The sequence below is a fragment of the Castor canadensis genome, chromosome 10, assembly GCF_047511655.1.
Source record: "Castor canadensis chromosome 10, mCasCan1.hap1v2, whole genome shotgun sequence".
Classification (NCBI taxonomy): Eukaryota; Metazoa; Chordata; class Mammalia; order Rodentia; family Castoridae; genus Castor; species Castor canadensis.
The window spans coordinates 92,883,051-93,027,229 of NC_133395.1; positions in this window are offsets into that span (position 1 = coordinate 92,883,051).

A 144,179-nucleotide genomic window follows, 5' to 3' on the forward strand; every position below is an offset into this window, starting at 1 on the left:
GGTGAGCTAAGTTAGCTTTTGAAAGGAACGCTGCCTAACTGTCTGCAATTTCATGGGTGAGGAATATCAACTTTGTGCAAAATCACCACATACAAGTAAAGGGCAGAAAAACTGCCGATTTGTAGGAGAATCCTTCATGTTAGAAACAAGAGGGTCTAGCAACATGGTTAGTATGGTGAATTCAGTTTGCTCTTTAAAGGAGTACTGCCTACCTCTAAGTGTTTTCGTGGATCAGCAACATCAACTTTCTGCTGAATCTCCCCTTTCAAGTGAATGCGAGAAGCACTGCAGCTCTTATAAGAGAAGCATTAATGTTCCAAGCAAGAGGGAATTTCACCTTGTTAAGCATGGTGAACTGAGGTAGCTTTTGAAAGGAAAGCTGCCCAACTGTCAGCGTTTTCATGGGTGAGGATCATCAACTTTGTGCAAAATCACCACATACACTAAATGGGAGAAAACATGCAGTTTTCTAAGAGAATCCTTCATGTTAGAAACAAGAGGGTCTAGAAACTCGGTTACTATGGTGAATTCAGTTTGCTCTTTAAAGGAGTACTGCGTTCCTCTCAGTGTTTTCCTGGATGAACAATATCACCTTTGTGTAGAATCACCCCATTCAAGTGAAAGGGAGAAGCACTGTAGCTCTTGTAGAGAAATATTAATTTTACAAGCAAGAGGGTCTTGCACCTTCTTAAGCAATGTGAACTCTGTTAGCTTTTGAAAGGAACGCTGCCTAACTTTCAGGGTTTTCATGTGTGAGGAACATAAACGTTGTGCAAAATCACCGCATACAAGCAAATGGGAGAAAAACTGCAGGTTTGTAAGAGAATCTTTAATGTTAGAAAAAAGAGGGTCTAGCACCATGGTTAGTATTGTGAATCCATTTTTCTCTTTAAAGGAATTCTGCCCACTTAGCACTGTTTTCCTGGATGAGCAATATCACTTTTGTGTTGAATCACCCCATTCAAGTGAATTGGAGAAGCCCTGTAGCACTTGTAAGAGAACGATTAACTTTACAAGAAGAGTGTCTTGCACCTTGCTAAGCATGCTGAACTGTGTTAGTTTTTGAAAGGAATGCTGCCTAACCTTCAGCCTTTTCATGGGTGAGGAACATAAACTTTGTGCAAAATCCCCGCATACAAGTGAATGGGAGAAATACTGCAGATTTGTAAGAGAATCCTTCAGGTTAGAAACAAGAGGGTCTAGCAATATGGTTAGTATGGTGAATTCAGTTTGCTCTTTAAAGGAGTACTGCCTACCTCTCAGTGTTTTCCTGGATCAGCAACATCACCTTTCTGCTGAATCACCCCATTCAAATGAGTGGGAGAAGCACTGCAGCTCTTATAAGAGAAGCATTAATGTTCCAAGCGAGAGGGAATTTCACCTTGTTAAGCATGGTGAACTGAGGTAGCTTTTGAAAGGAAAGCTGCCCAACTGTCAGCGTTTTCATGGGTGAGGATCATCAACTTTGTGCAAAATCACCACATACACTAAATGGGAGAAAACCTGCAGTTTTCTAAGAGAATCCTTCATGTTAGAAACAAGAGGGTCTAGAAACTCGGTTACTATGGTGAATTCAGTTTGCTCTTTAAAGGAGTACTGCGTAATGCTCAGTGTTTTCCTGGATCAGCAACATCACCTTGCTGCTGAATCTCCCCATTCAAGTGAAAGGGAGAATCACTGCAGCTTTGTAAGGGAAGTATTAATGTTACAAGCAAGATGGTGCTGCACCTTGTTAAGAATGGTGAACTGTGTTAGTTTTTGAAAGGAACGCTGCCTAACTTTCAGCGTTTTCATGTGTGAAGAACATAAACATTGTGCAAAATCACCACATACAAGTGAATGTGAGAAAAACTGCACTTTTTGAAAGACATTCCTTAATGTTAGAAACAAGAAGGTCTAGCAACTTGGTTAATATTGTGAATTCAGTTTGCTACTTTAAAGAGTACTGCCTACCTCTCAGTGTTTTCCTGGATGAGCAGCATCACCTTTGTGTTGAATCACCCCATTCAAGTGAAAGGGAGAAGCACTGTAGCTCTTGTAGAGAAGGATTAATTTTACAAGCAAGAGGGTCTTGCACCTTCTTAAGCAATGTGAACTCTGTTAGCTTTTGAATGGAACGCTGCCTAACTTTCAGGGTTTTCATGTGTGAGGAACATAAACGTTGTGCAAAATCACCTCATACAAGCAAATGGGAGAAAAACTGCAGGTTTGTAAGAGAATCTTTAATGTTAGAAAAAAGAGAGTCTAGCACCATGGTTAGTATTGTGAATCCATTTTGCTCTTTAAAGGAATTCTGCCCACTTAGCACTGTTTTCCTGGATGAGCAATATCACTTTTGTGTTGAATCACCCCATTCAAGTGAATTGGAGAAGCCCTGTAGCACTTGTAAGAGAACGATTAACTTTACAAGCAAGAGTGTCTTGCACCTTGCTAAGCATGCTGAACTGTGTTAGTTTTTGAAAGGAATGCTGCCTAACCTTCAGCCTTTTCATGGGTGAGGAACATAAACTTTGTGCAAAATCACCGCATACAAGTGAATGGGAGAAATACTGCAGATTTGTAAGAGAATCCTTCAGGTTAGAAACAAGAGGGTCTAGCAACATGGTTAGTATGGTGAATTCAGTTTGCTCTTTAAAGGAGTACTGCCTACCTCTAAGTGTTTTCGTGGATCAGCAACATCAACTTTCTGCTGAATCTCCCCATTCAAGTGAATGGGAGAAGCACTGCAGCTCTTATAAGAGACGCATTAATGTTCCAAGCAAGAGGGAATTTCACCTTGTTAAGCATGGTGAACTGAGGTAGCTTTTGAAAGGAAAGCTGCCCAACTGTCAGCGTTTTCATGGGTGAGGATCATCAACTTTGTGCAAAATCACCACATACACTAAATGGGAGAAAACCTGCAGTTTTCTAAGAGAATCCTTCATGTTAGAAACAAGAGGGTCTAGAAACTCGGTTACTATGTGAATTCAGTTTGCTCTTTAAAGGAGTACTGCGTTCCTCTCAGTGTTTTCCTGGATGAACAATATCACCTTTGTGTAGAATCACCCCATTCAAGTGAAAGGGAGAAGCACTGTAGCTCTTGTAGAGAAGGATTAATTTTTCAAGCAAGAGGGTCTTGCACCTTCTTAAGCAATGTGAACTCTGTTAGCTTTTGAAAGGAACGCTGCCTAACTTTCAGGGTTTTCATGTGTGAGGAACATAAACGTTGTGCAAAATCACCGCACACAAGCAAATGGGAGAAAAACTGCAGGTTTGTAAGAGAATCTTTAATGTTAGAAAAAAGAGGGTCTAGCACCATGGTTAGTATTGTGAATCCATTTTTCTCTTTAAAGGAATTCTGCCCACTTAGCACTGTTTTCCTGGATGAGCAATATCACTTTTGTGTTGAATCACCCCATTCAAGTGAATTGGAGAAGCCCTGTAGCACTTGTAAGAGAATGATTAACTTTACAAGCAAGAGTGTCTTGCACCTTGCTAAGCATGCTGAACTGTGTTAGTTTTTGAAAGGAATGCTGCCTAACCCTCAGCCTTTTCATGGGTGAGGAACATAAACTTTGTGCAAAATCACCACATACAAGTGAATGGGAGAAATACTGCAGATTTGTAAGAGAATCCTTCAGGTTAGAAACAAGAGGGTCTAGCAACATGGTTAGTATGGTGAATTCAGTTTGCTCTTTAAAGGAGTACTGCCTACCTCTCAGTGTTTTCCTGGATCAGCAACATCACCTTTCTGCTGAATCTCCCCATTCAAGTGAGTGGGAGAAGCACTGCAGCTCTTATAAGAGAAGCATTAATGTTCCAAGCGAGAGGGAATTTCACCTTGTTAAGCATGGTGAACTGAGTTAGCTTTTGAAAGGAATGCTGCCCAACTGTCAGCGTTTTCATGGGTGAGGATCATCAACTTTGTGCAAAATCACCACATACGCTAAATGGGAGAAAACCTGCAGTTTTCTAAGAGAATCCTTAATGATAGAAACAAGAGGGTCTAGCAACTTGGTTAATATTGTGAATTCAGTTTGCTCTTTAAAGGAGTACTGCGTAATGCTCAGTGTTTTCCTGGATGAGCAACATCACCTTTCTGCTGAATCACCCCATTCAGGTGAACGGGAGAATCACTGCAGCTCTGTAAGAGAAGCATTAGTGTTACAAGCAAGAGGGCCTGTCACCTTGTTATGCATGGTGAACCGAGTTAGCATTTGAAAAGAACGCTTCCTGACTGTCAGCGTTTTCAAAGGTGAAGAATATCAACTTTGTGCAAAACAGCCTCTTTCAAGTGAATGGAGAAAAAGTGTAGCTTTTCTAAGAAAACAATTAATGTTAGAAGCAAGATGATTTAGCAGCATGTTTAAGTTTGAGAATTGAGTGTGCTGTTTAAGGAAATACGCTCTCCCTCTCAGTGTTTCCATGGGTGAGGAACCTCATCTTTGTGCATAAGGAGAGCACACAAGTGAATGGGAGAAAAACTGCAGTTTTTTAAGAGAATCCTTTTAAGTTATAAACAAGATGGTCTAGCAACTTGGATAATATTGTGAATTCAGTTTGCTGTTTAAAGGAGTACTGAATACTTCTCAGTGTATTCCTGGATCAGCAACATCACCTTTATGCTGAATCTCCCCATTCAAGTGAAAGGGAGAAGCACTGCAGCTCTTGTAAGAGAAGCATTAATGGTACAAGCAAGAGGGCCTTGCACCTTGTTCAGCATGGTGAACTGAATTAGCTTTTGAAAGGAACGCTGCCCAACTGTCAGCGTTTTCATGGGTGGGGATCGTCAACTTTGTGCAAAATCTCTGCATACCAGTAAATGGGAGAAAAACTGCAGGTTTCTAAGAGAATCTTTAACGTTAGAAACAAGAGGGTCTAGCAACTTGGTTAATATATTGAATTCAGTTTGCTCTTTAAAGGAGTACTGAATACCTCTCAGTGCTTTCCTGGAGGAGAAACATCACCTTTGTGCAGAATCACCCCTTTCAAGTGAAAGGAGGAGCATTGCAGCTCTTGTAAGAGAAGCATTAATGTTACAAGCAAGAGGGCCTTGCCCCTTGTTAAGCATGGTGAGCTAAGTTAGCTTTTGAAAGGAACGCTGTCTAACTGTCTGCAATTTCATGGGTGAGGAATATCAACTTTGTGCAAAATCACCACATACAAGTAAAGGGCAGAAAAACTGCAGATTTGTAGGAGAATCCTTCATGTTAGAAACAAGAGGGTCTAGCAACATGGTTAGTATGGTGAATTCAGTTTGCTCTTTAAAGGAGTACTGCCTACCTCTAAGTGTTTTCCTGGATTAGCAACATCAACTTTCTGCTGAATCTCCCCTTTCAAGTGAATGGGAGAAGCACTGCAGCTCTTATAAGAGAAGCATTAATGTTCCAAGCAAGAGGGAATTTCACCTTGTTAAGCATGGTGAACTGAGGTAGCTTTTGAAAGGAACGCTGCCCAACTGTCAGCGTTTTCATGGGTGAGGATCATCAACTTTGTGCAAAATCACCACATACACTAAATGGGAGAAAACCTACAGTTTTCTAAGAGAATCCTTCATGTTAGAAATAAGAGGTTGTAGAAACTCGGTTACTATGGTGAATTCAGTTTGCTCTTTAAAGGAGTACTGCGTTCCACTCAGTGTTTTCCTGGATGAACAATATCACCTTTGTGTAGAATCACCCCATTCAAGTGAAAGGGAGAAGCACTGTAGCTCTTGTATAGAAGGATTAATTTTACAAGCAAGAGGGTCTTGCACCTTGTTAAGCTTGGTGAACTCTATTAGTTTTTGAAAGGAACGCTGCCTAACTTTCAGCGTTTTCATGTGTGAGGAACATAAAATTTGTGCAAAATCACCGCCTTAAATAAAAGGGAGAGAAACTGCAGTTTTTGTAAGAGCATCCTGAATGTTAGAAACAAGAGGGTCTAGCAACATTGTCAGTATCGTGAATTCAGTTTGCTCTATATAGGAGTACTGCTTACCTCTCAGTGTTTTCCTGGATCAGCAACATCACCTTGCTGCTGAATCTCCCCATTCAAGTGAAAGGGAGAATCACTGCAGCTTTGTAAGGGAAGTATTAATGTTACAAGCAAGATGGTGCTGCACCTTGTTAAGAATGGTGAACTGTGTTAGTTTTTGAAAGGAATGCTGCCTAACTTTCAGCGTTTTCATGTGTGAGGAACATAAACATTGTGCAAAATCACCGCATACAAGTGAATGGGAGAAAAACTGCACTTTTTGAAAGACATTCCTTAATGTTAGAAACAAGAAGGTCTAGCAACTTGGTTAATATTGTGAATTCAGTTTGCTACTTTAAAGAGTACTGCCTACCTCTCAGTGTTTTCCTGGATGAGCAGCATCACCTTTGTGTTGAATCACCCCATTCAAGTGAAAGGGAGAAGCACTGTAGCTCTTGTAGAGAAGGATTAATTTTACAAGCAAGAGGGTCTTGCACCTTCTTAAGCAATGTGAACTCTGTTAGCTTTTGAAAGGAACGCTGCCTAACTTTCAGGGTTTTCATGTGTGAGGAACATAAACGTTGTGCAAAATCACCGCATACAAGCAAATGGGAGAAAAACTGCAGGTTTGTAAGAGAATCTTTAATGTTAGAAAAAAGAGGGTCTAGCACCATGGTTAGTATTGTGAATCCATTTTGCTCTTTAAAGGAATTCTGCCCACTTAGCACTGTTTTCCTGGATGAGCAATATCACTTTTGTGTTGAATCACCCCATTCAAGTGAATTGGAGAAGCCCTGTAGCACTTGTAAGAGAACGATTAACTTTACAAGCAAGAGTGTCTTGCACCTTGCTAAGCATGCTGAACTGTGTTAGTTTTTGAAAGGAATGCTGCCTAACCTTCAGCCTTTTCATGGGTGAGGAACATAAACTTTGTGCAAAATCACCGCATACAAGTGAATGGGAGAAATACTGCAGATTTGTAAGAGAATCCTTCAGGTTAGAAACAAGAGGGTCTAGCAACATGGTTAGTATGGTGAATTCAGTTTGCTCTTTAAAGGAGTACTGCCTACCTCTCAGTGTTTTCCTGGAAAAGCAACATCACCTTTCTGCTAAATCTACCCATTCAAGTGAGGGGAGAAGCACTGCAGCTCTTATAAAAGAAGCATTAATGTTCCAAGCGAGAGGGAATTTCACCTTGTTAAGCATGGTGAACTGAGTTAGCTTTTGAAAGGAATGCTGCCCAACTGTCAGCGTTTTCATGGGTGAGGATCATCAACTTTGTGCAAAATCACCACTTACGCTAAATGGGAGAAAACCTGCAGTTTTCTAAGAGAATCCTTAATGTTAGAAACAAGAGCGTCTAGCAACTTGGTTAATATTGTGAATTCAGTTTGCTCTTTAAAGGAGTACTTCGTAACGCTCAGTGTTTTCCTGGATGAGCAACATCACCTTTCAGCTGAATCACCCCATTCAACTGAATGGGAGAATCACTGCAGCTGTGTAAGAGAAGCATTAGTGTTAGAAGCAAGAGGGCCTGTCACCTTGTTATGCATGGTGAACCGAGTTAGCATTTGAAAAGTACGCTTCCTGACTGTCAGCGTTTTCAAGGGTGAAGAATATCAACTTTGTGCAAAACAGCCTCTTTCAAGTGAATGGAGAAAAAGTGTAGCTTTTCTAAGAAAACAATTAATGTTAGAAGCAAGATGATTTAGCAGCATGTTTAAGTTTGAGAATTGAGTGTGCTGTTTAAGGCAATACGCTCTCCCTCTCAGTGTTTCCATGGGTGAGGAACCTCATCTTTGTGCATAAGGAGAGCACACAAGTGAATGGGAGAAAAACTGCAGTTTTTTAACAGAATCCATTTAAGTTATAAACAAGATGGTCTAGCTACTTGGATAATATTGTGAATTCAGTTTGCTCTTTAAAGGAGTACTGAATACTTCTCAGTGTATTCCTGGATCAGCAACATCACCTTTCTGCTGAATCTCCCCATTCAAGTGAAAGGGAGAAGCACTGCAGCTCTTGTAAGAGAAGCATTAATGGTACAAGCAAGAGGGCCTTGCACCTTGTTAAGCATGGTGAACTGAGTTAGCTTTTGAAAGGAACGCTGCCCAACTGTCAGCGTTTTCATGGGTGAGGATCGTCAACTTTGTGCAAAATCTCTGCATACCAGTAAATGGGAGAAAAACTGCAGGTTTCTAAGAGAATCTTTAACGTTAGAAACAAGAGGGTCTAGCAACTTGGTTAATATATTGAATTCAGTTTGCTCTTTAAAGGAGTTCTGAATACCTCTCAGTGCTTTCCTGGAAGAGCAACATCACCTTTGTGCAGAATCACCCCTTTCAAGTGAAAGGAGGAGCATTGCAGCTCTTGTAAGAGAAGCATTAATGTTACAAGCAAGAGGGCCTTGCCCCTTGTTAAGCATGGTGAGCTAAGTTAGCTTTTGAAAGGAACGCTGCCTAACTGTCTGCAATTTCATGGGTGAGGAATATCAACTTTTTGCAAAATCACCACATACAAGTAAAGGGCAGAAAAACTGCAGATTTGTAGGAGAATCCTTCATGTTAGAAACAAGAGGGTCTAGCAACATGGTTAGTATGGTGAATTCAGTTTGCTCTTTAAAGGAGTACTGCCTACCTCTAAGTGTTTTCCTGGATCAGCAACATCAACTTTCTGCTGAATCTCCCGATTCAAGTGAATGGGAGAAGCACTGCAGATCTTACAAGAGAAGCATTAATGTTCCAAGCAAGAGGGAATTTCACATTGTTAAGCACGGTGAACTGAGGTAGCTTTTGAAAGGAAAGCTGCCCAATTGTCAGCGTTTTCATGGGTGAGGATCATCAACTTTGTGCAAAATCACCACATACACTAAATGGGAGAAAACCTGCAGTTTTCTAAGAGAATCCTTCATGTTAGAAACAAGAGGGTCTAGAAACTCGGTTACTATGGTGAATTCAGTTTGCTCTTTAAAGGAGTACTGCGTCCCTCTCAGTGTTTTCCAGGATGAACAATATCACCTTTGTGTAGAATCACCCCATTCAAGTGAAAGGGAGAAGCACTGTAGCTCTTGTAGAGAAGGATTAATTTTACAAGCAAGAGGGTCTTGCACCTTCTTAAGCAATGTGAACTCTCTTAGCTTTTGAAAGGAACGCTGCCTAACTTTCAGGGTTTTCATGTGTGAGGAACATAAACGTTGTGCAAAATCACCGCATACAAGCAAATGGGAGAAAAACTGCAGGTTTGTAAGAGAATCTTTAATGTTAGAAAAAAGAGGGTCTAGCACCATGGTTAGTATTGTGAATCCATTTTGCTCTTTAAAGGAATTCTGCCTACTTAGCACTGTTTTCCTGGATGAGCAATATCACTTTTGTGTTGAATCACCCCATTCAAGTGAATTGGAGAAGCCCTGTAGCACTTGTAAGAGAACGATTAACTTTACAAGCAAGAGTGTCTTCCACCTTGCTAAGCATGCTGAACTGTGTTAGTTTTTGAAAGGAATGCTGCCTAACCTTCAGCCTTTTCATGGGTGAGGAACATAAACTTTGTGCAAAATCACCGCATACAAGTGAATGGGAGAAATACTGCAGATTTGTAAGAGAATCCTTCAGGTTAGAAACAAGAGGGTCTAGCAACATGGTTAGTATGGTGAATTCAGTTTGCTCTTTAAAGGAGTACTGCCTACCTCTAAGTGTTTTCCTGGATCAGCAACATCAACTTTCTGCTGAATCTCCCCATTGAAGTGAATGGGAGAAGCACTGCAGCTCTTATAAGGGAAGTATTAATGTTCCAAGCAAGAGGGAATTACACCTTGTTAAGCATGGTGAACTGAGGTAGCTTTTGAAAGGAACGCTGCCCAACTGTCAGCGTTTTCATGGGTGAGGATCATCAACTTTGTGCAAAATCACCACATACACTAAATGGGAGAAAACCTGCAGTTTTCTAAGAGAATCCTTCATGTTAGAAACAAGAGGGTCTAGAAACTCGGTTACTATGGTGAATTCAGTTTGCTCTTTAAAGGAGTACTGCGTTCCTCTCAGTGTTTTCCTGGATGAACAATATCACCTTTGTGTAGAATCACCCCATTCAAGTGAAAGGGAGAAGCACTGTAGCTCTTGTAGAGAAGGATTAATTTTACAAGCAAGAGGGTCTTGCACCTTGTTAAGCTTGGTGAACTGTGTTAGTTTTTGAAAGGAACGCTGCCTAACTTTCAGCGTTTTCATGTGTGAGGAACATAAACATTGTGCAAAATCACCACATACAAGTGAATGGGAGCAATACTGCACTTTTTAAAAGACATTCCTTAATGGTAGAAACAAGAATTTCTAGCAACTTGGTTAATATTGTGAATTCACTTTGCTACTTAAAAGAGTACTGCCTACGTCTCAGTGTTTTCCTGGATGAGCAGCATCACCTTTGTGTTGAATCACCCCATTCAAGTGAAAGGGAGAAGCACTGTAGCTCTTGTAGAGAAGGATTAATTTTACAAGCAAGAGGGTCTTGCACCTTCTTAAGCAATGTGAACTCTGTTAGCTTTTGAAAGGAGCGCTGCCTAACTTTCAGGGTTTTCATGTGTGAGGAACATAAACGTTGTGCAAAATCACCGCATACAAGCAAATGGGAGAAATACTGCAGGTTTGTAAGAGAATCTTTAATGTTAGAAAAAAGAGGGTCTAGCACCATGGTTAGTATTGTGAATCCATTTTGCTCTTTAAAGGAATTCTGCCTACTTAGCACTGTTTTCCCGGATGAGCAGTATCACTTTTGTGTTGAATCACCCCATTCAAGTGAATTGGAGAAGCCCTGTAGCACTTGTAAGAGAACGATTAACTTTACAAGCAAGAGTGTCTTGCACCTTGCTAAGCATGCTGAACTGTGTTAGTTTTTGAAAGGAATGCTGCCTAACCTTCATCCTTTTCATGGGTGAGGAACATAAACTTTGTGCCAAAACACCGCCTTAAATAAAAGGGAGAAAACTGTAGTTTTTGTAAGAGCATCCTGAATGTTAGAAACAAGAGGGTCTAGCAACATTGTCAGTATCGTGAATTCAATTTGCTCTATAAAGGAGTACTGCTTACATCTCAGTGTTTTCCTGGATCAGCAACATCACCTTGCTGCTGAATCTCCCCATTCAAGTGAAAGGGAGAAGCACTGCAGCTGTTGTAAGAGAAGCATTAATGTTACAAGCAAGAGGGCCTTGCACCTTGTTCAGCATGGTGAACTGTGTTAGCTTTTGAAAGGAACGCTGCCCAACTGTCAGCGTTTTCATGGGTGAGGATCATCAACTTTGTGCAAAATCACCACATACACTAAATGGGAGAAAACCTGCAGTTTTCTAAGAGAATCCTTAATGTTAGACGTAAGAGGGTCTAGAAATTCAGTTACTATGGTGAATTCAGTTTGTTCTTTAAAGGAGTACTGCATTCATCTCAGTGTTTTCCTGGATGAGCTATATCACCTTTGTGTTGAATCACCCCACTCAAGGGAAAGGGAGAAGCAGTGCAGCTCTTGTAAGAGAAGCATTAATATTAAAAGCAAGAGGGTCTTGCACTTTTTTAAGCAGGGTGAACTGAGCTAGTTTTTAAGAGGAACGCTGCCTAACTTTCAGTGTTTTCATGGGTGAGGAACATAAACTTTGTGCAAAATCACCACATAAAAGTAAATGGGAGAAAAACTGTAGCTTTTCTAAGAGATTCCTTAATGTTGGAAACAAGAACGTCTAGCAACTTGGTTAATATTGTGAATTCAGTTTGCTCTTTAAAGGAGTACTTCGTAACGCTCAGTGTTTTCCTGGATGAGCAACATCACCTTTCAGCTGAATCACCCCATTCAAGTGAATGGGAGAATCACTGCAGCTGTGTAAGAGAAGCATTAGTGTTAGAAGCAAGAGGGCCTGTCACCTTGTTATGCATGGTGAACCGAGTTAGCATTTGAAAAGTACGCTTCCTGACTGTCAGCGTTTTCAAAGGTGAAGAATATCAACTTTGTGCAAAACAGCCTCTTTCAAGTGAATGGAGAAAAAGTGTAGCTTTTCTAAGAAAACAATTAATGTTAGAAGCAAGATGATTTAGCAGCATGTTTAAGTTTGAGAATTGAGTGTGCTGTTTAAGGAAATACGCTCTCCCTCTCAGTGTTTCCATGGGTGAGGAACCTCATCTTTGTGCATAAGGAGAGCACACAAGTGAATGGGAGAAAAACTGCAGTTTTTTAACAGAATCCATTTAAGTTATAAACAAGATGGTCTAGCAACTTGGATAATATTGTGAATTCAGTTTGCACTTTAAAGGAGTACTGAATACTTCTCAGTGTATTCCTGGATCAGCAACATCACCTTTCTGCTGAATCTCCCCATTCAAGTGAAAGGGAGAAGCACTGCAGCTCTTGTAAGAGAAGCATTAATGTTAAAAGCAAGAGGGCCTTGCACCTTGTTAAGCATGGTGAGCTAAGTTAGCTTTTGAAAGGAACGCTGCCCAACTGTCAGCGTTTTCATGGGTGAGGATCGTCAACTTTGTGCAAAATCTCTGCATACCAGTAAATGGGAGAAAAACTACAGGTTTCTAAGAGAATCTTTAACGTTAGAAACAAGAGGGTCTAGCAACTTGGTTAATATATTGAATTCAGTTTGCTCTTTAAAGGAGTTCTGAATACCTCTCAGTGCTTTCCTGGAAGAGCAACATCACCTTTTTGCAGAATCACCCCTTTCAAGTGAAAGGAGGAGCATTGCAGCTCTTGTAAGAGAAGCATTAATGTTACAAGCAAGAGGGCCTTGCCCCTTGTTAAGCATGGTGAGCTAAGTTAGCTTTTGAAAGGAACGCTGCCTAACTGTCTGCAATTTCATGGGTGAGGAATATCAACTTTTTGCAAAATCACCACATACAAATAAAGGGCAGAAAAACTGCAGATTTGTAGGAGAATCCTTCATGTTAGAAACAAGAGGGTCTAGCAACATGGTTAGTATTGTGAATTCAGTTTGCTCTTTAAAGGAGTACTGCCTACCTCTAAGTGTTTTCCTGGATCAGCAACATCAACTTTCTGCTGAATCTCCCGATTCAAGTGAATGGGAGAAGCACTGCAGCTCTTATAAGAGAAGCATTAATGTTCCAAGCAAGAGGGAATTTCACATTGTTAAGCACGGTGAACTGAGGTAGCTTTTGAAAGGAAAGCTGCCCAACTGTCAGCGTTTTCATGGGTGAGGATCATCAACTTTGTGCAAAATCACCACATACACTAAATGGGAGAAAACCTGCAGTTTTCTAAGAGAATCCTTCATGTTAGAAACAAGAGGGTCTAGAAACTCGGTTACTATGGTGAATTCAGTTTGCTCTTTAAAGGAGTACTGCGTTCCTCTCAGTGTTTTCCTGGATGAACAATATCACCTTTGTGTAGAATCACCCCATTCAAGTGAAAGGGAGAAGCACTGTAGCTCTTGTAGAGAAGGATTAATTTTACAAGCAAGAGGGTCTTGCACCTTGTTAAGCTTGGTGAACTCTGTTAGTTTTTGAAAGGAACGCTGCCTAACTTTCAGCGTTTTCATGTGTGAGGAACATAAACTTTGTGCAAAATCACCACCTTAAATAAAAGGGAGAGAAACTGCAGTTTTTGTAAGAGCATCCTGAATGTTAGAAACAAGAGGGTCTAGCAACATTGTCAGTATCGTGAATTCAGTTTGCTCTATAAAGGAGTACTGCTTACCTCTCAGTGTTTTCCTGGATCAGCAACATCACCTTGCTGCTGAATCTCCCAATTCAAGTGAAAGGGAGAATCACTGCAGCTTTGTAAGGGAAGTATTAATGTTACAAGCAAGATGGTGCTGCACCTTGTTAAGAATGGTGAACTGTGTTAGTTTTTGAAAGGAACGCTGCCTAACTTTCAGCGTTTTCATGTGTGAGGAACATAAACATTGTGCAAAATCACCGCATACAAGTGAATGGGAGAAAAACTGCACTTTTTGAAAGACATTCCTTAATGTTAGAAACAAGAAGGTCAAGCAACTTGGTTAATATTGTGAATTCAGTTTGCTACTTAAAAAGAGTACTGCCTACCTCTCAGTGTTTTCCTGTATGAGCAGCATCACTTTGTGTTGAATCACCCCATTCAAGTGAAAGGGAGAAGCACTGTAGCTCTTGTAGAGAAGGATTAATTTTACAAGCAAGAGGGTCTTGCACCTTCTTAAGCAATGTGAACTCTGTTAGCTTTTGAAAGGAACGCTGCCTAACTTTCAGGGTTTTCATGTGTGAGGAACATAAACCTTGTGCAAAATCACCGCATACAAGCAAATGGGAGAAAAACTGCAGGTTTGTAAGAGAATCTTTAATGTTAGAAAAAAGAGGGTCTAGCACCATGGTTAGTATTGTGAATCCATTTTGCTCTTTAAAGGAATTCTGCCTACTTAGCACTGTTTTCCTGGATGAGCAATATCACTTTTGTGTTGAATCACCCCATTCAAGTGAATTGGAGAAGCCCTGTAGCACTTGTAAGAGAACGATTAACTTTACAAGCAAGAGTGTCTTGCACCTTGCTAAGCATGCTGAACTGTGTTAGTTTTTGAAAGGAATGCTGCCTAACCTTCAGCCTTTTCATGGGTGAGGAACATAAACTTTGTGCAAAATCACGGCATACAAGTGAATGGGAGAAATACTGCAGATTTGTAAGAGAATCCTTCAGGTTAGAAACAAGAGGGTCTAGCAACATGGTTAGTATGGTGAATTCAGTTTGCTCTTTAAAGGAGTACTGCCTACCTCTAAGTGTTTTCCTGGATCAGCAACATCAACTTTCTGCTGAATCTCCCCATTCAAGTGAATGGGAGAAGCACTGCAGCTCTTATAAGAGAAGCATTAATGTTCCAAGCAAGAGGGAATTTCACCTTGTTAAGCATGGTGATCTGAGGTAGCTTTTGAAAGGAACGCTGCCCAACTGTCAGCGTTTTCATGGGTGAGGATCATCAACTTTGTGCAAAATCACCACATACACTAAATGGGAGAAAACCTACAGTTTTCAAAGACAATCCTTCATGTTAGAAACAAGAGGGTCTAGAAACTCGGTTACTATGGTGAATTCAGTTTGCTCTTTAAAGGAGTACTGCGTTCCTCTCAGTGTTTTCCTGGATGAACAATATCACCTTTGTGTAGAATCACCCCATTCAAGTGAAAGGGAGAAGCACTGTAGCTCTTGTAGAGAAGGATTAATTTTACAAGCAAGAGGGTCTTGCACCTTGTTAAGCTGGTGAACTCTGTTAGTTTTTGAAAGGAACGCTGCCTAAATTTCAGCGTTTTCATGTGTGAGGAACATAAACTTTGTGCAAAATCACCGCCTTAAATAAAAGGGAGAGAAACTGCAGTTTTTGTAAGACCATCCTCAATGTTAGAAACAAGAGGGTCTAGCAACATTGTCAGTATCGTGAATTCAGTTTGCTCTATAAAGGAGTACTGCTTACCTCTCAGTGTTTTCCTGGATCAGCAACATCACCTTGCTGCTGAATCTCCCCATTCAAGTGAAAGGGAGAATCACTGCAGCTTTGTAACAGAAGCACTAATGTTCCAAGCAAGATGGTACTGCACCTTGTTAAGAATGGTGAACTGTGTTAGATTTTGAAAGGAACGCTGCCTAACTTTCAGGGTTTTCATGTGTGAGGAACATAAACATTGTGCAAAATCACCGCATACAAGTGAATGGGAGAAAAACTGCACTTTTTGAAAGACATTCCTTAATGTTAGAAACAAGAAGGTCTAGCAACTTCGTTAATATTGGGAATTCAGTTTGCTACTTAAAGGAGTACTGCCTACCTCTCAGTGTTTTCCTGGATGAGCAACATCATCTTGGTGTTGAATCACCCCATTCAAGTGAAAGGGAGAAGCACTGTAGCTCTTGTAGAGAAGGATTAATTTTACAAGCAAGAGGGTCTTGCACCTTCTTAAGCAATGTGAACTCTGTTAGCTTTTGAAAGGAACGCTGCCTAACTTTCAGGGTTTTCATGTGTGAGGAACATAAACGTTGTGCAAAATCACCACTTACAAGCAAATGGGAGAAAATCTGCAGGTTTGTAAGAGAATCTTTAATGTTAGAAAAAAGAGGGTCTAGCACCATGGTTAGTATTGTGAATCCATTTTGCTCTTTAAAGGAATTCTGCCTACTTTGCACTGTTTTCCTGGATGAGCAATATCACTTTTGTTTTGAATCACCCCTTTCAAGTTAATTGGAGAAGCCCTGTAGCACTTGTAAGAGAACGATTAACTTTACAAGCCAGAGTGTCTTGCACCTTGCTAAGCATGCTGAACTGTGTTAGTTTTTGAAAGGAATGCTGCCTAACCTTCAGCCTTTTCATGGGTGAGGAACATAAACTTTGTGCAAAATCACCGCATACAAGTGAATGGGAGAAATACTGCAGATTTGTAAGAGAATCCTTCAGGTTAGAAACAAGAGGGTCTAGCAACATGGTTAGTATGGTGAATTCAGTTTGCTCTTTAAAGGAGTACTGCCTACCTCTCAGTGTTTTCCTGGATCAGCAACATCACCTTTCTGCTGAATCTCCCCATTCAAGTGAGAGGGAGAAGCAATGCAGCTCTTATAAGAGAAGCATTAATGTACCAAGCGAGAGGGAATTTCACCTTGGTAAGCATGGTGAACTGAGTTAGCTTTTGAAAGGAATGCTGCCCAACTGTCAGCGTTTTCATGGGTGAGGATCATCAACTTTGTGCAAAATCACCACATACACTAAATGGGAGAAAACCTGCAGTTTTCTAAGAGAATCCTTATGTTAGAAGTAAGAGGGTCTAGACACTCAGTTACTATGGTGAATTCAGTTTGCTCTTTAAAGGAGTACTGCATTCATCTCAGTGTTTTCCTGGATGAGCTATATCACCTTTGTGTTGAATCACCCCACTCAAGTGAAAGGGAGAAGCAGTGCAGCTCTTGTAAGAGAAGCATTAATATTAAAAGCAAGAGGGTCTTGCACCTTGTTAAGCATGGAGAACTGAGCTAGTTTTTAAGAGGAACGCTGCCTAACTTTCAGTGTTTTCATGGGTGAGGAACATAAACTTTGTGCAAAATCACCACCTAAATGTAAATGGGAGAAATACTGTAGCTTTTCTAAGAGATTCCTTAATGTTAGAAACAAGAGGGTCTAGAAACTTGGTTAATATTGTGAATTCAGTTTGCTCTTTAAAGGAGTACTGCATAACGCTCAGTGTTTTCCTGGATGAGCAACATCACCTTTCTGCTGAATCACCCCATTCAAGTGAATGGGAGAATCACTGCAGCTGTGTAAGAGAAGCATTAGTGTTACAAGCAAGAGGGCCTGTCACCTTGTTATGTATGGTGAACCAAGTTAGCATTTGAAAAGTACGCTTCCTGACTGTCAGCGTTTTCAAAGGTGAAGAATATCAACTTTGTGCAAAACAGCCTCTTTCAAGTGAATGGAGAAAAAGTGTAGCTTTTCTAAGAAAACAATTAATGTTAGAAGCAAGATGATTTAGCAGCATGTTTAAGTTTGAGAATTGAGTGTGCTGTTTAAGGCAATACGCTCTCCCTCTCAGTGTTTCCATGGGTGAGGAACCTCATCTTTGTGCATAAGGAGAGCACACAAGTGAATGGGAGAAAAACTGCAGTTTTTTAACAGAATCCATTTAAGTTATAAACAAGATGGTCTAGCAACTTGGATAATATTGTGAATTCAGTTTGCTCTTTAAAGGAGTACTGAATACTTCTCAGTGTATTCCTGGATCAGCAACATCACCTTTCTGCTGAATCTCCCCATTCAAGTGAAAGGGAGAAGCACTGCAGCTCTTGTAAGAGAAGCATTAATGTTACAAGCAAGAGGGCCTTGCACCTTGTTAAGCATGGTGAGCTAAGTTAGCTTTTGAAAGGAACGCTGCCTAACTGTCTGCAATTTCATGGGTAAGGAATATCAACTTTGTGCAAAATCACCACATACAAGTAAAGGGCAGAAAAACTGCAGATTTGTAGGAGAATCCTTCATGTTAGAAAAAAGAGGGTCTAGCAACATGGTTAGTATGGTGAATTCAGTTTGCTCTTTAAAGGAGTACTGCCTACCTCTCAGTGTTTTCCTGGATCAGCAACATCAACTTTCTGCTGAATCTCCCCATTCAAGTGAATGGGAGAAGCACTGCAGCTCTTATAAGAGAAGAATTAATGTTCCAAGTAAGATTGAATTTCACATTGTTAAGCATGGTGAACTGAGTTAGCTTTTGAAAGGAACGCTGCCCAACTGTCAGCGTTTTCATGGGTGAGGATCATCAACTTTGTGCAAAATCACCACATACACTAAAAGGGAGAAAACCTGCAGTTTTCTAAGAGAATCCTTCATGTTAGAAACAAGAGTGTCTAGAAACTCGGTTACTATGTTGAATTCAGTTTGCTCTTTAAAGGAGTACTGCGTTCCTCTCAGTGTTTTCCTGGATGAACAATATCACCTTTGTGTAGAATCACCCCATTCAAGTGAAAGGGAGAAGCACTGTAGCTCTTGTAGAGAAGGATTAATTTTACAAGCAAGAGGGTCTTGCACCTTCTTAAGCAATGTGAACTCTCTTAGCTTTTGAAAGGAACGCTGCCTAACTTTCAGGGTTTTCATGTGTGAGGAACATAAACGTTGTGCAAAATCACCGCACACAAGCAAATGGGAGAAAACCTGCAGGTTTGTAAGAGAATCTTTAATGTTAGAAAAAAGAGGGTCTAGCACCATGGTTAGTATTGTGAATCCATTTTGCTCTTTAAAGGAATTCTGCCTACTTAGCACTGTTTTCCTGGATGAGCAATATCACTTTTGTGTTGAATCACCCCATTCAAGTGAATTGGAGAAGCCCTGTAGCACTTGTAAGAGAACGATTAACTTTACAAGCAAGAGTGTCTTGCACCTTGCTAAGCATGCTGAATTGTGTTAGTTTTTGAAAGGAATGCTGCCTAACCTTCAGCCTTTTCATGGGTGAGGAACATAAACTTTGTGCAAAATCACCGCATACAAGTGAATGGGAGAAATACTGCAGATTTGTAAGAGAATCCTTCAGGTTAGAAACAAGAGGGTCTAGCAACATGGTTAGTATGGTGAATTCAGTTTGCTCTTTAAAGGAGTACTGCCTACCTCTAAGTGTTTTCCTGGATCAGCAACATCAACTTTCTGCTGAATCTCCCCATTCAAGTGAATGGGAGAAGCACTGCAGCTCTTATAAGAGAAGTATTAATGTTCCAAGCAAGAGGGAATTTCACCTTGTTAAGCATGGTGAACTGAGGTAGCTTTTGAAAGGAACGCTGCCCAACTGTCAGCGTTTTCATGGGTGAGGATCATCAACTTTGTGCAAAATCACCACATACACTAAATGGGAGAAAACCTACAGTTTTCAAAGACAATCCTTCATGTTAGAAACAAGAGGGTCTAGAAACTCGGTTACTATGGTGAATTCAGTTTGCTCTTTAAAGGACTACTGCGTTCCTCTCAGTGTTTTCCTGGATGAACAATATCACCTTTGTGTAGAATCACCCCATTCAAGTGAAAGGGAGAAGCACTGTAGCTCTTGAAGAGAAGGATTAATTTTACAAGCAAGAGGGTCTTGCACCTTGTTAAGCTTGGTGAACTGTGTTAGTTTTTGAAAGGAACGCTGCCTAACTTTCAGCGTTTTCATGTGTGAGGAACATAAACATTGTGCAAAATCACCACATACAAGTGAATGGGAGAAATACTGCAGATTTGTAAGAGAATCCTTCAGGTTAGAAAAAAGAGGGTCTAGCACCATGGTTAGTATTGTGAATCCATTTTGCTCTTTAAAGGAATTCTGCCCACTTAGCACTGTTTTCCTGGATCAGCAATATCACTTTTGTGTTGAATCACCCCATTCAAGTGAAATGGAGAAGCCCTGTAGCACTTGTAAGAGAACGATTAACTTTACAAGCAAGAGTGTCTTGCACCTTGCTAAGCATGCTGAACTGTGTTAGTTTTTGAAAGGAATGCTGCCTAACCTTCATCCTTTTCATGGGTGAGGAACATAAACTTTGTGCAAAATCACCACATAAAAGTGAATGGGAGAAATACTGCAGATTTGTAAGAGAATCCTTCAGGTTAGAAACAAGAGGGTCTAGCAACATGGTTAGTATGGTGAATTCAGTTTGCTCTTTAAAGGAGTACAGCCTACCTCTCAGTGTTTTCCTGGATCAGCAACATCACCTTTCTGCTGAATCTCCCCATTCAAGTGAGAGGGATAAGCAATGCAGCTCTTATAAGAGAAGCATTAATGTACCAAGCGAGAGGGAATTTCACCTTGGTAAGCATGGTGAACTGAGTTAGCTTTTGAAAGGAATGCTGCCCAACTGTCAGCGTTTTCATGGGTGAGGATCATCAACTTTGTGCAAAATCACCACATACACTAAATGGGAGAAAACCTGCAGTTTTCTAAGAGAATCCTTATGTTAGAAGTAAGAGGGTCTAGACACTCAGTTACTATGGTGAATTCAGTTTGCTCTTTAAAGGAGTACTGCATTCATCTCAGTGTTTTCCTGGATGAGCTATACCACCTTTGTGTTGAATCACCCCACTCAAGTGAAAGGGAGAAGCAGTGCAGCTCTTGTAAGAGAAGCATTAATATTAAAAGCAAGAGGGTCTTGCACCTTGTTAAGCTTGGTGAACTCTGTTAGTTTTTGAAAGGAACGCTGCCTAACTTTCAGCGTTTTCATGTGTGAGGAACATAAACTTTGTGCAAAATCACCGCCTTAAATAAAAGGGAGAGAAACTGCAGTTTTTGTAAGAGCATCCTGAATGTTAGAAACAAGAGGGTCTAGCAACATTGTCAGTATCGTGAATTCAGTTTGCTCTATAAAGGAGTACTGCTTACCTCTCAGTGTTTTCCTGGATCAGCAACATCACCTTGCTGCTGAATCTCCCCATTCAAGTGAAAGGGAGAATCACTGCAGCTTTGTAAGGGAAGTATTAATGTTACAAGCAAGATGGTGCTGCACCTTGTTAAGAATGGTGAACTGTGTTAGTTTTTGAAAGGAACGCTGCCTAACTTTCAGCGTTTTCATGTGTGAGGAACATAAACATTGTGCAAAATCACCGCATACAAGTGAATGGGAGAAAAACTGCACTTTTTGAAAGACATTCCTTAATGTTAGAAACAAGAAGGTCAAGCAACTTGGTTAATATTGTGAATTCAGTTTGCTACTTAAAAAGAGTACTGCCTACCTCTCAGTGTTTTCCTGTATGAGCAGCATCACTTTGTGTTGAATCACCCCATTCAAGTGAAAGGGAGAAGCACTGTAGCTCTTGTAGAGAAGGATTAATTTTACAAGCAAGAGGGTCTTGCACCTTCTTAAGCAATGTGAACTCTGTTAGCTTTTGAAAGGAACGCTGCCTAACTTTCAGGGTTTTCATGTGTGAGGAACATAAACCTTGTGCAAAATCACCGCATACAAGCAAATGGGAGAAAAACTGCAGGTTTGTAAGAGAATCTTTAATGTTAGAAAAAAGAGGGTCTAGCACCATGGTTAGTATTGTGAATCCATTTTGCTCTTTAAAGGAATTCTGCCTACTTAGCACTGTTTTCCTGGATGAGCAATATCACTTTTGTGTTGAATCACCCCATTCAAGTGAATTGGAGAAGCCCTGTAGCACTTGTAAGAGAACGATTAACTTTACAAGCAAGAGTGTCTTGCACCTTGCTAAGCATGCTGAACTGTGTTAGTTTTTGAAAGGAATGCTGCCTAACCTTCAGCCTTTTCATGGGTGAGGAACATAAACTTTGTGCAAAATCACCGCATACAAGTGAATGGGAGAAATACTGCAGATTTGTAAGAGAATCCTTCAGGTTAGAAACAAGAGGGTCTAGCAACATGGTTAGTATGGTGAATTCAGTTTGCTCTTTAAAGGAGTACTGCCTACCTCTAAGTGTTTTCGTGGATCAGCAACATCAACTTTCTGCTGAATCTCCCCATTCAAGTGAATGGGAGAAGCACTGCAGCTCTTATAAGAGACGCATTAATGTTCCAAGCAAGAGGGAATTTCACCTTGTTAAGCATGGTGAACTGAGGTAGCTTTTGAAAGGAAAGCTGCCCAACTGTCAGCGTTTTCATGGGTGAGGATCATCAACTTTGTGCAAAATCACCACATACACTAAATGGGAGAAAACCTGCAGTTTTCTAAGAGAATCCTTCATGTTAGAAACAAGAGGGTCTAGAAACTCGGTTACTATGTGAATTCAGTTTGCTCTTTAAAGGAGTACTGCGTTCCTCTCAGTGTTTTCCTGGATGAACAATATCACCTTTGTGTAGAATCACCCCATTCAAGTGAAAGGGAGAAGCACTGTAGCTCTTGTAGAGAAGGATTAATTTTTCAAGCAAGAGGGTCTTGCACCTTCTTAAGCAATGTGAACTCTGTTAGCTTTTGAAAGGAACGCTGCCTAACTTTCAGGGTTTTCATGTGTGAGGAACATAAACGTTGTGCAAAATCACCGCACACAAGCAAATGGGAGAAAAACTGCAGGTTTGTAAGAGAATCTTTAATGTTAGAAAAAAGAGGGTCTAGCACCATGGTTAGTATTGTGAATCCATTTTTCTCTTTAAAGGAATTCTGCCCACTTAGCACTGTTTTCCTGGATGAGCAATATCACTTTTGTGTTGAATCACCCCATTCAAGTGAATTGGAGAAGCCCTGTAGCACTTGTAAGAGAATGATTAACTTTACAAGCAAGAGTGTCTTGCACCTTGCTAAGCATGCTGAACTGTGTTAGTTTTTGAAAGGAATGCTGCCTAACCCTCAGCCTTTTCATGGGTGAGGAACATAAACTTTGTGCAAAATCACCACATACAAGTGAATGGGAGAAATACTGCAGATTTGTAAGAGAATCCTTCAGGTTAGAAACAAGAGGGTCTAGCAACATGGTTAGTATGGTGAATTCAGTTTGCTCTTTAAAGGAGTACTGCCTACCTCTCAGTGTTTTCCTGGATCAGCAACATCACCTTTCTGCTGAATCTCCCCATTCAAGTGAGTGGGAGAAGCACTGCAGCTCTTATAAGAGAAGCATTAATGTTCCAAGCGAGAGGGAATTTCACCTTGTTAAGCATGGTGAACTGAGTTAGCTTTTGAAAGGAATGCTGCCCAACTGTCAGCGTTTTCATGGGTGAGGATCATCAACTTTGTGCAAAATCACCACATACGCTAAATGGGAGAAAACCTGCAGTTTTCTAAGAGAATCCTTAATGATAGAAACAAGAGGGTCTAGCAACTTGGTTAATATTGTGAATTCAGTTTGCTCTTTAAAGGAGTACTGCGTAATGCTCAGTGTTTTCCTGGATGAGCAACATCACCTTTCTGCTGAATCACCCCATTCAGGTGAACGGGAGAATCACTGCAGCTCTGTAAGAGAAGCATTAGTGTTACAAGCAAGAGGGCCTGTCACCTTGTTATGCATGGTGAACCGAGTTAGCATTTGAAAAGAACGCTTCCTGACTGTCAGCGTTTTCAAAGGTGAAGAATATCAACTTTGTGCAAAACAGCCTCTTTCAAGTGAATGGAGAAAAAGTGTAGCTTTTCTAAGAAAACAATTAATGTTAGAAGCAAGATGATTTAGCAGCATGTTTAAGTTTGAGAATTGAGTGTGCTGTTTAAGGAAATACGCTCTCCCTCTCAGTGTTTCCATGGGTGAGGAACCTCATCTTTGTGCATAAGGAGAGCACACAAGTGAATGGGAGAAAAACTGCAGTTTTTTAAGAGAATCCTTTTAAGTTATAAACAAGATGGTCTAGCAACTTGGATAATATTGTGAATTCAGTTTGCTGTTTAAAGGAGTACTGAATACTTCTCAGTGTATTCCTGGATCAGCAACATCACCTTTCTGCTGAATCTCCCCATTCAAGTGAAAGGGAGAAGCACTGCAGCTCTTGTAAGAGAAGCATTAATGGTACAAGCAAGAGGGCCTTGCACCTTGTTCAGCATGGTGAACTGAATTAGCTTTTGAAAGGAACGCTGCCCAACTGTCAGCGTTTTCATGGGTGGGGATCGTCAACTTTGTGCAAAATCTCTGCATACCAGTAAATGGGAGAAAAACTGCAGGTTTCTAAGAGAATCTTTAACGTTAGAAACAAGAGGGTCTAGCAACTTGGTTAATATATTGAATTCAGTTTGCTCTTTAAAGGAGTACTGAATACCTCTCAGTGCTTTCCTGGAGGAGAAACATCACCTTTGTGCAGAATCACCCCTTTCAAGTGAAAGGAGGAGCATTGCAGCTCTTGTAAGAGAAGCATTAATGTTACAAGCAAGAGGGCCTTGCCCCTTGTTAAGCATGGTGAGCTAAGTTAGCTTTTGAAAGGAACGCTGTCTAACTGTCTGCAATTTCATGGGTGAGGAATATCAACTTTGTGCAAAATCACCACATACAAGTAAAGGGCAGAAAAACTGCAGATTTGTAGGAGAATCCTTCATGTTAGAAACAAGAGGGTCTAGCAACATGGTTAGTATGGTGAATTCAGTTTGCTCTTTAAAGGAGTACTGCCTACCTCTAAGTGTTTTCCTGGATTAGCAACATCAACTTTCTGCTGAATCTCCCCTTTCAAGTGAATGGGAGAAGCACTGCAGCTCTTATAAGAGAAGCATTAATGTTCCAAGCAAGAGGGAATTTCACCTTGTTAAGCATGGTGAACTGAGGTAGCTTTTGAAAGGAACGCTGCCCAACTGTCAGCGTTTTCATGGGTGAGGATCATCAACTTTGTGCAAAATCACCACATACACTAAATGGGAGAAAACCTACAGTTTTCTAAGAGAATCCTTCATGTTAGAAACAAGAGGTTGTAGAAACTCGGTTACTATGGTGAATTCAGTTTGCTCTTTAAAGGAGTACTGCGTTCCACTCAGTGTTTTCCTGGATGAACAATATCACCTTTGTGTAGAATCACCCCATTCAAGTGAAAGGGAGAAGCACTGTAGCTCTTGTATAGAAGGATTAATTTTACAAGCAAGAGGGTCTTGCACCTTGTTAAGCTTGGTGAACTCTATTAGTTTTTGAAAGGAACGCTGCCTAACTTTCAGCGTTTTCATGTGTGAGGAACATAAAATTTGTGCAAAATCACCGCCTTAAATAAAAGGGAGAGAAACTGCAGTTTTTGTAAGAGCATCCTGAATGTTAGAAACAAGAGGGTCTAGCAACATTGTCAGTATCGTGAATTCAGTTTGCTCTATATAGGAGTACTGCTTACCTCTCAGTGTTTTCCTGGATCAGCAACATCACCTTGCTGCTGAATCTCCCCATTCAAGTGAAAGGGAGAATCACTGCAGCTTCGTAAGGGAAGTATTAATGTTACAAGCAAGATGGTGCTGCACCTTGTTAAGAATGGTGAACTGTGTTAGTTTTTGAAAGGAATGCTGCCTAACTTTCAGCGTTTTCATGTGTGAGGAACATAAACATTGTGCAAAATCACCGCATACAAGTGAATGGGAGAAAAACTGCACTTTTTGAAAGACATTCCTTAATGTTAGAAACAAGAAGGTCTAGCAACTTGGTTAATATTGTGAATTCAGTTTGCTACTTTAAAGAGTACTGCCTACCTCTCAGTGTTTTCCTGGATGAGCAGCATCACCTTTGTGTTGAATCACCCCATTCAAGTGAAAGGGAGAAGCACTGTAGCTCTTGTAGAGAAGGATTAATTTTACAAGCAAGAGGGTCTTGCACCTTCTTAAGCAATGTGAACTCTGTTAGCTTTTGAAAGGAACGCTGCCTAACTTTCAGGGTTTTCATGTGTGAGGAACATAAACGTTGTGCAAAATCACCGCATACAAGCAAATGGGAGAAAAACTGCAGGTTTGTAAGAGAATCTTTAATGTTAGAAAAAAGAGGGTCTAGCACCATGGTTAGTATTGTGAATCCATTTTGCTCTTTAAAGGAATTCTGCCCACTTAGCACTGTTTTCCTGGATGAGCAATATCACTTTTGTGTTGAATCACCCCATTCAAGTGAATTGGAGAAGCCCTGTAGCACTTGTAAGAGAACGATTAACTTTACAAGCAAGAGTGTCTTGCACCTTGCTAAGCATGCTGAACTGTGTTAGTTTTTGAAAGGAATGCTGCCTAACCTTCAGCCTTTTCATGGGTGAGGAACATAAACTTTGTGCAAAATCACCGCATACAAGTGAATGGGAGAAATACTGCAGATTTGTAAGAGAATCCTTCAGGTTAGAAACAAGAGGGTCTAGCAACATGGTTAGTATGGTGAATTCAGTTTGCTCTTTAAAGGAGTACTGCCTACCTCTCAGTGTTTTCCTGGAAAAGCAACATCACCTTTCTGCTAAATCTACCCATTCAAGTGAGGGGAGAAGCACTGCAGCTCTTATAAAAGAAGCATTAATGTTCCAAGCGAGAGGGAATTTCACCTTGTTAAGCATGGTGAACTGAGTTAGCTTTTGAAAGGAATGCTGCCCAACTGTCAGCGTTTTCATGGGTGAGGATCATCAACTTTGTGCAAAATCACCACTTACGCTAAATGGGAGAAAACCTGCAGTTTTCTAAGAGAATCCTTAATGTTAGAAACAAGAGCGTCTAGCAACTTGGTTAATATTGTGAATTCAGTTTGCTCTTTAAAGGAGTACTTCGTAACGCTCAGTGTTTTCCTGGATGAGCAACATCACCTTTCAGCTGAATCACCCCATTCAACTGAATGGGAGAATCACTGCAGCTGTGTAAGAGAAGCATTAGTGTTAGAAGCAAGAGGGCCTGTCACCTTGTTATGCATGGTGAACCGAGTTAGCATTTGAAAAGTACGCTTCCTGACTGTCAGCGTTTTCAAGGGTGAAGAATATCAACTTTGTGCAAAACAGCCTCTTTCAAGTGAATGGAGAAAAAGTGTAGCTTTTCTAAGAAAACAATTAATGTTAGAAGCAAGATGATTTAGCAGCATGTTTAAGTTTGAGAATTGAGTGTGCTGTTTAAGGCAATACGCTCTCCCTCTCAGTGTTTCCATGGGTGAGGAACCTCATCTTTGTGCATAAGGAGAGCACACAAGTGAATGGGAGAAAAACTGCAGTTTTTTAACAGAATCCATTTAAGTTATAAACAAGATGGTCTAGCTACTTGGATAATATTGTGAATTCAGTTTGCTCTTTAAAGGAGTACTGAATACTTCTCAGTGTATTCCTGGATCAGCAACATCACCTTTCTGCTGAATCTCCCCATTCAAGTGAAAGGGAGAAGCACTGCAGCTCTTGTAAGAGAAGCATTAATGGTACAAGCAAGAGGGCCTTGCACCTTGTTAAGCATGGTGAACTGAGTTAGCTTTTGAAAGGAACGCTGCCCAACTGTCAGCGTTTTCATGGGTGAGGATCGTCAACTTTGTGCAAAATCTCTGCATACCAGTAAATGGGAGAAAAACTGCAGGTTTCTAAGAGAATCTTTAACGTTAGAAACAAGAGGGTCTAGCAACTTGGTTAATATATTGAATTCAGTTTGCTCTTTAAAGGAGTTCTGAATACCTCTCAGTGCTTTCCTGGAAGAGCAACATCACCTTTGTGCAGAATCACCCCTTTCAAGTGAAAGGAGGAGCATTGCAGCTCTTGTAAGAGAAGCATTAATGTTACAAGCAAGAGGGCCTTGCCCCTTGTTAAGCATGGTGAGCTAAGTTAGCTTTTGAAAGGAACGCTGCCTAACTGTCTGCAATTTCATGGGTGAGGAATATCAACTTTTTGCAAAATCACCACATACAAGTAAAGGGCAGAAAAACTGCAGATTTGTAGGAGAATCCTTCATGTTAGAAACAAGAGGGTCTAGCAACATGGTTAGTATGGTGAATTCAGTTTGCTCTTTAAAGGAGTACTGCCTACCTCTAAGTGTTTTCCTGGATCAGCAACATCAACTTTCTGCTGAATCTCCCGATTCAAGTGAATGGGAGAAGCACTGCAGATCTTACAAGAGAAGCATTAATGTTCCAAGCAAGAGGGAATTTCACATTGTTAAGCACGGTGAACTGAGGTAGCTTTTGAAAGGAAAGCTGCCCAATTGTCAGCGTTTTCATGGGTGAGGATCATCAACTTTGTGCAAAATCACCACATACACTAAATGGGAGAAAACCTGCAGTTTTCTAAGAGAATCCTTCATGTTAGAAACAAGAGGGTCTAGAAACTCGGTTACTATGGTGAATTCAGTTTGCTCTTTAAAGGAGTACTGCGTCCCTCTCAGTGTTTTCCAGGATGAACAATATCACCTTTGTGTAGAATCACCCCATTCAAGTGAAAGGGAGAAGCACTGTAGCTCTTGTAGAGAAGGATTAATTTTACAAGCAAGAGGGTCTTGCACCTTCTTAAGCAATGTGAACTCTCTTAGCTTTTGAAAGGAACGCTGCCTAACTTTCAGGGTTTTCATGTGTGAGGAACATAAACGTTGTGCAAAATCACCGCATACAAGCAAATGGGAGAAAAACTGCAGGTTTGTAAGAGAATCTTTAATGTTAGAAAAAAGAGGGTCTAGCACCATGGTTAGTATTGTGAATCCATTTTGCTCTTTAAAGGAATTCTGCCTACTTAGCACTGTTTTCCTGGATGAGCAATATCACTTTTGTGTTGAATCACCCCATTCAAGTGAATTGGAGAAGCCCTGTAGCACTTGTAAGAGAACGATTAACTTTACAAGCAAGAGTGTCTTCCACCTTGCTAAGCATGCTGAACTGTGTTAGTTTTTGAAAGGAATGCTGCCTAACCTTCAGCCTTTTCATGGGTGAGGAACATAAACTTTGTGCAAAATCACCGCATACAAGTGAATGGGAGAAATACTGCAGATTTGTAAGAGAATCCTTCAGGTTAGAAACAAGAGGGTCTAGCAACATGGTTAGTATGGTGAATTCAGTTTGCTCTTTAAAGGAGTACTGCCTACCTCTAAGTGTTTTCCTGGATCAGCAACATCAACTTTCTGCTGAATCTCCCCATTGAAGTGAATGGGAGAAGCACTGCAGCTCTTATAAGGGAAGTATTAATGTTCCAAGCAAGAGGGAATTACACCTTGTTAAGCATGGTGAACTGAGGTAGCTTTTGAAAGGAACGCTGCCCAACTGTCAGCGTTTTCATGGGTGAGGATCATCAACTTTGTGCAAAATCACCACATACACTAAATGGGAGAAAACCTGCAGTTTTCTAAGAGAATCCTTCATGTTAGAAACAAGAGGGTCTAGAAACTCGGTTACTATGGTGAATTCAGTTTGCTCTTTAAAGGAGTACTGCGTTCCTCTCAGTGTTTTCCTGGATGAACAATATCACCTTTGTGTAGAATCACCCCATTCAAGTGAAAGGGAGAAGCACTGTAGCTCTTGTAGAGAAGGATTAATTTTACAAGCAAGAGGGTCTTGCACCTTGTTAAGCATGGTGAACTGAGGTAGCTTTTGAAAGGAACGCTGCCCAACTGTCAGCGTTTTCATGTGTGAGGAACATAAACATTGTGCAAAATCACCACATACAAGTGAATGGGAGCAATACTGCACTTTTTAAAAGACATTCCTTAATGGTAGAAACAAGAATTTCTAGCAACTTGGTTAATATTGTGAATTCACTTTGCTACTTAAAAGAGTACTGCCTACGTCTCAGTGTTTTCCTGGATGAGCAGCATCACCTTTGTGTTGAATCACCCCATTCAAGTGAAAGGGAGAAGCACTGTAGCTCTTGTAGAGAAGGATTAATTTTACAAGCAAGAGGGTCTTGCACCTTCTTAAGCAATGTGAACTCTGTTAGCTTTTGAAAGGAGCGCTGCCTAACTTTCAGGGTTTTCATGTGTGAGGAACATAAACGTTGTGCAAAATCACCGCATACAAGCAAATGGGAGAAATACTGCAGGTTTGTAAGAGAATCTTTAATGTTAGAAAAAAGAGGGTCTAGCACCATGGTTAGTATTGTGAATCCATTTTGCTCTTTAAAGGAATTCTGCCTACTTAGCACTGTTTTCCCGGATGAGCAGTATCACTTTTGTGTTGAATCACCCCATTCAAGTGAATTGGAGAAGCCCTGTAGCACTTGTAAGAGAACGATTAACTTTACAAGCAAGAGTGTCTTGCACCTTGCTAAGCATGCTGAACTGTGTTAGTTTTTGAAAGGAATGCTGCCTAACCTTCATCCTTTTCATGGGTGAGGAACATAAACTTTGTGCCAAAACACCGCCTTAAATAAAAGGGAGAAAACTGTAGTTTTTGTAAGAGCATCCTGAATGTTAGAAACAAGAGGGTCTAGCAACATTGTCAGTATCGTGAATTCAATTTGCTCTATAAAGGAGTACTGCTTACATCTCAGTGTTTTCCTGGATCAGCAACATCACCTTGCTGCTGAATCTCCCCATTCAAGTGAAAGGGAGAAGCACTGCAGCTGTTGTAAGAGAAGCATTAATGTTACAAGCAAGAGGGCCTTGCACCTTGTTCAGCATGGTGAACTGTGTTAGCTTTTGAAAGGAACGCTGCCCAACTGTCAGCGTTTTCATGGGTGAGGATCATCAACTTTGTGCAAAATCACCACATACACTAAATGGGAGAAAACCTGCAGTTTTCTAAGAGAATCCTTAATGTTAGACGTAAGAGGGTCTAGAAATTCAGTTACTATGGTGAATTCAGTTTGTTCTTTAAAGGAGTACTGCATTCATCTCAGTGTTTTCCTGGATGAGCTATATCACCTTTGTGTTGAATCACCCCACTCAAGGGAAAGGGAGAAGCAGTGCAGCTCTTGTAAGAGAAGCATTAATATTAAAAGCAAGAGGGTCTTGCACTTTTTTAAGCAGGGTGAACTGAGCTAGTTTTTAAGAGGAACGCTGCCTAACTTTCAGTGTTTTCATGGGTGAGGAACATAAACTTTGTGCAAAATCACCACATAAAAGTAAATGGGAGAAAAACTGTAGCTTTTCTAAGAGATTCCTTAATGTTGGAAACAAGAACGTCTAGCAACTTGGTTAATATTGTGAATTCAGTTTGCTCTTTAAAGGAGTACTTCGTAACGCTCAGTGTTTTCCTGGATGAGCAACATCACCTTTCAGCTGAATCACCCCATTCAAGTGAATGGGAGAATCACTGCAGCTGTGTAAGAGAAGCATTAGTGTTAGAAGCAAGAGGGCCTGTCACCTTGTTATGCATGGTGAACCGAGTTAGCATTTGAAAAGTACGCTTCCTGACTGTCAGCGTTTTCAAAGGTGAAGAATATCAACTTTGTGCAAAACAGCCTCTTTCAAGTGAATGGAGAAAAAGTGTAGCTTTTCTAAGAAAACAATTAATGTTAGAAGCAAGATGATTTAGCAGCATGTTTAAGTTTGAGAATTGAGTGTGCTGTTTAAGGAAATACGCTCTCCCTCTCAGTGTTTCCATGGGTGAGGAACCTCATCTTTGTGCATAAGGAGAGCACACAAGTGAATGGGAGAAAAACTGCAGTTTTTTAACAGAATCCATTTAAGTTATAAACAAGATGGTCTAGCAACTTGGATAATATTGTGAATTCAGTTTGCACTTTAAAGGAGTACTGAATACTTCTCAGTGTATTCCTGGATCAGCAACATCACCTTTCTGCTGAATCTCCCCATTCAAGTGAAAGGGAGAAGCACTGCAGCTCTTGTAAGAGAAGCATTAATGTTAAAAGCAAGAGGGCCTTGCACCTTGTTAAGCATGGTGAGCTAAGTTAGCTTTTGAAAGGAACGCTGCCCAACTGTCAGCGTTTTCATGGGTGAGGATCGTCAACTTTGTGCAAAATCTCTGCATACCAGTAAATGGGAGAAAAACTACAGGTTTCTAAGAGAATCTTTAACGTTAGAAACAAGAGGGTCTAGCAACTTGGTTAATATATTGAATTCAGTTTGCTCTTTAAAGGAGTTCTGAATACCTCTCAGTGCTTTCCTGGAAGAGCAACATCACCTTTTTGCAGAATCACCCCTTTCAAGTGAAAGGAGGAGCATTGCAGCTCTTGTAAGAGAAGCATTAATGTTACAAGCAAGAGGGCCTTGCCCCTTGTTAAGCATGGTGAGCTAAGTTAGCTTTTGAAAGGAACGCTGCCTAACTGTCTGCAATTTCATGGGTGAGGAATATCAACTTTTTGCAAAATCACCACATACAAATAAAGGGCAGAAAAACTGCAGATTTGTAGGAGAATCCTTCATGTTAGAAACAAGAGGGTCTAGCAACATGGTTAGTATTGTGAATTCAGTTTGCTCTTTAAAGGAGTACTGCCTACCTCTAAGTGTTTTCCTGGATCAGCAACATCAACTTTCTGCTGAATCTCCCGATTCAAGTGAATGGGAGAAGCACTGCAGCTCTTATAAGAGAAGCATTAATGTTCCAAGCAAGAGGGAATTTCACATTGTTAAGCACGGTGAACTGAGGTAGCTTTTGAAAGGAAAGCTGCCCAACTGTCAGCGTTTTCATGGGTGAGGATCATCAACTTTGTGCAAAATCACCACATACACTAAATGGGAGAAAACCTGCAGTTTTCTAAGAGAATCCTTCATGTTAGAAACAAGAGGGTCTAGAAACTCGGTTACTATGGTGAATTCAGTTTGCTCTTTAAAGGAGTACTGCGTTCCTCTCAGTGTTTTCCTGGATGAACAATATCACCTTTGTGTAGAATCACCCCATTCAAGTGAAAGGGAGAAGCACTGTAGCTCTTGTAGAGAAGGATTAATTTTACAAGCAAGAGGGTCTTGCACCTTGTTAAGCTTGGTGAACTCTGTTAGTTTTTGAAAGGAACGCTGCCTAACTTTCAGCGTTTTCATGTGTGAGGAACATAAACTTTGTGCAAAATCACCACCTTAAATAAAAGGGAGAGAAACTGCAGTTTTTGTAAGAGCATCCTGAATGTTAGAAACAAGAGGGTCTAGCAACATTGTCAGTATCGTGAATTCAGTTTGCTCTATAAAGGAGTACTGCTTACCTCTCAGTGTTTTCCTGGATCAGCAACATCACCTTGCTGCTGAATCTCCCAATTCAAGTGAAAGGGAGAATCACTGCAGCTTTGTAAGGGAAGTATTAATGTTACAAGCAAGATGGTGCTGCACCTTGTTAAGAATGGTGAACTGTGTTAGTTTTTGAAAGGAACGCTGCCTAACTTTCAGCGTTTTCATGTGTGAGGAACATAAACATTGTGCAAAATCACCGCATACAAGTGAATGGGAGAAAAACTGCACTTTTTGAAAGACATTCCTTAATGTTAGAAACAAGAAGGTCAAGCAACTTGGTTAATATTGTGAATTCAGTTTGCTACTTAAAAAGAGTACTGCCTACCTCTCAGTGTTTTCCTGTATGAGCAGCATCACTTTGTGTTGAATCACCCCATTCAAGTGAAAGGGAGAAGCACTGTAGCTCTTGTAGAGAAGGATTAATTTTACAAGCAAGAGGGTCTTGCACCTTCTTAAGCAATGTGAACTCTGTTAGCTTTTGAAAGGAACGCTGCCTAACTTTCAGGGTTTTCATGTGTGAGGAACATAAACCTTGTGCAAAATCACCGCATACAAGCAAATGGGAGAAAAACTGCAGGTTTGTAAGAGAATCTTTAATGTTAGAAAAAAGAGGGTCTAGCACCATGGTTAGTATTGTGAATCCATTTTGCTCTTTAAAGGAATTCTGCCTACTTAGCACTGTTTTCCTGGATGAGCAATATCACTTTTGTGTTGAATCACCCCATTCAAGTGAATTGGAGAAGCCCTGTAGCACTTGTAAGAGAACGATTAACTTTACAAGCAAGAGTGTCTTGCACCTTGCTAAGCATGCTGAACTGTGTTAGTTTTTGAAAGGAATGCTGCCTAACCTTCAGCCTTTTCATGGGTGAGGAACATAAACTTTGTGCAAAATCACGGCATACAAGTGAATGGGAGAAATACTGCAGATTTGTAAGAGAATCCTTCAGGTTAGAAACAAGAGGGTCTAGCAACATGGTTAGTATGGTGAATTCAGTTTGCTCTTTAAAGGAGTACTGCCTACCTCTAAGTGTTTTCCTGGATCAGCAACATCAACTTTCTGCTGAATCTCCCCATTCAAGTGAATGGGAGAAGCACTGCAGCTCTTATAAGAGAAGCATTAATGTTCCAAGCAAGAGGGAATTTCACCTTGTTAAGCATGGTGATCTGAGGTAGCTTTTGAAAGGAACGCTGCCCAACTGTCAGCGTTTTCATGGGTGAGGATCATCAACTTTGTGCAAAATCACCACATACACTAAATGGGAGAAAACCTACAGTTTTCAAAGACAATCCTTCATGTTAGAAACAAGAGGGTCTAGAAACTCGGTTACTATGGTGAATTCAGTTTGCTCTTTAAAGGAGTACTGCGTTCCTCTCAGTGTTTTCCTGGATGAACAATATCACCTTTGTGTAGAATCACCCCATTCAAGTGAAAGGGAGAAGCACTGTAGCTCTTGTAGAGAAGGATTAATTTTACAAGCAAGAGGGTCTTGCACCTTGTTAAGCTGGTGAACTCTGTTAGTTTTTGAAAGGAACGCTGCCTAAATTTCAGCGTTTTCATGTGTGAGGAACATAAACTTTGTGCAAAATCACCGCCTTAAATAAAAGGGAGAGAAACTGCAGTTTTTGTAAGACCATCCTCAATGTTAGAAACAAGAGGGTCTAGCAACATTGTCAGTATCGTGAATTCAGTTTGCTCTATAAAGGAGTACTGCTTACCTCTCAGTGTTTTCCTGGATCAGCAACATCACCTTGCTGCTGAATCTCCCCATTCAAGTGAAAGGGAGAATCACTGCAGCTTTGTAACAGAAGCACTAATGTTCCAAGCAAGATGGTACTGCACCTTGTTAAGAATGGTGAACTGTGTTAGATTTTGAAAGGAACGCTGCCTAACTTTCAGGGTTTTCATGTGTGAGGAACATAAACATTGTGCAAAATCACCGCATACAAGTGAATGGGAGAAAAACTGCACTTTTTGAAAGACATTCCTTAATGTTAGAAACAAGAAGGTCTAGCAACTTCGTTAATATTGGGAATTCAGTTTGCTACTTAAAGGAGTACTGCCTACCTCTCAGTGTTTTCCTGGATGAGCAACATCATCTTGGTGTTGAATCACCCCATTCAAGTGAAAGGGAGAAGCACTGTAGCTCTTGTAGAGAAGGATTAATTTTACAAGCAAGAGGGTCTTGCACCTTCTTAAGCAATGTGAACTCTGTTAGCTTTTGAAAGGAACGCTGCCTAACTTTCAGGGTTTTCATGTGTGAGGAACATAAACGTTGTGCAAAATCACCACTTACAAGCAAATGGGAGAAAATCTGCAGGTTTGTAAGAGAATCTTTAATGTTAGAAAAAAGAGGGTCTAGCACCATGGTTAGTATTGTGAATCCATTTTGCTCTTTAAAGGAATTCTGCCTACTTTGCACTGTTTTCCTGGATGAGCAATATCACTTTTGTTTTGAATCACCCCTTTCAAGTTAATTGGAGAAGCCCTGTAGCACTTGTAAGAGAACGATTAACTTTACAAGCCAGAGTGTCTTGCACCTTGCTAAGCATGCTGAACTGTGTTAGTTTTTGAAAGGAATGCTGCCTAACCTTCAGCCTTTTCATGGGTGAGGAACATAAACTTTGTGCAAAATCACCGCATACAAGTGAATGGGAGAAATACTGCAGATTTGTAAGAGAATCCTTCAGGTTAGAAACAAGAGGGTCTAGCAACATGGTTAGTATGGTGAATTCAGTTTGCTCTTTAAAGGAGTACTGCCTACCTCTCAGTGTTTTCCTGGATCAGCAACATCACCTTTCTGCTGAATCTCCCCATTCAAGTGAGAGGGAGAAGCAATGCAGCTCTTATAAGAGAAGCATTAATGTACCAAGCGAGAGGGAATTTCACCTTGGTAAGCATGGTGAACTGAGTTAGCTTTTGAAAGGAATGCTGCCCAACTGTCAGCGTTTTCATGGGTGAGGATCATCAACTTTGTGCAAAATCACCACATACACTAAATGGGAGAAAACCTGCAGTTTTCTAAGAGAATCCTTATGTTAGAAGTAAGAGGGTCTAGACACTCAGTTACTATGGTGAATTCAGTTTGCTCTTTAAAGGAGTACTGCATTCATCTCAGTGTTTTCCTGGATGAGCTATATCACCTTTGTGTTGAATCACCCCACTCAAGTGAAAGGGAGAAGCAGTGCAGCTCTTGTAAGAGAAGCATTAATATTAAAAGCAAGAGGGTCTTGCACCTTGTTAAGCATGGAGAACTGAGCTAGTTTTTAAGAGGAACGCTGCCTAACTTTCAGTGTTTTCATGGGTGAGGAACATAAACTTTGTGCAAAATCACCACCTAAATGTAAATGGGAGAAATACTGTAGCTTTTCTAAGAGATTCCTTAATGTTAGAAACAAGAGGGTCTAGAAACTTGGTTAATATTGTGAATTCAGTTTGCTCTTTAAAGGAGTACTGCATAACGCTCAGTGTTTTCCTGGATGAGCAACATCACCTTTCTGCTGAATCACCCCATTCAAGTGAATGGGAGAATCACTGCAGCTGTGTAAGAGAAGCATTAGTGTTACAAGCAAGAGGGCCTGTCACCTTGTTATGTATGGTGAACCAAGTTAGCATTTGAAAAGTACGCTTCCTGACTGTCAGCGTTTTCAAAGGTGAAGAATATCAACTTTGTGCAAAACAGCCTCTTTCAAGTGAATGGAGAAAAAGTGTAGCTTTTCTAAGAAAACAATTAATGTTAGAAGCAAGATGATTTAGCAGCATGTTTAAGTTTGAGAATTGAGTGTGCTGTTTAAGGCAATACGCTCTCCCTCTCAGTGTTTCCATGGGTGAGGAACCTCATCTTTGTGCATAAGGAGAGCACACAAGTGAATGGGAGAAAAACTGCAGTTTTTTAACAGAATCCATTTAAGTTATAAACAAGATGGTCTAGCAACTTGGATAATATTGTGAATTCAGTTTGCTCTTTAAAGGAGTACTGAATACTTCTCAGTGTATTCCTGGATCAGCAACATCACCTTTCTGCTGAATCTCCCCATTCAAGTGAAAGGGAGAAGCACTGCAGCTCTTGTAAGAGAAGCATTAATGTTACAAGCAAGAGGGCCTTGCACCTTGTTAAGCATGGTGAGCTAAGTTAGCTTTTGAAAGGAACGCTGCCTAACTGTCTGCAATTTCATGGGTAAGGAATATCAACTTTGTGCAAAATCACCACATACAAGTAAAGGGCAGAAAAACTGCAGATTTGTAGGAGAATCCTTCATGTTAGAAAAAAGAGGGTCTAGCAACATGGTTAGTATGGTGAATTCAGTTTGCTCTTTAAAGGAGTACTGCCTACCTCTCAGTGTTTTCCTGGATCAGCAACATCAACTTTCTGCTGAATCTCCCCATTCAAGTGAATGGGAGAAGCACTGCAGCTCTTATAAGAGAAGAATTAATGTTCCAAGTAAGATTGAATTTCACATTGTTAAGCATGGTGAACTGAGTTAGCTTTTGAAAGGAACGCTGCCCAACTGTCAGCGTTTTCATGGGTGAGGATCATCAACTTTGTGCAAAATTACCACATACACTAAAAGGGAGAAAACCTGCAGTTTTCTAAGAGAATCCTTCATGTTAGAAACAAGAGTGTCTAGAAACTCGGTTACTATGTTGAATTCAGTTTGCTCTTTAAAGGAGTACTGCGTTCCTCTCAGTGTTTTCCTGGATGAACAATATCACCTTTGTGTAGAATCACCCCATTCAAGTGAAAGGGAGAAGCACTGTAGCTCTTGTAGAGAAGGATTAATTTTACAAGCAAGAGGGTCTTGCACCTTCTTAAGCAATGTGAACTCTCTTAGCTTTTGAAAGGAACGCTGCCTAACTTTCAGGGTTTTCATGTGTGAGGAACATAAACGTTGTGCAAAATCACCGCACACAAGCAAATGGGAGAAAATCTGCAGGTTTGTAAGAGAATCTTTAATGTTAGAAAAAAGAGGGTCTAGCACCATGGTTAGTATTGTGAATCCATTTTGCTCTTTAAAGGAATTCTGCCTACTTAGCACTGTTTTCCTGGATGAGCAATATCACTTTTGTGTTGAATCACCCCATTCAAGTGAATTGGAGAAGCCCTGTAGCACTTGTAAGAGAACGATTAACTTTACAAGCAAGAGTGTCTTGCACCTTGCTAAGCATGCTGAATTGTGTTAGTTTTTGAAAGGAATGCTGCCTAACCTTCAGCCTTTTCATGGGTGAGGAACATAAACTTTGTGCAAAATCACCGCATACAAGTGAATGGGAGAAATACTGCAGATTTGTAAGAGAATCCTTCAGGTTAGAAACAAGAGGGTCTAGCAACATGGTTAGTATGGTGAATTCAGTTTGCTCTTTAAAGGAGTACTGCCTACCTCTAAGTGTTTTCCTGGATCAGCAACATCAACTTTCTGCTGAATCTCCCCATTCAAGTGAATGGGAGAAGCACTGCAGCTCTTATAAGAGAAGTATTAATGTTCCAAGCAAGAGGGAATTTCACCTTGTTAAGCATGGTGAACTGAGGTAGCTTTTGAAAGGAACGCTGCCCAACTGTCAGCGTTTTCATGGGTGAGGATCATCAACTTTGTGCAAAATCACCACATACACTAAATGGGAGAAAACCTACAGTTTTCAAAGACAATCCTTCATGTTAGAAACAAGAGGGTCTAGAAACTCGGTTACTATGGTGAATTCAGTTTGCTCTTTAAAGGACTACTGCGTTCCTCTCAGTGTTTTCCTGGATGAACAATATCACCTTTGTGTAGAATCACCCCATTCAAGTGAAAGGGAGAAGCACTGTAGCTCTTGAAGAGAAGGATTAATTTTACAAGCAAGAGGGTCTTGCACCTTGTTAAGCTTGGTGAACTGTGTTAGTTTTTGAAAGGAACGCTGCCTAACTTTCAGCGTTTTCATGTGTGAGGAACATAAACATTGTGCAAAATCCCCACATACAAGTGAATGGGAGAAATACTGCAGATTTGTAAGAGAATCCTTCAGGTTAGAAAAAAGAGGGTCTAGCACCATGGTTAGTATTGTGAATCCATTTTGCTCTTTAAAGGAATTCTGCCCACTTAGCACTGTTTTCCTGGATGAGCAATATCACTTTTGTGTTGAATCACCCCATTCAAGTGAAATGGAGAAGCCCTGTAGCACTTGTAAGAGAACGATTAACTTTACAAGCAAGAGTGTCTTGCACCTTGCTAAGCATGCTGAACTGTGTTAGTTTTTGAAAGGAATGCTGCCTAACCTTCATCCTTTTCATGGGTGAGGAACATAAACTTTGTGCAAAATCACCACATAAAAGTGAATGGGAGAAATACTGCAGATTTGTAAGAGAATCCTTCAGGTTAGAAACAAGAGGGTCTAGCAACATGGTTAGTATGGTGAATTCAGTTTGCTCTTTAAAGGAGTACAGCCTACCTCTCAGTGTTTTCCTGGATCAGCAACATCACCTTTCTGCTGAATCTCCCCATTCAAGTGAGAGGGATAAGCAATGCAGCTCTTATAAGAGAAGCATTAATGTACCAAGCGAGAGGGAATTTCACCTTGGTAAGCATGGTGAACTGAGTTAGCTTTTGAAAGGAATGCTGCCCAACTGTCAGCGTTTTCATGGGTGAGGATCATCAACTTTGTGCAAAATCACCACATACACTAAATGGGAGAAAACCTGCAGTTTTCTAAGAGAATCCTTATGTTAGAAGTAAGAGGGTCTAGACACTCAGTTACTATGGTGAATTCAGTTTGCTCTTTAAAGGAGTACTGCATTCATCTCAGTGTTTTCCTGGATGAGCTATACCACCTTTGTGTTGAATCACCCCACTCAAGTGAAAGGGAGAAGCAGTGCAGCTCTTGTAAGAGAAGCATTAATATTAAAAGCAAGAGGGTCTTGCACCTTGTTAAGCTTGGTGAACTCTGTTAGTTTTTGAAAGGAACGCTGCCTAACTTTCAGCGTTTTCATGTGTGAGGAACATAAACTTTGTGCAAAATCACCGCCTTAAATAAAAGGGAGAGAAACTGCAGTTTTTGTAAGAGCATCCTGAATGTTAGAAACAAGAGGGTCTAGCAACATTGTCAGTATCGTGAATTCAGTTTGCTCTATAAAGGAGTACTGCTTACCTCTCAGTGTTTTCCTGGATCAGCAACATCACCTTGCTGCTGAATCTCCCCATTCAAGTGAAAGGGAGAATCACTGCAGCTTTGTAAGGGAAGTATTAATGTTACAAGCAAGATGGTGCTGCACCTTGTTAAGAATGGTGAACTGTATTAGTTTTTGAAAGGAACGCTGCCTAACTTTCAGCGTTTTCATGTGTGAGGAACATAAACATTGTGCAAAATCACTGCATACAAGTGAATGGGAGAAAAACTGCACTTTTTGAAAGACATTCCTTAATGTTAGAAACAAGAAGGTCTAGCAACTTGGTTAATATTGTGAATTCAGTTTGCTACTTAAAAAGTGTACTGCCTACCTCTCAGTGTTTTCCTGGATGAGCAGCATCACTTTGTGTTGAATCACCCCATTCAAGTGAAAGGGAGAAGCACTGTAGCTCTTGTAGAGAAGGATTAATTTTACAAGCAAGAGGGTCTTGCACCTTCTTAAGCAATGTGAACTCTGTTAGCTTTTGAAAGGAACGCTGCCTAACTTTCAGGGTTTTCATGTGTGAGGAACATAAACGTTGTGCAAAATCACCGCATACAAGCAAATGGGAGAAAAACTGCAGGTTTGTAAGAGAATCTTTAATGTTAGAAAAAAGAGGGTCTAGCACCATGGTTAGTATTGTGAATCCATTTTGCTCTTTAAAGGAATTCTGCCTACTTAGCACTGTTTTCCTGGATGAGCAATATCACTTTTGTGTTGAATCACCCCATTCAAGTGAACGGGAGAATCACTGCAGCTCTGTAACAGAAGCATTACTGTTACAAGCAAGAGGGCCTGTCACCTTGTTATGCATGGTGAACCGAGTTAGCATTTGAAAAGAACGCTACCTGACTGTCAGCGTTTTCAAAGGTGAAGAATATCAACTTTGTGCAAAACAGCCTCTTTCAAGTGAATGGAGAAAAAGTGTAGCTTTTCTAAGAAAACAATTAATGTTAGAAGCAAGACGATTTAGCAGCATGTTTAAGTTTGAGAATTGAGTATGCTGTTTAAGGCAATACGCTCTCCCTCTCAGTGTTTCCATGGGTGAGGAACCTCATCTTTGTGCATACAGAGAGCACACAAGTGAATAGGAGAAAGACTGCAGTTTTTTAAGAGAATCCTTTTAAGTTATAAACAAGATGGTCTAGCAACTTGGATAATATTGTGAATTCAGTTTGCTGTTTAAAGGAGTACTGAATACTTCTCAGTGTATTCCTGGATCAGCAACATCACCTTTCTGCTGAATCTCCCCATTCAAGTGAAAGGGAGAAGCACTGCAGCTCTTGTAAGAGAAGCATTAATGGTACAAGCAAGAGGGCCTTGCACCTTGTTCAGCATGGTGAACTTAGTTAGCTTTTGAAAGGAACGCTGCCCAAGTGTCAGCGTTTTCATGGGTGAGGATCATCAACTTTGTGCAAAATCACCACATACAAGTAAAGGGCAGAAAAACTGCAGATTTGTAGGAGAATCCTTCATGTTAGAAACAAGAGGGTCTAGCAACATGGTTAGTATGGTGAATTCAGTTTGCTCTTTAAAGGAGTACTGCCTACCTCTAAGTGTTTTCGTGGATCAGCAACATCAACTTTCTGCTGAATCTCCCCTTTCAAGTGAATGCGAGAAGCACTGCAGCTCTTATAAGAGAAGCATTAATGTTCCAAGCAAGAGGGAATTTCACCTTGTTAAGCATGGTGAACTGAGGTAGCTTTTGAAAGGAAAGCTGCCCAACTGTCAGCGTTTTCATGGGTGAGGATCATCAACTTTGTGCAAAATCACCACATACACTAAATGGGAGAAAACATGCAGTTTTCTAAGAAAATCCTTCATGTTAGAAACAAGAGGGTCTAGAAACTCGGTTACTATGGTGAATTCCGTTTGCTCTTTAAAGGAGTACTGCGTTCCTCTCAGTGTTTTCCTGGATGAACAATATCACCTTTGTGTAGAATCACCCCATTCAAGTGAAAAGGAGAAGCACTGTAGCTCTTGTAGAGAAGGATTAATTTTACAAGCAAGAGGGTCTTGCACCTTCTTAAGCAATGTGAACTCTGTTAGCTTTTGAAAGGAACGCTGCCTAACTTTCAGGGTTTTCATGTGTGAGGAACATAAACGTTGTGCAAAATCACCGCATACAAGCAAATGGGAGAAAAACTGCAGGTTTGTAAGAGAATCTTTAATGTTAGAAAAAAGAGGGTCTAGCACCATGGTTAGTATTGTGAATCCATTTTTCTCTTTAAAGGAATTCTGCCCACTTAGCACTGTTTTCCTGGATGAGCAATATCACTTTTGTGTTGAATCACCCCATTCAAGTGAATTGGAGAAGCCCTGTAGCACTTGTAAGAGAACGATTAACTTTACAAGCAAGAGTGTCTTGCACCTTGCTAAGCATGCTGAACTGTGTTAGTTTTTGAAAGGAATGCTGCCTAACCTTCAGCCTTTTCATGGGTGAGGAACATAAACTTTGTGCAAAATCCCCGCATACAAGTGAATGGGAGAAATACTGCAGATTTGTAAGAGAATCCTTCAGGTTAGAAACAAGAGGGTCTAGCAACTTGGTTAATATTGTGAATTCAGTTTGCTCTTTAAAGGAGTACTGCGTAATGCTCAGTGTTTTCCTGGATGAGCAACATCACCTTTCTGCTGAATCACCCCATTCAAGTGAACGGGAGAATCACTGCAGCTCTGTAAGAGATGCATTAGTGTTACAAGCAAGAGGGCCTGTCACCTTGTTATGCATGGTGAACCGAGTTAGCATTTGAAAAGAACGCTTCCTGACTGTCAGCGTTTTCAAAGGTGAAGAATATCAACTTTGTGCAAAACAGCCTCTTTCAAGTGAATGGAGAAAAAGTGTAGCTTTTCTAAGAAAACAATTAATGTTAGAAGCAAGACGATTTAGCAGCATGTTTAAGTTTGAGAATTGAGTGTGCTGTTTAAGGCAATACGCTCTCCCTCTCAGTGTTTTCATGGGTGAGGAACCTCATCTTTGTGCATAAGGAGAGCACACAAGTGAATGGGAGAAAAACTGCAGTTTTTTAAGAGAATCCTTTTAAGTTATAAACAAGATGGTCTAGCAACTTGGATAATATTGTGAATTCAGTTTGCTGTTGAAAGGAGTACTGAATACTTCTCAGTGTATTCCTGGATCAGCAACATCACCTTTCTGCTGAATCTCCCCATTCAAGTGAAAGGGAGAAGCACTGCAGCTCTTGTAAGAGAAGCATTAATGGTACAAGCAAGAGGGCCTTGCACCTTGTTCAACATGGTGAACTGAGTTAGCTTTTGAAAGGAACGCTGCCCAACTGTCAGCGTTTTCATGGGTGAGGATCGTCAACTTTGTGCAAAATCTCTGCATACCAGTAAATGGGAGAAAAACTGCAGGTTTCTAAGAGAATCTTTAACGTTAGAAACAAGAGGGTCTAGCAACTTGGTTAATATATTGAATTCAGTTTGCTCTTTAAAGGAGTACTGAATACCTCTCAGTGCTTTCCTGGAAGAGCAACATCACCTTTGTGCAGAATCACCCCTTTCAAGTGAAAGGAGGAGCATTGCAGCTCTTGTAAGAGAAGCATTAATGTTACAAGCAAGAGGGCCTTGCCCCTTGTTAAGCATGGTGAGCTAAGTTAGCTTTTGAAAGGAACGCTGCCTAACTGTCTGCAATTTCATGGGTGAGGAATATCAACTTTGTGCAAAATCACCACATACAAGTAAAGGGCAGAAAAACTGCCGATTTGTAGGAGAATCCTTCATGTTAGAAACAAGAGGGTCTAGCAACATGGTTAGTATGGTGAATTCAGTTTGCTCTTTAAAGGAGTACTGCCTACCTCTAAGTGTTTTCGTGGATCAGCAACATCAACTTTCTGCTGAATCTCCCCTTTCAAGTGAATGCGAGAAGCACTGCAGCTCTTATAAGAGAAGCATTAATGTTCCAAGCAAGAGGGAATTTCACCTTGTTAAGCATGGTGAACTGAGGTAGCTTTTGAAAGGAAAGCTGCCCAACTGTCAGCGTTTTCATGGGTGAGGATCATCAACTTTGTGCAAAATCACCACATACACTAAATGGGAGAAAGCATGCAGTTTTCTAAGAGAATCCTTCATGTTAGAAACAAGAGGGTCTAGAAACTCGGTTACTATGGTGAATTCAGTTTGCTCTTTAAAGGAGTACTGCGTTCCTCTCAGTGTTTTCCTGGATGAACAATATCACCTTTGTGTAGAATCACCCCATTCAAGTGAAAGGGAGAAGCACTGTAGCTCTTGTAGAGAAATATTAATTTTACAAGCAAGAGGGTCTTGCACCTTCTTAAGCAATGTGAACTCTGTTAGCTTTTGAAAGGAACGCTGCCTAACTTTCAGGGTTTTCATGTGTGAGGAACATAAACGTTGTGCAAAATCACCGCATACAAGCAAATGGGAGAAAAACTGCAGGTTTGTAAGAGAATCTTTAATGTTAGAAAAAAGAGGGTCTAGCACCATGGTTAGTATTGTGAATCCATTTTTCTCTTTAAAGGAATTCTGCCCACTTAGCACTGTTTTCCTGGATGAGCAATATCACTTTTGTGTTGAATCACCCCATTCAAGTGAATTGGAGAAGCCCTGTAGCACTTGTAAGAGAACGATTAACTTTACAAGAAGAGTGTCTTGCACCTTGCTAAGCATGCTGAACTGTGTTAGTTTTTGAAAGGAATGCTGCCTAACCTTCAGCCTTTTCATGGGTGAGGAACATAAACTTTGTGCAAAATCCCCGCATACAAGTGAATGGGAGAAATACTGCAGATTTGTAAGAGAATCCTTCAGGTTAGAAACAAGAGGGTCTAGCAATATGGTTAGTATGGTGAATTCAGTTTGCTCTTTAAAGGAGTACTGCCTACCTCTCAGTGTTTTCCTGGATCAGCAACATCACCTTTCTGCTGAATCACCCCATTCAAATGAGTGGGAGAAGCACTGCAGCTCTTATAAGAGAAGCATTAATGTTCCAAGCGAGAGGGAATTTCACCTTGTTAAGCATGGTGAACTGAGTTAGCTTTTGAAAGGAATCCTCCCCAACTGTCAGTGTTTTCATGGGTGAGGATCATCAACTTTGTGCAAAATCACCACATACGCTAAATGGGAGAAAACCTGCAGTTTTCTAAGAGAATCCTTCATGTTAGAAACAAGAGGGTCTAGCAACTTGGTTAATATTGTGAATTCAGTTTGCTCTTTAAAGGAGTACTGCGTAATGCTCAGTGTTTTCCTGGATGAGCAACATCACCTTTCTGCTGAATCACCCCATTCAAGTGAACGGGAGAATCACTGCAGCTCTGTAAGAGAAGCATTAGTGTTACAAGCAAGAGGGCCTGTCACCTTGTTATGCATGGTGAACCGAGTTAGCATTTGAAAAGAACGCTTCCTGACTGTCAGCGTTTTCAAAGGTGAAGAATATCAACTTTGTGCAAAACAGCCTCTTTCAAGTGAATGGAGAAAAAGTGTAGCTTTTCTAAGAAAACAATTAATGTTAGAAGCAAGACGATTTAGCAGCATGTTTAAGTTTGAGAATTGAGTGTGCTGTTTAAGGCAATACGCTCTCCCTCTCAGTGTTTTCATGGGTGAGGAACCTCATCTTTGTGCATAAGGAGAGCACACAAGTGAATGGGAGAAAAACTGCAGTTTTTTAAGAGAATCCTTTTAATTTATAAACAAGATGGTCTAGCAACTTGGATAATATTGTGAATTCAGTTTGCTGTTGAAAGGAGTACTGAATACTTCTCAGTGTATTCCTGGATCAGCAACATCACCTTTCTGCTGAATCTCCCCATTCAAGTAAAAGGGAGAAGCACTGCAGCTCTTGTAAGAGAAGCATTAATGGTACAAGCAAGAGGGCCTTGCACCTTGTTCAACATGGTGAACTGAGTTAGCTTTTGAAAGGAACGCTGCCCAACTGTCAGCGTTTTCATGGGTGAGGATCGTCAACTTTGTGCAAAATCTCTGCATACCAGTAAATGGGAGAAAAACTGCAGGTTTCTAAGAGAATCTTTAACGTTAGAAACAAGAGGGTCTAGCAACTTGGTTAATATATTGAATTCAGTTTGCTCTTTAAAGGAGTACTGAATACCTCTCAGTGCTTTCCTGGAAGAGCAACATCACCTTTGTGCAGAATCACCCCTTTCAAGTGAAAGGAGGAGCATTGCAGCTCTTGTAAGAGAAGCATTAATGTTACAAGCAAGAGGGCCTTGCCCCTTGTTAAGCATGGTGAGCTAAGTTAGCTTTTGAAAGGAACGCTGCCTAACTGTCTGCAATTTCATGGGTGAGGAATATCAACTTTGTGCAAAATCACCACATACAAGTAAAGGGCAGAAAAACTGCAGATTTGTAGGAGAATCTTTCATGTTAGAAACAAGAGGGTCTAGCAACATGGTTAGTATGGTGAATTCAGTTTGCTCTTTAAAGGAGTACTGCCTACCTCTAAGTGTTTTCGTGGATCAGCAACATCAACTTTCTGCTGAATCTCCCCATTCAAGTGAATGCGAGAAGCACTACAGCTCTTATAAGAGAAGCATTAATGTTCCAAGCAAGAGGGAATTTCACCTTGTTAAGCATGGTGAACTGAGGTAGCTTTTGAAAGGAAAGCTGCCCAACTGTCAGCGTTTTCATGGGTGAGGATCATCAACTTTGTGCAAAATCACCACATACACTAAATGGGAGAAAACCTGCAGTTTTCTAAGAGAATCCTTCATGTTAGAAACAAGAGGGTCTAGAAACTCGGTTACTATGGTGAATTCAGTTTGCTCTTTAAAGGAGTACTGCGTAATGCTCAGTGTTTTCCTGGATCAGCAACATCACCTTGCTGCTGAATCTCCCCATTCAAGTGAAAGGGAGAATCACTGCAGCTTTGTAAGGGAAGTATTAATGTTACAAGCAAGATGGTGCTGCACCTTGTTAAGAATGGTGAACTGTGTTAGTTTTTGAAAGGAATGCTGCCTAACTTTCAGCGTTTTCATGTGTGAGGAACATAAACATTGTGCAAAATCACCGCATACAAGTGAATGGGAGAAAAACTGCACTTTTTGAAAGACATTCCTTAATGTTAGAAACAAGAAGGTCTAGCAACTTGGTTAATATTGTGAATTCAGTTTGCTACTTTAAAGAGTACTGCCTACCTCTCAGTGTTTTCCTGGATGAGCAGCATCACCTTTGTGTTGAATCACCCCATTCAAGTGAAAGGGAGAAGCACTGTAGCTCTTGTAGAGAAGGATTAATTTTACAAGCAAGAGGGTCTTGCACCTTCTTAAGCAATGTGAACTCTGTTAGCTTTTGAAAGGAACGCTGCCTAACTTTCAGGGTTTTCATGTGTGAGGAACATAAACGTTGTGCAAAATCACCGCATACAAGCAAATGGGAGAAAAACTGCAGGTTTGTAAGAGAATCTTTAATGTTAGAAAAAAGAGGGTCTAGCACCATGGTTAGTATTGTGAATCCATTTTGCTCTTTAAAGGAATTCTGCCCACTTAGCACTGTTTTCCTGGATGAGCAATATCACTTTTGTGTTGAATCACCCCATTCAAGTGAATTGGAGAAGCCCTGTAGCACTTGTAAGAGAACGATTAACTTTACAAGCAAGAGTGTCTTGCACCTTGCTAAGCATGCTGAACTGTGTTAGTTTTTGAAAGGAATGCTGCCTAACCTTCAGCCTTTTCATGGGTGAGGAACATAAACTTTGTGCAAAATCACCGCATACAAGTGAATGGGAGAAATACTGCAGATTTGTAAGAGAATCCTTCAGGTTAGAAACAAGAGGGTCTAGCAACATGGTTAGTATGGTGAATTCAGTTTGCTCTTTAAAGGAGTACTGCCTACCTCTCAGTGTTTTCCTGGAAAAGCAACATCACCTTTCTGCTAAATCTACCCATTCAAGTGAGGGGAGAAGCACTGCAGCTCTTATAAAAGAAGCATTAATGTTCCAAGCGAGAGGGAATTTCACCTTGTTAAGCATGGTGAACTGAGTTAGCTTTTGAAAGGAATGCTGCCCAACTGTCAGCGTTTTCATGGGTGAGGATCATCAACTTTGTGCAAAATCACCACTTACGCTAAATGGGAGAAAACCTGCAGTTTTCTAAGAGAATCCTTAATGTTAGAAACAAGAGCGTCTAGCAACTTGGTTAATATTGTGAATTCAGTTTGCTCTTTAAAGGAGTACTTCGTAACGCTCAGTGTTTTCCTGGATGAGCAACATCACCTTTCAGCTGAATCACCCCATTCAACTGAATGGGAGAATCACTGCAGCTGTGTAAGAGAAGCATTAGTGTTAGAAGCAAGAGGGCCTGTCACCTTGTTATGCATGGTGAACCGAGTTAGCATTTGAAAAGTACGCTTCCTGACTGTCAGCGTTTTCAAGGGTGAAGAATATCAACTTTGTGCAAAACAGCCTCTTTCAAGTGAATGGAGAAAAAGTGTAGCTTTTCTAAGAAAACAATTAATGTTAGAAGCAAGATGATTTAGCAGCATGTTTAAGTTTGAGAATTGAGTGTGCTGTTTAAGGCAATACGCTCTCCCTCTCAGTGTTTCCATGGGTGAGGAACCTCATCTTTGTGCATAAGGAGAGCACACAAGTGAATGGGAGAAAAACTGCAGTTTTTTAACAGAATCCATTTAAGTTATAAACAAGATGGTCTAGCTACTTGGATAATATTGTGAATTCAGTTTGCTCTTTAAAGGAGTACTGAATACTTCTCAGTGTATTCCTGGATCAGCAACATCACCTTTCTGCTGAATCTCCCCATTCAAGTGAAAGGGAGAAGCACTGCAGCTCTTGTAAGAGAAGCATTAATGGTACAAGCAAGAGGGCCTTGCACCTTGTTAAGCATGGTGAACTGAGTTAGCTTTTGAAAGGAACGCTGCCCAACTGTCAGCGTTTTCATGGGTGAGGATCGTCAACTTTGTGCAAAATCTCTGCATACCAGTAAATGGGAGAAAAACTGCAGGTTTCTAAGAGAATCTTTAACGTTAGAAACAAGAGGGTCTAGCAACTTGGTTAATATATTGAATTCAGTTTGCTCTTTAAAGGAGTTCTGAATACCTCTCAGTGCTTTCCTGGAAGAGCAACATCACCTTTGTGCAGAATCACCCCTTTCAAGTGAAAGGAGGAGCATTGCAGCTCTTGTAAGAGAAGCATTAATGTTACAAGCAAGAGGGCCTTGCCCCTTGTTAAGCATGGTGAGCTAAGTTAGCTTTTGAAAGGAACGCTGCCTAACTGTCTGCAATTTCATGGGTGAGGAATATCAACTTTTTGCAAAATCACCACATACAAGTAAAGGGCAGAAAAACTGCAGATTTGTAGGAGAATCCTTCATGTTAGAAACAAGAGGGTCTAGCAACATGGTTAGTATGGTGAATTCAGTTTGCTCTTTAAAGGAGTACTGCCTACCTCTAAGTGTTTTCCTGGATCAGCAACATCAACTTTCTGCTGAATCTCCCGATTCAAGTGAATGGGAGAAGCACTGCAGATCTTACAAGAGAAGCATTAATGTTCCAAGCAAGAGGGAATTTCACATTGTTAAGCACGGTGAACTGAGGTAGCTTTTGAAAGGAAAGCTGCCCAATTGTCAGCGTTTTCATGGGTGAGGATCATCAACTTTGTGCAAAATCACCACATACACTAAATGGGAGAAAACCTGCAGTTTTCTAAGAGAATCCTTCATGTTAGAAACAAGAGGGTCTAGAAACTCGGTTACTATGGTGAATTCAGTTTGCTCTTTAAAGGAGTACTGCGTCCCTCTCAGTGTTTTCCAGGATGAACAATATCACCTTTGTGTAGAATCACCCCATTCAAGTGAAAGGGAGAAGCACTGTAGCTCTTGTAGAGAAGGATTAATTTTACAAGCAAGAGGGTCTTGCACCTTCTTAAGCAATGTGAACTCTCTTAGCTTTTGAAAGGAACGCTGCCTAACTTTCAGGGTTTTCATGTGTGAGGAACATAAACGTTGTGCAAAATCACCGCATACAAGCAAATGGGAGAAAAACTGCAGGTTTGTAAGAGAATCTTTAATGTTAGAAAAAAGAGGGTCTAGCACCATGGTTAGTATTGTGAATCCATTTTGCTCTTTAAAGGAATTCTGCCTACTTAGCACTGTTTTCCTGGATGAGCAATATCACTTTTGTGTTGAATCACCCCATTCAAGTGAATTGGAGAAGCCCTGTAGCACTTGTAAGAGAACGATTAACTTTACAAGCAAGAGTGTCTTCCACCTTGCTAAGCATGCTGAACTGTGTTAGTTTTTGAAAGGAATGCTGCCTAACCTTCAGCCTTTTCATGGGTGAGGAACATAAACTTTGTGCAAAATCACCACATACAAGTGAATGGGAGAAATACTGCAGATTTGTAAGAGAATCCTTCAGGTTAGAAACAAGAGGGTCTAGCAACATGGTTAGTATGGTGAATTCAGTTTGCTCTTTAAAGGAGTACTGCCTACCTCTAAGTGTTTTCCTGGATCAGCAACATCAACTTTCTGCTGAATCTCCCCATTGAAGTGAATGGGAGAAGCACTGCAGCTCTTATAAGGGAAGTATTAATGTTCCAAGCAAGAGGGAATTACACCTTGTTAAGCATGGTGAACTGAGGTAGCTTTTGAAAGGAACGCTGCCCAACTGTCAGCGTTTTCATGGGTGAGGATCATCAACTTTGTGCAAAATCACCACATACACTAAATGGGAGAAAACCTGCAGTTTTCTAAGAGAATCCTTCATGTTAGAAACAAGAGGGTCTAGAAACTCGGTTACTATGGTGAATTCAGTTTGCTCTTTAAAGGAGTACTGCGTTCCTCTCAGTGTTTTCCTGGATGAACAATATCACCTTTGTGTAGAATCACCCCATTCAAGTGAAAGGGAGAAGCACTGTAGCTCTTGTAGAGAAGGATTAATTTTACAAGCAAGAGGGTCTTGCACCTTGTTAAGCTTGGTGAACTGTGTTAGTTTTTGAAAGGAACGCTGCCTAACTTTCAGCGTTTTCATGTGTGAGGAACATAAACATTGTGCAAAATCACCACATACAAGTGAATGGGAGCAATACTGCACTTTTTAAAAGACATTCCTTAATGGTAGAAACAAGAATTTCTAGCAACTTGGTTAATATTGTGAATTCACTTTGCTACTTAAAAGAGTACTGCCTACGTCTCAGTGTTTTCCTGGATGAGCAGCATCACCTTTGTGTTGAATCACCCCATTCAAGTGAAAGGGAGAAGCACTGTAGCTCTTGTAGAGAAGGATTAATTTTACAAGCAAGAGGGTCTTGCACCTTCTTAAGCAATGTGAACTCTGTTAGCTTTTGAAAGGAACGCTGCCTAACTTTCAGGGTTTTCATGTGTGAGGAACATAAACGTTGTGCAAAATCACCGCATACAAGCAAATGGGAGAAATACTGCAGGTTTGTAAGAGAATCTTTAATGTTAGAAAAAAGAGGGTCTAGCACCATGGTTAGTATTGTGAATCCATTTTGCTCTTTAAAGGAATTCTGCCTACTTAGCACTGTTTTCCCGGATGAGCAGTATCACTTTTGTGTTGAATCACCCCATTCAAGTGAATTGGAGAAGCCCTGTAGCACTTGTAAGAGAACGATTAACTTTACAAGCAAGAGTGTCTTGCACCTTGCTAAGCATGCTGAACTGTGTTAGTTTTTGAAAGGAATGCTGCCTAACCTTCATCCTTTTCATGGGTGAGGAACATAAACTTTGTGCCAAAACACCGCCTTAAATAAAAGGGAGAAAACTGTAGTTTTTGTAAGAGCATCCTGAATGTTAGAAACAAGAGGGTCTAGCAACATTGTCAGTATCGTGAATTCAATTTGCTCTATAAAGGAGTACTGCTTACATCTCAGTGTTTTCCTGGATCAGCAACATCACCTTGCTGCTGAATCTCCCCATTCAAGTGAAAGGGAGAAGCACTGCAGCTGTTGTAAGAGAAGCATTAATGTTACAAGCAAGAGGGCCTTGCACCTTGTTCAGCATGGTGAACTGTGTTAGCTTTTGAAAGGAACGCTGCCCAACTGTCAGCGTTTTCATGGGTGAGGATCATCAACTTTGTGCAAAATCACCACATACACTAAATGGGAGAAAACCTGCAGTTTTCTAAGAGAATCCTTAATGTTAGACGTAAGAGGGTCTAGAAATTCAGTTACTATGGTGAATTCAGTTTGTTCTTTAAAGGAGTACTGCATTCATCTCAGTGTTTTCCTGGATGAGCTATATCACCTTTGTGTTGAATCACCCCACTCAAGGGAAAGGGAGAAGCAGTGCAGCTCTTGTAAGAGAAGCATTAATATTAAAAGCAAGAGGGTCTTGCACTTTTTTAAGCAGGGTGAACTGAGCTAGTTTTTAAGAGGAACGCTGCCTAACTTTCAGTGTTTTCATGGGTGAGGAACATAAACTTTGTGCAAAATCACCACATAAAAGTAAATGGGAGAAAAACTGTAGCTTTTCTAAGAGATTCCTTAATGTTGGAAACAAGAACGTCTAGCAACTTGGTTAATATTGTGAATTCAGTTTGCTCTTTAAAGGAGTACTTCGTAACGCTCAGTGTTTTCCTGGATGAGCAACATCACCTTTCAGCTGAATCACCCCATTCAAGTGAATGGGAGAATCACTGCAGCTGTGTAAGAGAAGCATTAGTGTTAGAAGCAAGAGGGCCTGTCACCTTGTTATGCATGGTGAACCGAGTTAGCATTTGAAAAGTACGCTTCCTGACTGTCAGCGTTTTCAAAGGTGAAGAATATCAACTTTGTGCAAAACAGCCTCTTTCAAGTGAATGGAGAAAAAGTGTAGCTTTTCTAAGAAAACAATTAATGTTAGAAGCAAGATGATTTAGCAGCATGTTTAAGTTTGAGAATTGAGTGTGCTGTTTAAGGAAATACGCTCTCCCTCTCAGTGTTTCCATGGGTGAGGAACCTCATCTTTGTGCATAAGGAGAGCACACAAGTGAATGGGAGAAAAACTGCAGTTTTTTAACAGAATCCATTTAAGTTATAAACAAGATGGTCTAGCAACTTGGATAATATTGTGAATTCAGTTTGCACTTTAAAGGAGTACTGAATACTTCTCAGTGTATTCCTGGATCAGCAACATCACCTTTCTGCTGAATCTCCCCATTCAAGTGAAAGGGAGAAGCACTGCAGCTCTTGTAAGAGAAGCATTAATGTTAAAAGCAAGAGGGCCTTGCACCTTGTTAAGCATGGTGAGCTAAGTTAGCTTTTGAAAGGAACGCTGCCCAACTGTCAGCGTTTTCATGGGTGAGGATCGTCAACTTTGTGCAAAATCTCTGCATACCAGTAAATGGGAGAAAAACTACAGGTTTCTAAGAGAATCTTTAACGTTAGAAACAAGAGGGTCTAGCAACTTGGTTAATATATTGAATTCAGTTTGCTCTTTAAAGGAGTTCTGAATACCTCTCAGTGCTTTCCTGGAAGAGCAACATCACCTTTTTGCAGAATCACCCCTTTCAAGTGAAAGGAGGAGCATTGCAGCTCTTGTAAGAGAAGCATTAATGTTACAAGCAAGAGGGCCTTGCCCCTTGTTAAGCATGGTGAGCTAAGTTAGCTTTTGAAAGGAACGCTGCCTAACTGTCTGCAATTTCATGGGTGAGGAATATCAACTTTTTGCAAAATCACCACATACAAATAAAGGGCAGAAAAACTGCAGATTTGTAGGAGAATCCTTCATGTTAGAAACAAGAGGGTCTAGCAACATGGTTAGTATTGTGAATTCAGTTTGCTCTTTAAAGGAGTACTGCCTACCTCTAAGTGTTTTCCTGGATCAGCAACATCAACTTTCTGCTGAATCTCCCGATTCAAGTGAATGGGAGAAGCACTGCAGCTCTTATAAGAGAAGCATTAATGTTCCAAGCAAGAGGGAATTTCACATTGTTAAGCACGGTGAACTGAGGTAGCTTTTGAAAGGAAAGCTGCCCAACTGTCAGCGTTTTCATGGGTGAGGATCATCAACTTTGTGCAAAATCACCACATACACTAAATGGGAGAAAACCTGCAGTTTTCTAAGAGAATCCTTCATGTTAGAAACAAGAGGGTCTAGAAACTCGGTTACTATGGTGAATTCAGTTTGCTCTTTAAAGGAGTACTGCGTTCCTCTCAGTGTTTTCCTGGATGAACAATATCACCTTTGTGTAGAATCACCCCATTCAAGTGAAAGGGAGAAGCACTGTAGCTCTTGTAGAGAAGGATTAATTTTACAAGCAAGAGGGTCTTGCACCTTGTTAAGCTTGGTGAACTCTGTTAGTTTTTGAAAGGAACGCTGCCTAACTTTCAGCGTTTTCATGTGTGAGGAACATAAACTTTGTGCAAAATCACCACCTTAAATAAAAGGGAGAGAAACTGCAGTTTTTGTAAGAGCATCCTGAATGTTAGAAACAAGAGGGTCTAGCAACATTGTCAGTATCGTGAATTCAGTTTGCTCTATAAAGGAGTACTGCTTACCTCTCAGTGTTTTCCTGGATCAGCAACATCACCTTGCTGCTGAATCTCCCAATTCAAGTGAAAGGGAGAATCACTGCAGCTTTGTAAGGGAAGTATTAATGTTACAAGCAAGATGGTGCTGCACCTTGTTAAGAATGGTGAACTGTGTTAGTTTTTGAAAGGAACGCTGCCTAACTTTCAGCGTTTTCATGTGTGAGGAACATAAACATTGTGCAAAATCACCGCATACAAGTGAATGGGAGAAAAACTGCACTTTTTGAAAGACATTCCTTAATGTTAGAAACAAGAAGGTCAAGCAACTTGGTTAATATTGTGAATTCAGTTTGCTACTTAAAAAGAGTACTGCCTACCTCTCAGTGTTTTCCTGTATGAGCAGCATCACTTTGTGTTGAATCACCCCATTCAAGTGAAAGGGAGAAGCACTGTAGCTCTTGTAGAGAAGGATTAATTTTACAAGCAAGAGGGTCTTGCACCTTCTTAAGCAATGTGAACTCTGTTAGCTTTTGAAAGGAACGCTGCCTAACTTTCAGGGTTTTCATGTGTGAGGAACATAAACCTTGTGCAAAATCACCGCATACAAGCAAATGGGAGAAAAACTGCAGGTTTGTAAGAGAATCTTTAATGTTAGAAAAAAGAGGGTCTAGCACCATGGTTAGTATTGTGAATCCATTTTGCTCTTTAAAGGAATTCTGCCTACTTAGCACTGTTTTCCTGGATGAGCAATATCACTTTTGTGTTGAATCACCCCATTCAAGTGAATTGGAGAAGCCCTGTAGCACTTGTAAGAGAACGATTAACTTTACAAGCAAGAGTGTCTTGCACCTTGCTAAGCATGCTGAACTGTGTTAGTTTTTGAAAGGAATGCTGCCTAACCTTCAGCCTTTTCATGGGTGAGGAACATAAACTTTGTGCAAAATCACGGCATACAAGTGAATGGGAGAAATACTGCAGATTTGTAAGAGAATCCTTCAGGTTAGAAACAAGAGGGTCTAGCAACATGGTTAGTATGGTGAATTCAGTTTGCTCTTTAAAGGAGTACTGCCTACCTCTAAGTGTTTTCCTGGATCAGCAACATCAACTTTCTGCTGAATCTCCCCATTCAAGTGAATGGGAGAAGCACTGCAGCTCTTATAAGAGAAGCATTAATGTTCCAAGCAAGAGGGAATTTCACCTTGTTAAGCATGGTGATCTGAGGTAGCTTTTGAAAGGAACGCTGCCCAACTGTCAGCGTTTTCATGGGTGAGGATCATCAACTTTGTGCAAAATCACCACATACACTAAATGGGAGAAAACCTACAGTTTTCAAAGACAATCCTTCATGTTAGAAACAAGAGGGTCTAGAAACTCGGTTACTATGGTGAATTCAGTTTGCTCTTTAAAGGAGTACTGCGTTCCTCTCAGTGTTTTCCTGGATGAACAATATCACCTTTGTGTAGAATCACCCCATTCAAGTGAAAGGGAGAAGCACTGTAGCTCTTTTAGAGAAGGATTAATTTTACAAGCAAGAGGGTCTTGCACCTTGTTAAGCTGGTGAACTCTGTTAGTTTTTGAAAGGAACGCTGCCTAAATTTCAGCGTTTTCATGTGTGAGGAACATAAACTTTGTGCAAAATCACCGCCTTAAATAAAAGGGAGAGAAACTGCAGTTTTTGTAAGACCATCCTCAATGTTAGAAACAAGAGGGTCTAGCAACATTGTCAGTATCGTGAATTCAGTTTGCTCTATAAAGGAGTACTGCTTACCTCTCAGTGTTTTCCTGGATCAGCAACATCACCTTGCTGCTGAATCTCCCCATTCAAGTGAAAGGGAGAATCACTGCAGCTTTGTAACAGAAGCACTAATGTTCCAAGCAAGATGGTACTGCACCTTGTTAAGAATGGTGAACTGTGTTAGATTTTGAAAGGAACGCTGCCTAACTTTCAGGGTTTTCATGTGTGAGGAACATAAACATTGTGCAAAATCACCGCATACAAGTGAATGGGAGAAAAACTGCACTTTTTGAAAGACATTCCTTAATGTTAGAAACAAGAAGGTCTAGCAACTTCGTTAATATTGGGAATTCAGTTTGCTACTTAAAGGAGTACTGCCTACCTCTCAGTGTTTTCCTGGATGAGCAACATCATCTTGGTGTTGAATCACCCCATTCAAGTGAAAGGGAGAAGCACTGTAGCTCTTGTAGAGAAGGATTAATTTTACAAGCAAGAGGGTCTTGCACCTTCTTAAGCAATGTGAACTCTGTTAGCTTTTGAAAGGAACGCTGCCTAACTTTCAGGGTTTTCATGTGTGAGGAACATAAACGTTGTGCAAAATCACCACTTACAAGCAAATGGGAGAAAATCTGCAGGTTTGTAAGAGAATCTTTAATGTTAGAAAAAAGAGGGTCTAGCACCATGGTTAGTATTGTGAATCCATTTTGCTCTTTAAAGGAATTCTGCCTACTTTGCACTGTTTTCCTGGATGAGCAATATCACTTTTGTTTTGAATCACCCCTTTCAAGTTAATTGGAGAAGCCCTGTAGCACTTGTAAGAGAACGATTAACTTTACAAGCCAGAGTGTCTTGCACCTTGCTAAGCATGCTGAACTGTGTTAGTTTTTGAAAGGAATGCTGCCTAACCTTCAGCCTTTTCATGGGTGAGGAACATAAACTTTGTGCAAAATCCCCGCATACAAGTGAATGGGAGAAATAGTGCAGATTTGTAAGAGAATCCTTCAGGTTAGAAACAAGAGGGTCTAGCAACATGGTTAGTATGGTGAATTCAGTTTGCTCTTTAAAGGAGTACTGCCTACCTCTCAGTGTTTTCCTGGATCAGCAACATCACCTTTCTGCTGAATCTCCCCATTCAAGTGAGAGGGAGAAGCAATGCAGCTCTTATAAGAGAAGCATTAATGTACCAAGCGAGAGGGAATTTCACCTTGGTAAGCATGGTGAACTGAGTTAGCTTTTGAAAGGAATGCTGCCCAACTGTCAGCGTTTTCATGGGTGAGGATCATCAACTTTGTGCAAAATCACCACATACACTAAATGGGAGAAAACCTGCAGTTTTCTAAGAGAATCCTTATGTTAGAAGTAAGAGGGTCTAGACACTCAGTTACTATGGTGAATTCAGTTTGCTCTTTAAAGGAGTACTGCATTCATCTCAGTGTTTTCCTGGATGAGCTATATCACCTTTGTGTTGAATCACCCCACTCAAGTGAAAGGGAGAAGCAGTGCAGCTCTTGTAAGAGAAGCATTAATATTAAAAGCAAGAGGGTCTTGCACCTTGTTAAGCATGGAGAACTGAGCTAGTTTTTAAGAGGAACGCTGCCTAACTTTCAGTGTTTTCATGGGTGAGGAACATAAACTTTGTGCAAAATCACCACCTAAATGTAAATGGGAGAAATACTGTAGCTTTTCTAAGAGATTCCTTAATGTTAGAAACAAGAGGGTCTAGAAACTTGGTTAATATTGTGAATTCAGTTTGCTCTTTAAAGGAGTACTGCATAACGCTCAGTGTTTTCCTGGATGAGCAACATCACCTTTCTGCTGAATCACCCCATTCAAGTGAATGGGAGAATCACTGCAGCTGTGTAAGAGAAGCATTAGTGTTACAAGCAAGAGGGCCTGTCACCTTGTTATGTATGGTGAACCAAGTTAGCATTTGAAAAGTACGCTTCCTGACTGTCAGCGTTTTCAAAGGTGAAGAATATCAACTTTGTGCAAAACAGCCTCTTTCAAGTGAATGGAGAAAAAGTGTAGCTTTTCTAAGAAAACAATTAATGTTAGAAGCAAGATGATTTAGCAGCATGTTTAAGTTTGAGAATTGAGTGTGCTGTTTAAGGCAATACGCTCTCCCTCTCAGTGTTTCCATGGGTGAGGAACCTCATCTTTGTGCATAAGGAGAGCACACAAGTGAATGGGAGAAAAACTGCAGTTTTTTAACAGAATCCATTTAAGTTATAAACAAGATGGTCTAGCAACTTGGATAATATTGTGAATTCAGTTTGCTCTTTAAAGGAGTACTGAATACTTCTCAGTGTATTCCTGGATCAGCAACATCACCTTTCTGCTGAATCTCCCCATTCAAGTGAAAGGGAGAAGCACTGCAGCTCTTGTAAGAGAAGCATTAATGTTACAAGCAAGAGGGCCTTGCACCTTGTTAAGCATGGTGAGCTAAGTTAGCTTTTGAAAGGAACGCTGCCTAACTGTCTGCAATTTCATGGGTAAGGAATATCAACTTTGTGCAAAATCACCACATACAAGTAAAGGGCAGAAAAACTGCAGATTTGTAGGAGAATCCTTCATGTTAGAAAAAAGAGGGTCTAGCAACATGGTTAGTATGGTGAATTCAGTTTGCTCTTTAAAGGAGTACTGCCTACCTCTCAGTGTTTTCCTGGATCAGCAACATCAACTTTCTGCTGAATCTCCCCATTCAAGTGAATGGGAGAAGCACTGCAGCTCTTATAAGAGAAGAATTAATGTTCCAAGTAAGATTGAATTTCACATTGTTAAGCATGGTGAACTGAGTTAGCTTTTGAAAGGAACGCTGCCCAACTGTCAGCGTTTTCATGGGTGAGGATCATCAACTTTGTGCAAAATCACCACATACACTAAAAGGGAGAAAACCTGCAGTTTTCTAAGAGAATCCTTCATGTTAGAAACAAGAGTGTCTAGAAACTCGGTTACTATGTTGAATTCAGTTTGCTCTTTAAAGGAGTACTGCGTTCCTCTCAGTGTTTTCCTGGATGAACAATATCACCTTTGTGTAGAATCACCCCATTCAAGTGAAAGGGAGAAGCACTGTAGCTCTTGTAGAGAAGGATTAATTTTACAAGCAAGAGGGTCTTGCACCTTCTTAAGCAATGTGAACTCTCTTAGCTTTTGAAAGGAACGCTGCCTAACTTTCAGGGTTTTCATGTGTGAGGAACATAAACGTTGTGCAAAATCACCGCACACAAGCAAATGGGAGAAAACCTGCAGGTTTGTAAGAGAATCTTTAATGTTAGAAAAAAGAGGGTCTAGCACCATGGTTAGTATTGTGAATCCATTTTGCTCTTTAAAGGAATTCTGCCTACTTAGCACTGTTTTCCTGGATGAGCAATATCACTTTTGTGTTGAATCACCCCATTCAAGTGAATTGGAGAAGCCCTGTAGCACTTGTAAGAGAACGATTAACTTTACAAGCAAGAGTGTCTTGCACCTTGCTAAGCATGCTGAATTGTGTTAGTTTTTGAAAGGAATGCTGCCTAACCTTCAGCCTTTTCATGGGTGAGGAACATAAACTTTGTGCAAAATCACCGCATACAAGTGAATGGGAGAAATACTGCAGATTTGTAAGAGAATCCTTCAGGTTAGAAACAAGAGGGTCTAGCAACATGGTTAGTATGGTGAATTCAGTTTGCTCTTTAAAGGAGTACTGCCTACCTCTAAGTGTTTTCCTGGATCAGCAACATCAACTTTCTGCTGAATCTCCCCATTCAAGTGAATGGGAGAAGCACTGCAGCTCTTATAAGAGAAGTATTAATGTTCCAAGCAAGAGGGAATTTCACCTTGTTAAGCATGGTGAACTGAGGTAGCTTTTGAAAGGAACGCTGCCCAACTGTCAGCGTTTTCATGGGTGAGGATCATCAACTTTGTGCAAAATCACCACATACACTAAATGGGAGAAAACCTACAGTTTTCAAAGACAATCCTTCATGTTAGAAACAAGAGGGTCTAGAAACTCGGTTACTATGGTGAATTCAGTTTGCTCTTTAAAGGACTACTGCGTTCCTCTCAGTGTTTTCCTGGATGAACAATATCACCTTTGTGTAGAATCACCCCATTCAAGTGAAAGGGAGAAGCACTGTAGCTCTTGAAGAGAAGGATTAATTTTACAAGCAAGAGGGTCTTGCACCTTGTTAAGCTTGGTGAACTGTGTTAGTTTTTGAAAGGAACGCTGCCTAACTTTCAGCGTTTTCATGTGTGAGGAACATAAACATTGTGCAAAATCACCACATACAAGTGAATGGGAGAAATACTGCAGATTTGTAAGAGAATCCTTCAGGTTAGAAAAAAGAGGGTCTAGCACCATGGTTAGTATTGTGAATCCATTTTGCTCTTTAAAGGAATTCTGCCCACTTAGCACTGTTTTCCTGGATGAGCAATATCACTTTTGTGTTGAATCACCCCATTCAAGTGAAATGGAGAAGCCCTGTAGCACTTGTAAGAGAACGATTAACTTTACAAGCAAGAGTGTCTTGCACCTTGCTAAGCATGCTGAACTGTGTTAGTTTTTGAAAGGAATGCTGCCTAACCTTCATCCTTTTCATGGGTGAGGAACATAAACTTTGTGCAAAATCACCACATAAAAGTGAATGGGAGAAATACTGCAGATTTGTAAGAGAATCCTTCAGGTTAGAAACAAGAGGGTCTAGCAACATGGTTAGTATGGTGAATTCAGTTTGCTCTTTAAAGGAGTACAGCCTACCTCTCAGTGTTTTCCTGGATCAGCAACATCACCTTTCTGCTGAATCTCCCCATTCAAGTGAGAGGGATAAGCAATGCAGCTCTTATAAGAGAAGCATTAATGTACCAAGCGAGAGGGAATTTCACCTTGGTAAGCATGGTGAACTGAGTTAGCTTTTGAAAGGAATGCTGCCCAACTGTCAGCGTTTTCATGGGTGAGGATCATCAACTTTGTGCAAAATCACCACATACACTAAATGGGAGAAAACCTGCAGTTTTCTAAGAGAATCCTTATGTTAGAAGTAAGAGGGTCTAGACACTCAGTTACTATGGTGAATTCAGTTTGCTCTTTAAAGGAGTACTGCATTCATCTCAGTGTTTTCCTGGATGAGCTATACCACCTTTGTGTTGAATCACCCCACTCAAGTGAAAGGGAGAAGCAGTGCAGCTCTTGTAAGAGAAGCATTAATATTAAAAGCAAGAGGGTCTTGCACCTTGTTAAGCTTGGTGAACTCTGTTAGTTTTTGAAAGGAACGCTGCCTAACTTTCAGCGTTTTCATGTGTGAGGAACATAAACTTTGTGCAAAATCACCGCCTTAAATAAAAGGGAGAGAAACTGCAGTTTTTGTAAGAGCATCCTGAATGTTAGAAACAAGAGGGTCTAGCAACATTGTCAGTATCGTGAATTCAGTTTGCTCTATAAAGGAGTACTGCTTACCTCTCAGTGTTTTCCTGGATCAGCAACATCACCTTGCTGCTGAATCTCCCCATTCAAGTGAAAGGGAGAATCACTGCAGCTTTGTAAGGGAAGTATTAATGTTACAAGCAAGATGGTGCTGCACCTTGTTAAGAATGGTGAACTGTATTAGTTTTTGAAAGGAACGCTGCCTAACTTTCAGCGTTTTCATGTGTGAGGAACATAAACATTGTGCAAAATCACTGCATACAAGTGAATGGGAGAAAAACTGCACTTTTTGAAAGACATTCCTTAATGTTAGAAACAAGAAGGTCTAGCAACTTGGTTAATATTGTGAATTCAGTTTGCTACTTAAAAAGTGTACTGCCTACCTCTCAGTGTTTTCCTGGATGAGCAGCATCACTTTGTGTTGAATCACCCCATTCAAGTGAAAGGGAGAAGCACTGTAGCTCTTGTAGAGAAGGATTAATTTTACAAGCAAGAGGGTCTTGCACCTTCTTAAGCAATGTGAACTCTGTTAGCTTTTGAAAGGAACGCTGCCTAACTTTCAGGGTTTTCATGTGTGAGGAACATAAACGTTGTGCAAAATCACCGCATACAAGCAAATGGGAGAAAAACTGCAGGTTTGTAAGAGAATCTTTAATGTTAGAAAAAAGAGGGTCTAGCACCATGGTTAGTATTGTGAATCCATTTTGCTCTTTAAAGGAATTCTGCCTACTTAGCACTGTTTTCCTGGATGAGCAATATCACTTTTGTGTTGAATCACCCCATTCAAGTGAACGGGAGAATCACTGCAGCTCTGTAACAGAAGCATTACTGTTACAAGCAAGAGGGCCTGTCACCTTGTTATGCATGGTGAACCGAGTTAGCATTTGAAAAGAACGCTACCTGACTGTCAGCGTTTTCAAAGGTGAAGAATATCAACTTTGTGCAAAACAGCCTCTTTCAAGTGAATGGAGAAAAAGTGTAGCTTTTCTAAGAAAACAATTAATGTTAGAAGCAAGACGATTTAGCAGCATGTTTAAGTTTGAGAATTGAGTATGCTGTTTAAGGCAATACGCTCTCCCTCTCAGTGTTTCCATGGGTGAGGAACCTCATCTTTGTGCATACAGAGAGCACACAAGTGAATGGGAGAAAGACTGCAGTTTTTTAAGAGAATCCTTTTAAGTTATAAACAAGATGGTCTAGCAACTTGGATAATATTGTGAATTCAGTTTGCTGTTTAAAGGAGTACTGAATACTTCTCAGTGTATTCCTGGATCAGCAACATCACCTTTCTGCTGAATCTCCCCATTCAAGTGAAAGGGAGAAGCACTGCAGCTCTTGTAAGAGAAGCATTAATGGTACAAGCAAGAGGGCCTTGCACCTTGTTCAGCATGGTGAACTTAGTTAGCTTTTGAAAGGAACGCTGCCCAAGTGTCAGCGTTTTCATGGGTGAGGATCATCAACTTTGTGCAAAATCACCACATACAAGTAAAGGGCAGAAAAACTGCAGATTTGTAGGAGAATCCTTCATGTTAGAAACAAGAGGGTCTAGCAACATGGTTAGTATGGTGAATTCAGTTTGCTCTTTAAAGGAGTACTGCCTACCTCTAAGTGTTTTCCTGGATCAGCAACATCAACTTTCTGCTGAATCTCCCCATTCAAGTGAATGGGAGAAGCACTGCAGCTCTTATAAGAGAAGCATTAATGTTCCAAGCAAGAGGGAATTTCACCTTGTTAAGCATGGTGAGCTGAGGTATCTTTTGAAAGGAAAGCTGCCCAACTGTCAGCGTTTTCATGGGTGAGGATCATCAACTTTGTGCAAAATCACCACATACACTAAATGGGAGAAAACCTGCAGTTTTCTAAGAGAATCCTTCATGTTAGAAACAAGAGGGTCTAGAAACTCGGTTACTATGTTGAATTCAGTTTGCTCTTTAAAGGAGTACTGCGTTCCTCTCAGTGTTTTCCTGGATGAACAATATCACCTTTGTGTAGAATCACCCCATTCAAGTGAAAGGGAGAAGCACTGTAGCTCTTGTAGAGAAGGATTAATTTTACAAGCAAGAGGGTCTTGCACCTTGTTAAGCTTGGTGAACTCTGTTAGTTTTTGAAAGGAACGCTGCCTAATTTTCAGCGTTTTCATGTGTGAGGAACATAAACTTTGTGCAAAATCACCGCCTTAAATAAAAGGGAGAGAAACTGCAGTTTTTGTAAGAGCATCCTGAATGTTAGAAACAAGAGGGTCTAGCAACATTGTCAGTATCGTGAATTCAGTTTGCTCTATAAAGGAGTACTGCTTACCTCTCAGTGTTTTCCTGGATCAGCAACATCACATTGCTGCTGAATCTCCCCATTCAAGTGAAAGGGAGAATCACTGCAGCTTTGTAAGGGAAGTATTAATGTTACAAGCAAGATGGTGCTTCACCTTGTTAAGAATGGTGAACTGTGTTAGTTTTTGAAAGGAACGCTGCCTAACTTTCAGCGTTTTCATGTGTGAGGAACATAAACATTGTGCAAAATCACCGGATACAAGTGAATGGGAGAAAAACTGCACTTTTTGAAAGACATTCCTTAATGTTAGAAACAAGAAGGTCTAGCAACTTGGTTAATATTGTGAATTCAGTTTGCTACTTAAAAAGAGTACTGCCTACCTCTCAGTGTTTTCCTGGATGAGCAGCATCACCTTTGTGTTGAATCACCCCATTCAAGTGAAAGGGAGAAGCACTGTAGCTCTTGTAGAGAAGGATTAATTTTACAAGCAAGAGGGTCTTGCACCTTCTTAAGCAATGTGAACTCTGTTAGCTTTTGAAAGGAACGCTGCCTAACTTTCAGGGTTTTCATGTGTGAGGAACATAAACGTTGTGCAAAATCACCGCATAGAAGCAAATGGGAGAAAAACTGCAGGTTTGTAAGAGAATCTTTAATGTTAGAAAAAAGAGGGTCTAGTACCATGGTTAGTATTGTGAATCCATTTTGCTCTTTAAAGGAATTCTGCCTACTTAGCACTGTTTTCCTGGATGAGGAATATCACTTTTGTGTTGAATCACCCCATTCAAGTGAATTGGAGAAGCCCTGTAGCACTTGTAAGAGAACGATTAACTTTACAAGCAAGAGTGTCTTGCACCTTGCTAAGCATGCTGAACTGTGTTAGTTTTTGAAAGGAATGCTGCCTAACCTTCAGCCTTTTCATGGGTGAGGAACATAAACTTTGTGCAAAATCACCGCATACAAGTGAATGGGAGAAATACTGCAGATTTGTAAGAGAATCCTTCAGGTTAGAAACAAGAGGGTCTAGCAACATGGTTAGTATGGTGAATTCAGTTTGCTCTTTAAAGGAGTACTGCCTACCTCTCAGTGTTTTCCTGGATCAGCAACATCACCTTTCTGCTGAATCTCCCCATTCAAGTGAGTGGGAGAAGCACTGCAGCTCTTATAAGAGAAGCATTAATGTTCCAAGCGAGAGGGAATTTCACCTTGTTAAGCATGGTGAACTGAGTTAGCTTTTGAAAGGAATGCTGCCCAAGTGTCAGCGTTTTCATGGGTGAGGATCATCAACTTTGTGCAAAATCACCACATACACTAAATGGGAGAAAACCTGCAGTTTTCTAAGAGAATCCTTATGTTAGAAGTAAGAGGGTCTAGACACTCAGTTACTATGGTGAATTCAGTTTGCTCTTTAAAGGAGTACTGCATTCATCTCAGTGTTTTCCTGGATGAGCTATATCACCTTTGTGTTGAATCACCCCACTCAAGTGAAAGGGAGAAGCAGTGCAGCTCTTGTAAGAGAAGCATTAATATTAAAAGCAAGAGGGTCTTGCACCTTGTTAAGCATGGAGAACTGAGCTAGTTTTTAAGAGGAACGCTGCCTAACTTTCAGTGTTTTCATGGGTGAGGAACATAAACTTTGTGCAAAATCACCACCTAAATGTAAATGGGAGAAATACTGTAGCTTTTCTAAGAGATTCCTTAATGTTAGAAACAAGAGGGTCTAGAAACTTGGTTAATATTGTGAATTCAGTTTGCTCTTTAAAGGAGTACTGCATAACGCTCAGTGTTTTCCTGGATGAGCAACATCACCTTTCTGCTGAATCACCCCATTCAAGTGAATGGGAGAATCACTGCAGCTGTGTAAGAGAAGCATTAGTGTTACAAGCAAGAGGGCCTGTCACCTTGTTATGTATGGTGAACCAAGTTAGCATTTGAAAAGTACGCTTCCTGACTGTCAGCGTTTTCAAAGGTGAAGAATATCAACTTTGTGCAAAACAGCCTCTTTCAAGTGAATGGAGAAAAAGTGTAGCTTTTCTAAGAAAACAATTAATGTTAGAAGCAAGATGATTTAGCAGCATGTTTAAGTTTGAGAATTGAGTGTGCTGTTTAAGGCAATACGCTCTCCCTCTCAGTGTTTCCATGGGTGAGGAACCTCATCTTTGTGCATAAGGAGAGCACACAAGTGAATGGGAGAAAAACTGCAGTTTTTTAACAGAATCCATTTAAGTTATAAACAAGATGGTCTAGCAACTTGGATAATATTGTGAATTCAGTTTGCTCTTTAAAGGAGTACTGAATACTTCTCAGTGTATTCCTGGATCAGCAACATCACCTTTCTGCTGAATCTCCCCATTCAAGTGAAAGGGAGAAGCACTGCAGCTCTTGTAAGAGAAGCATTAATGTTACAAGCAAGAGGGCCTTGCACCTTGTTAAGCATGGTGAGCTAAGTTAGCTTTTGAAAGGAACGCTGCCTAACTGTCTGCAATTTCATGGGTAAGGAATATCAACTTTGTGCAAAATCACCACATACAAGTAAAGGGCAGAAAAACTGCAGATTTGTAGGAGAATCCTTCATGTTAGAAAAAAGAGGGTCTAGCAACATGGTTAGTATGGTGAATTCAGTTTGCTCTTTAAAGGAGTACTGCCTACCTCTCAGTGTTTTCCTGGATCAGCAACATCAACTTTCTGCTGAATCTCCCCATTCAAGTGAATGGGAGAAGCACTGCAGCTCTTATAAGAGAAGAATTAATGTTCCAAGTAAGATTGAATTTCACATTGTTAAGCATGGTGAACTGAGTTAGCTTTTGAAAGGAACGCTGCCCAACTGTCAGCGTTTTCATGGGTGAGGATCATCAACTTTGTGCAAAATCACCACATACACTAAAAGGGAGAAAACCTGCAGTTTTCTAAGAGAATCCTTCATGTTAGAAACAAGAGTGTCTAGAAACTCGGTTACTATGTTGAATTCAGTTTGCTCTTTAAAGGAGTACTGCGTTCCTCTCAGTGTTTTCCTGGATGAACAATATCACCTTTGTGTAGAATCACCCCATTCAAGTGAAAGGGAGAAGCACTGTAGCTCTTGTAGAGAAGGATTAATTTTACAAGCAAGAGGGTCTTGCACCTTCTTAAGCAATGTGAACTCTCTTAGCTTTTGAAAGGAACGCTGCCTAACTTTCAGGGTTTTCATGTGTGAGGAACATAAACGTTGTGCAAAATCACCGCACACAAGCAAATGGGAGAAAACCTGCAGGTTTGTAAGAGAATCTTTAATGTTAGAAAAAAGAGGGTCTAGCACCATGGTTAGTATTGTGAATCCATTTTGCTCTTTAAAGGAATTCTGCCAATTTAGCACTGTTTTCCTGGATGAGCAATATCACTTTTGTGTTGAATCACCCCATTCAAGTGAATTGGAGAAGCCCTGTAGCACTTGTAAGAGAACGATTAACTTTACAAGCAAGAGTGTCTTGCACCTTGCTAAGCATGCTGAATTGTGTTAGTTTTTGAAAGGAATGCTGCCTAACCTTCAGCCTTTTCATGGGTGAGGAACATAAACTTTGTGCAAAATCACCGCATACAAGTGAATGGGAGAAATACTGCAGATTTGTAAGAGAATCCTTCAGGTTAGAAACAAGAGGGTCTAGCAACATGGTTAGTATGGTGAATTCAGTTTGCTCTTTAAAGGAGTACTGCCTACCTCTAAGTGTTTTCCTGGATCAGCAACATCAACTTTCTGCTGAATCTCCCCATTCAAGTGAATGGGAGAAGCACTGCAGCTCTTATAAGAGAAGTATTAATGTTCCAAGCAAGAGGGAATTTCACCTTGTTAAGCATGGTGAACTGAGGTAGCTTTTGAAAGGAACGCTGCCCAACTGTCAGCGTTTTCATGGGTGAGGATCATCAACTTTGTGCAAAATCACCACATACACTAAATGGGAGAAAACCTACAGTTTTCAAAGACAATCCTTCATGTTAGAAACAAGAGGGTCTAGAAACTCGGTTACTATGGTGAATTCAGTTTGCTCTTTAAAGGACTACTGCGTTCCTCTCAGTGTTTTCCTGGATGAACAATATCACCTTTGTGTAGAATCACCCCATTCAAGTGAAAGGGAGAAGCACTGTAGCTCTTGAAGAGAAGGATTAATTTTACAAGCAAGAGGGTCTTGCACCTTGTTAAGCTTGGTGAACTGTGTTAGTTTTTGAAAGGAACGCTGCCTAACTTTCAGCGTTTTCATGTGTGAGGAACATAAACATTGTGCAAAATCACCACATACAAGTGAATGGGAGAAATACTGCAGATTTGTAAGAGAATCCTTCAGGTTAGAAAAAAGAGGGTCTAGCACCATGGTTAGTATTGTGAATCCATTTTGCTCTTTAAAGGAATTCTGCCCACTTAGCACTGTTTTCCTGGATGAGCAATATCACTTTTGTGTTGAATCACCCCATTCAAGTGAAATGGAGAAGCCCTGTAGCACTTGTAAGAGAACGATTAACTTTACAAGCAAGAGTGTCTTGCACCTTGCTAAGCATGCTGAACTGTGTTAGTTTTTGAAAGGAATGCTGCCTAACCTTCATCCTTTTCATGGGTGAGGAACATAAACTTTGTGCAAAATCACCACATAAAAGTGAATGGGAGAAATACTGCAGATTTGTAAGAGAATCCTTCAGGTTAGAAACAAGAGGGTCTAGCAACATGGTTAGTATGGTGAATTCAGTTTGCTCTTTAAAGGAGTACAGCCTACCTCTCAGTGTTTTCCTGGATCAGCAACATCACCTTTCTGCTGAATCTCCCCATTCAAGTGAGAGGGATAAGCAATGCAGCTCTTATAAGAGAAGCATTAATGTACCAAGCGAGAGGGAATTTCACCTTGGTAAGCATGGTGAACTGAGTTAGCTTTTGAAAGGAATGCTGCCCAACTGTCAGCGTTTTCATGGGTGAGGATCATCAACTTTGTGCAAAATCACCACATACACTAAATGGGAGAAAACCTGCAGTTTTCTAAGAGAATCCTTATGTTAGAAGTAAGAGGGTCTAGACACTCAGTTACTATGGTGAATTCAGTTTGCTCTTTAAAGGAGTACTGCATTCATCTCAGTGTTTTCCTGGATGAGCTATACCACCTTTGTGTTGAATCACCCCACTCAAGTGAAAGGGAGAAGCAGTGCAGCTCTTGTAAGAGAAGCATTAATATTAAAAGCAAGAGGGTCTTGCACCTTGTTAAGCTTGGTGAACTCTGTTAGTTTTTGAAAGGAACGCTGCCTAACTTTCAGCGTTTTCATGTGTGAGGAACATAAACTTTGTGCAAAATCACCGCCTTAAATAAAAGGGAGAGAAACTGCAGTTTTTGTAAGAGCATCCTGAATGTTAGAAACAAGAGGGTCTAGCAACATTGTCAGTATCGTGAATTCAGTTTGCTCTATAAAGGAGTACTGCTTACCTCTCAGTGTTTTCCTGGATCAGCAACATCACCTTGCTGCTGAATCTCCCCATTCAAGTGAAAGGGAGAATCACTGCAGCTTTGTAAGGGAAGTATTAATGTTACAAGCAAGATGGTGCTGCACCTTGTTAAGAATGGTGAACTGTATTAGTTTTTGAAAGGAACGCTGCCTAACTTTCAGCGTTTTCATGTGTGAGGAACATAAACATTGTGCAAAATCACTGCATACAAGTGAATGGGAGAAAAACTGCACTTTTTGAAAGACATTCCTTAATGTTAGAAACAAGAAGGTCTAGCAACTTGGTTAATATTGTGAATTCAGTTTGCTACTTAAAAAGTGTACTGCCTACCTCTCAGTGTTTTCCTGGATGAGCAGCATCACTTTGTGTTGAATCACCCCATTCAAGTGAAAGGGAGAAGCACTGTAGCTCTTGTAGAGAAGGATTAATTTTACAAGCAAGAGGGTCTTGCACCTTCTTAAGCAATGTGAACTCTGTTAGCTTTTGAAAGGAACGCTGCCTAACTTTCAGGGTTTTCATGTGTGAGGAACATAAACGTTGTGCAAAATCACCGCATACAAGCAAATGGGAGAAAAACTGCAGGTTTGTAAGAGAATCTTTAATGTTAGAAAAAAGAGGGTCTAGCACCATGGTTAGTATTGTGAATCCATTTTGCTCTTTAAAGGAATTCTGCCTACTTAGCACTGTTTTCCTGGATGAGCAATATCACTTTTGTGTTGAATCACCCCATTCAAGTGAACGGGAGAATCACTGCAGCTCTGTAACAGAAGCATTACTGTTACAAGCAAGAGGGCCTGTCACCTTGTTATGCATGGTGAACCGAGTTAGCATTTGAAAAGAACGCTACCTGACTGTCAGCGTTTTCAAAGGTGAAGAATATCAACTTTGTGCAAAACAGCCTCTTTCAAGTGAATGGAGAAAAAGTGTAGCTTTTCTAAGAAAACAATTAATGTTAGAAGCAAGACGATTTAGCAGCATGTTTAAGTTTGAGAATTGAGTATGCTGTTTAAGGCAATACGCTCTCCCTCTCAGTGTTTCCATGGGTGAGGAACCTCATCTTTGTGCATACAGAGAGCACACAAGTGAATGGGAGAAAGACTGCAGTTTTTTAAGAGAATCCTTTTAAGTTATAAACAAGATGGTCTAGCAACTTGGATAATATTGTGAATTCAGTTTGCTGTTTAAAGGAGTACTGAATACTTCTCAGTGTATTCCTGGATCAGCAACATCACCTTTCTGCTGAATCTCCCCATTCAAGTGAAAGGGAGAAGCACTGCAGCTCTTGTAAGAGAAGCATTAATGGTACAAGCAAGAGGGCCTTGCACCTTGTTCAGCATGGTGAACTTAGTTAGCTTTTGAAAGGAACGCTGCCCAAGTGTCAGCGTTTTCATGGGTGAGGATCATCAACTTTGTGCAAAATCACCACATACAAGTAAAGGGCAGAAAAACTGCAGATTTGTAGGAGAATCCTTCATGTTAGAAACAAGAGGGTCTAGCAACATGGTTAGTATGGTGAATTCAGTTTGCTCTTTAAAGGAGTACTGCCTACCTCTAAGTGTTTTCCTGGATCAGCAACATCAACTTTCTGCTGAATCTCCCCATTCAAGTGAATGGGAGAAGCACTGCAGCTCTTATAAGAGAAGCATTAATGTTCCAAGCAAGAGGGAATTTCACCTTGTTAAGCATGGTGAGCTGAGGTATCTTTTGAAAGGAAAGCTGCCCAACTGTCAGCGTTTTCATGGGTGAGGATCATCAACTTTGTGCAAAATCACCACATACACTAAATGGGAGAAAACCTGCAGTTTTCTAAGAGAATCCTTCATGTTAGAAACAAGAGGGTCTAGAAACTCGGTTACTATGTTGAATTCAGTTTGCTCTTTAAAGGAGTACTGCGTTCCTCTCAGTGTTTTCCTGGATGAACAATATCACCTTTGTGTAGAATCACCCCATTCAAGTGAAAGGGAGAAGCACTGTAGCTCTTGTAGAGAAGGATTAATTTTACAAGCAAGAGGGTCTTGCACCTTGTTAAGCTTGGTGAACTCTGTTAGTTTTTGAAAGGAACGCTGCCTAATTTTCAGCGTTTTCATGTGTGAGGAACATAAACTTTGTGCAAAATCACCGCCTTAAATAAAAGGGAGAGAAACTGCAGTTTTTGTAAGAGCATCCTGAATGTTAGAAACAAGAGGGTCTAGCAACATTGTCAGTATCGTGAATTCAGTTTGCTCTATAAAGGAGTACTGCTTACCTCTCAGTGTTTTCCTGGATCAGCAACATCACATTGCTGCTGAATCTCCCCATTCAAGTGAAAGGGAGAATCACTGCAGCTTTGTAAGGGAAGTATTAATGTTACAAGCAAGATGGTGCTTCACCTTGTTAAGAATGGTGAACTGTGTTAGTTTTTGAAAGGAACGCTGCCTAACTTTCAGCGTTTTCATGTGTGAGGAACATAAACATTGTGCAAAATCACCGGATACAAGTGAATGGGAGAAAAACTGCACTTTTTGAAAGACATTCCTTAATGTTAGAAACAAGAAGGTCTAGCAACTTGGTTAATATTGTGAATTCAGTTTGCTACTTAAAAAGAGTACTGCCTACCTCTCAGTGTTTTCCTGGATGAGCAGCATCACCTTTGTGTTGAATCACCCCATTCAAGTGAAAGGGAGAAGCACTGTAGCTCTTGTAGAGAAGGATTAATTTTACAAGCAAGAGGGTCTTGCACCTTCTTAAGCAATGTGAACTCTGTTAGCTTTTGAAAGGAACGCTGCCTAACTTTCAGGGTTTTCATGTGTGAGGAACATAAACGTTGTGCAAAATCACCGCATAGAAGCAAATGGGAGAAAAACTGCAGGTTTGTAAGAGAATCTTTAATGTTAGAAAAAAGAGGGTCTAGTACCATGGTTAGTATTGTGAATCCATTTTGCTCTTTAAAGGAATTCTGCCTACTTAGCACTGTTTTCCTGGATGAGGAATATCACTTTTGTGTTGAATCACCCCATTCAAGTGAATTGGAGAAGCCCTGTAGCACTTGTAAGAGAACGATTAACTTTACAAGCAAGAGTGTCTTGCACCTTGCTAAGCATGCTGAACTGTGTTAGTTTTTGAAAGGAATGCTGCCTAACCTTCAGCCTTTTCATGGGTGAGGAACATAAACTTTGTGCAAAATCACCGCATACAAGTGAATGGGAGAAATACTGCAGATTTGTAAGAGAATCCTTCAGGTTAGAAACAAGAGGGTCTAGCAACATGGTTAGTATGGTGAATTCAGTTTGCTCTTTAAAGGAGTACTGCCTACCTCTCAGTGTTTTCCTGGATCAGCAACATCACCTTTCTGCTGAATCTCCCCATTCAAGTGAGTGGGAGAAGCACTGCAGCTCTTATAAGAGAAGCATTAATGTTCCAAGCGAGAGGGAATTTCACCTTGTTAAGCATGGTGAACTGAGTTAGCTTTTGAAAGGAATGCTGCCCAAGTGTCAGCGTTTTCATGGGTGAGGATCATCAACTTTGTGCAAAATCACCACATACGCTAAATGGGAGAAAACCTGCAGTTTTCTAAGAGAATCCTTAATGTTAGAAACAAGAGGGTCTAGCAACTTGGTTAATATTGTGAATTCAGTTTGCTCTTTAAAGGAGTACTGCGTAATGCTCAGTGTTTTCCTGGATGAGCAACATCACCTTTCTGCTGAATCACCCCATTCAAGTGAACGGGAGAATCACTGCAGCTCTGTAACAGAAGCATTACTGTAACAAGCAAGAGGGACTGTCACCTTGTTATGCATGGTGAACCGAGTTAGCATTTGAAAAGAACGCTTCCTGACTGTCAGCGTTTTCAAAGGTGAAGAATATCAACTTTGTGCAAAACAGCCTCTTTCAAGTGAATGGAGAAAAAGTGTAGCTTTTCTAAGAAAACAATTAATGTTAGAAGCAAGACGATTTAGCAGCATGTTTAAGTTTGAGAATTGAGTGTGCTGTTTAAGGCAATACGCTCTCCCTCTCAGTGTTTCCATGGGTGAGGAACCTCATCTTTGTGCATAAGGAGAGCACACAAGTGAATGGGAGAAAAACTGCAGTTTTTTAAGAGAATCCTTTTAAGTTATAAACAAGATGGTCTAGCAACTTGGATAATATTGTGAATTCAGTTTGCTGTTTAAAGGAGTACTGAATACTTCTCAGTGTATTCCTGGATCAGCAACATCACCTTTCTGCTGAATCTCCCCATTCAAGTGAAAGGGAGAAGCACTGCAGCTCTTGTAAGAGAAGCATTAATGGTACAAGCAAGAGGGCCTTGCACCTTGTTCAGCATGGTGAACTTAGTTAGCTTTTGAAAGGAACGCTGCCCAAGTGTCAGCGTTTTCATGGGTGAGGATCATCAACTTTGTGCAAAATCACCACATACAAGTAAAGGGCAGAAAAACTGCAGATTTGTAGGAGAATCCTTCATGTTAGAAACAAGAGGGTCTAGCAACATGGTTAGTATGGTGAATTCAGTTTGCTCTTTAAAGGAGTACTGCCTACCTCTAAGTGTTTTCCTGGATCAGCAACATCAACTTTCTGCTGAATCTCCCCATTCAAGTGAATGGGAGAAGCACTGCAGCTCTTATAAGAGAAGCATTAATGTTCCAAGCAAGAGGGAATTTCACCTTGTTAAGCATGGTGAGCTGAGGTATCTTTTGAAAGGAAAGCTGCCCAACTGTCAGCGTTTTCATGGGTGAGGATCATCAACTTTGTGCAAAATCACCACATACACTAAATGGGAGAAAACCTGCAGTTTTCTAAGAGAATCCTTCATGTTAGAAACAAGAGGGTCTAGAAACTCGGTTACTATGTTGAATTCAGTTTGCTCTTTAAAGGAGTACTGCGTTCCTCTCAGTGTTTTCCTGGATGAACAATATCACCTTTGTGTAGAATCACCCCATTCAAGTGAAAGGGAGAAGCACTGTAGCTCTTGTAGAGAAGGATTAATTTTACAAGCAAGAGGGTCTTGCACCTTGTTAAGCTTGGTGAACTCTGTTAGTTTTTGAAAGGAACGCTGCCTAATTTTCAGCGTTTTCATGTGTGAGGAACATAAACTTTGTGCAAAATCACCGCCTTAAATAAAAGGGAGAGAAACTGCAGTTTTTGTAAGAGCATCCTGAATGTTAGAAACAAGAGGGTCTAGCAACATTGTCAGTATCGTGAATTCAGTTTGCTCTATAAAGGAGTACTGCTTACCTCTCAGTGTTTTCCTGGATCAGCAACATCACATTGCTGCTGAATCTCCCCATTCAAGTGAAAGGGAGAATCACTGCAGCTTTGTAAGGGAAGTATTAATGTTACAAGCAAGATGGTGCTTCACCTTGTTAAGAATGGTGAACTGTGTTAGTTTTTGAAAGGAACGCTGCCTAACTTTCAGCGTTTTCATGTGTGAGGAACATAAACATTGTGCAAAATCACCGGATACAAGTGAATGGGAGAAAAACTGCACTTTTTGAAAGACATTCCTTAATGTTAGAAACAAGAAGGTCTAGCAACTTGGTTAATATTGTGAATTCAGTTTGCTACTTAAAAAGAGTACTGCCTACCTCTCAGTGTTTTCCTGGATGAGCAGCATCACCTTTGTGTTGAATCACCCCATTCAAGTGAAAGGGAGAAGCACTGTAGCTCTTGTAGAGAAGGATTAATTTTACAAGCAAGAGGGTCTTGCACCTTCTTAAGCAATGTGAACTCTGTTAGCTTTTGAAAGGAACGCTGCCTAACTTTCAGGGTTTTCATGTGTGAGGAACATAAACGTTGTGCAAAATCACCGCATAGAAGCAAATGGGAGAAAAACTGCAGGTTTGTAAGAGAATCTTTAATGTTAGAAAAAAGAGGGTCTAGTACCATGGTTAGTATTGTGAATCCATTTTGCTCTTTAAAGGAATTCTGCCTACTTAGCACTGTTTTCCTGGATGAGGAATATCACTTTTGTGTTGAATCACCCCATTCAAGTGAATTGGAGAAGCCCTGTAGCACTTGTAAGAGAACGATTAACTTTACAAGCAAGAGTGTCTTGCACCTTGCTAAGCATGCTGAACTGTGTTAGTTTTTGAAAGGAATGCTGCCTAACCTTCAGCCTTTTCATGGGTGAGGAACATAAACTTTGTGCAAAATCACCGCATACAAGTGAATGGGAGAAATACTGCAGATTTGTAAGAGAATCCTTCAGGTTAGAAACAAGAGGGTCTAGCAACATGGTTAGTATGGTGAATTCAGTTTGCTCTTTAAAGGAGTACTGCCTACCTCTCAGTGTTTTCCTGGATCAGCAACATCACCTTTCTGCTGAATCTCCCCATTCAAGTGAGTGGGAGAAGCACTGCAGCTCTTATAAGAGAAGCATTAATGTTCCAAGCGAGAGGGAATTTCACCTTGTTAAGCATGGTGAACTGAGTTAGCTTTTGAAAGGAATGCTGCCCAAGTGTCAGCGTTTTCATGGGTGAGGATCATCAACTTTGTGCAAAATCACCACATACGCTAAATGGGAGAAAACCTGCAGTTTTCTAAGAGAATCCTTAATGTTAGAAACAAGAGGGTCTAGCAACTTGGTTAATATTGTGAATTCAGTTTGCTCTTTAAAGGAGTACTGCGTAATGCTCAGTGTTTTCCTGGATGAGCAACATCACCTTTCTGCTGAATCACCCCATTCAAGTGAACGGGAGAATCACTGCAGCTCTGTAACAGAAGCATTACTGTAACAAGCAAGAGGGACTGTCACCTTGTTATGCATGGTGAACCGAGTTAGCATTTGAAAAGAACGCTTCCTGACTGTCAGCGTTTTCAAAGGTGAAGAATATCAACTTTGTGCAAAACAGCCTCTTTCAAGTGAATGGAGAAAAAGTGTAGCTTTTCTAAGAAAACAATTAATGTTAGAAGCAAGACGATTTAGCAGCATGTTTAAGTTTGAGAATTGAGTGTGCTGTTTAAGGCAATACGCTCTCCCTCTCAGTGTTTCCATGGGTGAGGAACCTCATCTTTGTGCATAAGGAGAGCACACAAGTGAATGGGAGAAAAACTGCAGTTTTTTAAGAGAATCCTTTTAAGTTATAAACAAGATGGTCTAGCAACTTGGATAATATTGTGAATTCAGTTTGCTGTTTAAAGGAGTACTGAATACTTCTCAGTGTATTCCTGGATCAGCAACATCACCTTTCTGCTGAATCTCCCCATTCAAGTGAAAGGGAGAAGCACTGCAGCTCTTGTAAGAGAAGCATTAATGGTACAAGCAAGAGGGCCTTGCACCTTGTTCAGCATGGTGAACTGAGTTAGCTTTTGAAAGGAACGCTGCCCAACTGTCAGCGTTTTCATGGGTGAGGATCGTCAACTTTGTGCAAAATCTCTGCATACCAGTAAATGGGAGAAAAACTGCAGGTTTCTAAGAGAATCTTTAACGTTAGAAACAAGAGGGTCTAGCAACTTGGTTAATATATTGAATTCAGTTTGCTCTTTAAAGGAGTACTGAATACCTCTCAGTGCTTTCCTATAGGAGCAACATCACCTTTGTGCAGAATCACCCCTTTCAAGTGAAAGGAGGAGCATTGCAGCTCTTGTAAGAGAAGCATTAATGTTACAAGCAAGAGGGCCTTGCCCCTTGTTAAGCATGGTGAGCTAAGTTAGCTTTTGAAAGGAACGCTGTCTAACTGTCTGCAATTTCATGGGTGAGGAATATCAACTTTGTGCAAAATCACCACATACAAGTGAATGGGAGAAATACTGCAGATTTGTAAGAGAATCCTTGAGGTTAGAAACAAGAGGGTCTAGCAATATGGTTAGTATTGTGAATTCAGTTTTCTCTTTAAAGGAGTACTGCCTACCTCTCAGTGTTTTCCTGGATCAGGAACATCACCTTTCTGCTGAATCTCCCCATTCAAATGAGTGGGAGAAGCACTGCAGCTCTTATAAGAGAAGCATTAATGTTCCAAGCGAGAGGGAATTTCACCTTGTTAAGCATGGTGAACTGAGTTAGCTTTGGAAAGGAATCCTGCCCAACTGTCAGCGTTTTCATGGGTGAGGATCATCAACTTTGTGCAAAATCACCACATACACTAAATGGGATAAAACCTGCAGTTTTCTAAGAGAATCCTTAATGTTAGAAACAAGAGGGTCTAGCAACTTGGTTAATATTGTGAATTCAGTTTGCTCTTTAAAGGAGTACTGCGTAATGCTCAGTGTATTCCTGGATCAGCAACATCACCTTTCTGCTGAATCTCCCCATTCAAGTGAGAGGGAGAAGCAATGCAGCTCTTATAAGAGAAGCATTAATGTACCAAGCGAGAGGGAATTTCACCTTGGTAAGCATGGTGAACTGAGTTAGCTTTTGAAAGGAATGCTGCCCAACTGTCAGCGTTTTCATGGGTGAGGATCATCAACTTTGTGCAAAATCACCACATACACTAAATGGGAGAAAACCTGCAGTTTTCTAAGAGAATCCTTATGTTAGAAGTAAGAGGGTCTAGACACTCAGTTACTATGGTGAATTCAGTTTGCTCTTTAAAGGAGTACTGCATTCATCTCAGTGTTTTCCTGGATGAGCTATATCACCTTTGTGTTGAATCACCCCACTCAAGTGAAAGGGAGAAGCAGTGCAGCTCTTGTAAGAGAAGCATTAATATTAAAAGCAAGAGGGTCTTGCACCTTGTTAAGCATGGAGAACTGAGCTAGTTTTTAAGAGGAACGCTGCCTAACTTTCAGTGTTTTCATGGGTGAGGAACATAAACTTTGTGCAAAATCACCACCTAAATGTAAATGGGAGAAATACTGTAGCTTTTCTAAGAGATTCCTTAATGTTAGAAACAAGAGGGTCTAGAAACTTGGTTAATATTGTGAATTCAGTTTGCTCTTTAAAGGAGTACTGCATAACGCTCAGTGTTTTCCTGGATGAGCAACATCACCTTTCTGCTGAATCACCCCATTCAAGTGAATGGGAGAATCACTGCAGCTGTGTAAGAGAAGCATTAGTGTTACAAGCAAGAGGGCCTGTCACCTTGTTATGTATGGTGAACCAAGTTAGCATTTGAAAAGTACGCTTCCTGACTGTCAGCGTTTTCAAAGGTGAAGAATATCAACTTTGTGCAAAACAGCCTCTTTCAAGTGAATGGAGAAAAAGTGTAGCTTTTCTAAGAAAACAATTAATGTTAGAAGCAAGATGATTTAGCAGCATGTTTAAGTTTGAGAATTGAGTGTGCTGTTTAAGGCAATACGCTCTCCCTCTCAGTGTTTCCATGGGTGAGGAACCTCATCTTTGTGCATAAGGAGAGCACACAAGTGAATGGGAGAAAAACTGCAGTTTTTTAACAGAATCCATTTAAGTTATAAACAAGATGGTCTAGCAACTTGGATAATATTGTGAATTCAGTTTGCTCTTTAAAGGAGTACTGAATACTTCTCAGTGTATTCCTGGATCAGCAACATCACCTTTCTGCTGAATCTCCCCATTCAAGTGAAAGGGAGAAGCACTGCAGCTCTTGTAAGAGAAGCATTAATGTTACAAGCAAGAGGGCCTTGCACCTTGTTAAGCATGGTGAGCTAAGTTAGCTTTTGAAAGGAACGCTGCCTAACTGTCTGCAATTTCATGGGTAAGGAATATCAACTTTGTGCAAAATCACCACATACAAGTAAAGGGCAGAAAAACTGCAGATTTGTAGGAGAATCCTTCATGTTAGAAAAAAGAGGGTCTAGCAACATGGTTAGTATGGTGAATTCAGTTTGCTCTTTAAAGGAGTACTGCCTACCTCTCAGTGTTTTCCTGGATCAGCAACATCAACTTTCTGCTGAATCTCCCCATTCAAGTGAATGGGAGAAGCACTGCAGCTCTTATAAGAGAAGAATTAATGTTCCAAGTAAGATTGAATTTCACATTGTTAAGCATGGTGAACTGAGTTAGCTTTTGAAAGGAACGCTGCCCAACTGTCAGCGTTTTCATGGGTGAGGATCATCAACTTTGTGCAAAATCACCACATACACTAAAAGGGAGAAAACCTGCAGTTTTCTAAGAGAATCCTTCATGTTAGAAACAAGAGTGTCTAGAAACTCGGTTACTATGTTGAATTCAGTTTGCTCTTTAAAGGAGTACTGCGTTCCTCTCAGTGTTTTCCTGGATGAACAATATCACCTTTGTGTAGAATCACCCCATTCAAGTGAAAGGGAGAAGCACTGTAGCTCTTGTAGAGAAGGATTAATTTTACAAGCAAGAGGGTCTTGCACCTTCTTAAGCAATGTGAACTCTCTTAGCTTTTGAAAGGAACGCTGCCTAACTTTCAGGGTTTTCATGTGTGAGGAACATAAACGTTGTGCAAAATCACCGCACACAAGCAAATGGGAGAAAACCTGCAGGTTTGTAAGAGAATCTTTAATGTTAGAAAAAAGAGGGTCTAGCACCATGGTTAGTATTGTGAATCCATTTTGCTCTTTAAAGGAATTCTGCCTACTTAGCACTGTTTTCCTGGATGAGCAATATCACTTTTGTGTTGAATCACCCCATTCAAGTGAATTGGAGAAGCCCTGTAGCACTTGTAAGAGAACGATTAACTTTACAAGCAAGAGTGTCTTGCACCTTGCTAAGCATGCTGAATTGTGTTAGTTTTTGAAAGGAATGCTGCCTAACCTTCAGCCTTTTCATGGGTGAGGAACATAAACTTTGTGCAAAATCACCGCATACAAGTGAATGGGAGAAATACTGCAGATTTGTAAGAGAATCCTTCAGGTTAGAAACAAGAGGGTCTAGCAACATGGTTAGTATGGTGAATTCAGTTTGCTCTTTAAAGGAGTACTGCCTACCTCTAAGTGTTTTCCTGGATCAGCAACATCAACTTTCTGCTGAATCTCCCCATTCAAGTGAATGGGAGAAGCACTGCAGCTCTTATAAGAGAAGTATTAATGTTCCAAGCAAGAGGGAATTTCACCTTGTTAAGCATGGTGAACTGAGGTAGCTTTTGAAAGGAACGCTGCCCAACTGTCAGCGTTTTCATGGGTGAGGATCATCAACTTTGTGCAAAATCACCACATACACTAAATGGGAGAAAACCTACAGTTTTCAAAGACAATCCTTCATGTTAGAAACAAGAGGGTCTAGAAACTCGGTTACTATGGTGAATTCAGTTTGCTCTTTAAAGGACTACTGCGTTCCTCTCAGTGTTTTCCTGGATGAACAATATCACCTTTGTGTAGAATCACCCCATTCAAGTGAAAGGGAGAAGCACTGTAGCTCTTGAAGAGAAGGATTAATTTTACAAGCAAGAGGGTCTTGCACCTTGTTAAGCTTGGTGAACTGTGTTAGTTTTTGAAAGGAACGCTGCCTAACTTTCAGCGTTTTCATGTGTGAGGAACATAAACATTGTGCAAAATCACCACATACAAGTGAATGGGAGAAATACTGCAGATTTGTAAGAGAATCCTTCAGGTTAGAAAAAAGAGGGTCTAGCACCATGGTTAGTATTGTGAATCCATTTTGCTCTTTAAAGGAATTCTGCCCACTTAGCACTGTTTTCCTGGATGAGCAATATCACTTTTGTGTTGAATCACCCCATTCAAGTGAAATGGAGAAGCCCTGTAGCACTTGTAAGAGAACGATTAACTTTACAAGCAAGAGTGTCTTGCACCTTGCTAAGCATGCTGAACTGTGTTAGTTTTTGAAAGGAATGCTGCCTAACCTTCATCCTTTTCATGGGTGAGGAACATAAACTTTGTGCAAAATCACCACATAAAAGTGAATGGGAGAAATACTGCAGATTTGTAAGAGAATCCTTCAGGTTAGAAACAAGAGGGTCTAGCAACATGGTTAGTATGGTGAATTCAGTTTGCTCTTTAAAGGAGTACAGCCTACCTCTCAGTGTTTTCCTGGATCAGCAACATCACCTTTCTGCTGAATCTCCCCATTCAAGTGAGAGGGATAAGCAATGCAGCTCTTATAAGAGAAGCATTAATGTACCAAGCGAGAGGGAATTTCACCTTGGTAAGCATGGTGAACTGAGTTAGCTTTTGAAAGGAATGCTGCCCAACTGTCAGCGTTTTCATGGGTGAGGATCATCAACTTTGTGCAAAATCACCACATACACTAAATGGGAGAAAACCTGCAGTTTTCTAAGAGAATCCTTATGTTAGAAGTAAGAGGGTCTAGACACTCAGTTACTATGGTGAATTCAGTTTGCTCTTTAAAGGAGTACTGCATTCATCTCAGTGTTTTCCTGGATGAGCTATACCACCTTTGTGTTGAATCACCCCACTCAAGTGAAAGGGAGAAGCAGTGCAGCTCTTGTAAGAGAAGCATTAATATTAAAAGCAAGAGGGTCTTGCACCTTGTTAAGCTTGGTGAACTCTGTTAGTTTTTGAAAGGAACGCTGCCTAACTTTCAGCGTTTTCATGTGTGAGGAACATAAACTTTGTGCAAAATCACCGCCTTAAATAAAAGGGAGAGAAACTGCAGTTTTTGTAAGAGCATCCTGAATGTTAGAAACAAGAGGGTCTAGCAACATTGTCAGTATCGTGAATTCAGTTTGCTCTATAAAGGAGTACTGCTTACCTCTCAGTGTTTTCCTGGATCAGCAACATCACCTTGCTGCTGAATCTCCCCATTCAAGTGAAAGGGAGAATCACTGCAGCTTTGTAAGGGAAGTATTAATGTTACAAGCAAGATGGTGCTGCACCTTGTTAAGAATGGTGAACTGTATTAGTTTTTGAAAGGAACGCTGCCTAACTTTCAGCGTTTTCATGTGTGAGGAACATAAACATTGTGCAAAATCACTGCATACAAGTGAATGGGAGAAAAACTGCACTTTTTGAAAGACATTCCTTAATGTTAGAAACAAGAAGGTCTAGCAACTTGGTTAATATTGTGAATTCAGTTTGCTACTTAAAAAGTGTACTGCCTACCTCTCAGTGTTTTCCTGGATGAGCAGCATCACTTTGTGTTGAATCACCCCATTCAAGTGAAAGGGAGAAGCACTGTAGCTCTTGTAGAGAAGGATTAATTTTACAAGCAAGAGGGTCTTGCACCTTCTTAAGCAATGTGAACTCTGTTAGCTTTTGAAAGGAACGCTGCCTAACTTTCAGGGTTTTCATGTGTGAGGAACATAAACGTTGTGCAAAATCACCGCATACAAGCAAATGGGAGAAAAACTGCAGGTTTGTAAGAGAATCTTTAATGTTAGAAAAAAGAGGGTCTAGCACCATGGTTAGTATTGTGAATCCATTTTGCTCTTTAAAGGAATTCTGCCTACTTAGCACTGTTTTCCTGGATGAGCAATATCACTTTTGTGTTGAATCACCCCATTCAAGTGAACGGGAGAATCACTGCAGCTCTGTAACAGAAGCATTACTGTTACAAGCAAGAGGGCCTGTCACCTTGTTATGCATGGTGAACCGAGTTAGCATTTGAAAAGAACGCTACCTGACTGTCAGCGTTTTCAAAGGTGAAGAATATCAACTTTGTGCAAAACAGCCTCTTTCAAGTGAATGGAGAAAAAGTGTAGCTTTTCTAAGAAAACAATTAATGTTAGAAGCAAGACGATTTAGCAGCATGTTTAAGTTTGAGAATTGAGTATGCTGTTTAAGGCAATACGCTCTCCCTCTCAGTGTTTCCATGGGTGAGGAACCTCATCTTTGTGCATACAGAGAGCACACAAGTGAATGGGAGAAAGACTGCAGTTTTTTAAGAGAATCCTTTTAAGTTATAAACAAGATGGTCTAGCAACTTGGATAATATTGTGAATTCAGTTTGCTGTTTAAAGGAGTACTGAATACTTCTCAGTGTATTCCTGGATCAGCAACATCACCTTTCTGCTGAATCTCCCCATTCAAGTGAAAGGGAGAAGCACTGCAGCTCTTGTAAGAGAAGCATTAATGGTACAAGCAAGAGGGCCTTGCACCTTGTTCAGCATGGTGAACTTAGTTAGCTTTTGAAAGGAACGCTGCCCAAGTGTCAGCGTTTTCATGGGTGAGGATCATCAACTTTGTGCAAAATCACCACATACAAGTAAAGGGCAGAAAAACTGCAGATTTGTAGGAGAATCCTTCATGTTAGAAACAAGAGGGTCTAGCAACATGGTTAGTATGGTGAATTCAGTTTGCTCTTTAAAGGAGTACTGCCTACCTCTAAGTGTTTTCCTGGATCAGCAACATCAACTTTCTGCTGAATCTCCCCATTCAAGTGAATGGGAGAAGCACTGCAGCTCTTATAAGAGAAGCATTAATGTTCCAAGCAAGAGGGAATTTCACCTTGTTAAGCATGGTGAGCTGAGGTATCTTTTGAAAGGAAAGCTGCCCAACTGTCAGCGTTTTCATGGGTGAGGATCATCAACTTTGTGCAAAATCACCACATACACTAAATGGGAGAAAACCTGCAGTTTTCTAAGAGAATCCTTCATGTTAGAAACAAGAGGGTCTAGAAACTCGGTTACTATGTTGAATTCAGTTTGCTCTTTAAAGGAGTACTGCGTTCCTCTCAGTGTTTTCCTGGATGAACAATATCACCTTTGTGTAGAATCACCCCATTCAAGTGAAAGGGAGAAGCACTGTAGCTCTTGTAGAGAAGGATTAATTTTACAAGCAAGAGGGTCTTGCACCTTGTTAAGCTTGGTGAACTCTGTTAGTTTTTGAAAGGAACGCTGCCTAATTTTCAGCGTTTTCATGTGTGAGGAACATAAACTTTGTGCAAAATCACCGCCTTAAATAAAAGGGAGAGAAACTGCAGTTTTTGTAAGAGCATCCTGAATGTTAGAAACAAGAGGGTCTAGCAACATTGTCAGTATCGTGAATTCAGTTTGCTCTATAAAGGAGTACTGCTTACCTCTCAGTGTTTTCCTGGATCAGCAACATCACATTGCTGCTGAATCTCCCCATTCAAGTGAAAGGGAGAATCACTGCAGCTTTGTAAGGGAAGTATTAATGTTACAAGCAAGATGGTGCTTCACCTTGTTAAGAATGGTGAACTGTGTTAGTTTTTGAAAGGAACGCTGCCTAACTTTCAGCGTTTTCATGTGTGAGGAACATAAACATTGTGCAAAATCACCGGATACAAGTGAATGGGAGAAAAACTGCACTTTTTGAAAGACATTCCTTAATGTTAGAAACAAGAAGGTCTAGCAACTTGGTTAATATTGTGAATTCAGTTTGCTACTTAAAAAGAGTACTGCCTACCTCTCAGTGTTTTCCTGGATGAGCAGCATCACCTTTGTGTTGAATCACCCCATTCAAGTGAAAGGGAGAAGCACTGTAGCTCTTGTAGAGAAGGATTAATTTTACAAGCAAGAGGGTCTTGCACCTTCTTAAGCAATGTGAACTCTGTTAGCTTTTGAAAGGAACGCTGCCTAACTTTCAGGGTTTTCATGTGTGAGGAACATAAACGTTGTGCAAAATCACCGCATAGAAGCAAATGGGAGAAAAACTGCAGGTTTGTAAGAGAATCTTTAATGTTAGAAAAAAGAGGGTCTAGTACCATGGTTAGTATTGTGAATCCATTTTGCTCTTTAAAGGAATTCTGCCTACTTAGCACTGTTTTCCTGGATGAGGAATATCACTTTTGTGTTGAATCACCCCATTCAAGTGAATTGGAGAAGCCCTGTAGCACTTGTAAGAGAACGATTAACTTTACAAGCAAGAGTGTCTTGCACCTTGCTAAGCATGCTGAACTGTGTTAGTTTTTGAAAGGAATGCTGCCTAACCTTCAGCCTTTTCATGGGTGAGGAACATAAACTTTGTGCAAAATCACCGCATACAAGTGAATGGGAGAAATACTGCAGATTTGTAAGAGAATCCTTCAGGTTAGAAACAAGAGGGTCTAGCAACATGGTTAGTATGGTGAATTCAGTTTGCTCTTTAAAGGAGTACTGCCTACCTCTCAGTGTTTTCCTGGATCAGCAACATCACCTTTCTGCTGAATCTCCCCATTCAAGTGAGTGGGAGAAGCACTGCAGCTCTTATAAGAGAAGCATTAATGTTCCAAGCGAGAGGGAATTTCACCTTGTTAAGCATGGTGAACTGAGTTAGCTTTTGAAAGGAATGCTGCCCAAGTGTCAGCGTTTTCATGGGTGAGGATCATCAACTTTGTGCAAAATCACCACATACGCTAAATGGGAGAAAACCTGCAGTTTTCTAAGAGAATCCTTAATGTTAGAAACAAGAGGGTCTAGCAACTTGGTTAATATTGTGAATTCAGTTTGCTCTTTAAAGGAGTACTGCGTAATGCTCAGTGTTTTCCTGGATGAGCAACATCACCTTTCTGCTGAATCACCCCATTCAAGTGAACGGGAGAATCACTGCAGCTCTGTAACAGAAGCATTACTGTAACAAGCAAGAGGGACTGTCACCTTGTTATGCATGGTGAACCGAGTTAGCATTTGAAAAGAACGCTTCCTGACTGTCAGCGTTTTCAAAGGTGAAGAATATCAACTTTGTGCAAAACAGCCTCTTTCAAGTGAATGGAGAAAAAGTGTAGCTTTTCTAAGAAAACAATTAATGTTAGAAGCAAGACGATTTAGCAGCATGTTTAAGTTTGAGAATTGAGTGTGCTGTTTAAGGCAATACGCTCTCCCTCTCAGTGTTTCCATGGGTGAGGAACCTCATCTTTGTGCATAAGGAGAGCACACAAGTGAATGGGAGAAAAACTGCAGTTTTTTAAGAGAATCCTTTTAAGTTATAAACAAGATGGTCTAGCAACTTGGATAATATTGTGAATTCAGTTTGCTGTTTAAAGGAGTACTGAATACTTCTCAGTGTATTCCTGGATCAGCAACATCACCTTTCTGCTGAATCTCCCCATTCAAGTGAAAGGGAGAAGCACTGCAGCTCTTGTAAGAGAAGCATTAATGGTACAAGCAAGAGGGCCTTGCACCTTGTTCAGCATGGTGAACTGAGTTAGCTTTTGAAAGGAACGCTGCCCAACTGTCAGCGTTTTCATGGGTGAGGATCGTCAACTTTGTGCAAAATCTCTGCATACCAGTAAATGGGAGAAAAACTGCAGGTTTCTAAGAGAATCTTTAACGTTAGAAACAAGAGGGTCTAGCAACTTGGTTAATATATTGAATTCAGTTTGCTCTTTAAAGGAGTACTGAATACCTCTCAGTGCTTTCCTATAGGAGCAACATCACCTTTGTGCAGAATCACCCCTTTCAAGTGAAAGGAGGAGCATTGCAGCTCTTGTAAGAGAAGCATTAATGTTACAAGCAAGAGGGCCTTGCCCCTTGTTAAGCATGGTGAGCTAAGTTAGCTTTTGAAAGGAACGCTGTCTAACTGTCTGCAATTTCATGGGTGAGGAATATCAACTTTGTGCAAAATCACCACATACAAGTGAATGGGAGAAATACTGCAGATTTGTAAGAGAATCCTTCAGGTTAGAAACAAGAGGGTCTAGCAATATGGTTAGTATTGTGAATTCAGTTTTCTCTTTAAAGGAGTACTGCCTACCTCTCAGTGTTTTCCTGGATCAGGAACATCACCTTTCTGCTGAATCTCCCCATTCAAATGAGTGGGAGAAGCACTGCAGCTCTTATAAGAGAAGCATTAATGTTCCAAGCGAGAGGGAATTTCACCTTGTTAAGCATGGTGAACTGAGTTAGCTTTGGAAAGGAATCCTGCCCAACTGTCAGCGTTTTCATGGGTGAGGATCATCAACTTTGTGCAAAATCACCACATACACTAAATGGGATAAAACCTGCAGTTTTCTAAGAGAATCCTTAATGTTACAAACAAGAGGGTCTAGCAACTTGGTTAATATTGTGAATTCAGTTTGCTCTTTAAAGGAGTACTGCGTAATGCTCAGTGTATTCCTGGATCAGCAACATCACCTTTCTGCTGAATCTCCCCATTGAAGTGAAAGGGCGAAGCACTGCAGCTCTTGTAAGAGAAGCATTAATGGTACAAGCAAGAGGGCCTTGCACCTTGTTCAGCATGGTGAACTGAGTTAGCTTTTGAAAGGAATGCTGCCCAACTGTCAGCGTTTTCATGGGTGAGGATCGTCAACTTTGTGCAAAATCTCTGCATACCAGTAAATGGGAGAAAAACTGCAGGTTTCTAAGAGAATCTTTAACGTTAGAAACAAGAGGGTCTAGCAACTTGGTTAATATATTGAATTCAGTTTGCTCTTTAAAGGAGTACTGAATACCTCTCAGTGCTTTCCTGGAGGAGCAACATCACCTTTGTGCAGAATCACCCCTTTCAAGTGAAAGGAGGAGCATTGCAGCTCTTGTAAGAGAAGCATTAATGTTACAAGCAAGAGGGCCTTGCCCCTTGTTAAGCATGGTGAGCTAAGTTAGCTTTTGAAAGGAACGCTGCCTAACTGTCTGCAATTTCATGGGTGAGGAATATCAACTTTGTGCAAAATCACCACATACATGTAAAGGGCAGAAAAACTGCAGATTTGTAGGAGAATCCTTCATGTTAGAAACAAGAGGGTCTAGCAACATGGTTAGTATGGTGAATTCAGTTTGCTCTTTAAAGGAGTACTGCCTACCTCTAAGTGTTTTCCTGGATCATCAACATCAACTTTCTGCTGAATCTCCCCATTCAAGTGAATGGGAGAAGCACTGCAGCTCTTATAAGAGAAGCATTAATGTTCCAAGCAAGAGGGAATTTCACCTTGTTAAGCATGGTGAACTGAGGTAGCTTTTGAAAGGAAAGCTGCCCAACTGTCAGCGTTTTCATGGGTGAGGATCATCAACTTTGTGCAAAATCACCACATACACTAAATGGGAGAAAACCTGCAGTTTTCTAAGAGAATCCTTCATGTTAGAAACAAGAGGGTCTAGAAACTCGGTTACTATGGTGAATTCAGTTTGCTCTTTAAAGGAGTACTGCGTTCCTCTCAGTGTTTTCCTGGATGAACAATATCACCTTTGTGTAGAATCACCCCATTCAAGTGAAAGGGAGAAGCACTGTAGCTCTTGTAGAGAAGGATTAATTTTACAAGCAAGAGTGTCTTGCTCCTTGTTAAGCTTGGTGAACTCTGTTAGTTTTTGAAAGGAACGCTGCCTAACTTTCAGGGTTTTCATGTGTGAGGAACATAAACGTTGTGCAAAATCACCGCATACAAGCAAATGGGAGAAAAACTGCAGGTTTGTAAGAGAATCTTTAATGTTAGAAAAAAGAGGGTCTAGCACCATGGTTAGTATTGTGAATCCATTTTGCTCTTTAAAGGAATTCTGCCTACTTAGCACTGTTTTCCTGGAAGAGCAATATCACTTTTGTGTTGAATCACCCCATTCAAGTGAATTGGAGAAGCCCTGTAGCACTTGTAAGAGAACGATTAACTTTACAAGCAAGAGTGTCTTGCACCTTGCTAAGCATGCTGAACTGTGTTAGTTTTTGAAAGGAATGCTGCCTAACCTTCAGCCTTTTCATGGGTGAGGAACATAAACTTTGTACAAAATCACCGCATACAAGTGAATGGGAGAAATACTGCAGATTTGTAAGAGAATCCTTCAGGTTAGAAACAAGAGGGTCTAGCAACATGGTTAGTATGGTGAATTCAGTTTGCTCTTTAAAGGAGTACTGCCTACCTCTCAGTGTTTTCCTGGATCAGCAACATCACCTTTCTGCTGAATCTCCCCATTCAAGTGAGTGGGAGAAGCACTGCAGCTCTTATAAGAGAAGCATTAATGTTCCAAGCGAGAGGGAATTTCACCTTGTTAAGCATGGTGAAGTGAGTTAACTTTGGAAAGGAATGCTGCCCAACTGTCAGCGTTTTCATGGGTGAGGATCATCAACTTTGTGCAAAATCACCACATACGCTAAATGGGAGAAAACCTGCAGTTTTCTAAGAGAATCCTTAATGTTAGAAACAAGAGGGTCTAGCAACTTGGTTAATATTGTGAATTCAGTTTGCTCTTTAAAGGAGTACTGCGTAATGCTCAGTGTTTTCCTGGATGAGCAACATCACCTTTCTGCTGAATCACCCCATTCAAGTGAACGGGAGAATCACTGCAGCTCTGTAACAGAAGCATTACTGTTACAAGCAAGAGGGACTGTCACCTTGTTATGCATGGTGAACCGAGTTAGCATTTGAAAAGAACGCTTCCTGACTGTCAGCGTTTTCAAAGGTGAAGAATATCAACTTTGTGCAAAACAGCCTCTTTCAAGTGAATGGAGAAAAAGTGTAGCTTTTCTAAGAAAACAATTAATGTTAGAAGCAAGATGATTTAGCAGCATGTTTAAGTTTGAGAATTGAGTATGCTGTTTAAGGCAATACGCTCTCCCTCTCAGTGTTTCCATGGGTGAGGAACCTCATCTTTGTGCATAAGGAGAGCACACAAGTGACTGGGAGAAAAACTGCAGTTTTTTAACAGAATCCTTTTAAGTTATAAACAAGATGGTCTAGCAACCTGGATAATAGTGTGAATTCAGTTTGCTGTTTAAAGGAGTACTGAATACTTCTCAGTGTATTCCTGGATCAGCAACATCACCTTTCTGCTGAATCTCCCCATTCAAGTGAAAGGGAGAAGCACTGCAGCTCTTGTAAGAGAAGCATTAATGGTACAAGCAAGAGGGCCTTGCACCTTGTTCAGCATGGTGAACTGAGTTAGCTTTTGAAAGGAACGCTGCCCAACTGTCAGCGTTTTCATGGGTGGGGATCGTCAACTTTGTGCAAAATCTCTGCATACCAGTAAATGGGAGAAAAACTGCAGGTTTCTAAGAGAATCTTTAACGTTAGAAACAAGAGGGTCTAGCAACTTTGTTAATATATTGAATTCAGTTTGCTCTTTAAAGGAGTACTGAATACCTCTCATTGCTTTCCTGGAGGAGCAACATCACCTTTGTGCAGAATCACCCCTTTCAAGTGAAAGGAGGAGCATTGCAGCTCTTGTAAGAGAAGCATTAATGTTACAAGCAAGAGGGCCTTGCCCCTTGTTAAGCATGGTGAGCTAAGTTAGCTTTTGAAAGGAACGCTGCCTAACTGTCTGGAATTTCATGGGTGAGGAATATCAACTTTCTGCAAAATCACCACATACAAGTGAATGGGAGAAATACTGCAGATTTGTAAGAGAATCCTTCAGGTTAGAAACAAGAGGGTCTAGCAACATGGTTAGTATGGTGAATTCAGTTTACTCTTTAAAGGAGTACTGCCTACCTCTCAGTGTTTTCCTGGATCAGCAACATCACCTTTCTGCTGAATCTCCCCATTCAAGTGAGTGGGAGAAGCACTGCAGCTCTTATAAGAGAAGCATTAATGTTCCAAGCGAGAGGGAATTTCACCTTGTTAAGCATGGTGAACTGAGTTAGCTTTTGAAAGGAATCCTGCCCAACTGTCAGCGTTTTCATGGGTGAGGATCATCAACTTTGTGCAAAATCACCACATACACTAAATGGGATAAAACCTGCAGTTTTCTAAGAGAATCCTTAATGTTAGAAACAAGAGGGTCTAGCAACTTGGTTAATATTGTGAATTCAGTTTGCTCTTTAAAGGAGTACTGCGTAATGCTCAGTGTTTTCCTGGATGAGCAACATCACCTTTCTGCTGAATCACCCCATTCAAGTGAACGGGAGAATCACTGCAGCTCTGTAACAGAAGCATTACTGTTACAAGCAAGAGGGCCTGTCACCTTGTTATGCATGGTGAACCGAGTTAGCATTTGAAAAGAACGCTTCCTGACTGTCAGCGTTTTCAAAGGTGAAGAATATCAACTTTGTGCAAAACAGCCTCTTTCAAGTGAATGGAGAAAAAGTGTAGCTTTTCTAAGAAAACAATTAATGTTAGAAGCAAGACGATTTAGCAGCATGTTTAAGTTTGAGAATTGAGTGTGCTGTTTAAGGCAATACGCTCTCCCTCTCAGTGTTTCCATGGGTGAGGAACCTCATCTTTGTGCATAAGGAGAGCACACAAGTGAATGGGAGAAAAACTGCAGTTTTTTAAGAGAATCCTTTTAAGTTATAAACAAGATGGTCTAGCAACTTGGATAATATTGTGAATTCAGTTTGCTGTTTAAAGGAGTACTGAATACTTCTAAGTGTATTCCTGGATCAGCAACATCACCTTTCTGCTGAATCTCCCCATTCAAGTGAAAGGGAGAAGCACTGCAGCTCTTGTAAGAGAAGCATTAATGGTACAAGCAAGAGGGCCTTGCACCTTGTTCAGCATGGTGAACTGAGTTAGCTTTTGAAAGGAACGCTGCCCAACTGTCAGCGTTTTCATGGGTGAGGATCGTCAACTTTGTGCAAAATTTCTGCATACCAGTAAATGGGAGAAAAACTGCAGGTTTCTAAGAGAATCTTTAACGTTAGAAACAAGAGGGTCTAGCAACTTGGTTAATATATTGAATTCAGTTTGTTCTTTAAAGGAGTACTGAATACCTCTCAGTGCTTTCCTATAGGAGCAACATCACCTTTGTGCAGAATCACCCCTTTCAAGTGAAAGGAGGAGCATTGCAGCTCTTGTAAGAGAAGCATTAATGTTACAAGCAAGAGGGCCTTGCCCCTTGTTAAGCATGGTGAGCTAAGTTAGCTTTTGAAAGGAACGCTGCCTAACTGTCTGCAATTTCATGGGTGAGGAATATCAACTTTTTGCAAAACACCACATACAAGTAAAGGGCAGAAAAACTGCAGATTTGTAGGAGAATCCTTCATGTTAGAAACAAGAGGGTCTAGCAACATGGTTAGTATGGTGAATTCAGTTTGCTCTTTAAAGGAGTCCTGCCTACCTCTAAGTGTTTTCCTGGATCAGCAACATCAACTTTCTGCTGAATCTCCCCATTCAAGTGAATGGGAGAAGCACTGCAGCTCTTATAAGAGAAGCATTAATGTTCCAAGCAAGAGGGAATTTCACCTTGTTAAGCATGGTGAACTGAGGTAGCTTTTGAAAGGAAAGCTGCCCAACTGTCAGCGTTTTCATGGGTGAGGATCATCAACTTTGTGCAAAATCACCACATACACTAAATGGGAGAAACCTGCAGTTTTCTAAGAGAATCCTTCATGTTAGAAACAAGAGGGTCTAGAAACTCGGTTACTATGGTGAATTCAGTTTGCTCTTTAAAGGAGTACTGCGTTCCTCTCAGTGTTTTCCTGGATGAACAATATCACCTTTGTGTAGAATCACCCCATTCAAGTGAAAGGGAGAAGCACTGTAGCTCTTGTAGAGAAGGATTAATTTTACAAGCAAGAGGGTCTTGCACCTTGTTAAGCTTGGTGAACTCTGTTAGTTTTTGAAAGGAACGCTGCCTAACTTTCAGCGTTTTCATGTGTGAGGAACATAAACTTTGTGCAAAATCACCGCCTTAAATAAAAGGGAGAGAAACTGCAGTTTTTGTAAGAGCATCCTGAATGTTAGAAACAAGAGGGTCTAGCAACATTGTCAGTATCGTGAATTCAGTTTGCTCTATAAAGGAGTACTGCTTACCTCTCAGTGTTTTCCTGGATCAGCAACATCACCTTGCTGCTGAATCTCCCCATTCAAGTGAAAGGGAGAATCACTGCAGCTTTGTAAGGGAAGTATTAATGTTACAAGCAAGATGGTGCTGCACCTTGTTAAGAATGGTGAACTGTGTTAGTTTTTGAAAGGAACGCTGCCTAACTTTCCGCGTTTTCATGTGTGAGGAACATAAACATTGTGCAAAATCACCGCATACAAGTGAATGGGAGAAAAACTGCACTTTTTGAAAGACATTCCTTAATGTTAGAAACAAGAAGGTCTAGCAACTTGGTTAATATTGTGAATTCAGTTTGCTACTTAAAAAGAGTACTGCCTACCTCTCAGTGTTTTCCTCGATGAGCAGCATCACTTTGTGTTGAATCACCCCATTCAAGTGAAAGGGAGAAGCACTGTAGCTCTTGTAGAGAAGGATTAATTTTACAAGCAAGAGGGTCTTGCACCTTCTTAAGCAATGTGAACTCTGTTAGCTTTTGAAAGGAACGCTGCCTAACTTTCAGGGTTTTCATGTGTGAGGAACATAAACGTTGTGCAAAATCACCGCATACAAGCAAATGGGAGAAAAACTGCAGGTTTGTAAGAGAATCTTTAATGTTAGAAAAAAGAGGGTCTAGCACCATGGTTAGTATTGTGAATCCATTTTGCTCTTTAAAGGAATTCTGCCTACTTAGCACTGTTTTCCTGGATGAGCAATATCACTTTTGTGTTGAATCACCCCATTCAAGTGAATTGGAGAAGCCCTGTAGCACTTGTAAGAGAACGATTAACTTTACAAGCAAGAGTGTCTTGCACCTTGCTAAGCATGCTGAACTGTGTTAGTTTTTGAAAGGAATGCTGCCTAACCTTCATCCTTTTCATGGGTGAGGAACATAAACTTTGTGCAAAATCACCGCATACAAGTGAATGGGAAAAATACTGCAGATTTGTAAGAGAATCCTTCAGGTTAGAAACAAGAGGGTCTAGCAACATGGTTAGTATGGTGAATTCAGTTTGCTCTTTAAAGGAGTACAGCCTACCTCTCAGTGTTTTCCTGGATCAGCAACATCACCTTTCTGCTGAATCTCCCCATTCAAGTGAGACGATAAGCAATGCAGCTCTTATAAGAGAAGCATTAATGTACCAAGCGAGAGGGAATTTCACCTTGGTAAGCATGGTGAACTGAGTTAGCTTTTGAAAGGAATGCTGCCCAACTGTCAGCGTTTTCATGGGTGAGGATCATCAACTTTGTGCAAAATCACCACATACACTAAATGGGAGAAAACCTGCAGTTTTCTAAGAGAATCCTTATGTTAGAAGTAAGAGGGTCTAGACACTCAGTTACTATGGTGAATTCAGTTTGCTCTTTAAAGGAGTACTGCATTCATCTCAGTGTTTTCCTGGATGAGCTATATCACCTTTGTGTTGAATCACCCCACTCAAGTGAAAGGGAGAAGCAGTGCAGCTCTTGTAAGAGAAGCATTAATATTAAAAGCAAGAGGGTCTTGCACCTTGTTAAGCATGGTGAACTGAGCTAGGTTTTAAAAGGAACGCTGCCTAACTTTCAGTGTTTTCATGGGTGAGGAACATAAACTTTGTGCAAAATCACCACCTAAATGTAAATGGGAGAAATACTGTAGCTTTTCTAAGAGATTCCTTAATGTTAGAAACAAGAGGGTCTAGAAACTTGGTTAATATTGTGAATTCAGTTTGCTCTTTAAAGGAGTACTGCATAACGCTCAGTGTTTTCCTGGATGAGCAACATCACCTTTCTGCTGAATCACCCCATTCAAGTGAATGGGAGAATCACTGCAGCTGTGTAAGAGAAGCATTAGTGTTACAAGCAAGAGGGCCTGTCACCTTGTTATGCATGGTGAACCGAGTTAGCATTTGAAAAGTACGCTTCCTGACTGTCAGCGTTTTCAAAGGTGAAGAATATCAACTTTGTGCAAAACAGCCTCTTTCAAGTGAATGGAGAAAAAGTGTAGCTTTTCTAAGAAAACAATTAATGTTAGAAGCAAGATGATTTAGCAGCATGTTTAAGTTTGAGAATTGAGTGTGCTGTTTAAGGCAATATGCTCTCCCTCTCAGTGTTTCCATGGGTGAGGAACCTCATCTTTGTGCATAAGGAGAGCACACAAGTGAATGGGAGAAAAACTGCAGTTTTTTAACAGAATCCATTTAAGTTATAAACAAGATGGTCTAGCAACTTGGATAATATTGTGAATTCAGGTTGCTCTTTAAAGGAGTACTGAATACTTCTCAGTGTATTCCTGGATCAGCAACATCACCTTTCTGCTGAATCTCCCCATTCAAGTGAAAGGGAGAAGCACTGCAGCTCTTGTAAGAGAAGCATTAATGGTACAAGGAAGAGGGCCTTGCACCTTGTTCAGCATGGTGAAATGTGTAAGCTTTTGAAAGGAACGCTGCCCAATTATCAGCCTTTTCATGGGTGAGGATCGTCAACTTTGTGCAAAATCTCTGCATACCACTAAATGGGAGAAAAACTGCAGGTTTCTAGAGAATCTTTAACGTTAGAAACAAGAGGGTCTACCAACTTGGTTAATATATTGAATTCAGTTTGCTCTTTAAAGGAGTACTGAATACCTCTCAGTGCTTTCCTGGAAGAGCAACATCACCTTTGTGCAGAATCACCCCTTTCAAGTGAAAGGAGGAGCATTGCAGCTCTTGTAAGAGAAGCATTAATGTTACAAGCAAGAGGGCCTTGCACCTTGTTAAGCATGGTGAGCTAAGTTAGCTTTTGAAAGGAACGCTGCCTAACTGTCTGCAATTTCATGGGTAAGGAATATCAACTTTGTGCAAAATCACCACATACAAGTAAAGGGCAGAAAAACTGCAGATTTGTAGGAGAATCCTTCATGTTAGAAACAAGAGGGTCTAGCAACATGGTTAGTATGGTGAATTCAGTTTGCTCTTTAAAGGAGTACTGCCTACCTCTCAGGGTTTTCCTGGATCAGCAACATCACCTTTCTGCTGAATCTCCCCATTCAAGTGAGTGGGAGAAGCACTGCAGCTCTTATAAGAGAAGCATTAATGTTCCAAGCGAGAGGGAATTTCACCTTGTTAAGCATGGTGAACTGAGTTAGCTTTGGAAAGGAATGCTGCCCAACTGTCAGCGTTTTCATGGGTGAGGATCATCAACTTTGTGCAAAATCACCACATACGCTAAATGGCAGAAAACCTGCAGTTTTCTAAGAGAATCCTTAATGTTAGAAACAAGAGGGTCTAGCAACTTGGTTAATATTGTGAATTCAGTTTGCTCTTTAAAGGAGTACTGCGTAATGCTCAGTGTTTTCCTGGATGAGCAACATCACCTTTCTGCTGAATCACCCCATTCAAGTGAACGGGAGAATCACTGCAGCTCTGTAAGAGAAGCATTAGTGTTACAAGCAAGAGGGCCTGTCACCTTGTTATGCATGGTGAACCGAGTTAGCATTTGAAAAGAACGCTTCCTGACTGTCAGCGTTTTCAAAGGTGAAGAATATCAACTTTGTGCAAAACAGCCTCTTTCAAGTGAATGGAGAAAAAGTGTAGCTTTTCTAAGAAAACAATTAATGTTAGAAGCAAGACGATTTAGCAGCATGTTTAAGTTTGAGAATTGAGTGTGCTGTTTAAGGCAATTAAACATCTCATCTTTGTGCATAAGGAGAGCACACAAGTGAATGGGAGAAAAAGTGCAGTTTTTTAAGAGAATCCTTTTCAGTTATAAACAAGATGGTCTAGCAACTTGGATAATATTGTGAATTCAGTTTGCTGTTTAAAGGAGTACTGAATACTTCTCAGTGTATTCCTGGATCAGCAACATCACCTTGCTGCTGAATCTCCCCATTCAAGTGAAAGGGAGAATCACTGCAGCTTTGTAAGGGAAGTATTAATGTTACAAGCAAGATGGTGCTGCACCTTGTTAAGAATGGTGAACTGTGTTAGTTTTTGAAAGGAACGCTGCCTAACTTTCAGCGTTTTCATGTGTGAGGAACATAAACATTGTGCAAAATCACCGCATACAAGTGAATGGGAGAAAAACTGCACTTTTTGAAAGACATTCCTTAATGTTAGAAACAAGAAGGTCTAGCAACTTGGTTAATATTGTGAATTCAGTTTGCTACTTAAAAAGAGTACTGCCTAACTCTCAGTGTTTTCCTGGATGAGCAGCATCACCTTTGTGTTGAATCACCCCATTCAAGTGAAAGGGAGAAGCACTGTAGCTCTTGTAGAGAAGGATTAATTTTACAAGCAAGAGGGTCTTGCACCTTCTTAAGCAATGTGAACTCTGTTAGCTTTTGAAAGGAACGCTGCCTTACTTTCAGGGTTTTCATGTGTGAGGAACATAAACGTTGTGCAAAATCACCGCAAACAAGCAAATGGGAGAAAAACTGCAGGTTTGTAAGAGAATCTTTAATGTTAGAAAAAAGAGGCTCTAGCACCATGGTTAGTATTGTGAATCCATTTTTTTCTTTAAAGGAATTCTGCCCACTTAGCACTGTTTTCCTGGATGAGCAATATCACTTTTGTGTTGAATCACCCCTTTCAAGTGAATTGGAGAAGCCCTGTAGCACTTGTAAGAGAACGATTAACTTTACAAGCAAGAGTGTCTTGCACCTTGCTAAGCATGCTGAACTGTGTTAGTTTTTGAAAGGAATGCTGCCTAACCTTCAGCCTTTTCATGGGTGAGGAACATAAACTTTGTGCAAAATCCCCGCATACAAGTGAATGGGAGAAATACTGCAGATTTGTAAGAGAATCCTTCAGGTTACAAACAAGAGGGTCTAGAAACAAGGTTAGTATGGTGAATTCAGTTTGCTCTTTCAAGGAGTACTGCCTACCTCTCAGTGTTTTCCTGGATCAGCAACATCAACTTTCTGCTGAATCACCCCATTCAAATGAGTGCGAGAAGCACTGCAGCTGTTATAAGAGAAGCATTAATGTTCCAAGCGAGAGGGAATTTCACCTTGTTAAGCATGGTGAACTGAGTTAGCTTTTGAAAGGAATCCTGCCCAACTGTCAGCGTTTTCATGGGTGAGGATCATCAACTTTGTGCAAAATCACCACATACGCTAAATGGGAGAAAACCTGCAGTTTTCTAAGAGAATCCTTAATGTTAGAAACAAGAGGGTCTAGCAACTTGGTTAATATTGTGAATTCAGTTTGCTCTTTAAAGGAGTACTGCTTAATGCTCAGTGTTTTCCTGGATGAGCAACATCACCTTTCTGCTGAATCACCCCATTCAAGTGAACGGGAGAATCACTGCAGCTCTGTAAGAGAAGCATTAGTGTTACAAGCAAGAGGGCCTGTCACCTTGTTATGCATGGTGAACCGAGTTAGCATTTGAAAAGAACGCTTCCTGACTGTCAGCGTTTTCAAAGGTGAAGAATATCAACTTTGTGCAAAACAGCCTCTTTCAAGTGAATGGAGAAAAAGTGTAGCTTTTCTAAGAAAACAATTAATATTAGAAGCAAGATGATTTAGCAGCATGTTTAAGTTTGAGAATTGAGTGTGCTGTTTAAGGCAATACGCTCTCCCTCTCAGTGTTTCCATGGGTGAGGAACCTCATCTTTGTGCATAAGGAGAGCACACAAGTGAATGGGAGAAAAAGTGCAGTTTTTTAAGAGAATCCTTTTAAGTTATAAACAAGATGGTCTAGCAACTTGGATAATATTGTGAATTCAGTTTGCTGTTGAAAGGAGTACTGAATACTTCTCAGTGTATTCCTGGATCAGCAACATCACCTTTCTGCTGAATCTCCCCATTCAAGTGAAAGGGAGAAGCACTGCAGCTCTTGTAAGAGAAGCATTAATGGTACAAGCAAGAGGGCCTTGCACCTTGTTCAACATGGTGAACTGAGTTAGCTTTTGAAAGGAACGCTGCCCAACTGTCAGCGTTTTCATGGGTGGGGATCGTCAACTTTGTGCAAAATCTCTGCATACCAGTAAATGGGAGAAAAACTGCAGGTTTTTAAGAGAATCTTTAACGTTAGAAACAAGAGGGTCTAGCAACTTGGTTAATATATTGAATTCAGTTTGCTCTTTAAAGGAGTACTGAATACCTCTCAGTGCTTTCCTGGAGGAGCAACATCACCTTTGTGCAGAATCACCCCTTTCAAGTGAAAGGAGGAGCATTGCAGCTCTTGTAAGAGAAGCATTAATGTTACAAGCAAGAGGGCCTTGCCCCTTGTTAAGCATGGTGAGCTAAGTTAGCTTTTGAAAGGAACGCTGTCTAACTGTCTGCAATTTCATGGGTGAGGAATATCAACTTTGTGCAAAATCACCACATACAAGTAAAGGGCAGAAAAACTGCCGATTTGTAGGAGAATCCTTCATGTTAGAAACAAGAGGGTCTAGCAACATGGTTAGTTTGGTGAATTCAGTTTGCTCTTTAAAGGAGTACTGCCTACCTCTAAGTGTTTTCCTGGATCAGCAACATCAACTTTCTCCTGAATCTCCCCATTCAAGTGAATGGGAGAAGCACTGCAGCTCTTATAAGAGAAGCATTAATGTTCCAAGCAAGAGGGAATTTCACCTTGTTAAGCATGGTGAACTGAGATAGCTTTTGAAAGGAACGCTGCCCAACTGTCAGCGTTTTCATGGGTGAGGATCATCAACTTTGTGCAAAATCACCACATACACTAAATGGGAGAAAACCTACAGTTTTCTAAGAGAATCCTTCATGTTAGAAACAAGAGGGTCTAGAAACTCGGTTACTATGGTGAATTCAGTTAGCTCTTTAAAGGAGTACTGCGTTCCTCTCAGTGTTTTCCTGGATGAACAATATCACCTTTGTGTAGAATCACCCCATTCAAGTGAAAGGGAGAAGCACTGTAGCTCTTGTAGAGAAGGATTAATTTTACAAGCAAGAGGGTCTTGCACCTTGTTAAGCTTGGTGAACTCTGTTAGCTTTTGAAAGGAACGCTGCCTAACTTTCCGCGTTTTCATGTGTGAGGAACATAAACTTTGTGCAAAATCACCGCCTTAAATAAAAGGGAGAGAACCTGCAGTTTTTGTAAGAGCATCCTGAATGTTAGAAACAAGAGGGTCTAGCAACATTGTCAGTATCGTGAATTCAGTTTGCTCTATAAAGGAGTACTGCTTACCTCTCAGTGTTTTCCTGGATCAGCAACATCACCTTGCTGCTGAATCTCCCCATTCAAGTGAAAAGGAGAATCACTGCAGCTTTGTAAGGGAAGTATTAATGTTACAAGCAAGATGGTGCTGCACGTTGTTAAGAATGGTGAACTGTGTTAGTTTTTGAAAGGAACGGTGCCTAACTTTCAGCGTTTTCATGTGTGAGGAACATAAACATTGTGCAAAATCACCACATACAAGTGAATGGGAGAAAAACTGCACTTTTTGAAAGACATTCCTTAATGTTAGAAACAAGAAGGTCTAGCAACTTGGTTAATATTGTGAATTCAGTTTGCTACTTTAAAGAGTACTGCCTACCTCTCAGTGTTTTCCTGGATGAGCAGCATCACCTTTGTGTTGAATCACCCCATTCAAGTGAAAGGGAGAAGCACTGTAGCTCTTGTAGAGAAGGATTAATTTTACAAGCAAGAGGGTCTTGCACCTTCTTAAGCAATGTGAACTCTGTTAGCTTTTGAAAGGAACGCTGCCTAACTTTCAGGGTTTTCATGTGTGAGGAACATAAACGTTGTGCAAAATCACCGCATACAAGCAAATGGGAGAAAAACTGCAGGTTTGTAACAGAATCTTTAATGTTAGAAAAAAGAGGGTCTAGCACCATGGTTAGGATTGTGAATCCATTTTGCTCTTTAAAGGAATTCTGCCTACTTAGCACTGTTTTCCTGGATGAGCAATATCACTTTTGTGTTGAATCACCCCATTCAAGTGAATTGGAGAAGCCCTGTAACACTGGTAAGAGAACGATTAACTTTACAAGCCAGAGTGTCTTGCACCTTGCTAAGCATGCTGAACTGTGTTAGTTTTTGAAAGTAATGCTGCCTAACCTTCAGCCTTTTCATGGGTGAGGAACATAAACTTTGTGCAAAATCACCGCATACAAGTGAATGGGAGAAATACTGCAGATTTGTAAGAGAATCCTTCAGGTTAGAAACAAGAGGGTCTAGCAACATGGTTAGTATGGTGAATTCAGTTTGCTCTTTAAAGGAGTACTGCCTACCTCTCAGTGTTTTCCTGGATCAGCAACATCACCTTTCTGCTGAATCTCCCCATTCAAGTGAGTGGGAGAAGCACTGCAGCTCTTATAAGAGAAGCATTAATGTTCCAAGCGAGAGGGAATTTCACCTTGTTAAGCATGGTGAACTGAGTTAGCTTTTGAAAGGAATGCTGCCCAACTGTCAGCGTTTTCATGGGTGAGGATCATCAACTTTGTGCAAAATCACCACATACGCTAAATGGGAGAAAACCTGCAGTTTTCTAAGAGAATCCTTAATGTTAGAAACAAGAGGGTCTAGCAACTTGGTTAATATTGTGAATTCAGTGTGCTCTTTAAAGGAGTACTGCGTAATGCTCAGTGTTTTCCTGGATGAGCAACATCACCTTTCTGCTGAATCACCCCATTCAAGTGAACGGGAGAATCACTGCAGCTCTGTAAGAGAAGCATTAGTGTTACAAGCAAGAGGGCCTGTCACCTTGTTATGCATGGTGAACCGAGTTAGCATTTGAAAAGAACGCTTCCTGACTGTCAGCGTTTTCAAAGGTGAAGAATATCAACTTTGTGCAAAACAGCCTCTTTCAAGTGAATGGAGAAAAAGTGTAGCTTTTCTAAGAAAACAATTAATGTTAGAAGCAAGATGATTTAGCAGCATGTTTAAGTTTGAGAATTGAGTATGCTGTTTAAGGCAATACGCTCTCCCTCTCAGTGTTTCCATGGGTGACGAACCTCATCTTTGTGCATACGGAGAGCACACAAGTGACTGGGAGAAAAACTGCAGTTTTTTAACAGAATCCTTTTAAGTTATAAACAAGATGGTCTAGCAACCTGGATAATATTGTGAATTCAGTTTGCTGTTTAAAGGAGTACTGAATACTTCTCAGTGTATTCCTGGATCAGCAACATCACCTTTCTGATGAATCTCCCCATTCAAATGAAAGGGAGAAGCACTGCTGCTCTTGTAAGAGAAGCATTAATGGTACAAGCAAGAGGGCCTTGCACCTTGTTCAGCATGGTGAACTGAGTTAGCTTTTGAAAGGAACGCTGCCCAACTGTCAGCCTTTTCATGGGTGGGGATCGTCAACTTTGTGCAAAATCTCTGCATACCAGTAAATGGGAGAAAAACTGCAGGTTTCTAAGAGAATCTTTAACGTTAGAAACAAGAGGGTCTAGCAACTTGGTTAATATATTGAATTCAGTTTGCTCTTTAAAGGAGTACTGAATACCTCTCAGTGCTTTCCTGGAGGAGCAACATCACCTTTGTGCAGAATTACCCCTTTCAAGTGAAAGGAGGAGCATTGCAGCTCTTGTAAGAGAAGCATTAATATTAAAAGCAAGAGGGTCTTGCACCTTCTTAAGCAATGTGAACTCTGTTAGCTTTTGAAAGGAACGCTGCCTAACTTTCAGGGTTTTCATGTGTGAGGAACATAAACGTTGTGCAAAATCACCGCATACAAGCAAATGGGAGAAAAACTGCAGGTTTGTAAGAGAATCTTTAATGTTAGAAAAAAGAGGGTCTAGCACCATGGTTAGTATTGTGAATCCATTTTGCTCTTTAAAGGAATTCTGCCAATTTAGCACTGTTTTCCTGGATGAGCAATATCACTTTTGTGTTGAATCACCCCATTCAAGTGAATTGGAGAAGCTCTGTAGCACTTGTAAGAGAACGATTAACTTTACAAGCCAGAGTGTCTTTCACCTTGCTAAGCATGCTGAACTGTGTTAGTTTTTGAAAGGAATGCTGCCTAACCTTCAGCCTTTTCATGGGTGAGGATCATCAACTTTGTGCAAAATCACCACATACACTAAATGGGATAAAACCTGCAGTTTTCTAAGAGAATCCTTAATGTTAGAAACAAGAGGGTCTAGCAACTTGGTTAATATTGTGAATTCAGTTTGCTCTTTAAAGGAGTACTGCGTAATGCTCAGTGTTTTCCTGGATGAGCAACATGACCTTTCTGCTGAATCACCCCATTCAAGTGAATGGGAGAATCACTGCAGCTCTGTAAGAGAAGCATTAGTGTTACAAGCAAGAAGGCCTCTCACCTTGTTATGCATGGTGAACCGAGTTAGCATTTGAAAAGAACGCTTCCTGACTGTCAGCGTTTTCAAAGGTGAAGAATATCAACTTTGTGCAAAACAGCCTCTTTCAAGTGAATGGAGAAAAAGTGTAGCTTTTCTAAGAAAACAATTAATGTTAGAAGCAAGACGATTTAGCAGCATGTTTAAGTTTGAGAATTGAGTGTGCTGTTTAAGGCAATACGCTCTCCCTCTCAGTGTTTCCATGGGTGAGGAACCTCATCTTTGTGCATAAGGAGAGCACACAAGTGAATGGGAGAAAAACTGCAGTTTTTTAAGAGAATCCTTTTAAGTTATAAACAAGATGGTCTAGCAACTTGGATAATATTGTGAATTCAGTTTGCTGTTTAAAGGAGTACTGAATACTTCTCAGTGTATTCCTGGATCAGCAACATCACCTTTCTGCTGAATCTCCCCATTCAAGTGAAAGGGAGAAGCACTGCAGCTCTTGTAAGAGAAGCATTAATGGTACAAGCAAGAGGGCCTTGCATCTTGTTCAGCTTGGTGAACTGAGTTAGCTTTTGAAAGGAACGCTGCCCAACTGTCAGCGTTTTCATGGGTGGGGATCGTCAACTTTGTGCAAAATCTCTGCATACCAGTAAATGGGAGAAAAACTGCAGGTTTCTAAGAGAATCTTTAACGTTAGAAACAAGAGGGTCTAGCAACTTTGTTAATATATTGAATTCAGTTTACTCTTTAAAGGAGTACTGAATACCTCTCATTGCTTTCCTGGAGGAGCAACATCACCTTTGTGCAGAATCACCCCTTTCAAGTGAAAGGAGGAGCATTGCAGCTCTTGTAAGAGAAGCATTAATGTTACAAGCAAGAGGGCCTTGCCCCTTGTTAAGCATGGTGAGCTAAGTTAGCTTTTGAAAGGAACGCTGCCTAACTGTCTGCAATTTCATGGGTGAGGAATATCAACTTTTTGCAAAATCACCACATACAAGTAAAGGGCAGAAAAACTGCAGATTTGTAGGAGAATCCTTCATGTTAGAAACAAGAGGGTCTAGCAACATGGTTAGTATGGTGAATTCAGTTTGCTCTTTAAAGGAGTACTGCCTACCTCTAAGTGTTTTCCTGGATCAGCAACATCAACTTTCTGCTGAATCTCCCCATTCAAGTGAATGGGAGAAGCACTGCAGCTCTTATAAGAGAAGCATTAATGTTCCAAGCAAGAGGGAATTTCACCTTGTTAAGCATGGTGAGCTGAGGTAGCTTTTGAAAGGAAAGCTGCCCAACTGTCAGCGTTTTCATGGGTGAGGATCATCAACTTTGTGCAAAATCACCACATACACTAAATGGGAGAAAACCTGCAGTTTTCTAAGAGAATCCTTCATGTTAGAAACAAGAGGGTCTAGAAACTCGGTTACTATGTTGAATTCAGTTTGCTCTTTAAAGGAGTACTGCGTTCCTCTCAGTGTTTTCCTGGATGAACAATATCACCTTTGTGTAGAATCACCCCATTCAAGTGAAAGGGAGAAGCACTGTAGCTCTTGTAGAGAAGGATTAATTTTACAAGCAAGAGGGTCTTGCACCTTGTTAAGCTTGGTGAACTCTGTTAGTTTTTGAAAGGAACGCTGCCTAACTTTCAGCGTTTTCATGTGTGAGGAACATAAACTTTGTGCAAAATCACCGCCTTAAATAAAAGGGAGAGAAACTGCAGTTTTTGTAAGAGCATCCTGAATGTTAGAAACAAGAGGGTCTAGCAACATTGTCAGTATCGTGAATTCAGTTTGCTCTATAAAGGAGTACTGCCTACCTCTCAGTGTTTTCCTGGATCAGCAACATCACCTTGCTGCTGAATCTCCCCATTCAAGTGAAAGGGAGAATCACTGCAGCTTTGTAAGGGAAGTATTAATGTTACAAGCAAGATGGTGCTGCACCTTGTTAAGAATGGTGAACTGTGTTAGTTTATGAAAGGAACGCTGCCTAACTTTCAGCGTTTTCATGTGTGAGGAACATAAACATTGTGCAAAATCACCGGATACAAGTGAATGGGAGAAAAACTGCACTTTTTGAAAGACATTCCTTAATGTTAGAAACAAGAAGGTCTAGCAACTTGGTTAATATTGTGAATTCAGTTTGCTACTTAAAAAGAGTACTGCCTACCTCTCAGTGTTTTCCTGGATGAGCAGCATCACCTTTGTGTTGAATCACCCCATTCAAGTGAAAGGGAGAAGCACTGTAGCTCTTGTAGAGAAGGATTAATTTTACAAGCAAGAGGGTCTTGCACCTTCTTAAGCAATGTGAACTCTGTTAGCTTTTGAAAGGAACGCTGCCTAACTTTCAGTGTTTTCATGTGTGAGGAACATAAACGTTGTGCAAAATCACCGCATAGAAGCAAATGGGAGAAAAACTGCAGGTTTGTAAGAGAATCTTTAATGTTAGAAAAAAGAGGGTCTAGTACCATGGTTAGTATTGTGAATCCATTTTGCTCTTTGAAGAAATTCTGCCTACTTAGCACTGTTTTCCTGGATGAGCAATATCACTTTTGTGTTGAATCACCCCATTCAAGTGAATTGGAGAAGCCCTGTAGCACTTGTAAGAGAACGATTAACTTTACAAGCAAGAGTGTCTTGCACCTTGCTAAGCATGCTGAACTGTGTTAGTTTTTGAAAGGAATGCTGCCTAACCTTCAGCCTTTTCATGGGTGAGGAACATAAACTTTGTGCAAAATCACCGCATACAAGTGAATGGGAGAAATACTGCAGATTTGTAAGAGAATCCTTCAGGTTAGAAACAAGAGGGTCTAGCAACATGGTTAGTATGGTGAATTCAGTTTGCTCTTTAAAGGAGTACTGCCTACCTCTCAGTGTTTTCCTGGATCAGCAACATCACCTTTCTGCTGAATCTCCCCATTCAAGTGAGAGGGAGAAGCACTGCAGCTCTTATAAGAGAAGCATTAATGTTCCAAGCGAGAGGGAATTTCACCTTGTTAAGCATGGTGAACTGAGTTAGCTTTTGAAAGGAATGCTGCCCAACTGTCAGCGTTTTCATGGGTGAGGATCATCAACTTTGTGCAAAATCACCACATACGCTAAATGGGAGAAAACCTGCAGTTTTCTAAGAGAATCCTTAATGTTAGAAACAAGAGGGTCTAGCAACTTGGTTAATATTGTGAATTCAGTTTGCTCTTTAAAGGAGTACTGCGTAATGCTCAGTGTTTTCCTGGATGAGCAACATCACCTTTCTGCTGAATCACCCCATTCAAGTGAACGGGAGAATCACTGCAGCTCTGTAACAGAAGCATTACTCTTACAAGCAAGAGGGACTGTCACCTTGTTATGCACGGTGAACCGAGTTAGCATTTGATAAGAACGCTTCCTGACTGTCAGCGTTTTCAAAGGTGAAGAATATCAACTTTGTGCAAAACAGCCTCTTTCAAGTGAATGGAGAAAAAGTGTAGCTTTTCTAAGAAAACAATTAATGTTAGAAGCAAGATGATTTAGCAGCATGTTTAAGTTTGAGAATTGAGTATGCTGTTTAAGGCAATACGCTCTCCCTCTCAGTGTTTCCATGGGTGACGAACCTCATCTTTGTGCATACGGAGAGCACACAAGTGACTGGGAGAAAAACTGCAGTTTTTTAACAGAATCCTTTTAAGTTATAAACAAGATGGTCTAGCAACCTGGATAATATTGTGAATTCAGTTTGCTGTTTAAAGGAGTACTGAATACTTCTCAGTGTATTCCTGGATCAGCAACATCACCTTTCTGATGAATCTCCCCATTCAAGTGAAAGGGAGAAGCACTGCAGCTCTTGTAAGAGAAGCATTAATGGTACAAGCAAGAGGGCCTTGCACCTTATTCACCATGGTGAACTGAGTTAGCTTTTGAAAGGAACGCTGCCCAACTGTCAGCCTTTTCATGGGTGGGGATCGTCAACTTTGTGCAAAATCTCTGCATACCAGTAAATGGGAGAAAAACTGCAGGTTTCTAAGAGAATCTTTAACGTTAGAAACAAGAGGGTCTAGCAACTTGGTTAATATATTGAATTCAGTTTGCTCTTTAAAGGAGTACTGAATACCTCTCAGTGCTTTCCTGGATGAGCAACATCACCTTTGTGCAGAATCACCCATTTCAAGTGAAAGGAGGAGCATTGCAGCTCTTGTAAGAGAAGCATTAATGTTACAAGCAAGAGGGCCTTGCCCCTTGTTAAGCATGGTGAGCTAAGTTAGCTTTTGAAAGGAACGCTGTCTAACTGTCTGCAATTTCATCTGTGAGGAATATCAACTTTGTGCAAAATCACCACATACAAGTGAATGGGAGAAATACTGCAGATTTGTAAGAGAATCCTTCATGTTAGAAACAAGAAGGTCTAGCAACATGGTTAGTATGGTGAATTCAATTTGCTCTTTAAAGGAGTACTGCCTAACTCTCAGTGTTTTCCTGGATCAGCAACATCACCTTTCTGCTGAATCTCCCCATTCAAGTGAAAGGGCGAAGCACTGCAGCTCTTGTAAGAGAAGCATTAATGGTACAAGCAAGAGGGCCTTGCACCTTGTTCAGCATGGTGAACTGAGTTAGCTTTTGAAAGGAAAGCTGCCCAACTGTCAGCGTTTTCATGGGTGAGGATCATCAACTTTGTGCAAAATCACCACATACACTAAATGGGAGAAAACCTGCAGTTTTCTAAGAGAATCCTTAATGTTAGAAACAAGAGGGTCTAGCAACTTGGTTAATATTGTGAATTCAGTTTGCTCTTTAAAGGAGTACTGCGTAATGCTCAGTGTTTTCCTGGATGAGCTATATCACCTTTGTGTTGAATCACCCCACTCAAGTGAAAGGGAGAAGCAGTGCAGCTCTTGTAAGAGAAGCATTAATATTAAAAGCAAGAGGGTCTTGCACCTTGTTAAGCATGGTGAACTGAACTAGTTTTTAAGAGGAACGCTGCCTAACTTTCAGTGTTTTCATGGGTGAGGAACATAAACTTTGTGCAAAATCACCACCTAAATGTAAATGGGAGAAATACTGTAGCTTTTCTAAGAGATTCCTTAATGTTAGAAACAAGAGGGTCTAGAAACTTGGTTAATATTGTGAATTCAGTTTGCTCTTTAAAGGAGTACTGCATAATGCTCAGTGTTTTCCTGGATGAGCAACATCACCTTTCTGCTGAATCACCCCATTCAAGTGAATGGGAGAATCACTGAAGCTGTGTAAGAGAAACATTAGTGTTACAACCAAGAGGGCCTGTCACCTTGTTATGCATGGTGAACCGAGTTAGCATTTGAAAAGTACGCTTCCTGACTGTCAGCGTTTTCAAAGGTGAAGAATATCAACTTTGTGCAAAACAGCCTCTTTCAAGTGAATGGAGAAAAAGTGTAGCTTTTCTAAGAAAACAATTAATGTTAGAAGCAAGATGATTTAGCAGCATGTTTAAGTTTGAGAATTGAGTGTGCTGTTTAAGGCAATACGCTCTCCCTCTCAGTGTTTCCATGGGTGAGGAACCTCATCTTTGTGCATAAGGAGAGCACACAAGTGAATGGGAGAAAAACTGCAGTTTTTTAACAGAATCCATTTAAGTTATAAACAAGATGGTCTAGCAACTTGGATAATATTGTGAATTCAGTTTGCTGTTTAAAGGAGTACTGAATATTTCTCAGTGTATTCCTGGATCAGCAACATCACCTTTCTGCTGAATCTCCCCATTCAAGTGAAAGGGAGAAGCACTGCAGCTCTTGTAAGAGAAGCATTAATGTTACAAGCAAGAGGGCCTTGCACCTTGTTAAGCATGGTGAGCTAAGTTAGCTTTTGAAAGGAACGCTGCCTAACTGTCTGCAATTTCATGGGTAAGGAATATCAACTTTGTACAAAATCACTACATACAAGTAAAGGGCAGAAAAACTGCAGATTTGTAGGAGAATCCTTCATGCTAGAAAAAAGAGGGTCTAGCAACATGGTTAGTATGGTGAATTCTGTTTGCTTTTTAAAGGAGTACTGCCTACCTCTCAGTGTTTTCCTGGATCAGCAACATCAACTTTCTGCTGAATCTCCCCATTCAAGTGAATGGGAGAAGCACTGCAGCTCTTATAAGAGAATCATTAATGTTCCAAGCAAGAGGGAATTTCACATTGTTAAGCATGGTGAACTGAGTTAGCTTTTGAAAGGAACGCTGCCCAACTGTCAGCGTTTTCATGGGTGAGGATCATCAACTTTGTGCAAAATCACCACATACACTAAATGGGAGAAAACCTACAGTTTTCTAAGAGAATCCTTCATGTTAGAAACAAGAGGGTCTAGAAACTCGGTTACTATGGTGAATTCAGTTTGCTCTTTAAAGGAGTACTGCGTTCCTCTCGGTGTTTTCCTGGATGAACAATATCACCTTTGTGTAGAATCACCCCATTTAAGTGAAAGGGAGAAACACTGTAGCTCTTGTAGAGAAGGATTAATTTTACAAGCAAGAGGGTCTTGCACCTTGTTAAGCTGGTGAACTCTGTTAGTTTTTGAAAGGAACGCTGCCTAAATTTCAGCGTTTTCATGTGTGAGGAACTTAAACTTGGTTCAAAATCACCGCCTTAAATAAAAGGGAGAGAAACTGCAGTTTTTGTAAGAGCATCCTCAATGTTAGAAACAAGAGGGTCTAGCAACATTGTCAGTATCGTGAATTCAGTTTGCTCTATAAAGGAGTACTGCTTACCTCTCAGTGTTTTCCTGGATCAGCAACATCACCTTGCTGCTGAATCTCCCAATTCAAGTGAAAGGGAGAATCACTGCAGCTTTGTAACAGAAGCACTAATGTTCCAAGCAAGATGGTACTGCACCTTGTTAAGAATGGTGAACTGTGTTAGTTTTTGAAAGGAACGCTGCCTAACTTTCAGGGTTTTCATGTGTGAGGAACATAAACATTGTGCAAAATCACCGCATACAAGTGAATGGGAGAAAAACTGCACTTTTTGAAAGACATTCCTTAATGTTAGAAACAAGAAGGTCCAGCAACTTGGTTAATATTGTGAATTCAGTTTGCTACTTAAAAAGAGTACTGCCTACCTCTCAGTGTTTTCCTGGATGAGCAGCATCACCTTTGTGTTGAATCACCCCATTCAAGTGAAAGGGAGAAGCACTGTAGCTCTTGTAGAGAAGGATTAATTTTACCAGCAAGAGGGTCTTGCACCTTCTTAAGCAATGTGAACTCTGTTAACTTTTGAAAGGAACGCTGAATAACTTTCAGGGTTTTCATGTGTGAGGAACATAAACGTTGTGCAAAATCACCGCATACAAGCAAATAGGAGAAAAACTGCAGGCTTGTAAGAGAATCTTTAATGTTAGAAAAAAGAGGGTCTAGCACCATGGTTAGTATTGTGAATCCATTTTGCTCTTTAAAGGAATTCTGCCTACTTAGCACTGTTGTCCTGGATGATCAATATCACTTTTGTGTTGAATCACCCCATTGAAGTGAATTGGAGAAGCCCTGTAGCACTTGTAAGAGAACGATTAACTTTACAAGCAAGAGTGCCTTGCACCTTGCTAAGCATGCTGAACTGTGTTAGTTTTTGAAAGGAATACTGCCTAACCTTCAGCCTTTTCATGGGTGAGGAACATAAACTTTGTGCAAAATCACCACATACAAGTGAATGGGAGAAATACTGCAGATTTGTAAGAGAATCCTTCAGGTTAGAAACAAGAGGGTCTAGCAACATGGTTAGTATGGTGAATTCAGTTTGCTCTTTAAAGGAGTACTGCCTACCTCTCAGTGTTTTCCTGGATCAGCAACATCACCTTTCTGCTGAATCTCCCAATTCAAGTGAGTGGGAGAAGCCCTGCAGCTCTTATAAGAGAAGCATTAATGTTCCAAGCGAGAGGGAATTTCACCTTGTTAAGCATGGAGAACTGAGTTAGCTTTTGAAAGGAATGCTGCCCAACTGTCAGCGTTTTCATGGGTGAGGATCATCAACTTTGTGCAAAATCACCACATACGCTAAATGGGAGAAAACCTGCAGTTTTCTAAGAGAATCCTTAATGTTAGAAACAAGAGGGTCTAACAATTTGGTTCATATTGTGAATTCAGTTTGCTCTTTAAAGGAGTACTGGGTAATGCTCAGTGTTTTCCTGGATGAGCAACATCACCTTTCTGCTGAATCACCCCATTCAAGTGAACGGGAGAATCACTGCAGCTCTGTAAGAGAAGCATTAGTGTTACAAGCAAGAGGGCCTGTCACCTTGTTATGCATGGTGAACCGAGTTAGCATTTGAAAAGAACGCTTCCTGACTGTCAGCGTTTTCAAAGGTGAAGAATATCAACTTTGTGCAAAACAGCCTCTTTCAAGTGAATGGAGAAAAAGTGTAGCTTTTCTAAGAAAACAATTAATGTTAGAAGCAAGATGATTTAGCAGCATGTTTAAGTTTGAGAATTGAGTGTGCTCTTTAAGGCAATACGCTCTCCCTCTCAGTGTTTCCATGGGTGAGGAACCTCATCTTTGTGCATAAGGAGAGCACACAAGTGAATGGGAGAAAAACTGCAGTTTTTAAGAGAATCTTTTTAAGTTATAAACAAGATGGTCTAGCACCTTGGATAATATTGTGAATTCAGTTTGCTGTTTAAAGGAGTACGGAATACTTCTCAGTGTATTCCTGGATCAGCAACATCACCTTTCTGCTGAATCTCCCCATTCAAGTGAAAGGGAGAAGCACTGCAGCTCTTGTAAGAGAAGCATTAATGGTACAAGCAAGAGGGCCTTGCACCTTATTCACCATGGTGAACTGAGTTAGCTTTTGAAAGGAACGCTGCCCAACTGTCAGCGTTTTCATGGGTGAGGATCGTCAACTTTGTGCAAAATCTCTGCATACCAGTAAATGGGAGAAAAACTGCAGGTTTCTAAGAGAATCTTTAACGTTAGAAACAAGAGGGTCTAGCAACTTGGTTAATATATTGAATTCAGTTTGCTCTTTAAAGGAGTACTGAATACCTCTCAGTGCTTTCCTGGAGGAGCAACATCACCTTTGTGCAGAATCACCCCTTTCAAGTGAAAGGAGGAGCATTGCAGCTCTTGTAAGAGAAGCATTAATGTTACAAGCAAGAGGGCCTTGCCCCTTGTTAAGCATGGTGAGCTAAGTTAGCTTTTGAAAGGAACGCTGCCTAACTGTCTGCAATTTCATGGGTGAGGAATATCAACTTTGTGCAAAATCACCACATACATGTAAAGGGCAGAAAAACTGCAGATTTGTAGGAGAATCCTTCCTGTTAGAAACAAGATGGCCTAGCAACATGGTTAGTATGGTGAATTCAGTTTGCTCTTTATAGGAGTACTGCCTACCTCTAAGTGTTTTCCTGGATCAGCAACATCAACTTTCTGCTGAATCTCCCCATTCAAGTGAATGGGAGAAGCACTGCAGCTCTTATAAGAGAAGCATAAATGTTCCAAGCAAGAGGAAATTTCACCTTGTTAAGCATGGTGAACTGAGTTAGCTTTTGAAAGGAAGGCTGCCCAACTGTCAGCGTTTTCATGGGTGAGGATCATCAACTTTGTGCAAAATCACCACATACACTAAATGGGCGAAAACCTGCAGTTTTCTAAGAGAATCCTTCATGTTAGAAACAAGAGGGTCTAGAAACTCGGTTAGTATGGTGAATTCAGTTTGCTCTTTAACGGAGTACTGCATTCCTCTCAGTGTTTTCCTGGATGAACAATGTCACCTTTGTGTAGAATCACCCCATTCAAGTGAAAGGGAGAAGCACTGTAGCTCTTGTAGAAAAGGATTAATTTTACAAGCAAGAAGGTCTTGCACCTTGTTAAGCTTGGTGAACTCTGTTAGTTTTTGAAAGGAACGCTGCCTAAATTTCAGCGTTTTCATGTGTGAGGAACATAAACTTGGTGCAAAATCACCGCCTTAAATAAAAGGGAGAGAAACTGCAGTTTTTGTAAGAGCATCCTCAATGTTAGAAACAAGAGGGTCTAGCAACATTGTCAGTATCGTGAATTCAGTTTGCTCTATAAAGGAGTACTGCTTACCTCTCAGTGTTTTCCTGGATCAGCAACATCACCTTGCTGCTTAATCTCCCCATTCAAGTGAAAGGGAGAATCACTGCAGCTTTGTAACAGAAGCACTAATGTTCCAAGCAAGATGGTACTGCACCTTGTTAAGAATGGTGAACTGTGTTAGTTTTTGAAAGGAACGCTGCCTAACTTTCAGGGTTTTCATGTGTGAGGAACATAAACATTGTGCAAAATCACCGCATACAAGTGAATGGGAGAAAAACTGCACTTTTTGAAAGACATTCCTTAATGTTAGAAACAAGAAGGTCTAGCAACTTGGTTAATATTGGGAATTCAGTTTGCTCTTTAAAGGAGTACTGCGTAATGCTCAGTGTTTTCCTGGATCAGCAACATCACCTTTCTGCTGAATCTCCCCATTCAAGTGAGTGGGAGAAGCACTGCAGCTCTTATAAGAGAAGCATTAATGTTCCAAGCGAGAGGGAATTTCACCTTGTTAAGCATGGTGAACTGAGGTAGCTTTTGAAAGGAAAGCTGCCCAACTGTCAGCGTTTTCATGGGTGAGGATCATCAACTTTGTGCAAAATCACCACATACACTAAATGGGAGAAAACCTGCAGTTTTCTAAGAGAATCCTTCATGTTAGAAACAAGAGGGTCTAGAAACTCGGTTACTATGGTGAATTCAGTTTGCTCTTTAAAGGAGTACTGCGTTCCTCTCAGTGTTTTCCTGGATGAACTATATCACCTTTGTGTAGAATCACCCCATTCAAGTGAAAGGGAGAAGCACTGTAGCTCTTGTAGAGAATTATTAATTTTACAAGCAAGAGGGTCTTGCACCTTCTTAAGCAATGTGAACTCTGTTAGCTTTTGAAAGGAAAGCTGCCTAACTTTCAGGGTTTTCATGTGTGAGGAACATAAATGTTGTGCAAAATCACCGCATACAAGCAAATGGGAGAAAAACTGCAGGTTTGTAAGAGAATCTTTAATGTTAGAAAAAAGAGGGTCTAGCAACATGGTTAGTATGGTGAATTCAGTTTGCTCTTTAAAGGAGTACTGCCTACCTCTAAGTGTTTTCCTGGATCAGCAACATTAACTTTCTGCTGAATCTCCCGATTCAAGTGAATGGGAGAAGCACTGCAGCTCTTATAAGAGAAGCATTAATGTTCCAAGCAAGAGGGAATTTCACCTTGTTAAGCATGGGGAGCTGAGGTAGCTTTTGAAAGGAAAGCTGCCCAACTGTCAGCGTTTTCATGGGTGAGGATCATCAACTTTGTGCAAAATCACCACATACACTAAATGGGAGAAAACCTGCAGTTTTCTAAGAGAATCCTTCATGTTAGAAACAAGAGGGTCTAGAAACTCGGTTACTATGTTGAATTCAGTTTGCTCTTTAAAGGAGTACTGCGTTCCTCTCAGTGTTTTCCTGGATGAACAATATCACCTTTGTGTAGAATCACCCCATTCAAGTGAAAGGGAGAAGCACTGTAGCTCTTGTAGAGAAGGATTAATTTTACAAGCAAGAGGGTCTTGCACCTTGTTAAGCTTGGTGAACTCTGTTAGTTTTTGAAAGGAACGCTGCCTAACTTTCAGCGTTTTCATGTGTGAGGAACATAAACTTTGTGCAAAATCACCGCCTTAAATAAAAGGGAGAGAAACTGCAGTTTTTGTAAGAGCATCCTGAATGTTAGAAACAAGAGGGTCTAGCAACATTGTCAGTATCGTGAATTCAGTTTGCTCTATAAAGGAGTACTGCTTACCTCTCAGTGTTTTCCTGGATCAGCAACATCACCTTGCTGCTGAATCTCCCCATTCAAGTGAAAGGGAGAATCACTGCAGCTTTGTAAGGGAAGTATTAATGTTACAAGCAAGATGGTGCTGCACCTTGTTAAGAATGGTGAACTGTGTTAGTTTTTGAAAGGAACGCTGCCTAACTTTCAGCGTTTTCATGTGTGAGGAACATAAACATTGTGCAAAATCACCGGATACAAGTGAATGGGAGAAAAACTGCACTTTTTGAAAGACATTCCTTAATGTTAGAAACAAGAAGGTCTAGCAACTTGGTTAATATTGTGAATTCAGTTTGCTACTTAAAAAGAGTACTGCCTACCTCTCAGTGTTTTCCTGGATGAGCAGCATCACCTTTGTGTTGAATCACCCCATTCAAGTGAAAGGGAGAAGCACTGTAGCTCTTGTAGAGAAGGATTAATTTTACAAGCAAGAGGGTCTTGCACCTTCTTAAGCAATGTGAACTCTGTTAGCTTTTGAAAGGAACGCTGCCTAACCTTCAGCCTTTTCATGGGTGAGGAACATAAACTTTGTGCAAAATCACCGCATACAAGTGAATGGGAGAAATACTGCAGATTTGTAAGAGAATCCTTCAGGTTAGAAACAAGAGGGTCTAGCAACATGGTTAGTATGGTGAATTCAGTTTGCTCTTTAAAGGAGTACTGCCTACCTCTCAGTGTTTTCCTGGATCAGCAACATCACCTTTCTGCTGAATCTCCCCATTCAAGTGAGAGGGAGAAGCACTGCAGCTCTTATAAGAGAAGCATTAATGTTCCAAGCGAGAGGGAATTTCACCTTGTTAAGCATGGTGAACTGAGTTAGCTTTTGAAAGGAATGCTGCCCAACTGTCAGCGTTTTCATGGGTGAGGATCATCAACTTTGTGCAAAATCACCACATACGCTAAATGGGAGAAAACCTGCAGTTTTCTAAGAGAATCCTTAATGTTAGAAACAAGAGGGTCTAGCAACTTGGTTAATATTGTGAATTCAGTTTGCTCTTTAAAGGAGTACTGCGTAATGCTCAGTGTTTTCCTGGATGAGCAACATCACCTTTCTGCTGAATCACCCCATTCAAGTGAACGGGAGAATCACTGCAGCTCTGTAACAGAAGCATTACTCTTACAAGCAAGAGGGACTGTCACCTTGTTATGCACGGTGAACCGAGTTAGCATTTGAAAAGAACGCTTCCTGACTGTCAGCGTTTTCAAAGGTGAAGAATATCAACTTTGTGCAAAACAGCCTCTTTCAAGTGAATGGAGAAAAAGTGTAGCTTTTCTAAGAAAACAATTAATGTTAGAAGCAAGATGATTTAGCAGCATGTTTAAGTTTGAGAATTGAGTATGCTGTTTAAGGCAATACGCTCTCCCTCTCAGTGTTTCCATGGGTGACGAACCTCATCTTTGTGCATACGGAGAGCACACAAGTGACTGGGAGAAAAACTGCAGTTTTTTAACAGAATCCTTTTAAGTTATAAACAAGATGGTCTAGCAACCTGGATAATATTGTGAATTCAGTTTGCTGTTTAAAGGAGTACTGAATACTTCTCAGTGTATTCCTGGATCAGCAACATCACCTTTCTGATGAATCTCCCCATTCAAGTGAAAGGGAGAAGCACTGCAGCTCTTGTAAGAGAAGCATTAATGGTACAAGCAAGAGGGCCTTGCACCTTGTTCAGCATGGTGAACTGAGTTAGCTTTTGAAAGGAACGCTGCCCAACTGTCAGCGTTTTCATGGGTGGGGATCGTCAACTTTGTGCAAAATCTCTGCATACCAGTAAATGGGAGAAAAACTGCAGGTTTCTAAGAGAATCTTTAACGTTAGAAACAAGAGGGTCTAGCAACTTGGTTAATATATTGAATTCAGTTTGCTCTTTAAAGGAGTACTGAATACCTCTCAGTGCTTTCCTGGATGAGCAACATCACCTTTGTGCAGAATCACCCATTTCAAGTGAAAGGAGGAGCATTGCAGCTCTTGTAAGAGAAGCATTAATGTTACCAGCAAGAGGGCCTTGCCCCTTGTTAAGCATGGTGAGCTTAGTTAGCTTTTGAAAGGAACGCTGTCTAACTGTCTGCAATTTCATGGGTGAGGAATATCAACTTTGTGCAAAATCACCACATACAAGTGAATGGGAGAAATACTGCAGATTTGTAAGAGAATCCTTCATGTTAGAAACAAGAGGGTCTAGCAACATGGTTAGTATGGTGAATTCAATTTGCTCTTTAAAGGAGTACTGCCTAACTCTCAGTGTTTTCCTGGATCAGCAACATCACCTTTCTGCTGAATCTCCCCATTCAAGTGAGTGGGAGAAGCACTGCAGCTCTTATAAGAGAAGCATTAATGTTCCAAGCGAGAGGGAATTTCACCTTGTTAAGCATGGTGAACTGAGTTAGCTTTTGAAAGGAATCCTGCCCAACTGTCAGCGTTTTCATGGGTGAGGATCATCAACTTTGTGCAAAATCACCACATACACTAAATGGGATAAAACCTGCAGTTTTCTAAGAGAATCCTTAATGTTACAAACAAGAGGGTCTAGCAACTTGGTTAATATTGTGAATTCAGTTTGCTCTTTAAAGGAGTACTGCGTAATGCTCAGTGTTTTGCTGGATGAGCAACATCACCTTTGTGCAGAATCACCCCTTTCAAGTGAAAGGAGGAGCATTGCAGCTCTTGTAAGAGAAGCATTAATGTTACAAGCAAGAGTGTCTTGCACCTTGTTAAGCATGGTTAGCTAAGTTAGCTTTTGAAAGGAACGCTGCCTAACTGTCTGCAATTTCATGGGTGAGGAATATCAACTTTGTGCAAAATCACCACATACATGTAAAGGGCAGAAAAACTGCAGATTTGTAGGAGAATCCTTCATGTTAGAAACAAGAGGGTCTAGCAACATGGTTAGTATGGTGAATTCAGTTTGCTCTTTAAAGGAGTACTGCCTACCTCTAAGTGTTTTCCTGGATCATCAACATCAACTTTCTGCTGAATCTCCCCATTCAAGTGAGTGGGAGAAGCACTGCAGCTCTTATAAGAGAAGCATTAATGTTCCAAGCGAGAGGGAATTTCACCTTGTTAAGCATGGTGAAGTGAGTTAGCTTTGGAAAGGAATGCTGCCCAACTGTCAGCGTTTTCATGGGTGAGGATCATCAACTTTGTGCAAAATCACCACATACGCTAAATGGGAGAAAACCTGCAGTTTTCTAAGAGAATCCTTAATGTTAGAAACAAGAGGGTCTAGCAACTTGGTTAATATTGTGAATTCAGTTTGCTCTTTAAAGGAGTACTGCGTAATGCTCAGTGTTTTCCTGGATGAGCAACATCACCTTTCTGCTGAATCACCCCATTCAAGTGAACGGGAGAATCACTGCAGCTCTGTAACAGAAGCATTACTGTTACAAGCAAGAGGGCCTGTCACCTTGTTATGCATGGTGAACCGAGTTAGCATTTGAAAAGAACGCTTCCTGACTGTCAGCGTTTTCAAAGGTGAAGAATATCAACTTTGTGCAAAACAGCCTCTTTCAAGTGAATGGAGAAAAAGTGTAGCTTTTCTAAGAAAACAATTAATGTTAGAAGCAAGACGATTTAGCAGCATGTTTAAGTTTGAGAATTGAGTGTGCTGTTTAAGGCAATACGCTCTCCCTCTCAGTGTTTCCATGGGTGAGGAACCTCATCTTTGTGCATACGGAGAGCACACAAGTGAATGGGAGAAAAACTGCAGTCTTTTAAGAGAATCCTTTTAAGTTATAAACAAGATGGTCTAGCAACTTGGATAATATTGTGAATTCAGTTTGCTGTTTAAAGGAGTACTGAATACTTCTCAGTGAATTCCTGGATCAGCAACATCACCTTTCTGCTGAATCTCCCCATTCAAGTGAAAGGGAGAAGCACTGCAGCTCTTGTAAGAGAAGCATTAATGGTACAAGCAAGAGGGCCTTGCACCTTGTTCAGCATGGTGAACTTAGTTAGCTTTTGAAAGGAACGCTGCCCAACTGTCAGCGTTTTCATGGGTGAGGATCATCAACTTTGTGCAAAATCACCACATACAAGTAAAGGGCAGAAAAACTGTACATTTGTAGGAGAATCCTTCATGTTAGAAACAAGAGGGTCTAGCAACATGGTTAGTATGGTGAATTCAGTTTGCTCTTTAAAGGAGTACTGCCTACCTCTAAGTGTTTTCCTGGATCAGCAACATCAACTTTCTGCTGAATCTCCCCATTCAAGTGAATGGGAGAAGCACTGCAGCTCTTATAAGAGAAGCATTAATGTTCCAAGCAAGAGGGAATTTCACCTTGTTAAGCATGGTGAGCTGAGGTAGCTTTTGAAAGGAAAGCTGCCCAACTGTCAGCGTTTTCATGGGTGAGGATCATCAACTTTGTGCAAAATCACCACATACACTAAATGGGAGAAAACCTGCAGTTTTCTAAGAGAATCCTTCATGTTAGAAACAAGAGGGTCTAGAAACTCGGTTACTATGGTGAATTCACTTTGTTCTTTAAAGGAGTACTGCGTTCCTCTCAGTGTTTTCCTGGATGAACAATATCACCTTTGTGTAGAATCACCCCATTCAAGTGAAAGGGAGAAGCACTGTAGCTCTTGTAGAGAAGGATTAATTTTACAAGCAAGAGGGTCTTGCACCTTGTTAAGCTTGGTGAACTCTGTTAGTTTTTGAAAGGAACGCTGCCTAACTTTCAGCGTTTTCATGTGTGAGGAACATAAACTTTGTGCAAAATCACCGCCTTAAATAAAAGGGAGAGAAACTGCAGTTTTTGTAAGAGCATCCTGAATGTTAGAAACAAGAGGGTCTAGCAACATTGTCAGTATCGTGAATTCAGTTTGCTCTATAAAGGAGTACTGCTTACCTCTCAGTGTTTTCCTGGATCAGCAACATCACCTTGCTGCTGAATCTCCCCATTCAAGTGAAAGATAGAATCACTGCAGCTTTGTAAGGGAAGTATTAATGTTACAAGCAAGATGGTGCTGCACCTTGTTAAGAATGGTGAACTGTGTTAGTTTTTGAAAGGAACGCTGCCTAACTTTCAGCGTTTTCATGTGTGAGGAACATAAACATTGTGCAAAATCACCGCATACAAGTGAATGGGAGAAAAACTGCACTTTTTGAAAGACATTCCTTAATGTTAGAAACAAGAAGGTCTAGCAACTTGGTTAATATTGTGAATTCAGTTTGCTACTTAAAAAGAGTACTGCCTACCTCTCAGTGTTTTCCTGGATGAGCAGCATCACTTTGTGTTGAATCACCCCATTCAAGTGAAAGGGAGAAGCACTGTAGCTCTTGTAGAGAAGGATTAATTTTACAAGCAAGAGGGTCTTGCACCTTCTTAAGCAATGTGAACTCTGTTAGCTTTTGAAAGGAACGCTGCCTAACTTTCAGGGTTTTCATGTGTGAGGAACATAAACGTTGTGCAAAATCACCGCATAGAAGCAAATGGGAGAAAAACTGCAGGTTTGTAAGAGAATCTTTAATGTTAGAAAAAAGAGGGTCTAGTACCATGGTTAGTATTGTGAATCCTTTTTGCTCTTTAAAGGAATTCTGCCTACTTAGCACTGTTTTCCTGGATGAGCAATATCACTTTTGTGTTGAATCACCCCATTCAAGTGAATTGGAGAAGCCCTGTAGCACTTGTAAGAGAACGATTAACTTCACAAGCAAGAGTGTCTTGCACCTTGCTAAGCATGCTGAACTGTGTTAGTTTTTGAAAGGAATGCTGCCTAACCTTCAGCCTTTTCATGGGTGAGGAACATAAACTTTGTGCAAAATCACCGCATACAAGTGAATGGGAGAAATACTGCAGATTTGTAAGAGAATCCTTCAGGTTAGAAACAAGAGGGTCTAGCAACATGGTTAGTATGGTGAATTCAGTTTGCTCTTTAAAGGAGTACTGCCTACCTCTCAGTGTTTTCCTGGATCAGCAACATCACCTTTCTGCTGAATCTCCCCATTCAAGTGAGAGGGAGAAGCACTGCAGCTCTTATAAGAGAAGCATTAATGTTCCAAGCGAAAGGGAATTTCACCTTGTTAAGCATGGTGAACTGACTTAGCTTTTGAAAGGAATGCTGCCCAACTGTCAGCGTTTTCATGGGTGAGGATCATCAACTTTGTGCAAAATCACCACATACGCTAAATGGGAGAAAACCTGCAGTTTTCTAAGAGAATCCTTAATGTTAGAAACAAGAGGGTCTAGCAACTTGGTTAATATTGTGAATTCAGTTTGCTCTTTAAAGGAGTACTTCGTAATGCTCAGTGTTTTCCTGGATGAGCAACATCACCTTTCTGCTGAATCACCCCATTCAAGTGAACGGGAGAATCACTGCAGCTCTGTAACAGAAGCATTACTGTTACAAGCAAGAGGGACTGTCACCTTGTTATGCATGGTGAACCGAGTTAGCATTTGAAAAGAACGCTTCCTGACTGTCAGCGTTTTCAAAGGTGAAGAATATCAACTTTGTGCAAAACAGCCTCTTTCAAGTGAATGGAGAAAAAGTGTAGCTTTTCTAAGAAAACAATTAATGTTAGAAGCAAGATGATTTAGCAGCATGTTTAAGTTTGAGAATTGAGTATGCTGTTTAAGGCAATACGCTCTCCCTCTCAGTGTTTCCATGGGTGAGGAACCTCATCTTTGTGCATACGGAGAGCACACAAGTGACTGGGAGAAAAACTGCAGTTTTTTAACAGAATCCTTTTAAGTTATAAACAAGATGGTCTAGCAACCTGGATAATATTGTGAATTCAGTTTGCTGTTTAAAGGAGTACTGAATACTTCTCAGTGTATTCCTGGATCAGCAACATCACCTTTCTGATGAATCTCCCCATTCAAGTGAAAGGGAGAAGCACTGCCGCTCTTGTAAGAGAAGCATTAATGGTACAAGCAAGAGGGCCTTGCACCTTGTTCAGCATGGTGAACTGAGTTAGCTTTTGAAAGGAACGCTGCCCAACTGTCAGCGTCTTCATGGGTGGGGATCGTCAACTTTGTGCAAAATCTCTGCATACCAGTAAATGGGAGAAAAACTGCAGGTTTCTAAGAGAATCTTTAACGTTAGAAACAAGAGGGTCTAGCAACTTGGTTAATATATTGAATTCAGTTTGCTCTTTAAAGGAGTACTGAATACCTCTCAGTGCTTTCCTTGATGAGCAACATCACCTTTGTGCAGAATCACCCCTTTCAAGTGAAAGGAGGAGCATTGCAGCTCTTGTAAGAGAAGCATTAATGTTACAAGCAAGAGGGCCTTGCCCCTTGTTAAGCATAGTGAGCTAAGTTAGCTTTTGAAGGGAACGCTGTCTAACTGTCTGCAATTTCATGGGTGAGGAATATCAACTTTGTGCAAAATCACCACATACAAGTGAATGGGAGAAATACTGCAGATTTGTAAGAGAATCCTTCAGGTTAGAAACAAGAGGGTCTAGCAACATGGTTAGTATGGTGAATTCAATTTGCTCTTTAAAGGAGTACTGACTAACTCTCAGTGTTTTCCTGGATCAGCAACATCACCTTTCTGCTGAATCTCCCCATTCAAGTGAGTGGGAGAAGCACTGCAGCTCTTATAAGAGAAGCATTAATGTTCCAAGCGAGAGGGAATTTCACCTTGTTAAGCATGGTGAACTGAGATAGCTTTTGAAAGGAATCCTGCCCAACTGTCAGCGTTTTCATGGGTGAGGATCATCAACTTTGTGCAAAATCACCACATACACTAAATGGGATAAAACCTGCAGTTTTCTAAGAGAATCCTTAATGTTACAAACAAGAGGGTCTAGCAACTTGGTTAATATTGTGAATTCAGTTTGCTCTTTAAAGGAGTACTGCGTAATGCTCAGTGTTTTGCTGGATGAGCAACATCACCTTTCTGCTGAATCACCCCATTCAAGTGAACGGGAGAATCACTGCAGCTCTGTAACAGAAGCATTACTGTTACAAGCAAGAGGGCCTGTCACCTTGTTATGCATGGTGAACCGAGTTAGCATTTGAAAAGAAAGCTTCCTGACTGTCAGCGTTTTCAAAGGTGAAGAATATCAACTTTGTGCAAAACAGCCTCTTTCAAGTGAATGGAGAAAAAGTGTAGCTTTTCTAAGAAAACAATTAATGTTAGAAGCAAGACGATTTAGCAGCATGTTTAAGTTTGAGAATTGAGTGTGCTGTTTAAGGCAATACGCTCTCCCTCTCAGTGTTTCCATGGGTGAGGAACCTCATCTTTGTGCATAAGGAGAGCACACAAGTGAATGGGAGAAAAACTGCAGTTTTTTAAGAGAATCCTTTTAAGTTATAAACAAGATGGTCTAGCAACTTGGATAATGTTGTGAATTCAGTTTGCTGTTTAAAGGAGTACTGAATACTTCTCAGTGTATTCCTGGATCAGCAACATTACCTTTCTGCTGAATCTCCAAATTCAAGTGAAAGGTAGAAGCACTGCAGCTCTTGTAAGAGAAGCATTAATGGTACAAGCAAGAGGGCCTTGCACCTTGTTCAGCATGGTGAACTGAGTTAGCTTTTGAAAGGAACGCTGCCCAACTGTCAGCGTTTTCATGGGTGAGGATCGTGAACTTTGTGCAAAATCTCTGCATACCAGTAAATGGGAGAAAAACTGCAGGTTTCTAAGAGAATCTTTAACGTTAGAAACAAGAGGGTCTAGCAACTTGGTTAATATATTGAATTCAGTTTGCTCTTTAAAGGAGTACTGAATACCTCTCAGTGATTTCCTATAGGAGCAACATCACCTTTGTGCAGAATCACCCCTTTCAAGTGAAAGGAGGAGCATTGCAGCTCTTGTAAGAGAAGCATTAATGTTACAAGCAAGAGGGCCTTGCCCCTTGTTAAGCATGGTGAGCTAAGTTAGCTTTTGAAAGGAACGCTGTCTAACTGTCTGCAATTTCATGGGTGAGGAATATCAACTTTGTGCAAAATCACCACATACAAGTGAATGGGAGAAATACTGCAGATTTGTAAGAGAATCCTTCAGGTTAGAAACAAGAGGGTCTAGCAACTTGGTTAATATTGTGAATTCAGTTTGCTCTTTAAAGGAGTACTGCGTAATGCTCAGTGTATTCCTGGATCAGCAACATCACCTTTCTGCTGAATCTCCCCATTCAAGTGAAAGGGCGAAGCACTGCAGCTCTTGTAAGAGAAGCATTAATGGTACAAGCAAGAGGGCCTTGCACCTTGTTCAGCATGGTGAACTGAGTTAGCTTTTGAAAGGAACGCTGCCCAACTGTCAGCGTTTTCATGGGTGGGGATCGTCAACTTTGTGCAAAATCTCTGCATACCAGTAAATGGGAGAAAAACTGCAGGTTTCTAAGAGAATCTTTAACGTTAGAAACAAGAGGGTCTAGCAACTTGGTTAATATATTGAATTCAGTTTGCTCTTTAAAGGAGTACTGAATACCTCTCATTGCTTTCCTGGAGGAGCAACATCACCTTTGTGCAGAATCACCCCTTTCAAGTGAAAGGAGGAGCATTGCAGCTCTTGTAAGAGAAGCATTAATGTTACAAGCAAGAGGGCCTTGCCCCTTGTTAAGCATGGTGAGCTAAGTTAGCTTTTGAAAGGAACGCTGCCTAACTGTCTGCAATTTCATGGGTGAGGAATATCAACTTTCTGCAAAATCACCACATACAAGTGAATGGGAGAAATACTGCAGATTTGTAAGAGAATCCTTCAGGTTAGAAACAAGAGGGTCTAGCAACATGGTTAGTATGGTGAATTCAGTTTGCTCTTTAAAGGAGTACTGCCTACCTCTCAGTGTTTTCCTGGATCAGCAACATCACCTTTCTGCTGAATCTCCCCATTCAAGTGAGTGGGAGAAGCACTGCAGCTCTTATAAGAGAAGCATTAATGTTCCAAGCGAGAGGGAATTTCACCTTGTTAAGCATGGTGAACTGAGTTAGCTTTTGAAAGGAATCCTGCCCAACTGTCAGCGTTTTCATGGGTGAGGATCATCAACTTTGTGCAAAATCACCACATACACTAAATGGGATAAAACCTGCAGTTTTCTAAGAGAATCCTTAATGTTAGAAACAAGAGGGTCTAGCAACTTGGTTAATATTGTGAATTCAGTTTGCTCTTTAAAGGAGTACTGCGTAATGCTCAATGTTTTCCTGGATGAACAATATCACCTTTGTGTAGAATCACCCCATTCAAGTGAAAGGGAGAAGCACTGTAGCTCTTGTAGAGAAGGATTAATTTTACAAGCAAGAGGGTCTTGCACCTTGTTAAGCTTGGTGAGCTCTGTTAGTTTTTGAAAGGAACGCTGCCTAACTTTCAGCGTTTTCATGTGTGAGGAACATAAACTTGGTGCAAAATCACCGCCTTAAATAAAAGGGAGAGAAACTGCAGTTTTTGTAAGAGCATCCTGAATGTTAGAAACAAGAGGGTCTAGCAACATTGTCAGTATCGTGAATTCAGTTTGCTCTATAAAGGAGTACTGCTTACCTCTCAGTGTTTTCCTGGATCAGCAACATCACCTAGCTGCTGAATCTACCCATTCAAGTGAAAGGGAGAATCACTGCAGCTTTGTAAGGGAAGTATTAATGTTACAAGCAAGATGGTGCTGCACCTTGTTAAGAATGGTGAACTGTGTTAGTTTTTGAAAGGAACGCTGCCTAACTTTAAGCGTTTTCATGTGTGAGGAACATAAACATTGTGCAAAATCACCGCATACAAGTGAATGGGAGAAAAACTGCACTTTTTGAAAGACATTCCTTAAAGTTAGAAACAAGAAGGTCTAGCAACTTGGTTAATATTGTGAATTCAGTTTGCTACTTAAAAAGAGTACTGCCTACCTTTCAGTGTTTTCCTGGATGAGCAGCATCACCTTTGTGTTGAATCACCCCATTCAAGTGAAAGGGAGAAGCACTGTAGCTCTTGTAGAGAAGGATTAATTTTACAAGCAAGAGGGTCTTGCACCTTCTTAAGCAATGTGAACTCTGTTAGCTTTTGAAAGGAACGCTGCCTAACTTTCAGGGTTTTCATGTGTGAGGAACATAAACGTTGTGCAAAATCACCGCATACAAGGAAATGGGAGAAAAACTGCAGGTTTGTAAGAGAATCTTTAATGTTAGAAAAAAGAGAGTCTAGCACCATGGTTAGTATTGTGAATCCATTTTCCTCTTTAAAGGAATTCTGTCTACTTAGCACTGTTTTCCTGGATGAGCAATATCACTTTTGTTTTGAATCACCCCATTCAAGTGAATTGGAGAAGCCCTGAAGCACTTGTAAGAGAACGATTAACTTTACAAGCAAGAGTGTCTTGCACCTTGCTAAGCATACTGAACTGTGTTAGTTTTTGAAAGGAATGCTGCCTAACCTTCAGCCTTTTCATGGGTGAGGAACATAAACTTTGTGCAAAATCAGCGCATACAAGTGAATGGGAGAAATACTGCAGATTTGTAAGAGAATCCTTCAGGTTAGAAACAAGAGGGTCTAGCAACATGGTTAGTATGGTGAATTCAGTTTGCTCTTTAAAGGAGTACTGCCTACCTCTCAGTGTTTTCCTGGATCAGCAACATCACCTTTCTGCTGAATCTCCCCATTCAAGTGAGTGGGAGAAGCACTGCAGCTCTTATAAGAGAAGCATTAATGTTCCAAGCGAGAGGGAATTTCACCTTGTTAAGCATGGTGAACTGAGTTAGCTTTTGAAAGGAATCCTGCCCAACTGTCAGCGTTTTCATGGGTGAGGATCATCAACTTTGTGCAAAATCACCACATACACTAAATGGGATAAAACCTGCAGTTTTCTAAGAGAATCCTTAATGTTAGAAACAAGAGGGTCTAGCAACTTGGTTAATATTGTGAATTCAGTTTGCTCTTTAAAGGAGTACTGCGTAATGCTCAGTGTTTTCCTGGATGAGCAACATCACCTTTCTGCTGAATCACCCCATTCAAGTGAACGGGAGAATCACTGCAGCTCTGTAACAGAAGCATTACTGTTACAAGCAAGAGGGCCTGTCACCTTGTTATGCATGGTGAACCGAGTTAGCATTTGAAAATAACGCTTCCTGACTGTCAGCGTTTTCAAAGGTGAAGAATATCAACTTTGTGCAAAACAGCCTCTTTCAAGTGAATGGAGAAAAAGTGTAGCTTTTCTAAGAAAACAATTAATGTTAGAAGCAAGACGATTTAGCAGCATGTTTAAGTTTGAGAATTGAGTGTGCTGTTTAAGGCAATACGCTCTCCGTCTCAGTGTTTCCATGGGTGAGGAACCTCATCTTTGTGCATAAGGAGAGCACACAAGTGAATGGGAGAAAAACTGCAGTTTTTTAAGAGAATCCTTTTAAGTTATAAACAAGATGGTCTAGCAACTTGGATAATATTGTGAATTCAGTTTGCTGTTTAAAGGAGTACTGAATACTTCTCAGTGTATTCCTGGATCAGCAACATCACCTTTCTGCTGAATCTCCCCATTCAAGTGAAAGGGAGAAGCACTGCAGCTGTTGTAAGAGAAGCATTAATGGTACAAGCAAGAGGGCCTTGCACCTTGTTCAGCATGGTGAACTGAGTTAGCTTTTGAAAGGAACGCTGCCCAACTGTCAGCGTTTTCATGGGTGAGGATGGTCAACTGTGTGCAAAATCTCTGCATACCAGTAAATGGGAGAAAAACTGCAGGTTTCTAAGAGAATCTTTAACGTTAGAAACAAGAGGGTCTAGCAACTTGGTTAATATATTGAATTCAGTTTGCTCTTTAAACTAGTACTGAATACCTCTCAGTGCTTTCCTATAGGAGCAACATCACCTTTGTGCAGAATCACCCCTTTCAAGTGAAAGGAGGAGCATTGCAGCTCTTGTAAGAGAAGCATTAATGTTACAAGCAAGAGGGCCTTGCCCCTTGTTAAGCATGGTGAGCTAAGTTAGCTTTTGAAAGGAACGCTGCCTAACTGTCTGCAATTTCATGGGTGAGGAATATCAACTTTGTGCAAAATCACCACATACAAGTAAAGGGCAGAAAAACTGCAGATTTGTAGGAGAATCCTTCATGTTAGAAACAAGAGGGTCTACCAACATGGTTAGTATGGTGAATTCAGTTTGCTCTTTAAAGGAGTACTGCCTACCTCTAAGTGTTTTCCTGGATCAGCAACATCAACTTTCTGCTGAATCTCCCCATTCAAGTGAATGGGAGAAGCACTGCAGCTCTTATAAGAGAAGCATTAATGTTCCAAGCAAGAGGGAATTTCACCTTGTTAAGCATGGTGAACTGAGGTAGCTTTTGAAAGAAACGCTGCCCAACTGTCAGCGTTTTCATGGGTGAGGATCATCAACTTTGTGCAAAATCACCACATACACTAAATGGGAGAAAACCTGCAGTTTTCTAAGAGAATCCTTCATGTTAGAAACAAGAGGGTCTAGAAACTCGGTTACTATGGTGAATTCAGTTTGCTCTTTAAAGGAGTACTGCGTTCCTCTCAGTGTTTTCCTGGATGAACTATATCACCTTTGTGTAGAATCACCCCATTCAAGTGAAAGGGAGAAGCACTGTAGCTCTTGTAGAGAAGGATTAATTTTACAAGCAAGAGGGTCTTGCACCTTGTTAAGCTTTGTGAACTCTGTTAGTTTTTGAAAGGAACACTGCCTAACTTTCAGCGTTTTCATGTGTGAGGAACATAAACTTTGTGCAAAATCACCGCCTTAAATAAAAGGGAGAGAAACTGCAGTTTTTGTAAGAGCATCCTGAATGTTAGAAACAAGAGGGTCTAGCAACATTGTCAGTATCGTGAATTCAGTTTGCTCTATAAAGGAGTACTGCTTACCTCTCAGTGTTTTCCTGGATCAGCAACATCACCTTGCTGCTGAATATCCCCATTCAAGTGAAAGGGAGAATCACTGCACCTTTGTAACAGAAGCACTAATGTTCCAAGCAAGATGGTACTGCACCTTGTTAAGAATGGTGAACTGTGTTAGATTTTGAAAGGAACGCTGCCTAACTTTCAGGGTTTTCATGTGTGAGGAACATAAACATTGTGCAAAATCACCGCATACAAGTGAATGGGAGAAAAACTGCACTTTTTGAAAGACATTCCTTAATGTTAGAATCAAGAAGGTCTAGCAACTTGGTTAATATTGGGAATTCAGTTTGTTACATAAATGAGTACTGCCTACCTCTCAGTGTTTTCCTGGATGAGCAACATCATCTTTGTGTTGAATCACCCCATTCAAGTGAAAGGGTGAAGCACTGTAGCTCTTGTAGAGAAGGATTAATTTTACAAGGAAGAGGGTCTTGCACCTTCTTAAGCAATGTGAACTCTGTTAGCTTTTGAAAGGAACGCTGCCTAACTTTCAGGGTTTTCATGTGTGAGGAACATAAACGTTGTGCAAAATCACCGCATACAAGGAAATGGGAGAAAATCTGCAGGTTTGTAAGAGAATCTTTAATGTTAGAAAAAAGAGGGTCTAGCACCATGGTTAGTATTGTGAATCCATTTTGCACTTTAAAGGAATTCTGCCTACTTAGCACTGTTTTCCTGGATGAGCAATATCACTTTTGTGTTGAATCACAACTTTCAAGTTAATTGGAGAAGCCCTGTAGCACTTGTAAGAGAAGGATTAACTTTACAAGCAAGAGTGTCTTGCACCTTGCTAAGCATGCTGAACTGTGTTAGTTTTTGAAAGGAATGCTGCCTAAACTTCAGCCTTTTCATGGGTGAGGAACATAAACTTTGTGCAAAATCACTGCATACAAGTGAATGGGAGAAATACTGCAGATTTGTAAGAGAATCCTTCAGGTTAGAAACAAGAGGGTCTAGCAACATGGTTAGTATGGTGAATTCAGTTTGCTCTTTAAAGGAGTACTGCCTGCCTCTCAGTGTTTTCCTGGATCAGCAACATCACCTTTCTGCTGAATCTCCAAATTCAAGTGAGAGGGAGAAGCAATGCAGCTCTTATAAGAGAAGCATTAATGTACCAAGCAAGAGGGAATTTCACCTTGGTAAGCATGGTGAACTGAGTTAGCTTTTGAAAGGAATGCTGCCCAACTGTCAGCGTTTTCATGGGTGAGGATCATCAACTTTGTGCAAAATCACCACATACACTAAATGGGAGAAAACCTGCAGTTTTCTAAGAGAATCTTTAATGTTAGAAACAAGAGGGTCTAGCAACTTGGTTAATATTGTGAATTCAGTTTGCTGTTTAAAGGAGTACTGCGTTCATCTCAGTGTTTTCCTGGATGAGCTATATCACCTTTGTGTTGAATCACCCCACTCAAGTGAAAGGGAGAAGCAGTGCAGCTCTTGTAAGAGAAGCATTAATATTAAAAGCAAGAGGGTCTTGCACCTTGTTAAGCATGGTGAACCGAGCTAGTTTTTAAGAGGAACGCTGCCTAACTTTCAGTGTTTTCATGGGTGAGGAACATAAACTTTGTGCAAAATCACCACATAAAAGTAAATGGGAGAAAAACTGTAGCTTTTCTAAGAGATTCCTTAATGTTAGAAACAAGAAGGTCTAGCAACTTGGTTAATATTGTGAATTCAGTTTGCTCTTTAAAGGAGTACTTCCTAACGCTCAGTGTTTTCCTGGATGAGCAACATCACCTTTCAGCTGAATCACCCCATTCAAGTGAATGGGAGAATCACTGCAGCTGTGTAAGAGAAGCATTAGTGTTAGAAGCAAGAGGGCCTGTCACCTTGTTATGCATGGTGAACCGAGGTAGCATTTGAAAAGTATGCTTCCTGACTGTCAGCGTTTTCAAAGGTGAAGAATATCAACTTTGTGCAAAACAGCCTCTTTCAAGTGAATGGAGAAAAAGTGTAGCTTCTCTAAGAAAACAATTAATGTTAGAAGCAAGACGATTTAGCAGCATGTTTAAGTTTGAGAATTAAGTGTGCTGTTTAAGGCAATACGCTCTCCCTCTCAGTGTTTCCATGGGTGAGGAACCTCATCTTTGTGCATAAGGAGAGCACACAAGTGAATGGGAGAAAAACTGCAGTTTTTTAAGAGAATCCTTTTAAGTTATAAACAAGATGGTCTAGCAACTTGGATAATATTGTGAATTCAGTTTGCTCTTTAAAGGAGTACTGAATACTTCTCAGTGTATTCCTGGATCAGCAACATCACCTTTCTGCTGAATCTCCCCATTCAAGTGAAAGGGAGAAGCACTGCAGCTCTTGTAAGAGAAGCATTAATGGTACAAGCAAGAGGGCCTTGCACCTTGTTCAGCATGGTGAACTGAGTTAGCTTTTGAAAGGAACGCTGCCCAACTGTCAGCGTTTTCATGGGTGAGGATCGTCAACTTTGTGCAAAATCTCTGCATACCAGTAAATGGGAGAAAAACTGCAGGTTTCTAAGAGAATCTTTAACGTTAGAAACAAGAGAGTCTAGCAACTTGGTTAATATATTGAATTCAGTTTGCTCTTTAAAGGAGTACTGAATACCTCTCAGTGCTTTCCTGGAAGAGCAACATCACCTTTGTGCAGAATCACCCCTTTCAAGTGAAAGGAGGAGCATTGCAGCTCTTGTAAGAGAAGCATTAATGTTACAAGCAAGAGGGCCTTGCCCCTTGTTAAGCATGGTGAGCTAAGTTAGCTTTTGAAAGTAACGCTGCCTAACTGTCTGCAATTTCATGGGTGAGGAATATCAACTTTTTGCAAAATCACCACATACAAGTAAAGGGCAGAAAAACTGCAGATTTGTAGGAGAATCCTTCATGTTAGAAACAAGAGGGTCTAGCAACATGGTTAGTATGGTGAATTCAGTTTGCTCTTTAAAGGAGTACTGCCTACCTCTAAGTGTTTTCCTGTATCAGCAACATCAACTTTCTTCTGAATCTCCCGATTCAAGTGAATGGGAGAAGCACTGCAGCTCTTATAAGAGAAGCATTAATGTTCCAAGCAAGAGGGAATTTCACATTGTTAAGCATGGTGAACTAAGGTAGCTTTTGAAAGGAAAGCTGCCCAACTGTCAGCGTTTTCATGGGTGAGGATCATCAACTTTGTGCAAAATCACCACATACACTAAATGGGAGAAAACCTGCAGTTTTCTAAGAGAATCCTTCATGTTAGAAACAAGAGGGTCTAGAAACTCGGTTACTATGGTGAATTCAGTTTGCTCTTTAAAGGAGTACTGCGTTCCTCTCAGTGTTTTCCTGGATGAACAATATCACCTTTGTGTAGAATCACCCCATTCAAGTGAAAGGGAGAAGCACTGTAGCTCTTGTAGAGAAGGATTAATTTTACAAGCAAGAGGGTCTTGCACCTTGTTAAGCTTGGTGAACTCTGTTAGTTTTTGAAAGGAACGCTGCCTAACTTTCAGCGTTTTCATGTGTGAGGAACATAAACTTTGTGCAAAATCACCGCCTTAAATAAAAGGGAGAGAAACTGCAGTTTTTGTAAGAGCATCCTGAATGTTAGAAACAAGAGGGTCTAGCAACATTGTCAGTATCGTGAATTCAGTTTGCTCTATAAAGGAGTACTCCTTACCTCTCCGTGTTTTCCTGGATCAGCAACATCACCTTGCTGCTGAATCTCCCGATTCAAGTGAAAGGGAGAATCACTGCAGCTTTGTAAGGGAAGTATTAATGTTACAAGCAAGATGGTGCTGCACCTTGTTAAGAATGGTGAACTGTGTTAGTTTTTGAAAGGAACGCTGCCTAACTTTCAGCGTTTTCATGTGTGAGGAACATAAACATTGTGCAAAATCACCGCATACAAGTGAATGGGAGAAAAACTGCACTTTTTGAAAGACATTCCTTAATGTTAGAAACAAGAAGGTCTAGCAACTTGGTTAATATTGTGAATTCAGTTTGCTACTAAAAAAGAGTACTGCCTACCTCTCAGTGTTTTCCTGGATGAGCAACATCACTTTGTGTTGAATCACCCCATTCAAGTGAAAGGGAGAAGCACTGTAGCTCTTGTAGAGAAGGATTAACTTTACAAGCAAGAGGGTCTTGCACCTTCTTAAGCAATGGGAACTCTGTTAGCTTTTGAAAGGAACGCTGCCTAACTTTCAGGGTTTTCATGTGTGAGGAACATAAACGTTGTGCAAAATCACCGCATACAAGCAAATGGGAGAAAAACTGCAGGTTTGTAAGAGAATCTTTAATGTTAGAAAAAAGAGGGTCTAGCACCATGGTTAGTATTGTGAATCCATTTTGCTCTTAAAAGGAATTCTGCCTACTTAGCACTGTTTTCCTGGATGAGCAATATCACTTTTGTGTTGAATCACCCCATTCAAGTGAATTGGAGAAGCCCTGTAGCACTTGTAAGAGAACGATTAACTTTACAAGCAAGAGTGTCTTGCACCTTGCTAAGCATGCTGAACTGTGTTAGTTTTTGAAAGGAATGCTGCCTAACCTTCAGCCTTTTCATGGGTGAGGAACATAAACTTTGTGCAAAATCACCGCATACAAGTGAATGGGAGAAATACTGCAGATTTGTAAGAGAATCCTTCAGGTTAGAAACAAGAGAGTCTAGCAACATGGTTAGTATGGTGAATTCAGTTTGCTCTTTAAACGAGTACTGCCTACCTCTAAGTGTTTTCCTGGATCAGCAACATCACCTTTCTGCTGAATCTCCACTTTCAAGTGAGTGGGAGAAGCACTGCAGCTCTTATAAGAGAAGCATTAATGTTCCAAGTGAGAGGGAATTGCACCTTGGTAAGCATGGTGAACTGAGTTAGCTTTTGAAAGGAATGCTGCCCATCTGTCAGCGTTTTCATAGGTGAGGATCATCAACTTGGTGCAAAATCACCACATACACTAAATGGGAGAAAACCTGCAGTTTTCTAAGAGAATCCTTAATGTTAGAAACAAGAGGGTCTAGGAACTTGGTTAATATTGTGAATTCAGTTTGCTCTTTAAAGGAGTACTGAATACTTCTCAGTGTATTCCTGGATCAGCAACATCACCTTTCTGCTGAATCTCCCCATTCAATTGAATGGGAGAAGCACTGCAGCTCTTATAAGAACAGCATTAATGTTCCAAGCCAGAGGGACTTTCACCTTGTTAAGCATGGTGAACTGAGGTAGCTTTTGAAAGAAACGCTGCCCAACTCTCAGCGTTTTCATGGGTGAGGATCATCAACTTTGTGCAAAATCACCGCATACACTAAATGGGAGAAAACCTGCAGTTTTCTAAGAGAATCCTTCATGTTAGAAACAAGAGGGTCTAGAAACTCGGTTACTATGGTGAATTCAGTTTGCTCTTTAAAGGAGTACTGCGTTCCTCTCAGTGTTTTCCTGGATGAACAATATCACCTTTGTGTTGAATCACTCCACTCACGTGAAAGGGAGAAGCAGTGCAGCTCTTGTAAGAGAAGAATTAATATTAAAAGCAAGAGGGTCTTGCACCTTGTTAAGCATGGTGAACTGAGCTAGTTTTTAAGACTAATGCTGCCTAACTTTCAGTGTTTCCATGGGTGAGGAACATAAACTTTGTGCAAAATCACCACATAAAAGTAAATGGGAGAAAAACTGTAGCTTTTCTAAGAGATTCCTTAATGTTAGAAACAAGAGGGTCTAGCAACTTGGTTAATATTATGAATTCAGTTTGCTCTTTAAAGGAGTACTGCGTAATGTTCAGTGTTTTCCTGGATGAGCAACATCACCTTTCTGGTGAATCACCCCATTCAAGTGAATGGGAGAATCACTGCAGCTCTGTAACAGAAGCATTACTGTTACAAGCAAGAGGGCCTGTCACCTTGTTATGCATGGTGAACCGAGTTAGCATTTGAAAAGAACGCTTCCTGACTGTCAGCGTTTTCAAAGGTGAAGAATATCAACTTTGTGCAAAACAGCCTCTTTCAAGTGAATGGAGAAAAAGTGTAGCTTTTCTAAGAAAACAATTAATGTTAGAAGCAAGATGATTTAGCAGCATGTTTAAGTTTGAGAATTGAGTGTGCTGTTTAAGGCAATACGCTCTCCCTCTCAGTGTTTCCATGGGTGAGGAACCTCATCTTTGTGCATACAGAGAGCACACAAGTGACTGGGAGAAAAACTGCAGTTTTTTAACAGAATCCTTTTAAGTCATAAACAAGATGGTCTAGCAACTTGGATAATATTGTGAATTCAGTTTGCTGTTTAAAGGAGTACTGAATACTTCTCAGTGTATTCCTGGATCACCAACATCACCTTTCTGCTGAATCTCCCCATTCAAATGAAAGGGAGAAACACTGCAGCTCTTGTAAGAGAAGCATTAATGGTACAAGCAAGAGGGCCTTGCACCTTGTTCAGCATGGTGAACTGAGTTAGCTTTTGAAAGGAACGCTGCCCAACTGTCAGCGTTTTCATGGGTGGGGATCGTCAACTTTGTGCAAAATCTCTGCATACCAGTAAATGGGAGAAAAACTGCAGGTTTCTAAGAGAATCTTTAACGTTAGAAACAAGAGGGTCTAGCAACTTGGTTAATATATTGAATTCAGTTTGCTCTTTAAAGGAGTACTGAATACCTCTCAGTGCTTTCCTGGAGGAGCAACATCACCTTTGTGCAGAATCACCCCTTTCAAGTGAAAGGAGGAGCATTGCAGCTCTTGTAAGAGAAGCATTAATGTTACAAGCAAGAGGGCCTTGCCCCTTGTTAAGCATGGTGAGCTAAGTTAGCTTTTGAAAGGAACGCTGTCTAACTGTCTGCAATTTCATGGGTGAGGAATATCAACTTTGTGCAAAATCACCACATACAAGTGAATGGGAAAAATACTGCAGATTTGTAAGAGAATCCTTCAGGTTAGAAACAAGAGGGTCTAGCAATATGGTTAGTATTGGGAATTCAGTTTGCTCTTTAAAGGAGTACTGCCTACCTCTCAGTGTTTTCCTGGATCAGCAACATCACCTTTCTGCTGAATCTCCCCATTCAAATGAGTGGGAGAAGCACTGCAGCTCTTATAAGAGAAGCATTAATGTTCCAAGCGAGAGGGAATTTCACCTTGTTAAGCATGGTGAACTCAGTTAGCTTTTGAAAGGAATCCTGCCCAACTGTCTGCGTTTTCATGGGTGAGGATCATCAACTTTGTGCAAAATCACCACATACACTAAATGGGAGAAAACCTGCAGTTTTCGAAGAGAATCCTTAATGTTAGAAACAAGAGGGTCTAGCAACTTGGTTAATATTGTGAATTCAGTTTGCTCTTTAAAGGAGTACTGCGTAATGCTCAGTGTTTTCCTGGATGAGCAACATCACCTTTCTGCTGAATCACCCCATTCAAGTGAACGGGAGAATCACTGCAGCTCTGTAACAGAAGCATTACTGTTACAAGCAAGAGGGACTGTCACCTTGTTATGCATGGTGAACCGAGTTAGCATTTGAAAAGAACGCTTCCTGACTGTCAGCGTTTTCAAAGGTGAAGAATATCAACTTTGTGCAAAACAGCCTGTTTCAAGTGAATGGAGAAAAAGTGTAGCTTTTCTAGAAAACAATTAATGTTAGAAGCAAGATGATTTAGCAGCATGTTTAAGTTTGAGAATTGAGTGTGCTGTTTAAGGCAATACGCTCTCCCTCTCAGTGTTTCCATGGGTGAGGAACCTCATCTTTGTGCATAAGGAGAGCACACAAGTGAATGGGAGAAAAACTGCAGTTTTTTAAGAGAATCCTTTTAAGTTATAAACAAGATGGTCTAGCAACTTGGATAATATTGTGAATTCAGTTTGCTGTTTAAAGGAGTACTGAATACTTCTCAGTGTATTCCTGGATCAGCAACATCACCTTTCTGCTGAATCTCCCCATTCAAGTGAATGGGAGAAGCACTGCAGCTCTTATAAGAGAAGCATTAATGTTCCAAGCAAGAGGGAATTTCACCTTGTTAAGCATGGTGAACTGAGGTAGCTTTTGAAAGGAAAGCTGCCCAACTGTCAGCGTTTTCATGGGTGAGGATTATCAACTTTGTGCAAAATCACCACATACACTAAATGGGAGAAAACCTGCAGTTTTCTAAGAGAATCCTTCATGTTAGAAACAAGAGGGTCTAGAAACTCGGTTACTATGGTGAATTCAGTTTGCTCTTTAAAGGAGTACTGCGTTCCTCTCAGTGTTTTCCTGGATGAACAATATCACCTTTGTGTAGAATCACCCCATTCAAGTGAAAGGGAGAAGCACTGTAGCTCTTGTAGAGAAGGATTAATTTTACAAGCAAGAGGGTCTTGCACCTTGTTAAGCTTGGTGAACTCTGTTAGTTTTTGAAAGGAACGCTGCCTAACTTTCAGCGTTTTCATGTGTGAGGAACATAAACTTTGTGCAAAATCACCGCCTTAAATAAAAGGGAGAGAAACTGCAGTTTTTGTAAGAGCATCCTGAATGTTAGAAACAAGAGGGTCTAGCAACATTGTCAGTATCGTGAATTCAGTTTGCTCTATAAAGGAGTACTGCTTACCTCTCAGTGTTTTCCTGGATCAGCAACATCACCTTGCTGCTGAATCTCCCCATTCAAGTGAAAGGGAGAATCACTGCAGCTTTGTAAGGGAAGTATTAATGTTACAAGCAAGATGGTGCTGCACCTTGTTAAGAATGGTGAACTGTGTTAGTTTTTGAAAGGAACGCTGCCTAACTTTCAGCGTTTTCATGTGTGAGGAACATAAACATTGTGCAAAATCACCGCATACAAGTGAATGGGAGAAAAACTGCACTTTTTGAAAGACTTTCCTTAATGTTAGAAACAAGAAGGTCTAGCAACTTGGTTAATATTGTGAATTCAGTTTGCTACTTAAAAAGAGTACTGCCTACCTCTCAGTGTTTTCCTGGATGAGCAGCATCACCTTTGTGTTGAATCACCCCATTCAAGTGAAAGGGAGAAGCACTGTAGATCTTGTAGAGAAGGATTAATTTTACAAGCAAGAGGGTCTTGCACCTTCTTAAGCAATGTGAACTCTGTTAGCTTTTGAAAGGAACGCTGCCTAACTTTCAGGGTTTTCATGTGTGAGGAACATAAACGTTGTGCAAAATCACCGCATACAAGGAAATGGGAGAAAATCTGCAGGTTTGTAAGAGAATCTTTAATGTTAGAAAAAAGAGGGTCTAGCACCATGGTTAGTATTGTGAATCCATTTTGCTCTTTAAAGGAATTCTGCCTACTTAGCACTGTTTTCCTGGATGAGAAATATCACTTTTGTGTTGAATCACCCCATTCAAGTGAATTGGAGAAGCCCTGTAGCACTTGTAAGAGAACGATTAACTTTACAAGCAAGAGTGTCTTGCACCTTGCTAAGCATGCTGAACTGTGTTAGTTTTTGAAAGGAATGCTGCCTAACCTTCAGCCTTTTCATGGGTGAGGAACATAAACTTTGTGCCAAAACAAAGCCTTAAATAAAAGGGAGAAAATCTGTAGTTTTTGTAAGAGCATCCTGAATGTTAGAAACAAGAGGGTCTAGCAACATTGTCAGTATCGTGAATTCAATTTGCTCTATAAAGGAGTACTGCTTACATTTCAGTGTTTTCCTGGATCAGCAACATCACCTTGCTGCTGAATCTCCCCATTCAAGTGAAAGGGAGAAGCACTGCAGCTCTTGTAAGAGAAGCATTAATGTTACAAGCAAGAGGGCCTTGCACCTTGTTCAGCATGGTGAACTGAGTTAGCTTTTGAAAGGAACGCTGCCCAACTGTCAGCGTTTTCATGGGTGAGGATCATCAACTTTGTGCAAAATCAAAACATACACTAAATGGGAGAAAACCTGCAGTTTTCTAAGAGAATCCTTAATGTTAGAAGTAAGAGGGTCTAGAAATTCAGTTACTATGGTGAATTCAGTTTGTTCTTTAAAGGAGTACTGCATTCATCTCAGTGTTTTCCTGGATGAGCTATATCACCTTTGTGTTGAATCACCCCACTCAAGGGAAAGGGAGAAGCAGTGCAGCTCTTGTAAGAGAAGCATTAATATTAAAAGCAAGAGGGTCTTGCACTTTTTTAAGCAGGGTGAACTGAGCTAGTTTTTAAGAGGAACGCTGCCTAACTTTCAGTGTTTTCATGGGTGAGGAACATAAACTTTGTGCAAAATCACCACATAAAAGTAAATGGGAGAAAAACTGTAGCTTTTCTAAGAGATTCCTTAATTTTAGAAACAAGAAGGTCTAGCAACTTGGTTAATATTGTGAATTCAGTTTGCTCTTTAAAGGAGTACTTCGTAACGCTCAGTGTTTTCCTGGATGAGCAACATCACCTTTCAGCTGAATCACCCCATTCAAGTGAACGGGAGAATCACTGCAGCTGTGTAAGGGAATCATTAGTGTTACAAGGAAGAGGGCCTGTCACCTTGTTATGCATGGTGAACCGAGTTAGCATTTGAAAAGAACGCTTCCTGACTGTCAGCGTTTTCAAAGGTGAAGAATATCAACTTTGTGCAAAACAGCCTCTTTCAAGTGAATGGAGAAAAAGTGTAGCTTTTCTAAGAATACAATTAATGTTAGAAGCAAGATGATTTAGCAGCATGTTTAAGTTTGAGAATTGAGTGTGCTGTTTAAGGCAATACGCTCTCCCTCTCAGTGTTTCCATGGGTGAGGAACCTCATCTTTGTGCATAAGGTGAGCACACAAGTGAATAGGAGAAAAACTGCAGTTTTTTAACAGAATCCATTTAAGTTATAAACAAGATGGTCTAGCAACTTGGATAATATTGTGAATTCAGTTTGCTGTTTAAAGGAGTGCTGAATACTTCTCAGTGTATTCCTGGATCAGCAACATCACCTTTCTGCTGAATCTCCCCATTCAAGTGAAAGGGAGAAGCACTGCAGCTCTTGTAAGAGAAGCATTAATGTTACAAGCAAGAGGGCCTTGCACCTTGTTAAGCATGGTGAGCTAAGTTAGCTTTTGAAAGGAACGCTGCCTAACTGTCTGCAATTTCATGGGTAAGGAATATCAACTTTGTGCAAAATCACCACATACAAGTAAAGGGCAGAAAAACTGCAGATTTGTAGGAGAATCCTTCATGTTAGAAACAAGAGGGTCTAGCAACATGGTTAGTATGGTGAATTCAGTTTGCTTTTTAAAGGAGTACTGCCTACCTCTCAGTGTTTTCCTCGATCAGCAACATCAACTTTCTGCTGAATCTCCCCATTCAAGTGAATGGGAGAAGCACTGCAGCTCTTATAAGAGAAGCATTAATGTTCCAAGCAAGAGGGAATTTCACATTGTTAAGCATGGTGAACTGAGTTAGCTTTTGAAAGGAACGCTGCCCAACTGTCAGCGTTTTCATGGGTGAGGATCATCAACTTTGTCCAAAATCACCACATACACTAAATTGGAGAAAACCTGCAGTTTTCTAAGAGAATCCTTCATGTTAGAAACAAGAGGGTCTAGAAACTCGGTTACTATGGTGAATTCAGTTTGCTCTTTAAAGGAGTACTGCGTTCCTCTCAGTGTTTTCCTGGATGAACAATATCACCTTTGTGTAGAATCACCCCATTTAAGTGAAAGGGAGAAGCACTGTAGCTCTTGTAGAGAAGGATTAATTTTACAAGCAAGAGGGTCTTGCACCTTGTTAAGCTGGTGAACTCTGTTAGTTTTTGAAAGGAACGCTGCCTAACTTTCAGCGTTTTCATGTGTGAGGAACATAAACTTTGTGCAAAATCACCGCCTTAAATAAAAGGGAGAGAAACTGCAGTTTTTGTAAGAGCATCCTCAATGTTAGAAACAAGAGGGTCTAGCAACATTGTCAGTATCGTGAATTCAGTTTGCTCTATAAAGGAGTACTGCTTACCTCTCAGTGTTTTCCTGGATCAGCAACATCACCTTGTTGCTGAATCTTCCCATTCAAGTGAAAGGGAGAATCACTGCAGCTTTGTAACAGAAGCACTAATGTTCCAAGCAAGATGGTACTGCACCTTGTTAAGAATGGTGAACTGTGTTAGTTTTTGAAAGGAACGCTGCCTAACTTTCCACGTTTTCATGTGTGAGGAACATAAACATTGTGCAAAATCACCGCATACAAGTGAATGGGAGAAATACTGCACTTTTTGAAAGACATTCCTTAATGGTAGAAACAAGAATTTCTAGCAACTTGGTTAATATTGTGAATTCACTTTGCTACTTAAAAGAGTACTGCCTACCTCTCAGTGTTTTCCTGGATGAGCAGCATCACCTTTGTGTTGAATCACCCCATTCAAGTGAAAGGGAGAAGCACTGTAGCTCTTGTAGAGAAGGATTAATTTTACAAGCAAGAGGGTCTTGCACCTTCTTAAGCAATGTGAACTCTGTAAGCTTTTGAAAGGAACGCTGCCTAACTTTCAGGGTTTTCATGTGTGAGGAACATAAACGTTGTGCAAAATCACCGCATACAAGCAAATGGGAGAAAAACTGCAGGTTTGTAAGAGAATCTTTAATGTTAGAAAAAAGAGGGTCTAGCACCATGGTTAGTATTGTGAATCCATTTTCTCTTTAAGGGAATTCTGCCTACTTAGCACTGTTTTCCCGGATGAGGAATATCACTTTTGTGTTGAATCACCCCATTCAAGTGAATTGGAGAAGCCCTGTAGCAATTGTAAGAGAACGATTAACTTTACAAGCAAGAGTGTCTTGCACCTTGCTAAGCATACTGAACTGTGTTAGTTTTTGAAAGGAATGCTGCCTAACCTTCAGCCTTTTCATGGGTGAGGAACATAAACTTTGTGCCAAAACACCGCCTTAAATAAAAGGGAGAAAAACTGTAGTTTTTGTAAGAGCATCCTGAATGTTAGAAACAAGAGGGTCTAGCAACATTGTCAGTATCGTGAATTCAATTTGCTCTATAAAGGAGTACTGCTTACATCTCAGTGTTTTCCTGGATCAGCAACATCACCTTGCTGCTGAATCTCCCCATTCAAGTGAAAGGGAGAAGCACTGCAGCTCTTGTAAGAGAAGCATTAATGTTACAAGCAAGAGGGCCTTGCACCTTGTTCAGCATGGTGAACTGAGTTAGCTTTTGAAAGGAACGCTGCCCAACTGTCAGCGTTTTCATGGGTGAGGATCATCAACTTTGTGCAAAATCACCTCATACACTAAATGGGAGAAAACCTGCAGTTTTCTAAGAGAATCCTTAATGTTAGAAGTAAGAGGGTCTAGAAATTCAGTTACTATGGTGAATTCAGTTTGTTCTTTAAAGGAGTACTGCATTCATCTCAGTGTTTTCCTGGATGAGCTATATCACCTTTGTGTTGAATCACCCCACTCAAGGGAAAGGGAGAAGCAGTGCAGCTCTTGTAAGAGAAGCATTAATATTAAAAGCAAGAGGGTCTTGCACTTTTTTAAGCAGGGTGAACTGAGCTAGTTTTTAAGAGGAACGCTGCCTAACCTTCAGCCTTTTCATGGGTGAGGAACATAAACTTTGTGCAAAATCACCGCATACAAGTGAATGGGAGAAATACTGCAGATTTGTAAGAGAATCCTTCAGGTTAGAAACAAGAGGGTCTAGCAACATGGTTAGTATGGTGAATTCAGTTTGCTCTTTAAAGGAGTACTGCCTACCTCTCAGTGTTTTCCTGGATCAGCAACATCACCTTTCTGCTGAATCTCCCCATTCAAGTGAGAGGGAGAAGCAATGCAGCTCTTATAAGAGAAGCATTAGTGTACCAAGCGAGAGGGAATTTCACCTTGTTAAGCATGGTGAACTGAGTTAGCTTTTGAAAGGAATGCTGCCCAACTGTCATCGTTTTCATGGGTGAGGATCATCAACTTTGTGCAAATTCACCACATACACTAAATGGGAGAAAACCTGCAGTTTTCTAAGAGAATCCTTAATTTTAGAAGTAAGAGGGTCTAGAAACTCAGTTACTATGGTGAATTCAGTTTGCTCTTTAAAGGAGTACTGCATTCATCTCAGTGTTTTCCTGGATGAGCTATATCACCTTTGTGTTGAATCACCCCACTCAAGTGAAAGGGAGAAGCAGTGCAGCTCTTGTAAGAGAAGCATTAATATTAAAAGCAAGAGGGTCTTGCACCTTGTTAAGCATGGTGAACCGAGCTAGTTTTTAAGAGTAACGCTGCCTAACTTTCAGTGTTTTCATGGGTGAGGAACATAAACTTTGTGCAAAATCACCACCTAAATGTAAATGGGAGAAATACTGTAGCTTCTCTAAGAGATTCCTTAATGTTAGAAACAAGAGGGTCTAGAAACTTGGTTAATATTGTGAATTCAGTTTGCTCTTTAAAGGAGTACTGCGTAACGCTCAGTGTTTTCCTGGATGAGCAACATCACCTTTCTGCTGAATCACCCCATTCAAGTGAATGGGAGAATCACTGCAGCTGTGTAAGAGAAGCATTAGTGTTACAAGCAAGAGGGCCTGTCACCTTGTTATGCATGGTGAACCGAGTTAGCATTTGAAAAGAACGCTTCCTGACTGTCAGCGTTTTCAAAGGTGAAGAATATCAACTTTGTGCAAAACAGCCTCTTTCAAGTGAATGGAGAAAAAGTGTAGCTTTTCTAAGAAAACAATTAATGTTAGAAGCAAGATGATTTAGCAGCATGTTTAAGTTTGAGAATTGAGTGTGCTGTTTAAGGCAATATGCTCTCCCTCTCAGTGTTTCCATGGGTGAGGAACCTCATCTTTGTGCATAAGGAGAGCACACAAGTGAATGGGAGAAAAACTGCAGTTTTTTAACAGAATCCATTTAAGTTATAAACAAGATGGTCTAGCAACTTGGATAATATTGTGAATTCAGTTTGCTCTTTAAAGGAGTACTGAATACTTCTCAGTGTATTCCTGGATCAGCAACATCACCTTTCTGCTGAATCTCCCCATTCAAGTGAAAGGGAGAAGCACTGCAGCTCTTGTAAGAGAAGCATTAATGTTACAAGCAAGAGGGCCTTGCACCTTGTTAAGCATGGTGAGCTAAGTTAGCTTTTGAAAGGCACGCTGCCTAACTGTCTGCAATTTCATGGGTGAGGAATATCAACTTTGTGCAAAATCACCACATACAAGTAAAGGGCAGAAAAACTGCAGATTTGTAGGAGAATCCTTCATGTTAGAAAAAAGAGGGTCTAGCAACATGGTTAGTATGGTGAATTCAGTTTGCTTTTTAAAGGAGTACTGCCTACCTCTCAGTGTTTTCCTGGATCAGCAACATCAACTTTCTGCTGAATCTCCCCATTCAAGTGAATGGGAGAAGCACTGCAGCTCTTATAAGAGAATCATTAATGTTCCAAGCAAGAGGGAATTTCACATTGTTAAGCATGGTGAACTGAGTTAGCTTTTGAAAGGAACGCTGCCCAACTGTCAGCGTTTTCATGGGTGAGGATCATCAACTTTGTGCAAAATCACCACATACACTAAATGGGAGAAAACCTACAGTTTTCTAAGAGAATCCTTCATGTTAGAAACAAGAGGGTCTAGAAACTCGGTTACTATGGTGAATTCAGTTTGCTCTTTAAAGGAGTACTGCGTTCCTCTCGGTGTTTTCCTGGATGAACAATATCACCTTTGTGTAGAATCACCCCATTTAAGTGAAAGGGAGAAACACTGTAGCTCTTGTAGAGAAGGATTAATTTTACAAGCAAGAGGGTCTTGCACCTTGTTAAGCTGGTGAACTCTGTTAGTTTTTGAAAGGAACGCTGCCTAAATTTCAGCGTTTTCATGTGTGAGGAACTTAAACTTGGTGCAAAATCACCGCCTTAAATAAAAGGGAGAGAAACTGCAGTTTTTGTAAGAGCATCCTCAATGTTAGAAACAAGAGGGTCTAGCAACATTGTCAGTATCGTGAATTCAGTTTGCTCTATAAAGGAGTACTGCTTACCTCTCAGTGTTTTCCTGGATCAGCAACATCACCTTGCTGCTGAATCTCCCAATTCAAGTGAAAGGGAGAATCACTGCAGCTTTGTAACAGAAGCA